Source organism: Pristiophorus japonicus, chromosome 14 (assembly GCF_044704955.1).
Source record: "Pristiophorus japonicus isolate sPriJap1 chromosome 14, sPriJap1.hap1, whole genome shotgun sequence".
Taxonomy (NCBI): Eukaryota; Metazoa; Chordata; class Chondrichthyes; family Pristiophoridae; genus Pristiophorus; species Pristiophorus japonicus.
This window is the reverse complement of record NC_091990.1, coordinates 140333006-140477184: the sequence shown is the minus strand read 5'-3', so window position 1 is coordinate 140477184 and position 144179 is coordinate 140333006. Positions and strand designations below refer to the sequence as shown.

The following is a 144179-nucleotide window of genomic DNA, read 5'->3' as shown; positions in this document are numbered from 1 at the left end:
GCAATGGCCTTACTGAGGGTCGGTGTCTCTACAGTCAAAGGTTTTCATAGGATGGTCTCATGGCCAATGCCCAGTACAAAAAAGTCTCTGAGCATTAATTTGCTCCAGGTAGCCATCAAACTCACATTGTCCTGCAAGTCGTCTTAGCTCAGTGACGTAGCTCGCCATTTCCTGACCTCCAGGTCGCTGGCACGTGTAGAACCGATACCTCACCATCAGCACGCTCTCCCTCAGGTTAAGATGCTCCCAAACCAGTGTACACAGCTCCTCATACAACTTATCTGTGGGTTTCACTGGAGCCAGAAGATTCTTCATAAGGCTGTAGGTTGGTGCCCCGCAGACTGTGAGGAGGACCACTCTCCTTTTTACAGCGCTTCCTTCTCCGTCCAGCTCATTGGCTACAAAGTACTGGTCTTGCCGTTTGACATAGGCTTCCCAGTCCTCACCCTCCGAGAACTTCTCCAGGATGCCCACAGTTTGCTGCATCTTTGCGTTGGATTCGTATTCTCATCGCCAGTTATTGTGTTCCTAACAAAGATGAGATGCACGCAGGGAGGTTAAAGTAGCAGTGACCTCAGTCTTTAATACGACACTCCAGAGTGAGGAACAGGCCTTAGGGGCCGGCTTATATAGTGCACCATCATGATGCTGGGATCCCTTGGGACTTCAGGGGATGAGCGCCCTGGTGGCGGAACATGGGAACGCATGCTTTACAGATACAGTTCCGACACTGATTTATCTTCAAATTGCTGTTTCCAGTCCACTATGGCCAAATCAGTTGGTGAGAGGGGAGCGACCTATAAAAGGCCCAGCGGGAGATCGAGAGCCAGCGGCAGTTGGTGAGAGGGGAACGACCTATAAAAGGCCCAGCGGGAGATCGAGAGCCAGCGGCAGTTGGTGAGAGGCGGGAGTGACCTATAAAAGGCCCAGCGGGAGATCGACAGCCAGCGGCAGTTGGTGAGAGACGGGAGCGACCTATAAAAGGCCCAGCGGGAGATCGAGAGCCAGCGGCAGTTGGTGAGAGGGGAGCGACCTATAAAAGGCCCAGCGGGAGATCGAGAGCCAGCGGCAGTTGGTGAGACGTGGGAGCGACCTATAAAAGGCCCAGCGGGAGATCGAGAGCCAGCGGCAGTTGGTGAGACGTGGGAGCGGCCTATAAAAGGCCCAGCGGGAGATCGAGAGCCAGCGGCAGTTGGTGAGACGCGGGAGCGGCCTATAAAAGGCCCAGCGGGAGGTCGAGAGCCAGCGGCAGTTGGTGAGACGCGGGAGCAGCCTATAAAAAGGCAGCTACAGCGGGAGAGAAAGCAAAATAGAAGTAGAAAGTAATCAAAAAGTGACATCACAGCCAATGAGGTAAGTGATTGGCTGGTGATTGGTGAGTAGCTTTTCTTTTATTTTTTATATCAGTAAGTGAACTGTAACATTGTTATTACCAATTTAAGTGTATCTAAGGTTAAGGCATGGCAGGTGAGCTCGGCCATGTGATATGCTCCTCCTGTACCATGTGGGAACTCGGGGACACTTCCGGTGTCCCTGGGCGCTACGTGTGTGGGAAGTGTATCCGCCTCGAGCTCTTGACGGTCCGCGTTGCGGAATTGGAGCTGAGGGTGGATTCACTCTGGAGCATCCACGATGCTGAGAATGACGTGAGTATCACGTGTAGTGAGTTCGTCTTACCGCAGGAGAAGGGTCCACAGCCAGATAGGGAATGGAAGACCAGCAGGAAGAGCAGTGCAAGAAAGATAGTGCAGGGGTCCCCTGTGGTCATCCCCCTGCAAAACAGATACACTGCTTTGAGTACTGTTGGGGAGGATGACTCATCAGGGGAGGGCAGCAGCAGCCAAGTTCATGGCACCGTAGGTGGCTCTGCTCCAAAGGAGGGCAGGAAAAAGATTGGGAGCGCGATAGTGATAGGGGATTCGATGGTGAGGGGAATAGATAGGCGTTTCTGCGGACGCAACCGAGACTCCAGGATGGTATGTTGCCTCCCTGGTGCAAGGGTCAAGGATGTCTCGGAGCGGGTGCAGGACATTCTGAAATGGGAGGGAGAACAGCCAGTTGTCGTGGTGCACATTGGTACCAACGACATAGGTAAAAAAAGGGATGAGGTCCTACGAAAAGAATTTAAGGAGCTAGGAGCTAAATTAAAAAGTAGGACCTCAAAAGTAGTAATCTCGGGATTGCTACCAGTGCCACGTGCTAGTCAGAGTAGGAATCGCAGGATAGCGCAGATGAATACATGGCTTGAGCAGTGGTGCAGCAGGGAGGGATTCAAATTCTTGGGGCATTGGAACCGGTTCTGGGGGAGGTGGGACCAGTACAAACCGGACGGTCTGCACCTGGGCAGGACCAGAACCAATGTCCTAGGGGGAGTGTTTGCTAGTGCTGTTGGGGAGCAGTTAAACTGATATGGCAGGGGGATGGGAACCTATGCAGGGAGACAGAGGGAGACAAAAATGAGGCAAAAGCAAAAGACAGAAAGGAGATGAGGAAAAGTGGAGGGCAGAGAAACCCAAGGCAAAGAACAAAAAGGGCCACTGTACAGCAAAATTCTAAAAGGACAAAGGATGTTAAAAAAGCAAGCCTGAAGGCTTTGTGTCTTAATGCAAGGAGTATCCGCAATAAGGTGGATGAATTAACTGTGCAAATAGATGTTAACAAATATGATGTGATTGGGATTACGGAGACGTGGCTCCAGGATGATCAGGGCTGGGAACTCAACATCCAGGGGTATTCAACATTCAGGAAGGATAGAATAAAAGGAAAAGGAGGTGGGGTAGCATTGCTGGTTAAAGAGGAGATTAATGCAATAGTTAGGAAAGACATTAGCTTGGATGATGTGGAATCTATATGGGTAGAGCTGCAGAACACTAAAGGGCAAAAATCGTTAGTGGGAGTTGTGTACAGACCTCCAAACAGTAGTAGTGATGTTGGGGAGGGCATCAAACAGGAAATTAGGAGTGCATGCAATAAAGGTGAAGCAGTTATAATGGGTGACTTTAATATGCACATAGATTGGGCCAGCCAAACTGGAAGCAATACGATGGAGGAGGATTTCCTGGAGTGCATAAGGGATGGTTTTCTAGACCAATATGTCGAGGAACCAACGAGGGGAGAGGCCATCTTAGACTGGGTGTTGTGTAATGAGAGAGGATTAATTAGCAATCTCATTGTGCGAGGCCCCTTGGGGAAGAGTGACCATAATATGGTGGAATTCTGCATTAGGATGGAGAATGAAACAGTTAATTCAGAGACCATGGTCCAGAACTTAAAGAAGGGTAACTTTGAAGGTATGAGGCATGAATTGGCTAAGATAGATTGGCTAATGATACTTAAGGGATTGACTGTGGATGGGCAATGGCAGACATTTAGAGACCGCATGGATGAATTACAACAATTGTACATTCCTGTCTGGTGTAACAATAAAAAAGGGAAGGTGGCTCAACCGTGGCTGTCTAGGGAAATCAGGGATAGTATTAAAGCCAAGGAAATGGCATACAAATTGGCCAGAAATAGCAGCGAACCTGGGGACTGGGAGAAATTTAGAACTCAGCAGAGGAGGACAAAGGGTTTGATTAGGGCAGGGAAAATGGAGTACGAGAAGAAGTTTGCAGGGAACATTAAAGCGGATTGCAAAAGTTTCTATAGGTATGTAAAGAGAAAAAGGTTAGTAAAGACAAACGTAGGTCCCCTGCAGTCAGAATCAGGGGAAGTCATAACGGGGAACAAAGAAATGGCAGACCAATTGAACAAGTACTTTGGTTCAGTATTCACTAAGGAGGACACAAACAACCTTCCGGATATAAAAGTGGTCAGAGGGTCTAGTAAGGAGGAGGAACTGAGGGAAATCTTTATTAGTCGGGAAATTGTGTTGGGGAAATTGATGGGATTGAAGGCCGATAAATCCCCAGGGCCTGATGGACTGCATCCCAGAGTACTTAAGGAGGTGGCCTTGGAAATAGCGGATGCATTGACAGTCATTTTCCAACATTCCATTGACTCTGGATCAGTTCCTATCGAGTGGAGGGTAGCCAATGTAACCCCACTTTTTAAAAAAGGAGGGAGAGAGAAAGCAGGGAATTATAGACCGGTCAGCCTGACCTCAGTAGTGGGTAAAATGATGGAATCAATTATTAAGGATGTCATAGCAGCGCATTTGGAAAATGGTGACATGATAGGTCCAAGTCAGCATGGATTTGTGAAAGGGAGATCATGCTTGACAAATCTTCTGGAATTTTTTGAGGATGTTTCCAATAAAGTGGACAAAGGAGTACCAGTTGATGTGGTATATTTGGACTTTCAGAAGGCTTTCGACAAGGTCCCACACAGGAGATTAATGTGCAAAGTTAAAGCACATGGGATTGGGGGTAGTGTGCTGACGTGGATTGAGAACTGGTTGTCAGACAGGAAGCAAAGAGTAGGAGTAAATGGGTACTTTTCAGAATGGCAGGCAGTGACTAGTGGGGTACCGCAGGGTTCTGTGCTGGGGCCCCAGTTGTTTACATTGTACATTAATGATTTAGACGAGGGGATTAAATGTAGTATCTCCAAATTTGCGGATGACACTAAGTTGGGTGGCAGTGTGAGCTGCGAGGAGGATGCTATGAGGCTGCAGAGTGACTTGGATAGGTTAGGTGAGTGGGCAAATGCGTGGCAGATGAAGTATAATGTGGATAAATGTGAGGTTATCCACTTTGGTGGTAAAAACAGAGAGACAGACTATTATCTGAATGGTGACAGATTAGGAAAAGGGGAGGTGCAAAGAGACCTGGGTGTCATGGTACATCAGTCATTGAAGGTTGGCATGCAGGTACAGCAGGCGGTTAAGAAAGCAAATGACATGTTGGCCTTCATAGCGAGGGGATTTGAGTACAGGGGCAGGGAGGTGTTGCTACAGTTGTACAGGGCCTTGGTGAGGCCACACCTGGAGTATTGTGTACAGTTTTGGTCTCCTAACTTGAGGAAGAACATTCTTGCTATTGAGGGAGTGCAGCGAAGATTCACCAGACTGATTCCCGGGATGGTGGGACTGACCTATCAAGAAAGACTGGATCAACTGGGCTTGTATTCACTGGAGTTCAGAAGAGTGAGAGGGGACCTCATAGAAACGTTTAAAATTCTGACGGGTTTGGACAGGTTGAATGCAGGAAGAATGTTCCCAATGTTGGGGAAGTCCAGAACCAGAGGTCACAGTCCAAGGATAAGGGGTAAGCCATTTAGGACCGAGATAAGGAGAAACTTCTTCACCCAGAGAGTGGTGAACCTGTGGAATTCTCTACCACAGAAAGTAGTTGAGGCCAATTCACTAAATATATTCAAAAGGGAGTTAGATGAAGTCCTTACAACTCGGGGGATCAAGGGGTATGGCGTGAAAGCAGGAAGGGGGTACTGAAGTTGCATGTTCAGCCATGAACTCATTGAATGGCGGTGCAGGCTAGAAGGGCTGAATGGCCTGCTCCTGCACCTATTTTCTATGTTTCTATGTTTCTAAATCACTCCTTAACTTAGCAAAGTTAGCTTTTCCCCAATTTAGGACTTTTATTCCTGGTCTATCCTTGTTCTTATCCATAACTACCTTGAATCTGACTGAATTATGGTTACTGGCACACAAGTGCTCTCCCACTGATATCCGTTCCACCTGCCCAGCTTCATTCCCCAAAACAAAATCCAAAACCGCCCCTTCCTGTGTTGGACTCGATACATACTGACCAAAAAAGTTATCTTGAGAGCTGCTTTGCCGGGGGAGGAAATAAGAGGTGCATGCTTACACCACCTGTAGCTTGTAAATCAGAAGAGATTGTGGGATGAGGGGAAAGTGGAATGTAAGAAAGAGGATTAGCTAGGGTGATACCATTCTCTTCTTTCATTTCAGCCCAGCTGCTGACCACAGCCTCAGCGATGGCTCTCCAATGATTTCCAGCACCTTCTCGTCCATGGAGGGGTAAGGACATGCAGTCGCACCTGTGCTCCACTGGTTAATTCTTGTTGTCTCCGGTTACGCGCCAACTTATTCTGCACGAATGAGGGAAGTGTATCAGTGAGTGTGGTGCACTGTGTTTGGATGATGTGGCTGACATGTTTGAATAGCTGGCAGTGTGCGCAAGCTGTGAGATGTGGACATGAGGCTTGCAGCAGTATAAAAGCTGTGTGGCAATGTCTGGATCGCCACATACTTCACATTGTTTGCTGAGTTCTGCACACTCCTCCTCTAGGCACGGAATGTGGAATTGACTTTATGGCAGCATTTTAAATCGGTCTTGTGAACCACATGTAAACTTGTTCAATAGATATGTTGTACGGGATACAAGTGATAGAGCATTTCCTGAATTGTATAAAATTGGTCAAATTTGCTTTTACAATTGTTCCAGCAAAGCTATTTATTGATGCTCACATTAGGCTTGTCCAATCACTCACCATTGCCAGGTATTCATGATAGACAGTTATCTGTCTGGTAGATGTCACTCAACTTCGTTAGAGGTTAAACCAGGTGCAACGCTTCACCCACCGCCTGTCCTTCTATCTTACTTGCTCCAGACGATGGAATGCAAAGGCCTCCCTTATCAGTGTCCAAAATGTCTCAAAGTCTTCCTTCACACAGAAATATCTTGTCTTTCCCAACAATTTCTAATGGCAGCAGCCTTTAATCAAGAATTGTTTAAGTGTACTCATTTTGTTCTTATCAGTTGTTTTGGGGTTTTTTGGCAATGATTTCTGCATAGGCTGTCTTTTTGTTTAAAATTCATAATGTCCCAGCGATTTAAATGTACAGTGTCCTACGGATCAATGTTAACTCTTTTAATCCTTCAGAGACTAACTAACATGGTCATACCCTTTACGTTAAGAAGCTGGCAGAAAATATGGCCTCCCAGAAGAAATTGTGTCTGATAATGGGCCGCAATTTTGTTCAGAAGGATGTGCAAAGTTCATGAGCAGAAATGGGGTAAAATATACCAAAGTTCCACCATACCACCCTGCTTCAAATGATGCAGCAGAGTGCATAGTACAAATTGTAAAATGTGCCCTCATCAAACAAATGTTGGATCCAAATCCAAAGGAACGGCAGTTGTCGTTGGATCAGAAATTCGCACATTTTGTAATTACTTATCACACTACTCCTCATACAACTATTGGTAGAATACCAGCAGAGTTGTTTCTCAAATGACAGCCATGAACCAGCTTCTCGTTGTTAAAGCCAAACTTGGCACAGTCTGTAGAATATAAACAGTCTGAAGTTGTAGAGATTTCAAGTGTAGATCAAGGGTTCTGCTTGGAGAAAAACTCTCCTCAGGCTCAGCCTAGAATGAGTCTAAGTTCAACAAGTTTGGAAAGTTCTGTTTGAGACCAAAGGTATCCTCTTCGAAACATAAAACCAGTAGTTAAGTTTGATTTGTAAATATGGCAAAATAAGTCTATATCTTTTGTTGTGTTTAACCATGCAAGTTATGTATGATGATTATTTTGTTATGATTACCTTTTTATTCAGGAGGGAGAAGTGCTCCACCTAGTGGACTACTGTGGTAATTCAACTCCTGATATATAATAATAAAAGGGTAATGTGACCAGATCACATGATGTCAAGTTCCTGTAGAGCCATCTTGTAGACTGTGTGTTTGCGATGTCATAAAGAATATATCACAGTCAATGTGTATCTCCCAAAGGCAGATTACATCTGTGTTATGTTTGATGGCTGGGGACTGGAGCACAGAGCATTAAACACCTACAATGTCCAAGATTTCTTGCTTATGGTTAAAATCGCTGAGAGCATTTGAGAGTCCATGCCAGCCAGAATTTGAAAGATTTGGCCTGCCAGTTGTAACTTTGCTTTCCCCTGACAAAGTGGTACTTACAGGGTCTATGATGGGAAGGTAGCTGCAATGTACCCCACTTTTCTGCTAAGAACAATGAAGATGTGAAGGATTGTGGGGAAATTCCCTCTTTTGAAGGTGATGCCTTGGATTTCCTACAGTAGCAGGTATTTCAAAGGAGGGTGCACTGAGTTGTCAAAGCAATGGCTAAAGCTGCAAAAATGAAGGTTGTGAAAACCTGGGAACGAATGAAGAGGATGGATTGTGGTACCGGAAGGAATATGTCAAAGCAAGTATATTGACCTCAGTTCTGATGAAGGTTCATCAACCTAAAGCGTTAACTCTCTTTCTCTCTTTTCAGATGCTGCCTGACCAGCTGAGAATTTCCAGCATTTTCTGTTTTTATTTAAGATTCCAGCATCCGCAGTATTTTGCTTTTGTATATCGACCTAATGTACAAACGTTATTTTACTACTGGGACATAGTTCATGCGGCACAAACCCAAATTCAGAGCTGCAACACTCTTGAGGACAATTGTTTCTCCTTTTCCAAGCAGTCCTTTGTTGCAGAAAAGCTGAAGGACACACATTTCTGTAGGGCACATAAAACATTTGCATTTGAACACATAAATGTTGAAAGATATGCTCTGAACTGGTACCACAAGCAGAACTTATATACATACTGGCTGGAATGTACTCACATAAGGGAGGATGTAAGGGATTGGCCTCAGGGGTGGCTGTCCGGATGATCTGCCAATTTCCAATATCTTGTGTGTGATTCCCGGATAAGGGAGCTGACAACTACCATAAGTGCCTGATGAATTATCTAAATTTAAAGGAGCTTTCCAAATTAGAGGGGATGTCCTTAGCACTTGTGGCCCATATTATAAGGAAAGAGCTGAATATGAAGTCAGGCTGTCACTGACCAGCCTATATGTGCAATCTTTCTATTTCACAATCAGTTGCGTTAAAGAGAAAGCTAAGGTGAAGAGAATTAAGATACTGGACAGTTCACATTAGGTGACTCACTGATGTGGGGCCATGTGGTGAGCTCTTTATATTGGATTATTGCACAAACATAAGTTCCATTCTTCGCAGTAAATGAATCCAATCATAAAAGCTATTCTGTTAGATTTGGCCTTGTCTTACCAAGCATTGCTCAGGTTATCATTGGAGAGATTTGAGAACTGCATGTTCGAAAATACCAATATCCAATCCAGATTACAAGAGGAAATCATGGTTAGACGCAGGGTATATTGTCGTGCAAGTAAATATAGGGCAGTACATGTCAACTCCCATAAAAGTAAGACACTCACTCATGAGGGCTAGAATTTCAATTATCGGCGAAAACTGTCGTTTTATGCTAAAATGACCGTTTTCGCTACGCTACCATTTTCAGCCTTTAATTCTGCAGTAAAAATCAGCGTTGCACAAGGATTCGCGGTGCAAATCACGATTTTCAGCAACTTTAGTCTGGGGCCGATAGCGCTGCGAGAGAGGCCTCAGGAGGGGGGAAAAACAAACAAAAAAATTAAAAAAGAAAACAAACATTCAGAAAACATTCACAAAACCCTTACCTACTAAATCGATGAAAAATAATTAAGAAATAAAAACTTTAACTTACCTTTTTTGCAGGTCTTCATTTTGCAGGGCTGCACCGCAGATTTTTCCCTGTCGATATTCTTGCCGCAGAATACGGGTCCTGAGAGAGCCAAAAATCGATCACAAATGCAATTTGTGATGTTGCATGTTAGTGCACCTCTCCCGACAGTACGTGGAAGCACCGCCGCAAAAAGTACCGCGAAGATCCCGCCAATCGAGTTTTCGCCGCAGAGGCTCAAATCGCAGCGAAAACCAGGTCGCAAAGTCGTCGAAAATCTAGCCCTCTAGACTGCTTATGGGATTGAGTGATGCCGCTATCCATGGAATACCTGCATTAGTAACAGTAATAATATGATAAATGTCTCCACTCATAACATTTAGTTTAATCTATTTATGACGTTGTCACTTGTAAATGATCTCGTTAGCCTTATTTGTAGAAATACTTGTGGTATCTTTTTTCATTATAGGGCTGATTCTGTGATTTGTTGCTCCCCAAGAGAAGAGATACTCGCAGAGACCACAGGCGAGAAAATTGTAGGGCCAATTTATCGATTTTAGATCTAAAATGAACAAGAAAAGGGAATGTGAACACAAGATTTTCCGACCTGCACTCTCTGGGAATGCTGTTTCATGCCGGATGTGTCAGATTATGGAATCAGCCTTCATATTTTTTCTCTGTCTCTCTCTCTCTCTTCCACTTCTGTTTGTTCTGTACAGAATTTTGTTAAATACATCCATAAATAATCCATCAAATCCTTGCATGGGATTTAAAACAGGATTGATTATGTTAGATTTGGAGCAATTTGAACAGAGCAATTTAATCTTAGTTGAAAACAACACTTTAATTATGCAAGTACAATGCCAATATTTTAGATTACATTTTAAGGGAATAAAGTAAATCCTGTCATTCATTGATAACAAATTTAGAATAGACAAAAAAATGCAATATTACAGTCATAAGAGACATGTCTCACACAATAGATTTTAGGAGAATTAGTATTCATTGTGAACGTCCCTATTTACTGCTTCTAATTGTCATACTTTGTGTGCCTCCTGAGTTTTCTAATGCTCTAGATAAAGCTTAATGTGGAAACTAGACTGCTCCCTACTTCTAGTATTCAAAGGGCAATATAACTCCTTCAAACTCTTCGCAATGTATCTGCCAGTTTCTGCCAGACTTAGGTATGCTGCAATATAAATAACTGCTTGCTGGTTTTGACAGACTAGTTGGCAATGAAAATTCAAGGGATTTCATTAAAAAATTCAGAACCTCTTTCAAACAGAGTAGGAGAATTTTACAGTAAGACTGGACAATGCAACTTTTTTTCATCAAGTCCATTAATTTGTATAATAAGATTGATGCAACTGCTGCAAATTGTACAAACACATCGCTAAAAACAGCCCATCGACATTTTGTGGATTTGTCAATGGAGATTTCCACTAATCTGGCATCTGTTTCAGTGCAGAGCCCTCTATAGGGGATCTGTGGCATCTGTGAACAGGCTGGAAACAACGAGGCTCTTCAACCAATCAGTTTGAAGAATCCTCAATGAGACATGCAGAGTCCAAACCAGGAAGTATAAAGCATAAAATAAAAGCATTAAATCATGTACAGAAAGGAAATACAAATTGGGAAGTACAGATGGGATTAAGAGAGAGAAATAAAACAGACAGACATAAAAATGTCAAAAAAATTATTTTAATTTTAATTTTAATAAAATCTCCAACATTAATTTTTCTCTGAGGGAATGAGACTCCACACTTGTAAAATTAATCTTTCAGGGCCAGAGAGGATGTTCAGCAGTAATTATCATTTATTACATCATTAAAACTTCATTTACTCCTAAGTCTAACAGCCAAACTACTTCAGTCATTTTTACTGCGGAACTACTGGAGAAGTACATCAAATTCATGCCGTTGCAGTCATTTCAATACCGAGCCTATTGGCGAGGACTGCAACATCACAGGCTATGGAGCATCAGGTTATCTCTGACAACAACCCCTGGATTTCTACGTTTAACTGCGCATGTGCGGATGTCGGTTGTTGCTGTCAGATTTACCCTCTAATAACACGAGCACTGATAGCCTGGCCATTATTATGACCTAAATCTGTAACTATATGTTGACTGGACTGTTATCAATGTCCTTGATCTTTCAGGTGTGAACATACATTTGAGAACATGTCTTCACTTAATGGGGCAGAAATTTACCTCGCCGGAAATGGGTCGCATCTTCCATTTCTGAAGTGTTTTTTCTGCCGCCTCAGATGAGGTTGCCTCTTTCAGTAAATTCAGCTCTTTATAATTTTTTTTTGAAGCGGACCAGAAGTCACTCATAATGGGGATGGAAGTGGAACGGTAATTACTCTAGAGGAGCAGAAATGGACGCGGGACGGAGTCTCCGCCGCTGTCAGTCAGCAGCGGAGCGCAGATGACGTCATGACGCTTGTGTGTCACCACACTTGCCCCTTCACTTAAAGGGGAGCGCCTTTGGCATTTCAAAACTTTGGTCCACTGGGGGCCTGGCCAAACCCGGGGGCATAATTGTTGGCCCGACCTGGCAGTTGGCCAAAAAAAAACATGGCAGCCACGGCAGTGCGCCCTCCCCTTGAAGGGCCGCTGTGCTGCCATGGCTCACAGGCTGAAAGCAAGGTACATCGACAAAAAAAGCTGTCGGGGACACCGCGTGGCAGGTTAAAGATTCTTGGACCTAAATTTCACCAGAGGTACAATGCAGGTGCGGGAGATCAGCAGTGCGTCCTTTGATGGTGCGCTTAGGATGGTCGGCAGCAGTGGGGCAGAAGTGGAGACCGCCAGAAAAATCTCCGAGCTAAACTTAGCTGGTGGCGGCCATTGGACCAGAAGTCGGCGGCCGCTCGACTCGCTTTCTGGCGTAAGTGACCTTTTTGGTAGTTGAATTACAGCCCCAATGTATTGTGGATTCAAAGAACATATACCACAAATGAGGAAAAATGCTGGCTTGCGGAATGTTCGGTCTACACTGGCCAGACATTTTGCCGTCTGTATTCATCCCTGTGCCGGTGGGTCTGTTCAGAGGGTCTAAAAAATGAACCTTCAGCTTCTATAAAGCTTGTTTTTTATTCCATAGGAACAGGTTATTTATTTGTGTATAGATAAAGAAATCCAAATTAATGAAGAAAAGTAGTTGTGTGGTGCAACTTGTTTCATCCTGACATAAATCGGCACACTTAGCCTGACAAATAAAATGCAGACTACACCTCTTCACATATAATATAGGGATTTTGTCCAATAAATTGCAAAAAAACTTATAAGAATTGGGCATTGGCTCCACTAAATAATTAGGAATAAGTAAAAACTCATACTTGCCCATTTCTTTTAATGCAGTTGAGGTTTTGATTGAATTTTAAATACAATAACTCCAAAATTTATTATAGATTATTTGCAAATAATTAATATTCATAGCTTGGTTTTACTCCCAACCTTAATACAAACTGATTGTACCAGACAGCTGCATCACAAGCCTAGAATAAAATGTTATTTATAGCTAAAACTTGGCCATGAAAATTGTATGTCCCACGCTCCTGCATCCAGTATCGCAAGCTTGGTAAAGATGTTTAAGTACCTACCAGATTTCTCTGAGGCATCATTACAAATTAAACAGTTGCCACTGAAAGAATGGGACTAAATAATGGCCCAGACTTTGCAGCAAGATCAGTGACTTAGACTTTAAATTTAGTCATCTAGTGTGCCGATCGTGCTGATGATAAGTTCCTCCGTATTTTCCTGCATTTGTAATTTGAAGGAGTCAGCAGCAGCAGCGGAGGAGGCAGCAGAAAATAAAGAGCGCAGCACCAGAGGACAGCGGACCTGTGAGGAGTCTGCAGCAGCTGAGGAGGCAGATGCAAATCCGGTAACACAGCAAAAGCAAGATGTGACGTTACAGGACTGCAGGTGGGTGAATATTAGCGTTTTATTCTCTCGCACTTAATTAGATAAACTAATTAATGGGCTCAATTTTGCCCAAAGCCGTTTTTTGCCATATTGCTAGAGTTACACCCGTTTTTCTAGGCCAGAAATACTCCAAAAATATTTGTGCTAAGTTACCCCACTGTATTTTTCAAATTTGGCGCCGCGCAGCCTGTCCAGTTGCCTCGCGGGGGTGGAGCCTGCTGTTTGCGCCGAAAAAACGATGCCGCACCTTCTGCGCATGCGCAAAAAACAAAAGGACATTTTTGACCTTCTTCCTATGAGCGCGCATGTGCAGTACAGCTCCTGATCGGCAATCGGCCATTTTTAAAGAGCTAGTTGTGTGTGTGAGAACATTGAGTGCTGTGTGAGAACATTGGAAAAATCGGAGCTGCAATACAAGATGCAACACGGTGCAAGGACCAAGAATTTCTTACAGGATGAAGTGGAGGCACTAGTTACTGTGATTGAGGCCAGATGGCAGGAGTTGGACAGAGGTCACATAAAAGTTCCACCCAAAGAAATGAAGAAACGCTGGAACCAACTTTTAGAAGATTACTGCACAATGGTGACCTCCCCGAGATCTGGAGACCAGTGCAAAAAGAAGTGGCAGGGCCTTGGTCAAATAGTTAGTGTAAGTAATATGTTCATTTATTCAATGCAATTGCAATTGTAATGTAAATGTGACCAACTGTATGTGTCCCACCCAGTCCAAAGACACCCTCTCTAAAAAGTTGTATTTTCATCTTTGCAGAGGAAAGTGGCACATAACAAAAGGGAAAGAACTTGAACAGGTGGAGGCACGGCAAATCTGCACCCACTGCCACCCTTGGAAGAGTGGGTCGCTGCTTTGATGGGTCCTGCCTGGAGAAAAGCAACCACCACTGCACAAGCTGGGCTCACACTCAAGGAAGAGGGTAAGTCCTGCAAATTCCACAGTCTGGCTTTGCTAAATGTTAAGAACTGCGCGGGCTAGCTATGCTTCGGTTCATGCAATGTGCTATCATTCATCGTGGTCCTTCAAATCAGCCTGCTACCTGTGCTGTGTGAGCCTGCTCATGCCACCCTGCCCCCTCCTCTGCAAACCATTTGTCTGTTGTGTTATATTTTGCAGAACTTGAGACCAACCCTGACGATGCAGAAGAAGATTCAGACGAGGACGAGCCTGAAGAGAACACCTTCTAATCCCACCTTCCAGACCAAGAACATGGGGGTGAGGGTGAGGGGGAGGGGATGGATGAAGTTCCCACTATTGTACTCACTTTTGAGGAGGGGCAGGTGCTGCTCATTGAGGTGCCAGTCCCTTTCCTGACTAGTGGTTTCAGTGTTGGTGGAACATTCCATGGTTTCCCACCGTCAGTGGGGTGCGGCGAGTCACAGCCAGGGTGAGGAGGGGAAGGAGAGCCCAACCGCGCTAACGTGAGGTGCAGGATCTAACAGACATGGTTCACATGATGTCAATGAGTGCGGAGAGCATTGACCTTACGCGATCACTCCTGGACACCATCAGTGTGGTGGGTGATGCGGTCTCGGGACTGTAGGAAGAAGTAACAACACTGTCACAAGAAATGGGAGCAATGTCCGGGACCATGAGGGAGAGAATAGCTCAGTCAGCTGAAACCATGTCAGAATATGAACGAGGGAATGTCACAAATAGTTCAAACATTCTCAGTGAACATGAGGAAGGGAATGTTGCAGGTAGTTGAGACACTTTTGCTCAACATTAGGGAGGGAATGTTGGAGTTTGTTGAGACACTGTCAGGGCATATGAGGGACGGCATGTTGGAGTTAGCTGCTGCAATAAGGGAACATGCCCAGACCCCGCGCCTATTGACAAAATCAATTGCCACTCCAATCCCCAGACTAGCCTATGAAGAGCCCCAAGCCGGGCCCTCCACATTGCTGCCTGCAGCCCCTTCCCCCCCGCCCCGTCCCTTCAACAGGTGTGCATTACCTGAGATGTTACAAAAAGTAAGCTTGGTACCAACCCCAGAAACTCTGCGCCACTGCCTGCGGGCAGGGGTGGTGGAGTCACCAAGGCCTAGCATGGCGGGCGGTTTTAGAATAAGGTGGAGGAGAAATGGGCGCAGCCTTTCTTTGCTGTAGTTGTTGTTATTATTATTGTTACTGTTGTAACTGTTCTCAAATTAAAAGCTTTTGTAAGTTATGTAATTTTACAAGTTTAAAGTCAGTAAGTGATCTTAAAGTTAGTAAGTGATCTTAAAGTTTGTAAATGATCTTAAAATATGTAAGTGATCTTAACTGAAAATTTTAAAGTTTGATACAAGAATATTTTATTAAAGGTAAGTACAAATGTTTGTTAAACTTTTGAATAAAATATATTTTACATTATAACTGAATCATTTCCATTATTTATTCCATTATTAACACAACTTTTGAAGTAAACAAGAATCATTTCCATCATTTGTTCCATTAACACAACACAACATTACAGAACAGGTCCAAACAGTAGACATGTTCCATATGGAATAGTTGCCGCTGAACCTTCAGGCAGCAAAGCGTTCATGGATGAGCTGCTGGCACAAGACTTGAGCAATCGTGAAAGGAGCACGACAGCCGCCCTCTTCCGCCGTCGTGTTCTGGGTTCTGATAGTTGCATGGTTTCCTCGTCCTCCTGCTCGTCATCTGCATCTTCCTCATCATTATCATCAGCCACTCTCACCGCAGGTGGGTCTTCTACTACCAGCTGCTGCTGCCTCATGATGGCTAAGTTATGCAGCATGCAGCACACAACAGTGCACTGACCGACAATCTCAGGGGAGTATAGCAAGTAGCCTCCTGAGTGGTCCAGGCATCGGAAACATTGTTTCAAGATGCCAATGGTCCTCTCTATTATGCTGCGCATCGCAATGTGTGACATGATGTATTCCCGGTCAGCTTCCGTCCGAGTTACGTGTAGGGGTGTCATGAGCCAGGTGGCGAGGCCGTACCCTTTGTCTCCCAGTAGCCAGCTCTGCCCTTCTGGCTGCTGCTGAAACATGGCTCTCGCGTCGGATGAACACATCACGGATGCTCCCAGGATGTCTTGCATCGACTGACATGACGTGATGCAGGTCATCACACACGAGCAGTACATCAATGGAGTGGAAGTCTTTTCTGTTCCTGTACATCTCAGAATCCGCCAAAGGTGCTCGCAAGGCGATGTGGGTACAATCAATGCAGCCTTGTACCTTTGGGAAGCCGGCAATCCTGGAGAAGCCCACAGCCCTGTTATGCATTGCCTGGGCAGTCATGGGGAACTTTATGTAGTCATTCCTCCGGGCATATAGTGCAGCGGTCACCTGCCGAATGCAGAATGTGTTGTTTGTTGAGAAATGGCACATACATCCCCGGTTGTAGCTGGAAACGATCTGGAGGCATAGAATGAAAGTGTTATGTCTTGAATAAAGAATCTGACCAGATACTGTAAGCTCAAAGTAATGTGTGACCATAGTCCTTTGTTACAGGTCTCAAGAGGAGTATTGCAAGTAGCCTCCTGAGTGGTCCAGACATATGAGGAGAGACTGGATCAACTAGGCCTTTATACACTGGAGTTTAGAAGGATGAGTGGGCATCTCATAGAAACGAAAAAGATTCTCATGGGACGGGACAGGTTAGATACGGGAAGAATGTTCCCGATGTTGGGGAAGTCCAGAACCAGGGGCCACAGTCTTAGGATAAGGGGTAGGTCATTTAGGACTGAGATGAGGAGAAACTTCTTCACTCAGAGAGTTGTTAACCTGTGGAATTCCCCGCCGCAGAGAGTCGTTGATGCCAGTTCATTGGATATATTCAAGAGAGAGTTAGATGTGGCCCTTACAGCTAAAGGGATCAAGCGGTATAGAGAGAAAGCGGGAAAGGGGTACTGAGGTGAATGATCAGCCATGATCATATTGAATGGTGGTGCAGGCTCGAAGGGCCGAATGGCCTTCTCCTGCACCTATTTTCTTTGTTTCTATGTAAGAGTGTCCCTCCAGCCTGTGAGGCTTCCTTATGTACAGGTGCTCCCAAGAATTGTGGGATCCATTGGGAATCCAGGGGATGAGCCCTCTGATGGTTAAACAAGGTACTTACAGGTTTACATATATAACAACACTCCCCCCCACCCCCTATCCCGAGTCTGCAGTGAGCCTTCAGTTACCCTCTTCAAGCTCTGCTTGATTGTTTGCACTGCTCACACTGCCTGACCATTGGACACTGTTTTAAATGGGGCAGATGTGACATGTTTCATCCCATTGCGGGTCATGAACTCTTTGAACTCGGCACTGGTGAAGCACGGCCCATTGTCACTCACAAGGATATCAGGCAGGCCGTGCGTGGCAAACATGGCCCGCAGGCTTTCAATGGTGGCAGCAGACGTGCTTACCGACATTATCTCACATTGAATCCATTTGGAGTACGCATCTACGACCACAAGGAACATTTTTACCAAGAATGGGCCTGCATAGTTGACATGGACCATGGACCACGGTTTGGAGAGCCAGGACCATAAATTTAGTGGCGCCTCCCTGGGTGCATTGCTTAACTGTGAACATGTGTTACATTTGTGCACGCAGGACTCTAAGTCTGCATCGATACCGGGCCACCACACGTGGAATCTGGCTATCGCTTTCACCATTACAATGCCAGGGTGGGTACTGTGGATGTCACTAATGAAAGTGTCCCTGCCCTTTTTTGGCACCACTACCCGATTACCCCATAGGAGGCAGTCTGCCTGTATAGACATTTCATCTCTGTGCCGCTGGTACAGCTTTATTTCTTCCTGCATCTCTAACGGGACACTACACCAACTCCCATGGAGCACACAGTTTTTTTACTAAAGACAGTGAGGGGTCCTGGCTCGTCCAGGTTCTAATCTGTCGGGTGGTAGCAGGTGATTGCTCACTCTCGAATGCTTCCATTACCATAACTAAATCTGCAGGCTGTGCCATCTCCACCCCGGTGATGGGCAATGGCAGCCTACTGAGAGCATCAGCACAGTTTTCTGTGCCTGGCCTGTGGTGGATGGCGTAGTTGTATGCAGGCAACGTGAGGAGGTGGGTGGGGTGGGGTGGCTTGACCCATCCACCTCCATGGAGGTGTGTGGGGTTGCTGACCCATCCACCTGCATGGCACGAACCTGGTATTGCAGTACTTCCAGGAACGGTGCTTGGGGTCTAGGCCTTTTGGCTAAGAGCATTAGCGCAGGGTGATCCTTGATGTGTGCAAGGTGACCTCTGGCGTTTGTGATCTGACAAAGAATTGGAAAGATTGGCTACGAAAAATAAAAAAATAAAAACGTGAGCACACATCTCTGGATGCGGGCCGTATCGATCCCCTTTCAGAAAAGAGGGATATAAGTGGCTTTGGTCGGTTTCCAATTCAAATTTGAGTCCAAACAGATATTGATGCATTTTCTTTACCCCATAAGCACACGCTAACGCTTCTTTTTCGATCATGCTGTAGGCCCTCTCAGCCTTAGACAGACTTCTGGATGCATAAGCAACCGGTTGCAATTTCCCAGATTCATTAGCTTGTTGCAATACACACCCGACACCGTATGACGACTCATCGCATGCTAGTACCAAATGCTTACATGGATCATACAAAACAAGCAATTTGTTTGAGCATAACAGTTTCCTAGCTTTCTCAAAGGCATTTTCTTGGCTTTTACCCCATACCCATTCATCTCCTTTATGCAGTAAATACAGTAAAGAGTGCAGTGGTTCTAACAGTGTGCTAAGACCCGGTAAGAAGTTACCAAAGTAGTCCAGGAGTCCTAGAAACGACCGCAGCTCCATCATGTTCTGTGGTCTCGGTGCGTTCTTGATTGCCTCTGTCTTCAAATCAGCGGGCCTGATGCCGTCCGCCGCGATTCTTCTCCCCAGGAACTCCACTTCAGTGGCCAGAAAATGCACTTTGAGTGTTTTAACGTGAGCGCCATACGATTAAGCCGACTAAGAACCTCTTGCAGGTTCTGCAGATGCTTGATGGTGTCCCGACCTCTATAACCAAGATGTCGTCCTGGAAGACCTCGGTGTGCGAGATCGACTTCAGCAAGCTTTCCATGTTCCTCTGGAATATCGCCGCGGCTGATCGAATCCCAAATGGGCATCTGTAGTAAATGAAGAGATCTTTGTGCGTGTTGATGCAGGTAAGGCCCTTCGATGATTCCTCCAGCTCCTGTGTCATGTAGGCCGAGGTCAAGTCCAGCTTCGTGAACGTTTTTCCTCCCACCAGCGTTGCAAATAGGTCGTCTGCCTTTGGCAGCGGGTATTGATCCTGCAGGGAGAAACGATTGATAGTTACTTTATAATCACCACAGATTCTGACGGTGCCACCTTCCTTGAGGACTGGAACAATCGGACTGGCCCACTCGTTGAATTTGATCATCGAAATGATGCCCTCTCGTTGCAACCGATCCAGCTCCATCTCCACCCTCTCTCTCATCATGTATGGTACCGCTCTCACCTTGTGATGGATGGGTCGCGCCCCCCGAATCAAGTGGATCTGCACTTTTGCTCCTTGGAACTTCCCGATGCCTATTTCGAACAGCGAAGGGAACTTGTTTAGGTCCTGGGTACATGAAGTGTCACCAATGGACAAGAGTGCTCGGACATCGTCCAAGTTCCAGTGTATCTTTCCCAGCCAGCTCCTGCCAAACAACATGGTGCCATCGCCTGGTACTACCCAGAGTGGTAAATTGTGCAGCGCTCCATCGTAAGAGACCTTTACGGTAGCAATGCCGATTACGGGAATCAGTTCCTTTGTGTACGTTCTCAGTTTAGTATGAATGCGAGTCAGGACTCGCCTTGGGGCCTTGCTGCACCACAATTTATCGAAAGACTTTTTGTTCATTACGGACTCGCTCGCACCCGTGTTCAGCTCCATTGACTCCGGGAGTCCATTTAATTCAACATTCAGCATTATCGGAGGACACTTTGTGGTAAATGTGTGCACCCCATATACCTCTGCTTCCTCAGTCTGAGGCTCTGGTTCATCGTGATCCACCGTGGATCTGTCCTCCTCTGCAACATGGTGGTTTGCAGGATTAGCAGGATTGCAGCTCGCCTGTACATACGTTGGAGGTGTCCTATTGTTCCACAGCCCTTGCAAACGCATCCTTTAAGCGGCATGAATGGAAGCGACTATCATCTCTGCAGCGCCAACAAGGTGTTAATGGCTTGCATTCACCACCCTTGATGGTGGACTCAGATATCTGAGGACGTGCAGCTGCAGGCATATGAGTCCTGCCCTGTACATTACGATTCGAAAACAACATTACTTTGTTCACAGTACTTGCAGCAGCACTCGTATGCTGAGAGATTTGTTTGGTATTGTCACTGGTGGCGATGAGTGCCTGGGCTATCGCTATGGCTTTACTCAAGGTTGGGGTCTCTACAGTCAAAAGTTTGCTAAGTATTACTTCATGGCCAATGCCAAGTACAAAGAAGTCCCTGAGCATGTGCTCCAAGTGTCCTTCAAATTCGCAATGTCCTGCAAGGCACCTTAGCTCGGCGACGTAGCTCGCCACTTCCTGGCCTTTAGACCTTTTGTATGTATAGAACCGGTACCTCGCCATCAGAACGCTTTCCGTCAGGTTTAGATGCTTCCGGACCAATGTGCACAAATCATCGTATGACTTCTCGATGGGTTTCGCTGGAGCGAGCAGATTTCTCATGAGGCCATACGTTGGTGCCCCGCAAACGTTGAGGAGAATCGCCCTTCGTTTGGCAGCGTTCGCTTCTCCTTCCAGCTGGTTGGCCACGCAGTATTGGTCGATTCGCTCCACGAAGGTTTCCCAATTATCTCCCTCTGAAAATTTCTCCAGGATGCCCACGGTTCTCTGCATTGTTGTGGTGGGGTTCGTCAACTGTATCTTGTGGCCAGTTGTTATGTCTTGAATAAAGAATCTGACCAGATACTGTAAGCTCAAAGTAATGTGTGACTGTAGTCCTTTATTACAGGTCTCCAGAGTGCCTCTCCAGCCTGTGAGGCCTCCTTATGTACAGGTGCTCCCAAGGGATTGTGGGATCCCTTGGGACTTCAGGGGATGAGCCCTCTGGTGGTTAAACATTGTATTTACAGGTTTACATATATAACAGAATTTGCAGCTGTAACCTTCACTTCAACTGACAAAGCAATCCTCCTGACGCTTCTAGGTTGCAGGTCTGCTTTTACCAACTCACAGATCTCAGTTACAAGTTCCTTGCGGAAACGCAGTCTTCTGACGCAGTCTGCATCACTCACGTACGAACGCCTGGCTCGATATACCTGAGGTGGGTAAGGCCTCCTGCCCAGCACCCTATGGGCTCTGAGATTCCTCATGCGATGCAAGCACAGTTATCAGAAAACCCATCCCCCCGCCCCCACCGCCAACCCCCTGGCTCATTGCAGTCTTATGATTTCTTCTGATCGTGTTCAATAGCACCTTCCACCTCCCCACCCCCCAAACAACCTAGTGCAGTCTTCCGATTTCCACCCCCCCCCACCCCCGCCCGGGCTTGTTGAGCCCCAAGTCCCTGTCTGGACGTGAGGCCGATTCTGCAGGCTGATGCTCTGACCCTCCAGCCCTGTTTGACGACGTTTCGGCGGTGTGAGTTTAAAATAAAATGAAAAGTTCAGAATCCCATCAAACTTCCATCTAGTCCATTGTCATGTAAAAACATATAATTTTTATTATGCATATTTAAAGTGTTCTTATCTCCCTCCAAAACGTCGATGAAATCAATGGCCTCTTTCTGCTCCTATTTTTCAATGTGCGCTGCTTTCTCTTAACTCACCAGTTTTTCGGGAATGGCCAGATACGCCGACCTTGTATCATTTTTTTTTAGGCATACTTTGAAAAACGATAATAACTGGCGCAGACATGAGGTAACGCCCCCTATGCTGTCATAAAAAATGAACCTAAAAAAATCATCACTAACTCTGTTACGCTGGCACAGATTCCTTTGGGAAACTTTAATTTAAAAACACACCAAAAAAAGTGACGCGCACCAAAAAAACGGCGCAAATGACTGGGGAAAATTGAGCCCAATATAACTATAAATATTCGTGTGAATAAAGACTTCAGCTCAGAGAACGTGAGAAGCGACTGGAGATAAAGGTAGGCCCAATTTTAAGTCTCTTACGGGAGAAATCCGGCTTCTTTGTGCCTCCCGTTAACACCTGTGTGGGGCGGTAATGGGCGCCTAAGCGGTTACTAAATGGGCACAGTGAATTCACTGACACCCGTGAACTTCCCTGGCAGTTTTGCGCTGCCGCTTACACTTATCGCCTCGCTCCTTTGCGTCCCGTAGATCGTGACATCATCCAATGCGCAGCGCCCCATTACCGCCCCGGATGTGATGTTTGCTCACGGCCCCTGCGGCACTAGCTTGGCTCTCTCACATCGTGGGCCACCGAGGAAACCACTTTGGTGATCTCCGCCCACATTCTTTTGTATATGCAAGGGGGTGGGGGGTAGTATCCCACACCCACCCCGGGTTAATTGGCCTCACTGAGTCTCCAACTCGTGGACCAGGGCTGCGTTCACCTCATCAGAGAAGGATTTCGCCCTCCTTCTCCCTCCAACCTCCGTCAAATCACTCTCCTCACCCACATCTGCCATCTCACCAACATCACTCACTCCGGATTCTTCGTAATCCATCGCCATATTTTAGAAATAAGTATGCGATTTATTTGCCTCGAGTGACACAACCTTCCAGCTCAGGCTCCAAAGACAAAATGCTCTCTCTCCCTCCCTCCCTTTGTCTTCTGAGCATTCGCAGATGACCCCTGACCTCCCAAATCACGGAAAAAGTTAATTGCCTGAAAAAAAACGTACATGCGCAGAACGGCCGTTGCTATGGATGTCAGCCTTGTACGACTGAATACATCGCTATCACCCATTTCACATCTCTACCACCATCGCCCAAATTAAAAAGGCGAAACTAACGGTTTTTAAAATGGGCAATATTCTGGCATTTCTGAAAAGTGAGAACAACCACCAATATCACAAATGTCAGCCATATATGTGTTGGGCGTCGGGTGGGAAGCTAAAGTGTTAAAAATCTGAATCCTCAACCCCTACCCACCTCCAAGCCGTTCACTTCCAGTTTTAATGGAGGCGGTACAGTGGTGTGGGCAACCAACCTGCTCCCAGGAGGTAGGTTGGCACTTTAAATATGATAATGAGGCTGGCATCCTCGGAGTTAACCTGCTTTTCAGGTTTAACTGTAGCCGTTTGGGGTTCCCGGGCCTTGTGAATCCTGACAGCTGCAGCAAGGTGAGGACAGTCTTGGGATGAGCTCCTTGTGGGCCGGGAGAAGCAGGAGTTCTTCCTCCGGCCCCCAAAGCTCCCCAACCATCAACACCCCATAGAAACATCCCTCAGATTGAACCCCCTTCCCCCCGGGATCAGGGTTCAGACTGCACCCCATCCCCACCCCCCACCCCCCCGGCTCGGGATCGGGGAACGGACCCCCCCGGGGATCGGTCACCACCCAGGATTGGAAACTACCCCCCAGGATCAGAACCCACCACCCCAGGATCGCAACCCATCCCACTCCCCAGGATTGGAACCCATCCCCCAGAATCGGAACCTACCCCTCCAGAATCGGAACCCATCCCCCAGGATCGGAACCCACCCCCCCAGGATTGGAACCCAGCCTCGAGAATCGGAACCCACCCCCCCAGAATCGGAACCCACCCCCCAGAATTGGAACCCACCCCCCAGGATTGGAACCCAACCCCCAGAATCGGAACCTACCCAGAATCGGAACCTACCCCCCAGAATCGGAACCCACCCCTCAGGATCGGAAACCCACCCCTCAGGATCGGAACCTCACCCCCCAGGATTGGAACCCATCCCCAGGATTGGAACCCACCCCCGCAGGATCAGAACCCACCCCCCAGAATCGTAACCCACTCCTCCCAGGATCGGAAACCCACCCCCCCAGGATCGGAAACCCACCCCCCCAGGATTGGAATCCACCTCCCAGAATCGGAACCCACCTCCCAGAATTGGAACCCATCCCCAGGTTCGGAACCCACTGCTACCTGGGGCTGTGGCCACTTTCCCAGTATTATCCATTCAACTGAAAGCCAGCCTATCAATCAAGCTGACTTCTGGGCGATGAACCTGTCAGTGACATCACACAACTGTTGTGGAGTTAGAAACTGCACAGCGTGCGGGAAATTCCAGGTTTCCCGCGCGCGACTGAGTCACCCCCCCACTCCCAACGTGTCAGAACATTAAAGATTCCCCTACACTTCAAAAGTGCTTCGTTGACTGTAAAGCACTTTGGGACGTCCAGAGTCCGTGAATGGCACTGTATAAATCCAAGTCTTTCTTTCTCTCTTTAAATATTGCAAGCACACAAAGATTTAATTAGTCCCATCACCAGATAAGATGGGACTGCTTCGTAAGTTGTACTAACCATAATTTGTCAAACTGGAGAACACAATGCTACTAAATTTAATTCAGGCCCCTGGAGCCCTGTAGAACACAAAGAGGTAATTTTTTTTTAATGTAAATGAGAAAATTATACTTTTAACCTTCTACTATAAAATATTATGTAATATAAAACTAGCAGACCACAGAAAAGAATGCTTCTGTTGCATATTCACTAATCTAACCCTTGTTGAAAGATCACTACAAGTATCTGTTGAATCTGTTGAGTTCCGACATTACAACAGTGACTATACTTCAAAAAGTGCTTCATTGGCTGTAAAGCGCTTTGGGATGTCCTGAGATCACGAAAGGTGCGATATATTGCAAATCTTTCCTTTAGGAGCTGAATATGGAAAGATTTAAGCAAGAATTTTTGAGTTAAGAAACATAGAAACATAGAAACATAGAAAATAGATGCAGGAGTAGGCCATTCGGCCCTTCGAGCCTGCACCGCCATTCAATAAGATCATGGCTGATCATTCCCTCAGTACCCCTTTCCTGCTTTCTCTCCATACCCCTTGGTAGAAACATAGAAAGGGGTATGGAGAGGGAAACCTCCAGACGTTTGCAGCTACGTTACTTGTTTCTACCTTTTCTGCTGGGTCTCACCTCAGCAACCATTCCGAAAGGTTGGTCTCAGCACTTCTCCCTTCAGCCCAAAAGGTACAAAATTTTCTTTTAGTGATGGCTGGATGAAATTCTCTTTTTAAGTGCTTCTCTGTGAGAATCTAGCTCTTGTCCCAGAACAACACTTGAATATTTTCATTTCAAAAGCAGCAACTAATAAAATATTTTGACTTCATACGAAGATCTTATTTGTAAGCAACTCCAACTTGCTCACAGAAAACCTTGCGCCCACGCGGGAGTGATTGTCCAAGTAAAGGCTTACTCTTATCTTGCTTCTTCTAGCATTTCCTTCTTCAATTTATTCTTCAACTTGCTGCTGCACATGATTGAAGTTCTTCTGCCTGCCTTAGGTAAGGGAGAGTCAGGGTTTCATATGGGAGTTGAGTTTACTGGTAACCATAACTGTTACATTAGCTGTTCTGTCTTCATTCCACCTGTAAAAACAATGCAAAAACATTTCTATATAATTTTTTTACCTGCATCCCTTTGTACAGGTGAAATGACTTACAGTAACAAACAGTTTCACACTGGAAGGTAATTGTACCCCATGCTTCTTTGGTTGCAGAATCAATTCAACAATGAAGAGGATAGGTACTAATGTCTCCTGTTGCATAATACTGAGTCTTCTCTTGTGTTTCTTTCCCTGACGACATAAAGAACATAAAAATATGCAATATAAATAGACCATTCAGCCCACTGCGCTAACAATAATTATTGTACATTTTTAACTATATAATGGTCCCTTCTTAATTAGTGTTCTTGATAAAGGAACTGAAAAGCCACTGGTGAAACTCCAGGAAAAAAAAAAGAATTTTCTCCTTGATTGACGAAAGCAATTAAGGCCAAAAAAACCCGCTCCAGGATATCAATCCAACACTCTTCAACACTGACTGGTTACAATTCGAATTTTGTAACCACAATTTAACACAACTCATTGTAAGCTTCATTAACAGTTTCTCATCTTCTTCTTGGGCACCCTGCCGCCCTCTGATCTGATCATTGGGAGCGAAATTTGGCTGCTTTGCACCTCCCATTAGCGCCTGTGGAGGGTGGTAACAGGACGCTAATGGGTTACCGACCTGGAGCAGCGAATTCAGCGGCTCCCACGAACTTCCCCGCTGGTTTTGTGCTGGTGCTAACACTTACCACCTCGGTCTCTAGTGTCCCATAGATTGTGATGTCATCAATTGCGCAGCACCTCGTTACCGCCCCAGAAGTGAAATTCGCTTCCGCCCCCTGCTGCATCGCCGGGCATCAACAACTGCAGCAACAGGAGGTGTTGTGACCTCGGCTGGCCACTTGGAGAGCGTTAATTAAAGGCAATGGTAGTCAGGTAGGCCAAACTTTATTCTTCGTGCCTGTCTGGTGCCTGCTGATTGTTTTTGATGGCGCATTGCTTGGGGCTATAATGGAAGTTGCGCAGATCCTGTGGCCTGACAGAAATATGAGGCAGAATCTTGCAACCCAGCAATGGCCCTTCCCTTTTAGTGAGGGAAGGTGCGTCTGATACCGGCAGCACTGCACTGAACATTCTTCAGCGCTCTGCCGCTACCATCCTGCTCACACACTTTAATGTTCTAAGAGAAGTGTTAGCGCTTGATTTATTTGAAGTTCATGGGATGAAAAAAGGATTATCGATATATTTTTCAGTTTCCAAAAGTTATCGCCCCAAATTGGGTGCAACGGAATTTCTAGCCCTTAGTCTTAAGTTTATTTCTGTAAATGAGTAAATAGTTGAATAAATAGAGGCATGGCAGGGCACGTCAGTCCCGTTGAATGCACATCCTGTGCCAGGTGGGAAATCCAGGACATTTCCGTGTCTTGGACAGCCACATGTGCAGGAAGTGTCGTTGGCTGGAGGAGCTCAAGCTTGAGGAGCAGCTGGCATCACTGCGCTGTATCCGTGAGCTGAGAGCTGTGTGGATAGCATGTTTCAAGAGGTTGTCACCCCGCAGCATAAGAGTGTGCATGCAGTGAGGGAATGGGTGACCATCAGACAGACAAGGAGGACCAGGCAGGTACTGCAGGAGTCCCCTGAGTGCATCTTACTCTCCAATCAGGATACTGGTGAAGTCAATGGTTCCTCTGGGGAGTACAGCCAGAGCCAATTCCAAGGCACCATGCGTAGCTCAGCTGTACAGGGAGGAGGAGGAAGATCAGGAAGGCAATAGTGGTCGGAGATTCAATAGTTAGAGGAACAGACAGTCATTTCTGTGGCAGCAGAGGTGATTCCAGGATGGTATGTTGCCTTCCTGGTACCAGGGTTATAGATGTAACTGCGTGGCTGTGGAATATTCTGACGGGGAAGGGTGAACAGCCAGAGGTTGTGGTCCATTTCTGTATCAACGAAATAGGTAGAAAAATGGATGAAATCCTGCAGGCAGATTTTAGGGAGCTATGAAAGAGTGTTTGCTAGTGCTGTTGGGGAGGAGTTAAACTAATATGGCAGGGGGATGGGAACCAATACAGGGAGACAGAGGGAAACAAAATGGAAATAAAAACAAAAAACAGAAAAGAGATGAGTAAAAGTGGAGGGCAGAGAAACCAAAGGCAAGAAACAAAAAGGGCCACTGAATATAAAAGGGCTGCAGGAGGGGTCAAAACTAAAAATCATGGTTTAAAAACTAGGATGAAAACACTCTACCTAAATGCACGCAGCATTCGAAATAAAGTAAATGAGTTGACGGCACAAATCATTACAAATGGGTATGATTTGGGGCCATTACAGAAACATGGTTGCAAGGTGGCCAAGACTGGGAATTAAACATACAGGGGTATCTGACGATTCAGAAAGATAGGCAAGAAGGGGTAGCTCTGTTAATAAAAAATGATATCAGGGCAGTTGTGAGGGATGATATTGGCTCCAATGAACAAAATGTTGAATCATTGTGGGTGGAGATTAGAGATAGTAAGGGGAAAAAGTCACTGGTCGGCGTAGTTTATAGGTCCCCAAATAATAACTGCACGGTGGGGCGGGCAATAATCAAGGGAATAATGGAGGCATGTGAAAAAGGAACGGCAGTAGTCATGGGGGATTTTAACCTACATATCGATTGGTCAAATCAAATCGCACAGGGTAGCCTGGAGGAGGAATTCATAGAATGCACACGGGATTGTTTCTTAGAACAGTATGTAACAGAACCTACAAGGGAGCAAGCCATCTTAGATCTGGTCCTGTGTAATGAGACAGGAAAAAAAAATGATCTCCTAGTAAAAGATCCTCTCGGAATGAGTGATCACAATATGGTTGAATTTGTAATACAGATTGAGGATGAGGAAGTTGTGTCAGAAACGAGCGTACTATGCTTAAACAAAGGGGACTACAGTGGGATGAGGGCAGAGTTGGCTAAAGTAGACTGGAAACAAGGACCAAATGGTGGCACAATTGAGGAACAGTGGAGGTCTTTTAAGGAGCTCTTTCATAGTGCGCAACAAAAATATATTCCAGTGAAAAAGAAGGGCGGCAAGAGAAGGGATAACCAGCCGTGGATAACCAAGGAAATAAAGGAAAGTATCAAATCAAAGACCAATGCGTATAAGGTGACCAAGGTTAGTGCGAAACTAGAGGATTGGGAAAATTTTAAGCAACAGCAAAGAATGACTAAAACAGCAATAAAGAAAGGGAAGATAGATTACGAAGGTAAACTTGCGCAAAACATAAAACAGATAGTAAAAGCTTTTACAGATATATAAAACGGAAAAGAGTGACTAAAGTAAATGTTGGTCCCTTAGAAGATGAAAAGGGGGATTTAATAATGGGAAATGTGGAAATGGCTGAGATCTTAAACAATTATTTTGCTTCCGTCTTCACAGTGGAAGACACAAAAACCATGCCAAAATTTGCAGGCCACAAGAATGTGGGAAGGGAGGACCTTGAGACAATCACTATCACTCGGGGGTAGTGCTGGACAGGCTAATGGGACTGAAGGTAGACAAGTCCCCTGGTCCTGATGAAATGCATCCCAGGGTATTAAAAGAGATGGCGGAAGTTATAGCAGATGCATTCGTTATAATCTACCAAAATTCTCTGGACTCTGGGGAGGTACCAGTGGATTGGAAAGCAGCTAATGTAACGCCTCTGTTTAAAAAAGGGGGCAGACAAAAGGCAGGTAACTATAGGCCGGTTAGTTTAACATCTGTAGTGGGGAAAATGCTTGAAACTATCATTAAGGAAGAAATAGCGGGACATCTAGATAGGAATAGTGCAATCAAGCAGACGCAGCATGGATTCATGAAAGAGAAATCATGTTTAACTAACTTACTGGAATTCTTTGAGGATATCACGAGCATGGTGGATAGAGGTGTACCGATGGATGTGGTGTATTTAGATTTCCAAAAGGCATTCGATAAGGTGCCACACAAAAGGTTACTGCAGAAGATAAAGGTACGCGGAGTCAGAGGAAATGTATTAGCATGGATAGAGAATTGGCTGGCGAACAGAAAGCAGAGTGTCGGGATAAATGGGTCCTTTTCCGGTTGGAAATCAGTGGTTAGTGGTGTGCCACAGGGATCAGTGCTGGGACCACAACTGTTTACAATATACATAGATGACCGAGAAGAGGGGACAGAGTGTAGTGCAAGAAAATTTGCAGATGACACTAAGATTAGTGGGAAAGCGGGTTGTGTAGAGGACTCAGAGAGGCTGCAAGGAGATTTGGATAGGTTAAGCGAATGGGCTAAGGTTTGGCAGATGGAATACAATGTTGGAAAGTGTGAGGTCATCCACCTTGGGGAAAAAAAACAGTAAAAGGGAATATTATTTGAATGGGGAGAAATTACAACATGCTGTGGTGCAGAGGGACCTGGGGGTCCTTGTGCATGAAACTCTTTTTGGTCCTTGTGCATGAATCCCAAAAAAGGTTAGTTTGCAGGTGCAGCAGGTAATCAGGAAGGCGAATGGTATGTTGGCCTTCATTGCGAGAGGGATGGAGTACAAAAGCAGGGAGGTCTTGCTGCAACTGTATAAGGTATTGGTAAGGCCGCACCTGGAGTACTGCGTGCAGTTTTGGTCACCTTACTTAAGGAAGGATATACTGGCTTTGCAGGGGGTACAGAGACGATTCACGAGGCTGATTCCGGAGATGAGGGGGTTACCTTATGATGATAGATTGAGTAGACTGGGTCTTTACTCGTTGGAATTCAGAAGGATGAAGGGTGATCTTGTAGAAACATTTAAAATAATGAAAGGGATAGACAAGATAGAGGCAGAGAGGTTGTTTCCACTGGTAGGGGAGACTAGAACTAGGGGGCACAGCCTCAAAATACGGAGGAGCCAATTTAAAACCGAGTTGAGAAAGAATTTCTTCTCCCAGAGGGTTGTGAATCTGTGGAATTCTCTGCCCAAGGAAACAGCTGAGGCTAGCTCATTGAATGTTTTCAAGTCAAAGATAGATAGATTTTTAACCAATAAGGGAATTAAGGGTTATGGGGAGAGGGCGGGTAAGTGGATCTGAGTCCACGACCAGATCAGCCATGATCTTATTGAATGGCGGAGCAGGCTCGAGGGGCTAGATGGCCTACACCTGTTCCTAATTCTTATGTTCTTATGTTCTTATTAAAAAGTAGGACCTCAAACATCTCTGTATTACTTCCAGTGCCACGAGCTAGTGAGTATAGAAATAGGAGGATAGAGCAGAAGAATGTGTGGCTGGAGAGTTGGTGCAGGAGGGAGGGCATCAGATTCATGGGGCATTTGAACTGGTTCTGGGGGAGCTGTGTCCTATAGGCCAGATGGGTTGCACCTCAACAGGGCCTCAACCAATGTCCTCACGTGGGGGTTTGCTAGTTCTGTTGGGGAGGGTTTAAACTAATTTGGCAGGGGAATGGGCACCAAGTTGTAGCATTAGAAAGGAGAAACATAGTGCACAAAGGATGGAGAGAGACAGATAGCACTAGAGTAAGAAATAGTAAGGCATTAGGTGGGGTCAAATTGAGAGAGAACACAAGAAGGTCGAAGACAGGTTTACAATGCATGTAAGTAAATGCACAAAGCTTGTTAAATAGGGTTAGTGAGCTGCAGGCGCAAATAGCCACATGGGAATATGGTATTGTGGCGATAACGGAGGAAGACCTGGCTCAAAAAAGGGCAGGATTGGGTTTTAAATACTCCTGGATATAATGTTTTCAGGAAAGACAGGGAAGGAAAGAAATGATGTGGTGTGGCAGTATTGGATAAGGAGAATGTTACAGTGCTGGAGAGAGAGGATGTCCTGGAGTGGTCAAGGACAGAATCTATTTGGTTAGAGATAAGAAATAATTGAGGTGCCATTCTATAGGCCACCAAATTGCGGGAATTATAAAGAGAAGCAAATTTTCAGGGAAATTACAGAGAGGTGCAAGAACTATAGAGTAGTAATAATGGGACGACTTTAATTATCCTAATATAGACTAGGGTAGTAATAGTGTAAAGGGCAGAGATGAGGAAGAATTTCTGAAATATGTTCAGCAGAATTTTCTTGATCATTATGTTTCTGGCCCAACGAGGAAGGAAGCTTTGCTCGATCTGGTTCTGGGGAATAAAACGGGTCAAGTAGAGCAAGTTTCGATAGAGAAACATTTAGGGAACAGTGATCATAGTATTATAAGGTTTAGATTAGCTATGTTAAAGGACGAGGAGCTATCTAGAGGAAAAATACTTAATTGGAGGAAGGCAAATTTCAGTGGGTTGAAAACGGATCTGGCCTGGGTAAACTGGAATCAAAGATTGGCAGGCAAAACTGTAATCGAACAATGGGCTGCCTTTAAAGAGGAGATGGTTTGGGTACGGTCAAGGTATATTCGCATGAGAGGGAATGGTAGGGAAACTAAAGCCAGAGCTCCCTGGATGACGAAAGAGATGGAGATTAAGATGAAGCAGAGAAAAAGGGCATATGACAAATTTCAGGTTGAAAATACAAGTGAGAATCAGGCTGAATATAGAAAGTTCAGAGGGGAAGTGAAAAGGAAATAAGAGGGGCAAAGAGAGAGTATGAGAATAAATTGGAAGCTAACATATAAAAGGGAATTAAAAAGTCTTCTATAGGCATATAAATAATAAACGGGTAGTAAGAGGAGGGATGGGGCCGATTAGAGACCAAAAAGGAGACCTATGCATGGAGGCAGAGAGCATGGCTGAGGTACTAAATGAGTACTTTGCATTTGACTTCATCAAGGAAGAAGATGCTGCCAAAGTCATTGTCATGTATTCAACCAGCATTGTAACCCATGTTTCAACTGACCTAAATTGTACACCGTGAGAACACTGACCACTAGGTGGGAGACACTCCTAACCTGGACCTTCAGGTATAAAAGGGGAAGCTCCACCCACCTTCATCACTTGAGTGCTAAGGAATAAAGGACAGGTCACAGACTGACCTTCTCTCAAGCATGGGCCTCGTGTGCATTTATACTGTGTAGTAAGGACGTATCAGTCATAATGAAAGAGGAGGTAGTGGAGATACTGGATGAGAAAAAAATTGCTAAAGAGGAGGTACTAAAAAGGCTGCCTGTACTTAAAGTTGATTTATTCATTAGGACCAGAGGGGATGCATCCTAGGATGCTGAGGGAGGTTAAGGAGGAAATTGCTGAGGTGCTTGCCATAATCTTCCAATTCTCCCGAGACACGGGGATGGTGCCAGAGGACTGGAGAATTGTAAATGTTGCAAACTTGTTCAAAAAAGGGTGTAAGGATAAACCCAGCAACTACAGGCCAGTTTAACCTCGATAGTGGGGAAGGTTTTGGAAACGATAATCAGGGACAACTCTTTTGTAGCAAAACAAAATTGAACAGTTAGATCAAGTGCCCCTTGATCTGGGGGACACTCCAAACACTTATTAAGGCCCTTTTTTTTGATTTTTGGGTTTTTTGGGGGGTTTAAAATGTTGAAAGCATTTGATAGGGTAGATACATAGAAACTATTTATTCTGGGGAGTCAAGAACAAGGGAACATAATCTTATAATTTGAGCTAGGAAATCAGGAAACACTTTTTCACACAGAGGGCAGTAGAAATCTGGAATTCTCTCTCCCAAAAGGTTGTGGATGCTGGGATAATGGGAGCTTTCAAGACTGAGATTGATATTTTTCTGTTAGGTAAGGGTATCAAGCAATATGGAGCTAAGGCAGATAAATGGAATTGAGGTGAAGATCAGCCATGATTTAACTGAATGGTGGATCAGGCCCAAGAGGCTGAATGGTCTTCTCCAGTTCCTTTGTTCCTGAATTATGTTTTTCTAATCTTAAAGCTTGCGGGCCTACCATGTCATGTCACATGCTATCAGCGATGACATATTTAAAGCATATTCAAGAAATTGTGAAAGACTTTTGAGGTCGTCAGTAGCTCCCTGATCACAATCCTTGTGTTGTTTGGTTGCTAAGGTGGTTTGAGAGGAGACTGTCAGTTCTTTCAGTGAATCTGGGTTTTGTCAGTTGGAGTAATGAATTAAATGCCTTTCATTTGAGAAGAAAATTCTTACAATGACATGTATATAAAGCTAAGCGCAGATTTATCCAGGGTGTCTCATTTAATGAGGGAATTTGATCAGTCTGTGGAATCATTGACATATTGTAGATAGCAAAATTGCATATAAAATAAAGCAAATGAGCCATCATCTCACAAATCCAGAAGCACTCACAAACCTTTAGCTCCCTTGTGTACTGATCATTTTGAGGTTTGTTGTTTCATCAGAATAGTCAAATATCACTTATAACAGAGTCAGCGAAGACTGCGGTCTATATGGTGTTCAAGGTAAATGGAAGTTAATATTTAATTGTGAGTTTGGAAAATGGCATCCTTAAAAAAAACTTCTCAGCCTAGAAATTCATCCCACGCAGTGGCGCTAAATGGGCAGTATCGGATCGGACACCCGTTATACACAGTGCCTGATACTCAATTGATTGCTGTCAATGGAACTGAATGGCAAATGCTGCGTCTAATTTATTAGTCAGCAAATTGTCTTCGGGAAATTGATGGGATTGAAGGCCGATAAATCCCCAGGGCCTGATAGTCTGCATCCCAGAGTACTTAAGGTAGTGGCCCTCGAAATAGTGGAATCATTGGTGGTCATTTTCCAACATTCTATAGATTCTGGATCAGTTCCTATGGACTGGAGGGTAGCTAATGTAACCCCATTTTTTAAAACAGGAGAGAGAGAGAAAACAGGGAATTATAGATTGGTCAGCCTGACATCGCTGGTGGGTAAAATGTAGGAATCAATTGTTGAAGATGTAATAGCAGCGCATTTGGAAAGCAGTGACAGGATCGGTCCAAGTCAGCATGGATTTATGAAAGGGAAATCATGCTTGACACATCTTCTAGAATTTTTTGAGGATGTAACTAGTAGAATGGACAAGGGGGAGCCAGTGGATGTGGTGTATTTAAACTTTCAAAAGCCTTTTGACAAGGTCTCACATAAGAGATTAGTGTGCAAAGTTAAAGCACATGGTATTGGGGGTAATGTATTGACGTGGATAGAGAACTGGTTGGCAGACAGGAAGCAGAGAGTCGGAATAAACGGGTTCTTTTCAGAATGGCAGGCAGTGACTAGTGGGGTACTGCAAGGTTCACTGCTGGGACCCCAGCTATTTACAATATGCATTAATGATTTAGATGAAGGAATTAAATGTAATATCTATAAGTTTGAAGATGACACTAAGCTGGGTGGCAGTATGAGCTGTGAGGAGAATGCTAAGAGGCTGCAGGATGACTTGGACAGGTTAGGTGAGTGGGCAAATACATGGCAGATGCGGTATAAATGTGAGATTATCCACTTTGGTGGTAAAAACAGGAGGGCTGATTAATATCTGACTGGTGACAGATTGGTAAAGGGGGAGTTGCAACGAGACCTGGGTGTCATGGTATATCAGCTATTGAAGGTTGGCATACAGATAGCAGGCGATGAAGAAGGCAAATGGCATGTTGGCCTTCATAGCAAGAGGATTCAAGTATAGGAGCAGCGAGGTCTTACTACAGTTGTACAGGGCCTTGGTAAGGCCACACCTTGAATATTGTGTACAGTTTTGGTCTCCTAATCTGAGGAAAGACATTCTTGCTATTGAGGGTGTGCAGCGAAGGTTCACCAGACTGATTCCCGGGATGACAGGACTGACATATGAAGAAAGACTGGATCGACTAGGCTTGTATTCAATGGAATTTAGAAGAATGAGAGGGGATCTCATAGAAACATCTAAAATTCTGATGGGATTGAACAGGGTTAGATGCAGGAAGAATGCTCCTGATGTTGGGGAAGTCCAGAACCAGAGGTCACAATCTAAGGATAAGGGGCAAACCATTTAGGACCAAGATGAGAAACTTCTTCACTCAGAGAGTTGTGAGCATGTGGAATTCTCCACCACAAAAAGTTTTTGGGACCAGTTTGTTAGATATATTCAAAAGGGAGTTAGATGTGGCCCTCACGGCTAAAGGGATCAATGGATATGGAGAGAAAGCAGGAATGGGGTACTGAAATGCATGATTAGCCATGATCATATTGAATAGTGGTGCAGGCTCGAAGGCCCGAAAGGCCTATTCCTGCACCTATTTTCTATGTTTCTATAACAGGCAGATTATCTGATACTACCTGTTTTGGTGGAGAATCGGACATTGGGCAGCCATTTCTTCCTGGCAATTTAATGTTGACATCAACTGGGTGGCAATTTTAAATTTTAAATTTGCCTTTTAATGCGAATTTGAAGTATGGCACTCATCCAAACTGCTCCTCCAGGACAATCTCTTCTTGATGAATCAGTTGGCCTGCTTCAGTTTAGAACACATCATGGATTTGAGCAAGGAATTTCCATGTGTGTGCTGAGCCTGCTCTCTACCCTTACACAGACCCATGTTTAATTGCTTTGAGAGATTTATGTTTACAAAAATGATCTCTTAGCTATGAAACATACTGCTGCCAGGCCACCAGCACCATATATTTAAGTGGCAATGGTGTGAATCTATCAAAATTGCAATCATCATTTTTTTTAAGTGGGGGGGGGCGCAGGTGGGCGGAGCTCTGAAAATTAGCTGCCAATTGCTATCGATGCAGAGTAACAGCCAAGCTGCGGAAATGTTGCAGAAAAATATGAATTGTCATGTGAAGGCGTAGGTAATTCCATGATTTCATCATTCTTTTGTGCCATTTCTCGGGTCCTGACAACATAGATGCAACTACAACAACAACTTTCATTTATATAGTGCTTTTAATGTAGTAAAACATTCCAGGGCACTTCACAGGTGGGTTATCAGGCAGAATTTGATACTGAGGCTCACAATGAGATGATAGGATGGGTGACCATTTGGAAAACACCATTAAAATGGTGCCAGTTTCCAGGAAAAGCTGGACAAATAGCTTTCAAAATTGTTTTAACAGTCTAAACTGAGATATTGATGAACTACTCGCTTAATTCTAAACTGACACCCACTTTGAACAAAAATCATTTTTCCATGGAATATTAGTGGAAAAAAATCTAACTTTTGCAGAGGTAATTGTTTACGTTCCTGACACAAGACTCCCAAAGCAAGCGCTCTACTCGGAACTCCTACACGGCAAGCGAGCCTCAGGTGGGCAGAGAAAACGTTTCAAGGACACCCTCAAAGCCTCCTTGATAAAATGCAACATCCCCACTGACACCTAGGAGTCCCTGGCCAAAGACCGCCCTAAGTGCAGGAAAAGCATCCGGGAGGACGCTGAGCTCCTGGAGCCTCGTTGCCGAGAGTATGCAGAAAACAAGCGCAGGCAGCGGAAAGAGCGTGCGGCAAACCAGCCCCACCAAGAGACTATAATTCCCGTATTGGACTGTTCAGTCGCCTAAGAACTCACTTTTAGAGTGGAACCAAGTCTTCCTCGATTTCGAGGGACTGCCTATGATGATGATGATGATTAATCAAAAGAAAAGTCTTCTTTTGTAACCTGCAGAGAACATAATAACATAAAAAGTAGCATAATAATTACTTTTGAGAGATACAATGATAATTTGGTATCCAAAGAAGGTTAGCTATTTTGAGTACTAAATGTCCTTTGCTGTTTTTAAGTTAGATTATGCAGTATTGCATCCAAAAGTGGTTATACTTAAACATGAAAAAATGCAAAATGTATGGAAACATAGGGCCCAACTTTGCCCAACCCCTTTTCTCGGTGTACTTACCTTAAGTGCGCCGGAAAAAAGAGGCTCCATCCTGGCCGCTCTTCGGAGTCTCAGGAATCCTGGCGTGGCGTGCAGTCTGAAGTGGGAGGCGAAGCAACAGGCCAGCGCCGAAAACAGTGCTGGCACCTGCGCGCATGCTCAGTGAAGGCTGTGCGCATGCTCCTGCCCTCCCAGTGTGACCTGCGGGCTGTGAGCAGGACCTGATGCTCACAGCCCCTATCCCTGGCTGAGTGACCTCCTGCACCGGCCGGCTGCTGAGTTCCCGGGCGAGGTAGAACTTCGGTTTTATTTTTTATTTAGTGGCAGTGCTTGAGACTTTTGGTTGGGGGTGGGGGGGGGGGGGGGGGGGAGGAGGAGAGATTTGGGGGGGGAGCAGGAGAGTTTTGGGGGGGTGGAGGAGAGTTTTTGTGGGGGGAGACAAAGAGTGTTTGGGAGGGGGAGAAGGAGTGTTTTGGGGAGGCGGGGGGAGAGAAAGAGTGTTTTGTATACCAGCATCTCTCTTTCTCTCCCTGGCTACACCCCTTACTCCCCCGCCCCCCCCCCTCCCACCCCCCACCCCCCCCCCGTGACATCGCGGCCAGCAGCTCACATTTTTCCGGTAGGATTTACTTCATTTTTATTAGTATTTTAATTGTTTGAGCTTTTCCTTGCAATGTTTGGTGTTTGGTTGTTGAGGTCTCTCCAGTTCCCTTCCCTCCCCTATCCCTGCCCTAATATCTGCCGAATGTGCGCTGCTTTTTCTTCACTGCCCGCAAGGCTTTTCAGAGCTGGCCACATATACTGACCTCAGTCGATTTGGAGTAAGTTTTAGCTGGTCAAAGTGGCATAAATGGCCAAAACTGGTGTAAGTGTCTGGGAACGTCCCCTTTTGAAAAAAGAACTGACCTAAAAAAAATCGGACCTAACTGACTTACTCTGGAGCGAATTTTGGGGAGGGAAATGGCATTTTTTAACTTACACCAGAAAAAACAACTTACTCCAAAAAAATTGATGCAAGTCATGGCCAAAGTTGGGCCCATAGAACCACTTATAGAACACAATAATCCCTTTGAAGGCACTGTTTTTTAAAAAAAAATTAACCTACTGAAATAATGCACTGCATTGTCTTTTTAAAGAGGCATATCTACAATTTGCAATTAAAATTAAGCAGATCAGTAACGCTACGTAACTTTTTAAAAATAGTAAATATTAACAATTTGCAAGCATATCAATAGTATCAACATTTAGACAAAAAAATTAAATGTAAATATAGAATGGTGTTTGTTGTCAAGTTTGTTGTCGCTAACAAAGAAAATGACCTTATGAGTTCTACAAAGTGTGAGTACAAGAGTACAGGAATACAAAACACATGGGTACGGACAAGTAACAAAAGGAGCTGTAATGCATTATCACATGGTTTGGTATGAACATGCTCAGTTTGTTCTGGCCTAATAAAGCAAGCACATGGACTAGCAACTCATTGTGTCCCTGCCCTTCATTTGTTCTACCCAAGTATATTACAGGAGCCAATATAGGTTAATGAGGAGGAGAGTGTTGGGCGAGTGGGGTTTGAAGTGGGACAAATGACTGAAAGCTGAATTTTGAATACATTGGAGTTCATGGAGGAAGACAAAGTTGATACTGGAGAAATCGTATCTGGAGGTGACTTCTGGCCCATCAGTGTGGCAGCTCCATTATGAGCTCCTCTAAACATCAGGGTGCAGTCTGGCCAAAGTACTCAAATACTAGCAGAAATAAAGAAAAAGAAGCACAGAATAGGAGCTACCCAAATCAGTAACAAAATAATCAGTAACGGGGGAAAGACCACCACTGGGAGAGTTCAATTCTCAGAAGCTGCTGAATAGCATTAAGTTTCAGCAAATTAAGTGCAGTAACAGAGCAGTAGGAAAGATAGATGCATCAGTAACTCCGGGTATCTTCCTAACGGTAGAAATATATTTAAAAGGAGTATACCTAGGAGGTTAGGGGTTCAGTGGAAAGGAACTAAGGTGAAAGGTCACCTGTGTGAAGTAAATGACAAAGGGGGCCACACAAAAATAAGCCAAATTAATTAATAACCAAATAAAAAGTAAAACAAAATACCTCAGGGAAGATGAAATTAAAAGGGGGAATCAAGTAGAATCAAAAGGAAATGCGAGCACTTTGGATTAAAAATATCAAAGCAAAAAGGTGGCAACAGGGGGAATATACTAACATTTTAGGATACTGTAAAGGAGTAATTTGAGACATGATGTGGTAAGTGTAGCATGCTTAAGATGGACAAGGTGACTTTAGACATATGGTTTCCCAACCTCTCCACCACTGGAGTGTTTTCTCATGTCATTTCTGGATCTGTTGAGTCAAGATTGATTACTCTGATTAGTCAACAACTCCATTATCATTGTATCATGTGACCACCCCGATGGTAGAAGGCGAACTAGAAGGACCTTGGTCTTTTTACAACTAGCAATTGCTATGAAACAGCTGAGAGAAGAAAAACTAAGATGGAGACCTTGAGATATGCTCGCTGTGCGATTTTTACAAATAATAAAGGCAGATACAGTAGAGGGGTGAAGAGGTGCAAAAAAATGCCTATTAATCAGTAAGCTTAAAGAGAAAGCTATGGCCTTAGAGATCAGGGCGCAGGAACTTACAAGAGCAGATAGAAACAAGGGGTTTTTGAACGCCAATGGATAGTATTAGATTCAGTGAGTCATCACAGATATGCAACATGGCCATTAGCACCAGGGATTGGAGCTGGAGACCAGTAGAATCATAGAATCATAGAATGGTTACAGCACAGAAAGAGGTCATTTGGCCCGTCGAGCCTGTGCAAGCTCTCTGCAAGAGCACTTCAGCTGGGTACAATCAGAAACAGCATTGTCATGATAAAGGTACAGTTGCCAAAAGAAGCCATGGTAATGGAAACACCTGATGGATTAAAGCTAATAGAAGAAGCAAGAAACATAGGGAACCCTGTCAAGCTACCCCAGAGATTACACGAGCAAACAGATACCCGGTGATGTCGAGCATACAGAGGATAGAAGGAGCCAGAAGTCAAGGCAGCTGGAAAGCTGGAGATTACAGCCTGGAGAATGACACAGTTTGCAGATCTGAGAATGTAGTCAGAGGTAATTGCATAGCCATGCATGTTGTAAAGTCAATTCGTTCAAGATAGTGAGCTTTCTATCAGGAGCTACCCAAAGAGAGAGATACAATACTCAGGCACAGGAAATTTCTGTTTTAATTCAGATTTCCAGCATTTGCAGTTTTTCCTTCTGGATTTCTGACCATTAATAGTCACATTAGTCAATTTTCTAAATTTTATGGCCTAAATCTTCGGTAGCCTATAAAAGATGGCAGAGGGATCATGATGCGTTTGGAACCCATGCCCGTTGGGAGGACCGCAGGCAGCAGGTTAAATTTGTGCAGCTTGTTACATTGCATGATTGTAATGTTCAGCAGGGTGCTGGTTGCGTCGCTGAGAGGATGAACACTCTGTAGAGGGCCCAAGTTCGTGCGAGGCTAGCTCCAATTAAAATTAGCCTGCACAACTTCAAAGGCAGTTTGCACCTCTTCAACGGGAGGTGCTTCCTGCCTGCAACATGTATTGGAAGTGATTGTGAAGGTTGCATTCAGAACAAGACTAAGTAATGGCTCAACAGGCCAGAGAAAGGGCTCCAAGATTCTCCGATGCAGCATTGGAGGTTTTGATCCAGGAGGTCAACTCCAGGAGCGAGGTTTTCTTCCCACAGATCCATCAACTCACTTGTGGACCCAACCATCATGCTGTGTCTGATGGCCGAAGTCTGAGCTTCCATTGCAGCACAAGCACAAGCCACCCAATGTCTGAGTAGCTGCACTGGAAGCTCAGACTGAAGTAATCATGGCTGGATTTACTGTTGTGTACTTAAATAAACAGACTAACTGAAACAGGAGTAAGGTAATTAACTGTGTCCTTTATAGCAACTCCCAAAATGGTGTCCCAAAAACTAGCATGAACCAACATGTTTACAGCAGTATGTGAATAGCTCCCGCAGGGTCCTAATGCCTGTCCAGTTAGATCATGCAACAAACAAACAGAGTATGAACACAACATATTTCCCCCCTTCTGAAAACACACTGTATGAACAGACAAAGTCCTTGAGATCGCCAGGCCATGTTCTGATATGCTGAGACCGGCGTGGAGCTTGCGGTGTTTGATTGAGGTTTTCGGTTGGTTCCATCCTGCTGGTCTGTTGGCCTGTGGGTTGGGATCAGTCTACGAGCGTTCCATCGAGTTCCATCGTTGAGCTCGGTAGGTGTAAGGGTTGAACTTCTGCCCAATCTGTCTTGGAGGCGAAAGTGAAGATGCGAGCTTATGACTCCGGTTTGGGCGCTTAACTCTGACCCAATCTCCGTTCTTCAGTTGGGGCTTTTGAGCGCGTCATTTGTGTAAGTGTATGACTTCGCTTTTCATTGGCGTTCTGAAATCTGGAATGCGAGTGTGGTTATCTTCCCGCTAGGTTTGGCTAGGGGTTTGAGAATGTCCAGTAGCTGAAGATTCCGCCCAATCAAGAGCTTAGTGAGTGGCATTCCCGTTAGCGAGTGCTTTGTCGAACAGTATGTACGGAGAATGGTTTGAGCCACTTCGTCGAATGTTTGGCCTGCTGCAAGGTTGGCTTTCAAACCCTCTTTGATGACGTGGTTGAAATACTCAACACTTTCGTTGCTTTGAGGATTGTACCGAGCAGTAAGGCGATGCTCGATAGCATGAAGAGTGAGGAAATCCACGAACAGGTCGGACACAAACTGTGGTCCATTGTCAGTGATTATGATCTCTGGGAGGTCCCACTTCATGACAATACGCTGCAGACTAGTGATGATCATTGATGAGGTCACTGAATTTGTTGAGGCGATTTCTGGCCATTTGGAATGCAGGTCATGTACTAAAACAAGGAAACGCTGGTGCTGTGGAGCTGTTTCAACTGGACCAAAGAAATCCAACTGATGTTGATGCCATGTTCTTTGTGGTCATGGAATGGGCTTCATTGGCGCTAGTTGGATGTTTGTGGCCTTTTCGCTCAGACTGCATACTTCGCAGTGTGAGACAAATTCCTCGATGCGAGTGTCAATCCCAGGCCACCATACTGAATCGCAACATCTCTACTTCATGCGGACAATTCCAGGGTGTCCATTATGTGCCAATGAGAGAAAGCGCTGTTGAAGCAACTTGGGAATTACTGCTCTATCACCACGAGCTAGGTAGCCTTCGTTCCAAATGGAAAATTCATCGCGAAGTCTGTGGAAGGTTTTCAGCTCTTCCGGAATTTGCTTAGGCCACCCAGTCTGGAGGAAGTGGCACATATGCTGGAGCGTAGCATCACTCTGTGATTCAGTTTTGAGTTTGTCGCAGGAGACAAGGTTTCTGATGAACTGAGTGATGATCGATGTGGCATATGTGTCGTCATCTGTGAACAAATCAGCACCAGAGTCCAAAGCAGGTGTCGAGCGTCTGAGCATGTCAGCTACGTGGTTGTGACTGCCAGCGATGTACTGTACATCAAAGTTATACTGATGAAGGCGATCTGACCATCGGCTGATTCGTTGTGGTCAGTGCCCAGATCCAGTTGTAGCAAGTAGCATAGTTAGCGCTTGGTGATCTTGGTGTACGGAGGGTAAATTTTCTGCCATAGTGGCAGATGTGCCAATGTTCACATGCGTAGAGAGATACAAGTGAGTGTCGCGTTCCTCTGTAGAGTATTTACGTTCTGCAGATGAGAGCATGTGAGAGGTGAAGGCTACTGGGCGTTCTAGGCCATCGATCCATTGCGAAAGCAGAGCACCCATGACAGTGCCTGATCATCATCATAGGCAGTCCCTCGGAATCGACTCTTAAAATGAGTCCTTAGGTGTCTGAACGGTACAATATGAGAGCCACAGTCCCTGTCACAGGCGGGACAGATGGTCATTGAGGGTAAGGGAGGGTGGGACAGATTTGCTGCACGCTCTTTCCGCTGCCTGCGCTTGTTTTCTGCATGCTCTTGGCGATGAGACTCAAGGTGCTCAGCGCCCTCCCGGATGCACTCCCTCCACTTAGAGGGCGATCTTTGGTCAGGGACTCTCAGGTGTCGGTGGGGATGTTACACTTTATCAGTGAGGCTTTGAGGTGTCCTTGTAACGTTTCCTCTGCCCACCTTTGGCTCGTTTGCCATGAAGGAGTTCCGAGTAGAGTGCTTGCTTTGTGAGTCTCGTGTCTGGCATGCAGACGATGTGGCCTGCCCAGCGGAGCTGATCAAGTGTGGTCAGTGCTTCAATTCTGGGGATGTTGGCCTGGTCGAGGACGCAAATGTTGGTGCATCTGTCCTCCCAGAGGATTTGTAGAATCTTGCAGAGACATCATTGGTGGTATTTCTCCAGCCACTTGAGGTGTCTACTGTACATGGTCCATGTCTCTGAGCCATACCGGAGGGTGGGTATTACTACAGCCCTGTAGACCATGAGCTTAGTGGTAGATTTGATGGCCCGGCCTCTTCCCAATGGCGTCCAGGCCCCCAGCAGCGTCCAAACCCCCAGTGGCATTCAGGCCTCTCCCCAGAGGCGACCAGATCCCCTCCAGCGGCGACAGTGCCTGATGTATCCGTGGTGACGTACGTATTGGCATTTGGATCAAAGTACGCGAGAATAGGAGGGGATGTGATTTTCTCCTCCGGTGTGGTGAATGCCTGATCCTGGGAATCTGTCCATTCCCAAGGGACGTCCTTGCGCAGCAACTTGTGAAGTGGTTCGGCAATGTGCGCGTAGTGCGGGACGAACTTCAGATAGAAGTTGCAAGTGACGAGGAATGATGAAAGTTCTTTGACATTGGTAGCCTCCTGCATTCGCTGGATCACGTCAATGTTGTTAAGCGTTATTGTGCTGTTGCAGTAGCCCAGAAAGTTTATTTCTCCAGCAGCGAATGTACACTTATCGGCACTAAGTGTAATGTTATGTGTAGCAGGTCTAGCCATAACTACGTGAAGTCGCTGTCATGTTCTTCGATTGTCCGTCCATAGTAGTGACAATCTTCTGAATTGCACTTGGTGCAGAAGATAGTTCGTAAGTCCTGATACAGACCATCAAGCGTTGTGAATGCCGTGAGCGGTTTGCTGTCCTCCACTAAGGGTATTTGCAGATAACTGCGGCGCATGTCGAGTTTCGTAAAAACTATTGTGCCGTGGAATTCTGAAGACAGTTCGTCGATGGTAGGAAGAGGTTACTTGTTGGGGATGATGGCCTTGTTGATTTCTTTCAGGTCGATGCATGCTGAGGTGGTGCAGTCCGAAGCAAGCTGACTAGGCCTAGCGTTCATAAGAACATAAGAAATAGGAGCAGGAGTAGGCCATGCGGCCCCACGAGCCTGCTCCACCATTTAATAAGATCATGGCTGATCTGATCACAGACTCAGCTCCACTTCCCCGCCCGCTCCCCGTTATCCCCTTATCATTTAAGAAACTATCTATTTTTGTCTTAAATTTATTCACTGTTCCAGTTTCCACAGTTCTCTGAGGCAGCGAATTCCACACATTAACAACCCTCTGAGAGAAGAAATTTATCCTCATCTGAGTTTTAAATGGGTGGCCCCTTACTCTAAGATCATGCCCTCTAGTTCTAGTCTCCCCCATTAGTGGATACATCCTCTCTGCATCCACATTGTCAAGCCCCCTCATAATCTTATACATTTCGATAAGATCACCTCTCATTCTTCTGAATTCCAATGAATAGAGGCCCAACCTACTCAACCTTTCCTCATAATTCAACCCCCTCATCCCCGGAATCAACCTAGTGAACCTTCTCTGAACTGCCTTCAAAGCAAGTATATCCTTTCGTAAATATGGAAACCAAAACTGCACACAGTATTCCAGGTGTGGCCTCACCATTACCTTATATAGCTGTACCAAGACTTCCCTGCTTTTATACTCCATCCCCTTTGCAATAAAGGCCAAGATACCTTTGGCCTTCCTGATCACTTGCTGTACCTGCACACTATACTTTTTGTGTTTCATGCACAAGTACTCCCAGGTCCCGCTGTACTGCGGCACTTTGCAATCTTTCTCCATTTAAATAATAACTTGCTCTTTGATTTTTTTCTGCCAAAGTGCATGACCTCACACTTTCCAACATTATACTCCATCTGACAAATTTTTGCCCCCTCACTTAGCCTGTCTATGTCCTTTTGCAAATTTTTTGTGTCCTCCTTACACATTGCTTTTCCTTCCATCTTTGTGTCATCAACAAACTTGGTTACGTTACACTCATTCCCTTCTTCCAAGTCGTTTATATAGATTGTAAATAGTTGGGGTCCCAGCACTGATCCCTGCGGCACCCCACTAGTTATTGGTTGCCAACCAGAGAATTAAACATTTATCCCGTCTCTCTTTTCTCTGTTAGTTAGCCAATCCTCTGTACATGCTAAAATATTACCCTCAACCCTGTGAACTTTTATCTTGTACAGTAACCTTTTATGTGGCACCTTGTCAAAGGGACGGGTTCCTTGAGCAGTTCCCTGAGGTCATCCTGAAAGGTCATCTGCAATCTCCCGCACTGAAAGTCAGCAGCCTTCCAGCTGCCATGCTGAAGCCACTGGGGTAGCACTGCATAGCAGCACTAGGATAGGCATAGGCACAGGCTAGACAGTCACTAAATGAATGCACAAGAGTGATTAGTTAAATTTTTGCTGTAATATTGAATGGATATATGGATAAAGTTTGAGTGAAAGTTTGCTTTGTGGTGGCTTTTATTTCAGCATTGTGTCCAAGAGGACGCTGTGATGGTCAGTAACAGAGTGAAGTTAAGGTGTGGACTAATGTTAAATGGGAAAAGGGATTGTGTTTGTTATGTATTTAACCCTTTGTTACTAGCATTACACCTGATCACCAGAGGACCCACCTGTCAGAGTCCCAAGGGATCCCGCATCCCTTGGGAGCACAGTATATAAGCAGGTCAACCACGAGGTACCTGCACTCTGGAATCTTAATAAAGGAGCTAAGGTTACACTTGCTCATTACACACAGTACTCAGTCTCGCCATTTATTGTGAGTGTAACAATTGGCGACGAGGTAATTAACAACGGCACAAAATTGCAAAGAACAGTCGGCATCCTGGAGAATTTCTCAGAAGGGGATGATTGGGAGGCCTTCATGGAGAGACTCGACCAATACTTCATGGCCAACGAGCTAGAAGTGGATGAGAATGCCACCAAACGAAGGGTGATCCTCCTAACCGTCTGTGGGGCAACAACCTATGGCCTCATAAAGAATCTCCTAGCCCTGACAGAACCAACAGAGAAATCCTACGAAGAATTTACACTGGTCCGGGAACACCTAAATCCTAATGAAAGCGTTTTGATGGCGAGATATCGGTTCTACAAGTGTCAACGATCGGAGGGCCAGGAAGTGGCAAATTATGTCGCCGAACTAAGGCACCTCACAGGACATTGTGAGTTTGAGGGATTCCTAGAACAAATGCTCGGAGACTTTTTTTACTGGGCATCGGACATGAGACAGTCCTGCGCAAACTGTTGACTGTAGAAACTCCGAATCTGAGTAAAGCCATAACGATAGCCCAGGCATTTACATCCACCAGCGACAACACCAAGCAGATTTCGCAGAACAAAGAAGTTTCGGCCAGTACTGTGCATAGAGTAACGTGGGTTTTGAGCAGAAATGTACAGGGCAGAACGTACACGCCGGCTGCTGTGGCCCGACCTCAATTGACCCAGAATTTGTCATCATCTGTTAATGCGAGGGAGTTAACACCCTATTGGCGCTGCGGAGGTGATCATCGGCCACATCAATGCCGCTTTAAGCACTATGCGTGCAATGATTGCAGAACAATGGGACACCTCCAACGAATGTGCAGGTGAGCAACAAACCCGGCAAACCCTGCAAACCACCACGTTGCAGAGGAAGATCGATTCATAGTGGAACAGACTGAATTGTAAACTCGTACTGAGGAGGCAGAAGTGTACGGAGTACACATGTTCACGCCAAAATGCCCACCAATAATGTTGAAAGTTGAATTAAACGGCATTCCAGTATCTATGGAGCTGGACGCGGGGGAAAGTCAGTCCATCATGAGTAAAACGGCTTTCGACAGGCTGTGGAGAAAGAAGGCACACAGGCCCAAGCTCAGCCCCATTCACACCAAACTAAGGACTTACACCAAGGAACTAATCCCTGTAATTGGCAGTGCAGAAGTCAAAGTCTTGTGGATTGTGCGAGGGGATGGCCCCACGTTGTTTGGCAGAAGCTGGCTGGGGAAAATCCGCTGGAACTGAAATGACATCCGAGCGCTTTCGTCCGTCGACGACCACTCATATACCCAGCTTCTAAGCAAGTTCCCATCATTATTCGAGCCAGGCATTGGAAGCTTCTAACGGGGAAAGTGCAGATCCATTTGGTTCCTGGTACGCAACCCATCCACCACAAGACTCAGGCGGTACCGTTCATGATGCGTGAAAAAATGGAAATCGAGCTGGACAGGCTGCAATGTGAAGGCATCATCATGCCGGTGGAATTCAACGACTGGGCCAATCCGATTGTCCTGGTACTCAATGAGGACGGTACGGTTAGAATTTGTGGGGACTATAAAGTAATGATTAACCGTTTTTCACTGCAGGACCCGTACCCGCTACCCAAGGCAGATGACCTATTTGTGAACCTGGCTGAAGAGAAGACGTTCACCAAGCTGGACCTGATCTCGGCCTACATGAACCAGGAGCTTGAGGAGTCTTCGAAAGGCCTCACCTGCATCAACACGCACAAGGGTCTGTTTATCTACAACCGGTGCCCGTTCGGGATTCGGTCGGCTGCAGCAACCTGCTAAAGTCGGTTCCTTGCACAGTGGTCTTCCAGGACGACATATTGGTTACAGGTCGGGACACCATGGAGCACTTGAAGAATCTGGAGGAGTTTCTTAGTCGGTTGGATCGCGTGGGGCTCAGGTTGAAATGCTCGAAGTGCGTTTTCCTGGCATAGGACGTTGAATTCTTAGGAAGAAGAATCGCAGCAGACGGCATCAAACCCACCGACACTAAGCCAGAGGCCATCAAGAACGCGCCACGACCACAGAATGTCACGGAGCTGCGGTCGTTCCTGGGACTCCTTAACTATTTCGGTAATTTCCTACCTGGGTTAAGCACCCTGCTAGAAACCCTACATGAGCTACTGTGCAAGGGCGACGATTGGGTATTGGGGAATTCACAAGAGACTGCCTTTAAGAAAGCCATAAATCTGTTGTGTTCTAACAAACTGCTTGTCTTATCTGATGCCTTCTGCTGCGATTCTCCTTCCTAAGAATTCGATGTCCTATGCCAGGAAAACGCACTTCGAGCATTTCAACCTGAGCCTCACGCGATCCAACCGACTAAGAAACTCCTCCAGATTCTTCAAGTGCTACACGGTGTCCCGACCTGTAACCAATATGTCGTCCTGGAAGACCACTGTGCAAGGAACCGACTTTAGCAGGCTCTCCATGGCAGGCAGTGACTAGTGGAGTGCCACAGGGCTCAGTGCTGGGACCCCAGCTCTTTACAATATACATTAATGATTTGGATGAAGGAATAGAGTGTAATATCTCCAAGTTTGCAGATGACACTAAACTGGGTGGCGGTGTGAGCTGTGGGGAGGACACTAAGAGGCTATAGGGTGACTTGGACAGGTTAGGTGAGTGGGCAAATGCATGGCAGATGCAGTATAATGTGGATAAATGTGAGGTTATCCATTTTGGGGGCAAAAACACGAAGGCAGAATATTATCTGAATGGCGGCAGACTAGAAAAAGGGGAGGTACAACGAGACCTGGGTGTCATCAGTCACTGAAAGTGGGCACGCAGGTACAGCAGGCGGTAAAGAAGGCAAATGGTATGTTGGCCTTCATAGCTAGGGGATTTGAATATAGAAGCAGGGAGGTCTTACTGCAGTTGTACAGAGCCTTAGTGAGGCCTCACCTGGAATATTGTGTTCAGTTTTGGTCTCCTAGTCTGAGGAAGGACATTCTTGCTATTGAGGGAGTGCAGCAAAGGTTCACCAGACTGATTCCAGGGATGGCTGGGCTGTCATATGAGGAGAGACTGGATCAACTGGGCCTTTATTCACTGGAGTTTAGAAAGATGAGAGGGGATCTCATAGAAACATATAAGATTCTGACGGGACTGGACAGGTTAGATGCGGGAAGAATTTTCCCGATGTTGGGGAAGTCCAGAACCAGGGGACATAGTCTTCGGATAAGGGGTAGGCCATTTAGGATTGAGATGAGGAGAAACTTCTTCACTCAGAGAGTTGTTAACCTGTGGAATTCCCTGCCGCAGAGAGTTGTTAATGCCAGTTCACTGGATATATTCAAGAGGGAGTTAGATATGGCTCTTACGGTTAAGTGGATCAAGGGGTATGGAGAGAAAGCAGGAAAGGGGTACTGAAGGAATGATCAGCCATGATCTTATTGATTGGCGGTGCAGGCTCGAAGGGCCGCATGGCCTACTCCTGCACCTATTTTTCTATGTTTCTATGTTCTATGTTTCTATAACCCATGTAAACGATTAGTGTTAGCTTGCGATGCGTCATCATACGGGGTCGGGTGCGAGTTACAACAGGTTAATGAATCGGGGATTTTGCAACCAGTTGTGTATGCATCCAGGAGTTTGTCCAAGGCCGAAAGGGCCTACAGCATGGTTGAAAAAAAGGCTCTGGCATGCGTTTACGGGGTTAAAAAAAATGCAACAGTTCTTATTTGGCCTCAAGTTCGAGCTTGAAACTGACCACAAGCCACTCATATCGCTGTTCTCGGAGAGCAAGGCGATTAATACCAATGCCTCTGCCCGCATCTAAAGATGGGCGCTCACGCTGTCGGCATACAACTATGTAATCGGCCACAGACTGGGCACAGAGAACTGCGCAGATGCTCTCAGTCGGCTACCATTGCCCACCACCGGAGTGGAAATGGCACAGCCAGCGGATTTGCTCATGGTCATGCAGTCATTTGCGACTGAGAAGTCCCCCGTTACGGCCCACCAGATCAGGACCTGGACCAGCCAGGATCCTTTACTGTCCTTGGTAAAAAAAACTGTGTCCTCCATGGGAGCTGGTCCAGTGTCCCAGTGGAGATGCAGGAAGCGATTAAGTCGTTCCACAGATGCAAAGACGAGTTGTCCCTGCAGGCGGACTGTCTTTTGTGGGGCAGTCGCGTGGTCTTGCCCAAGAAAGGCAGAGACACATTTATTTGCAAACTGCACAACACCCACCCAAGCATCGTAATGATGAAAGCCATAGCCAGATCTCACATGTGTTGGCCTGGCAACGACTCAGATTTAGAGTCATGCGTGCGCCAGTGCAACACTTGTTCTCAGTTGAGCAATGCACCCAGAGAGGCACCGCTAAGTTTGTGGTCGTGGCCCTCCAAACCGTGGTTGAGGATCCACATAGACTATGTGGGCTCATTCCTTGGCAAAATATTTTTGGTTGTCGTGGACGCTTACTCAAAGTGGATTGAATGTGCAATAATGTCTGTAAGCACATCCACGGCCACCATTGAAAGTCTACGAGCCATGTTTGCCACGCACGGCTTGCCTTATGTCCTAGTCAGCGACAATGGATCGTGCTTCACCAGTGCTGAATTCAAGGAATTCATGACCCGCAGCGGGATCAAACATGTTACATCTGCCCCATTCAAGCCCGCATCCAACGGCCAGGCAGAACGGGCAGTTCAGACCATCAAGCAAAGCTTGACACGTGTGTCGGAAGGCTCCCTGCAGATCCGGTTGTCCCGAGTGCTGCTCAGCTACCGCACCAGACCCCACTCACATAGAAACATAGAAAATAGGTGCAGCAGTAGGCCATTCGGCCCTTTGAGCCTACACCACTATTCAATAAGATCATGGTTGATCATTCATCTCAGTACCCCTTTCCTCCTTTCTCTCCATACCCCTTGATCCCTTTAGCCGTAAAGGCCATATCTAACTCCCTCTTGAATATACACACGTTCCAGTGAGTACTGTAGGCCTCTTTCAGAATGGCCCTGGCAGCGATAGTCTTCAACATGGGGAAGTCCGCTATCCTGGCAAAATTACATGCATGCTCCATATGCTTCTCTCCGGTCAGAGTGAAGACAATGAAGTCCTCTCTCCTGGCAGCAGTGGAGAGCAAACTGCGAGATATTACAGATGTCGCCTGCACCAGCCTGGAAGGATCCCGACACAAAGAAGTTCAGGGCCACAGTCACCTTCACAGCCACTGACAGCGCTGACCTTGCTCTGGAGTGAGGCTGCTGGTCTGGTTGCAAGAGTTGGCAGAGTTTTATGAGTAACTCCTTCGTAAATTGCAGACATTGCTTCTGGTTCAGGTTCAGGGAAGAGAATTGCTCTAGGTGGGTAAGGCCTCCTGCTGAGAGCCCTTCTCACTCTCCTCTTCCTCCTTCCGTGAGCAGCTTGCCCTCTTCTTTGCTGCCTCTGCTCCATCTCCCGGTCCTGCTGCAGGAGCAAGTGGTCTGATCAGAACCCTTTAATTCCAAAGCTAAACCTTCTCCACTTGTCGCACCACTCTCTGTCACCTCACCAACTTTATATAACTCCAGAAAGCTCCAAGCACTTCCACAAACTTAACAGAGCCAGTAGAAATCAAAAAGCAAGTTACCTGAAAGTTGTTGATGATCTCTTTAAATATTACTGTTGGGTGGGAGGTCCTTCCTGCTGCTGAGCGCATGTTCAGATATGCAAAGTTAGGAGAGGACGTTCACTCTAGTGATGATGATGAAAATGGCAACGCTGGCATCACATCAGCATTGCATGCTGATTGACATCACGATCTGCCTACTTATCATACTTCCAGCGCACACTCCTAACGGCTGCCCTACTGCCTGCCCTCAGCAAGATGCCGTCCAGTGCAGCCCGCACCAGAAGTGTGCGCGCACTGCTTGGAAGCCATTTTGGCCCCAATTCAGCACCCGTAGCACCCAAACAGTGGGCCTATAAAAGAATATTGAATTTATTTTATTTTATTTTTTGTAGCTTGACTAAGACATGCACTACAAAGACATGCTGAACTCCAAATAAAAAGAAGAATGAATTCCTTGCCAGTGCAGTTTTGTTAACAAGAGTCAGCTAATAGTGACTCAACATTCTATTGTAAAAGCAGTAGCCATGTAATGTGCATCTGATGCCTGTCAAAGGACATTTTCTCAGGCAATTGTGATTTGCTCTCATTAATATCCTTCATAGCACAAGAATAGCATGAGTCTGAGGTGATTCACTTTATGCTAATTACAGATGTACTTACATCATCATGAAGTACCAGTCATCAACAGGACAAATCTCACCATGATGTGCAAGTACTCTTCACATTTTTAATATATGACAAACTATTTTAAAATTATACCATTTTCTATTTGCTTTCACTGAGCTGATAGTAGTGATGAGTGTAATGCAGCATGCCCTGATAGAGTGTACAGCCAATCACCCACAATTTGTGTACATATGCTAGGAATGTGCATTTTGAAATATAGGACTATATTGTAGAAATAATACACTGTATTTGGAAACAATAATGCACTATATTTGGTATTTTCTATATGTGCAGTAATCAATGTGATGGTTTGGACCACTTAAAGAGATTAAAGTATGTTGGGATTGAATTTCCGCAGCGATTGTCCTTATTCTGTAACATTATCCAGGGTGATTTTTCATGTAGAGTGTTGAAGCTGTGTCATGGAATAGTATCGAGCTGTTCATCATGGCCACACAATTGCACACAGTAAGTCATGTCCGATTTCTGCCAATGGGTCTGGAATTGCGGCTGTCATGTGAAACGGAGCTGTGACTGCCAAAATTTAATGGCCGAGAAATTGGATTGGGCCCAAATTGGGGCGCAATCCTGTTACATGAAAATGCATGTGCCCACTAAGGCTGGTGGCAGGACCACGGCAAATTGATCCGCCAGCCTCATTTGCTTATGTGGTGCTTGTAAGTCCCAGGAGCTGGCCAAGATCCTAGCGACAATCCGGGTGGGTGGTGTAGGGAAGAGGGGAGGCAATCGGGAAGGGTTGCCGGTGGTGGCCGCCAACGGCCTGTGGAATGAATGCATTCCTACTCCTCCCAACTCCATAAGATATGTAAAAAAAAACTTTAAGGACCACTGCTTTGGCAGCTGTAATCAATTTGGCAGGGGGCATCAAACAGGCATTAGGCCCCATATTTACATATGCTGATTGTCTAACGCCTGTTTCAGGAAACACCCGAAGGAGCCTTCATCAAAATGGTGGGTGACATATTTCTGGCGTGCAATGAGTGCGCGCATGCTATGCACCATATTGGACCCTTTGGCATCTGTTTTACGCATGTAAATTGGGTGCAGCGCCATCCAATGTCTTGGCCCAGGTGTCAGCTCATTAGCACATCCATTGGTGGATCTCCAACAATAACCCCAAGTTAAATAAGAGTAAAGTGCTCGAGCTAACTTGGAAATTAGCATGCAGCCTTTAAAGAAGCTAGGTCTGGCTGTAGATTGCAGCAACAGTGTCAGGAAAGAATAGGTTAGTTTCTGTTCATTTTGGAGCTGAACTCAAAAAGAATATGCATTTCTGACATGCTCTGTTATGGAGATAATAGTCATAAAGGGAAGGGTACACTTCTTCAGTTGTGGCTCAGTGGGTAGCATACTTGCCTTGGAGTCTGAAGGTTGTGGGTTCAAGTCCCACTCTAGAGACTTGAGCACATGAATCTAGGCTGACACTCCAGTGCAGTACCGAGGGTGTGCAGCACTGGCGGAGGGGTTGTCTTTTGGATGAGACGTTAAACCGAGGCCCCATCTGCTCTCTCAGGTAACATAAAAAATTCCATGGCACTATTTCGAAGAAGAGCAGGGGAGTTATCCCTGGTGCCCTGGCCAATATTTATCCCTCAATCAACATAACAAAAACAGATTATCTGGTCATTTTCACATTGCTGTGTGTGGGAGCTTGCTGTGCACAAATTGGCGGCCGCATTTCCCATGTTACAGCAGTGACTACACTCCAAAATACTTCATTGGCTGTAAAGGGCTTTGATACATCCGGTGTTCGTGAAAGGCGCTATATAAATGCAAGTCTTTCTTTCTTTCTTCATGCTAACCATTCAATCAGGTGATTATTCTTGGCCGTGCAGGTAGAATACTTTACAAAATACGAAGAACTGTTTTGCCTCCATTTTTGCCCGAGTCCTTCCCCACTTGCTGGTTTCTCTTCAGCTCTTTCTGCATTTGGCTCCCTTACTGTACTTATCGCCTGTAGTTGTGGAAGATCAAATAGTTTATGGTAGACAACATTTTTGATTTCCCCATTACTGCAAAAATATTTGAAGGGTTCATGTTTTTTAACATTTTTATTTGTTTAATACCAAACAAATTCTGCTTACTTCCACAATTCATAAAATGGACTCCCTGCATGTTTTCAAGAAACATAGAAATTTACAGTGCAGAAGGGGTATTCAACATTCAGGAAGGATAGAATAAAAGGAAAAGGAGGTGGGGTAGCATTGCTGGTTAAGGAGGAGATTAATGTAATAGTTAGGAAGGACATTAGCTTGGATGATGTGGAATCTATATGGGTAGAGCTGCAGAACACCAAAGGGCAAAAAACGTTAGTGGGAGTTGTGTACAGACCTCCAAACAGTAGTAGTGATGTTGGGGAGGGCATCAAACAGGAAATTAGGGGTGCATGCAATAAGGGTGCAGCAGTTATAATGGGTGACTTTAATATGCACATAGATTGGGCTAAGCAAACTGGAAGCAATACGGTGGAGGAGGATTTCCTGGAGTGCATAAGGGATGGTTTTCTAGACCAATATGTCGAGGAACCAACTAAGGGGGAGGCCATCTGAGACTGGGTGTTGTGTAATGAGAGAGGATTAATTAGCAATCTCGTTGTGCGAGGCCTTTTGGGGAAGAGTGACCATAATATGGTGGAATTCTGCATTAGGATGGAGAATGAAACAGTTAATTCAGAGACCATGGTCCAGAACTTAAAGAAGGGTAACTTTGAAGGTATGAGGCGTGAATTGGCTAGGATAGATTGGCGAATGATACTTAAGGGGTTGACTGTGGATGGGCAATGGCAGACATTTAGAGACCGCATGGATGAACTACAACAATTGTACATTCCTGTCTGGCGTAAAAATAAAAAAGGGAAGGTGGCTCAACCGTGGTTATCAAGGGAAATTAGGGATAGTATTAAAGCCAAGGAGGTGGCATACAAATTGGCCAGAAATAGCAGCGAACCAGGGGACTGGGAGAAATTTAGAACTCAGCAGAAGAGGACAAAGGGTTTGATTAGGGCAGGGAAAATGGAGTACGAGAAGAAGCTTGCAGGGAATATTAAGACGGATTGCAAAAGTTTCTATCGATATGTAAAGAGAAAAAGGTTAGTAAAGACAAACGTAGGTCCCCTGCAGTCAGAATCAGGGGAAGTCATAACGGGGAACAAAGAAATGGTGGCCAATTGAACAAGTACTTTGGTTCGGTATTCACTAAGGAGGACACAAACAACCTTCCGGATATAAAAGGGGTCAGAGTATCTGGTAAGGAGGAGGAACTGAGGGAAATCCTTATTAGTCGGGAAATTGTGCTGGGGAAATTGATGGGATTGAAGGCCGATAAATCCCCAGGGCCTGATGGACTGCATCCCAGAGTACTTAAGGAGGTGGCCTTGGAAATAGCGGATGCATTGACAGTCATTTTCCAACATTCCATTGACTCTGGATCAGTTCCTATGGAGTGGAGGGTAGCCAATGTAACCCCACTTTTTAAAAAAGGAGGGAGAGAGAATTCAGGGAATTATAGACCGGTCAGCCTGACATCGGTAGTGGGTAAAATGATGGAATCAATTATTAAGGATGTCATAGCAGCGCATTTGGAAAGAGGTGACATGATAGGTCCAAGTCAGCATGGATTTGTGAAAGGGAAATCATGCTTGACAAATCTTCTGGAATTTTTTGAGGATGTTTCCAGTAAAGTGGACAAGGGAGAACCAGTTGATGTGGTATATTTGGACTTTCAGAAGGCTTTCGACAAGGTCCCACACAAGAGATTAATGTGCAAAGTTAAAGCACATGGGATTGGGGGTAGTGTGCTGACATGGATTGAGAACTGGTTATCAGACAGGAAGCAAAGAGTAGGAGTAAATGGGTACTTTTCAGAATGGCAGGCAGTGACTAGTGGGGTACCACAAGGTTCTGTGCTGGGGCCCCAGCTATTTACACTGTACATTAATGATTTAGACGAGGGGATTAAATGTAGTATCTCCAAATTTGCGGATGACACTAAGTTGGGTGGCAGTGTGAGCTGCGAGGAGGATGCTATGAGGCTGCAGAGCGACTTGGATAGGTTAGGTGAGTGGGCAAATGCATGGCAGATGAAGTATAATGTGGATAAATGTGAGGTTATCCACTTTGGTGGTAAAAACAAAGAGACAGACTATTATCTGAATGGTGACAGATTAGGAAAAGGGGAGGTGCAACGAGACCTGGGTGTCAATGTACATCAGTCATTGAAGGTTGGCATGCAGGTACAGCAGGTGGTTAAGAAAGCAAATGGCGTGTTGCCCTTCATAGCGAGGGGATTTGAGTACAGGGGCAGGGTGGTGTTGCTACAGTTGTACAAGGCCTTGGTGAGGCCACACCTGGAGTATTGTGTACAGTTTTGGTCTCCTAACCTGAGGAAGGACATTCTTGCTATTGAGGGCGTGCAGCGAAAGTTCACCAGACTGATTCCTGAGATGACGGGACTGACCTATCAAGAAAGACTGGATCAACTGGGCTTGTATTCACTGGAGTTCAGAAGAATGAGAGGGGACCTCATAGAAACGTTTAAAATTCTGATGGGTTTAGACAGGTTAGATGCAGGAAGAATGTTCCCAATGTTGGGGAAGTCCAGAACCAGGGGTCACAGTCTAAGGATAAGGGGTAAGCCATTTAGGACCGAGATAAGGAGAAACCTCTTCACCCAGAGAGTGGTGAACCTGTGGAATTCTCTACCACAGAAAGTTGTTGAGGCCAATTCACTAAATATATTCAAAAAGGGAGTTAGATGAAGTCCTTACTACTAGGGGGATCAAGGGGTATGGCGAGAAAGCAGGAATGGGGTACTGAGGTTGCATGTTCAGCCATGAACTCATTGAATGGCGGTGCAGGCTAGAAGGGCCGAATGGCCTTCTCCTGCACCTATTTTCTATATTTCTATGTTTCTATGCTATTTCTTCCCATCGTGTCCGTGCCGGCCGACAAAGAGTCACACGGCCATCGTTCAGCAGCCCTGAAGTTTACATATAAACCTATAAACAGTGAACAATGCCAGACAGATGAAGAGCATCTGGCCCAACCAGTCTGCCCCCCATGTATCGCAACATTCTGCACTCCACTCCACCCGGAGCCATGCGACCTCCTAGGAGAGGCAAAAAAACACATAAAAACTCAGGCCAACTGGGGAAAAAAATCTAGGAAAATTCCTCTCCAACCCATCCAGGCAATCCAGGAGACCCATCTAGCCATATTAGATTCCATGAGGTACTTACCATCGTGTCTGCTCCATCCAACAAGAGGTTATTCAGTCTAATCCCACTTACTAGCTCTAGGTCCATAACCCTGCAGGTTACAGCATTCAAGTGCCCATCCAAGCACCTTTTAAATGTGGTGAGGGTTTCTGCCTCTACCACCCTTCCAGGCAGCGCGTTCCAGATCCCCACAACCCTCTGTGTGAAGAAGCTTCCCCTCAAATCCCCTCTAAACCTTCCACCAACCACCTTAAACCTATGATCCATCGTAATTGACCCATCTACCAAGGGAAATAGGCCCTTGTTATCCACTATATCCAGGCCCCTCAACATTTTATACACCTCAATGAGGTCTCCCTCAGCCTCCTCTGTTCCAGGGAGAACAAACCCATTCTTTCCGATCTGTCCTCATAGCTACGATTCTCCATTACAGGCAATATCCTCGTAAATCTCCTCTGCACCCTCTCCAGTGCAATCACGTCCTTTCTTTAACACAGTGACCAGAAGTGCATGCAGAATCTTAGCTGTGGCCTAATCAGTGTATTATACAAGTTAAGCATAACCTCCCTGCTCTTGTATTCTATGCCTCGGCCAATAAAGGCAAGCAGTCCGTATGCCTTCTTAACCACCTTATCCATCTGGCCTGCTACTTTCAGGGATCTGTAGTCAAGCACTCCAAGGTCCCTTTGTTCATCTACACTTCTAAGTGGCTGTTTTGGATCGATAATAATAGACCCAGGTTCGGGATCTGGATGAATGTTAAATAAGAGACAAGACAAATAAAGTAAAGATAAAACACCGTTTACTGAGAGAAAAGAAACATAATACAGTTTACGAAGAAAAGAGAAGTATGATAAGATGCAACAAAGCTCACAGCCTTCGGCCCGTCGGGAACTCTGCAACGACGGCTGGTCAGGAGCCTTGGGGGTCCCGGCACCACTCGCGAATCACGATCCAAGGTGAAGTTGAAAGAGCTACTGGACAGTTCCGTTCCTTTATACTATTGAACAAACATGGGTGCATGTGGCTTATGGCCAACTCCTAATCTGTAAGGCCCCAGCTGTTCTTCCACAAAGCATGAGACCTCGAGGCACCAATCGTCCCATAAACAAGATGGTGTGCGCATCAAGGTCTCTCTCTCTCTCTCTGCATCAACATCATTCCACGAGGCATGAAGCTGAAAACTCACTGTAAATGTCGGAATATCATAATTAACCCTATGTGATTAACCCTATACAATACAATCCACCCTTGATATTTAGACATTCTAAGTAATATAATCGAGTTGAAGGTGTAATGCATCAGTTACACGTTGAGTATACGCAAGCAACGCCTGCAACCGACACCAAAGAATACATACGAGCAGTAATATCAATAATAATGCGACGAGTAAAACAACGATAGGATGTATTAACAGCTTCAAAGCGGCGGATGTTTTTGGGGACCATCCGTAAAAGATGTCCCACCAATGGTGTACCGTAAGGTCAGTGACTGTTGTCGCAACTCTGACCAAGGCGCCTTCACTGTCACGCATAGCAACTTGCAGAGTATGAAGAATACGCCCTCGTTTGCTCAATTCGTCAGTGTCCTTTTGGTTATCTTTTAGAAATTAAGCTAAACGAGTTAGGTCTACAGTGGGAGGAAGGTTAGTAATGCCTAGAATGGTGCGATGGCGCACAACATTTTTCCATCGTCTCAATCGATATGACCTATTAGAATGAAGGTCATATATGGTATACACATCTTTAAAGCAAGCATTTAGAGGAGGATCTTTACGGGTGCCGCCAAGATAAATGGGATCGACACTAGTAATACAAACATGATTCTGTCTGATTTCATGTAAAACTGTATCATTGTATGGTACAAGCGTCCAAATACATGTTCCCGCTGTATGCTGTAGGGAGCATGGTTCAAACACAGGTGTGTGCAAAGGACACACCTTACCGAAAGGCCATATTTGACAATCTTGAGCTTGGTGAGTTCTATTGCTAGCATCAATCCATCCACCCTTGAACTCGGGTACCCACAGATTTGGCCATACAGGTGGGGAAACACTATAAACTGGCACCAAATGTTGGTTTTTGTGATATTGACTATTCTCATAGTAAAGTTACACACCTGGTCATCACAATGTGTATGTTGCATATCAGGTTTTACCCCTAGATTTCTATTGCCGAAGTGGAATATTTTGCTCCAACTATTTTCATGCCCTGACATGGCAATACATTCTAACTCGGCCCTTAATAGTTGCCAGGTTACTTCTTCAAACATGCATTGTGTTTGATGACCTAATTCTTGTTGTCGCCCGGTGACATTCCCTATCTCTTGAGTAGTTTTACCTATGTGTTCCCACCGCATTACGTCCGACAGCCAACTAGAAAACATCTGTCCTGTGAGACCTCTGTCCCATGCTTTTCACAATCGAATTGCATCTCCAGTGATTCTCTCTACCTTTTGTATTTTGTTTTGTAAGGTCTCGATATCCATAGAGTTTAATGCTCCTATTCCTGTTCCTACGCCTCCTAATATTGTGGCTAATATATAGTGTCATTGTTTGACGTAATGTTGCGGGCCCAACTCCTTAACCATGTGACGTTGTGCAATAACGACACATTGGAGTGCACATTGCATATCATTGTCATATCTTTTTGCCACTTGATTGATAACGTGATGTTGGCCCCCGTGCTTACTGTTAATAGCACCTGTCCTGGGCCTCCCCGGTACCCGCATGCGTCACAAGTGACGCTCCAGTGTCCTATAGTGCAGGCTTGCCCGGAAGGACAGGTAAAATTGTCTTGCGTACGATCAGTGTTAGCTAACCGCCACCCTATACGACCATCCCATGCTGTGTTTGAGGATGGAAGTAGCACAATCACAGATAACGAGACACAGAGACCTGCCAGCACGAGTTGGTAAGTCACCATATTGGGCAGAATTCCTGTGGGAGGAAGCATAAGTATATTAATTCAGCCCTGTTTAGTCAATTTACCCTTGTCAACACAAGGAATATCTTGACCAGTCAAGAGCACCCAATAAGTGTTTTCTTCTCCTTTTGCTAAGATTTCCCCTGCTTGTAAGGGTTTCTGGGGGTACTGCACCCACACTTTTCCTCCTTCACAAACTGTGTCCCGAGTCTGATTTTCTTTTTCAATAGTAGGAACACTAACTTTGCCTAACATGTGGCTTATGGGAGTTCCGCCCCCGCAATGGTCGGTGATTCAGATTGCGCACTGCTTGTGGTAAGACCTTTAACCACCCTTGCAATGTGTTAGTGGGAGTTAATATTTCAATCTGTTGCTTAAGTAGTCCATTCATGCGTTCTATTAACCCTGCAGCTTGCGGATAGTAAGGTTTGTGAAACATCCAATCGATCCCGTTGTCTACCGCCCACTGTTGCACTGTTTGACCTATGAAGTGTGACCCGTTATCTTCTGCTGGCTCACCGTAGTATGTGATTAAATTCTCCAGTCCTTTAATCGTACTTTGTTGATTGGCTTTAGTCACTGGATAAGCTATCAAAAGTCCAGAATAGGTATCAACAGCAGTGAGCAAATATTGGAACCGTTGTTGCAATGGTAAAGGTCCTACATAATCAACTTGCCATATTTGTGCTGGTTGAGTCCCTCTCTTAATATGGGCACCGGGTTGTCGTTGTAGGGGAAAATGCTTCACCTTTTGACAAATTTCACAGGTGTTTATGATCTGTTTAACACTGTCTGTAGTCAAACGTAACCCCCTATTTCGTGCCCATTGTATCGTACCCTGAATGCCCAAATGTCCAGATTTGTGGTGGGCCCACTTGCCTATGCCATATTCTTCCTCTTCCGCCTCTTTGACAGCCTGTACCCGGGCTATATTATCAATGGTGTTATTATGTTCAAAGGTCTTTGAAGTGTTTTTCATGTGAGCGTCCACATGATATACAGTTATTTTCATCTTCTGGGCTTTGGACCATATTGGTTCCCATAGGTGCTTTCCCCACAAGTCTTTCCCAGTTATTTGCCAGTTATGTTCATGCCAGTTTTGCATCCAGCTCGCCATGCCATTGGCTACTGCCCATGAGTCAGTATATACGTGTACTTGTTGCTGTTCCTCTTCTAACGCAAGGACTACAGCTGCTAGTTCTGATAACTGGCTGGAGCCTCCCATGCCCTCATCATGCACAATTGTCTGGGTTTTTGGATTGAAGGCAGCGGCTTGTCATCGCCGAAGGCTGTTTTGCCAGACCGCTGAGCCATCTGTGAACCAGGCATGGCTACGTTCTTCAGGTGTTAACTGTTCAAAAGACACGCCTCAGGAGATCGGTGACTCTTTGGTTAAACTGACAGACGACTGCGTAACTTCATTCTCAGCGGTTTGTGGATATTCAGTCACATGCTCATGTAGTCGGGTGATTCCTTCTTTTCCTTTACTTGCTCTGTCTGCGATATATCATTTCCAGCGCACTATGGAGCTTTGCTGTGCTCGCCCGACCTTGTGTGTCTCATTTTCTGAGAGAACCCAGGATAATATGGGTAGGTCTGGTCTTAAACTGATTTTGTCGTCCCCTGTCTGTCCTTCTGTTTCTGTTAGGGCCCAATAACATGCTAATAATTGTTTCTCAAAGGGAGTGTAATGAGTAGCAGCATCTGTCAATTTTCTAGACCAGAACCCTAACGGTATACGAGTGCCATGTTGAACCTGCCACAAACTCCATACTGCAGTATCATTGGTAACGGATACCTGTGGCTCAAAAGGCTGCCCAGGCACTCACGGAGCTAGGGGTAAAGTTTGAGCTACGGCTTCTTTGGCTGCATCAAAAGTCACCTGCTGTTCCTTTCCCCACTTGAAGTGGGCCTTTTTTCATTTTTAATAACATCGTGAGGTGAGGTATGTGTCTCCTCCAGTAACCCGGTAGTCCCACAAACCGTTGTGTCTCGTTTTATTCATGGGGGTGGCCATTTCTTGATTTTATTCTTCACAGGCTCGGGTATGATGCGCTCACCCCAAGACCATTGGATCCCCAGAAACTGGAGAGTCTGACTAGGGCCCTGCAACTTCTTCGGATTTATCTCCCAGCCCCTGTCTCGCATGTGTTGGACTAAAGTAGCTAGGGCTTCTGACACCACTGCCTCGGTGGGACCCCTTATTAGTACGTCATCGATGTAATGTGGCAGTGAGACATTAGGAGCCAATGTGCACATGTCCAGGTCCTGGGCCACCAATCCGTGGCATAGGGTAGGGCTATATAGGTAACCTTGAGGTAGGCGTTTAAACGTGTATTGCCTCCCTTCCCAAGTGAATGCAAACTGGTACTGGGATTCTTCCGCTATTGGAATGGAGAAAAAGGCATTGGCCAGGTCGATGACCACATACCACTCCGCACCTTCTTCAGACAGCCGCTCTGTTATAGTTACTACATCTGGGACAGCGGTTGCCAGGGGAGGGACAAATTTGTTCAGTTGTCGGTAGTCCACAGTCATCCTCCAACTTTTGTTGGGTTTCTGCACAGGCCAAACAGGGCTATTTTAGGGGGCCACCACATGTCTAATGATACCCGCCTCCAAGAGTCCTTGTATGGTTTCCCCTATTTCTTTGTGTCCTCCAGGTATTCGGTACTGTTTCATAATCACTATTCGCGATGGCCGTGGTATTACCACTGGTTCCCACTTTGCTTCCCCTGCAATCACAGTGATCACCCGTATCCCGAATGAGAATCGCCCGAACAAGGTGTTGTGTGTGGTTCCCTTTAAAAGATCCATCCCAATAATATGTTCCTTTACTGCCGATATTAAGACCGTTACCCGCCGCTGAAGCCCATTTCCCAACGCCATTCCGATAATTGTTCGGACAGCGGGCGTTTCTGCCCCTCCAAACCCATTAATCATCATACGGGTCCCTGTGTGTTTCCTAGGATTTCCATGGACAATAGTAACTTATGCCTCTGTGTCTAGTAAAGCAACATCTCTTTGTATGTTCCCTCCCCCGCCAATGTATCGTAATTGGAATGTGTGGCCTCAGGTCCCCGGGAGCTTGGGTTGATGTGGTTCTAACGGGGAGTACTCCCAGATCCCGGCTACACCCCTAGTCGAGGGGATTACTAGCCTTCCAAAGCTCTTCTACGTTGGGGTATAGGCTAGCGGGAGGTGGTTTCTCCGCATCTGCAGACTTATCGCTATCCGACTTAATCTCCCTTACCTCCCTCCTTTCACCTTTCCCTGTTCCCGGGACACAGTGTTGCTTCTACATAGAATACATTGCTCTTGTTGGGATTCTATCAATTTTTTCCTTGGGGCCCCCTGCCTTCAGTAAAGCTGCGAACATGTCCCCCCGCGTAATTCTTTTTTTTGTCTTTCCTGACCCTGTACCTTTCCCAGAGGTCGAACCTTGTCGCTGGTCCCGATCCACCTCTACATTAGTCGTTCTCGACTCTCACACACTATCTTCTACAGCCTCTAACTGTCCTAACAATAGCCCTTGGGCTGGCCCCAATAATGCGAGTAGCGCACCCCTCATCATAGGAGGGCCACTCTTCAATAGCTTGCTCCGCATTCCTGCCATAAAGAGCTTCTGATTTGGCCCCCCATATGGTTGGTGATATAATCCTCCCTGTGTGGCCATGTTGCGCAACTGTAACGCACCCTCCGCCATAGTATTCCAAGGTTTTACCTCCCCTTCCCAATCAACGGCAGAGGGATATTTTTGCCGGACCCCTATAGTAACCATGTCCCATAGCGAACCTGTGCCCTGGACATTTCGTAGCACTGCTGTGATATGGTGCTCCGTAGTCATAGTCTCCATTTGTGTTAACTCTTCGGGGTTAAGTATTACACCTGATGCTCCCTGGTCCCAAATCCGGGTTAGCCATTCTGACAATGATTCACCGGGATTTTGGCGAAATCGAGACCCGTCTTGCTGTTTCGTCTTATTTGTCATAAGGGGTCTAGCTTCCGTGCTCGGAGCGTATGGGGGAGGGTCTTTAGTTTCCTCCTGTTCCCCCCCTCTCCATCTGTCCACTCATATTCTGAGTCAGAGGAGTACCAGATGTCTCCGTCCCAATGAGCCGGATCCCAAGTGAGTTCAGCTACTAATGCACATACCTTTGACCGATCTATCTGTAATTTCCGTCTTCAGGCTTTCTTTTTAATTTGTACTGTCGCCAGGCGGCATATTAAAGTTTTTGATTGTTCATTGACTTTATCCGCCCGTTCTTGTGCAGTGCGGACCGCTTCAGTCAGAGTTGAGTTTTAACTTTCCAAAACCTTAACAGCTGTTTTTAACTGTATGTTTTCTGCCTCACTTTCCTTAAGTTGTTTACACATCACCTTTAATGCTGTCAACAAAATCCATCCCATTTGTGGGGGACTACTTTTCTCCTGTGGGAAGCCAGCTTCCTCCAGGAGAGACAGTACTGCGTGGGGTACGGGTCTATCTTTGCTCTGTTCCAATAACTGTGTATCCCAATGTTGCGGGGGTCCAAACCAGGCTAGCACATTGGCAAGAGAGTCAAAACCCTCATCCCTCGTGCTCCACCCTGGTATTCTATACTTCTCTCCCGCAGGTGGAGACTACTTCTTGTCTTTTCTCTTAAACATTTTACCAGATCTTGCCAACTACGGCAAAATGTTTTGGATCGATAATAATAGACCCAGGTTCGGGATCTGGATGAATGTTAAATAAGAGACAAGACAAATGAAGTGAAGATAAAACACCGTTTACTGAGAGAAAAGAAACATAATACAGTTTACGAAGAAAAGAGAAGTATGATAAGATGCAACAAAGCTCACAGCCTTCAGCCCATCGGGAACTCCGCCACGACGGCTGGTCAGGAGCTTTGGGGGTCCCGGCACTGATCGTGAATCACGGTCCAAGGTGAAGTTCAAAGAGCTACTGGACAGTTCCGTTCCTTTATACTATTGAACAAACATGGGTGTATGTGGCTTATGGCCAACTCCTAATCTGTAAGGCCACAGCTGTTCTTCCACAAAGCATGAAACCGCGAGGCGCCGATCGTCCCATAAACAAGATGGTGTGCACATCAAGGTCTCTCTCTCTCTCTCTCTCTCTCTGCATCAACAACATTCCACGAGGCATGAAGCAGAAAACACACTGTAAATGTTGGAATAGCATAATTAACCCGATGTGATTAACCCTATACAATACAGTGGCCTACCATTTAATGTGCATATCCTTTCCTTATTAGACCTCCCCAAACTTCTCCAAATTAAATTGCCACTGTTCTGTAGATTGATATTCTTCTGCAGTCCATTACTTTCCTCTTCATTATTAACCACACAGCCAATTTTAGTGTCATGTGCAATCTTTTTACCCCAGCTATTTACAATATACATTTATGATTTAGACAAAGGAATTGAATGTAATATCTCCAAATTTGCAGATGACACTAAGCTGGGTGGCAGTGCGAGCTGCGAGGAGGCTGCAGGGAGACTTGGACAGGTTAGGTGAATGGGCAAATTCATGGCAGATTCAGTATAATGTGGATAAGTGTGAGGTTATCCACTTTGGTGGTAAAAACAGAGAGACAGACTATTATCTGAATGTTGACAGATTAGGAAAAGGGGTGGTGCAATGAGACCTGGGTGTCATGGTACATCAGTCATTGAAGGTAGGCATGCAGGTACAGCAGGCAGTAAAGAAAGCAAATGGTATGCTGGCCTTCATAGCGAGGGGATTTGAGTATAGAAGCAGGGAGGTCTTAGTGCAGTTGTACAGGGCCTTGGTGAGACCACATCTTGAGTATTGTGTACAGTTTTGGTCTCCTAATCTGAGGAAGGACATTCTTGCTATTGAGGGAGTGCAGCAAAGGTTCACCAGACTGATTCCTGGGATGGCAGGACTGACATATGAAGAAAGACTGGATCGACTAGGCTTATATTCACTGGAATTTAGAAGAACGAGAGGGGATCTCATGGAAACATATACAATTATGATGGGGCTGGACAGGTTAAATGCAGGAAGAACATTTCCGATGCTGGGGAAGTCCAGATCCAGGGGTCACAGTCGAAGGTGTAGGGTTGCAAAATTCATGGGAACCCCCCCCCCCCTAGTTTGAGTTTGGACTCATTGAAAAGGAAATTTAAATTGGAACTATCAACCAGAAAGTTTGAGATCTTAAAGTGCACATGGAAGAAACTATGAGTTTTAATCGAATTTGGGATTTTACAAGGCAGATTGGGTCCGTGTGGAAAGGGCTGAGAACTAACGGGCCTATCCTTCAAAGAAACCAGTTTTGAGAATTGAAGCTGTCTAGTGTATTGAAGCTAAACTAATTGTCTGGGGATTTGTGTAAACTCGAAAACCCTTCTCCCTGGGAGACATTAACATAGCAACAATCAACCCAGAGTTTGCCAGCCATCATCCTGAGCAGGAAACCCATCCAGCCTATACATAATGACAATGGCACATCCAGCCCACATGGAAAACCCAAGCCCAGGCAGACATTGCAAATAACAAAGCTAATTTTTCCTGATCATGAAACAAAATTTAAAGGATTAACACATCCGAGACAATGGGCCTGCCAAAATATGACAATGGGCCTGCCAAAATATGACAAAGAGATATCAAGCCCGCCAAAAATTAAACAAAGAATCAGGGCTGATTTGGCGCGAAGATTAGAACAGCTCCAAAAGTATAACTGGGGTCCTGTTTTAACCAAGTTTGTGCATGGCATTGGAGGCGCAGCATTAGGTGCATAGCATCATAGAGCATCAAGAAGGAGAGAGAGACCACCGCAGCAGTTTTCACAAGCCTCTCCAGCCTCGATGACACTCCTGGGGCCACACTGCCCTGCTATCGAAGAAGAAGGAAGAACATCACCACGGCAGAGAAAGCAGCCCCAGTAACTCCGGAATTCGCCATCACGGCAGCAACCGACCACAGCCAATGTGGTACCATCAAAAACACCGTGATCAACCAACGCCGAAACAAAACTCCTCAAAGAAGAAACCGAAGATTCAAAAGTTTCCAGTCTACAATCTAGTCCTGACTACCAACAGGTGAAGCATTATCTAAAGAGACTTTTGAAACCTATTGCTAACGAGAGACAGTGGGTACTCATCCCATAAGTCTAATACGCGCCATACCGCATCAGCGGACACCACTCAACTGAAGACTACTCAGTGAGAAGTCCTCTACGACATTCAGGGTACGGCAAGCAGAACCTACAGAGTCCAGCGAACCCCGAAATCGCGAACCACCGCCAACTGACAATAAAGGATTGGTGAGCATAGTCCCAGTTTGCCCTGGAGTTTAACCTAGTCAGAGTTAGGCATTGGGAGGTGGGAGGTGTATTGTTAATGCGTGATATAGTGTTCTTTATTTGAATGATTTACAAGTTTGACATTGTATTTTCTTGTCTTTAATAATATCGAAGTTCTTTGCACCAAACCAGTTGTCTCTTGCACTTTGTCACATCCCCTAAATAAATCCAAAGTCTAGAACCCAGGGAGTGGGAGCGATTCAAAATGCTCAGAAGGTCGGAGGTGAACCTGACCCCAGAGACCACCCGTTACAAAGGATAAGGGGTAAGCCATATAGGACTGAGATGAGGAGAAACCTTTTCACCCAGAGAGTGGTGAACCTGTGGATTCTCTACCACAGAAAGTTGTTGAGTCCAGTTCTTTGGATATATTCAAGAGGGAGTTAGATGTGGCCCATATGGCTGAAGGGATCAGGGGGTATGGAGAGAAGGCGGGAGTGGGGTACTGAAGTTGCATGATCAGCCATGATCATATTGAATAGTGGTGTGGGCTCGAAGGGCCGAAGGGCTTACTCCTGCACCTATTTTCTATGTTTCTATGTTTCTAAATCCCTTCATTAAAGATTAATGGCTCTCGCACCATCAAGGCCAAGGTTGTTCACATAGAAATAGTTCTCTGAGAGAAAACGTTGTTGCAGGCATTACAGACATAGCAACTTGTTGTAACTTTTTAATATCTTTATTATGCTACTGACCTTATTTTCAGTAGTTAGTTATTGGAGCGCCCAAGATTATTGCCGAAAGGAAGTCAAAAACTATTTGATTGGTTTGTATTTTTTTATTGGTAGCTGTTGCTGATTGCTTATTTTTGATTCATAATTCTTATGAAGTTCATGATTTACTTGATGATTAGAATGTTCTCTACCTATTCAGTCATGATTTGTTGATCGTTTATGACTATGAAGTTTGAATCAATCGTGTGTAAATATTGTGCAGAAATTTGCAAGTGTGACTGTGATGGATAAAAATGCAAGCTATCTTGGGTGTGCATTTGTATGTGTCCACATGTGTGTATGCACAGCTTATGTTTAAATATAGTTTTTAATTTAAAGAAAATGATTTTCTCCCTGTACCTTTATTTGTAAGTGTTAAACATCTAAATTTAGCCCATAAATCCCGCTGTTACAATACTTAAGTAATGTAGACAGTTGGAGGATGATTTACATGACTGATAATTTTCATTCAGGCCATTTACAACATGGGCTACTGCAACTTCAGATTTTACAGCTTGAGTGACAAACATATTCATAGCATTGTTAATCGAACTGTGTTGGCTTTAACATGCAAAGTCAATTAGAGCTGGCAAGTGAAACTGTTCCAGAAAAAATGTTCTTAATTGAAATTAGTCATTATCAGGAATACATATTTCCACTGCTGCTAATTAATCTAAAATTGGAGAACAGTGGTAAATTGCTACTTATGCCATGTAACATTGCCAACTAATATAATGTATATGAAATTTGATTTTAAAATTTGGTGATGTCATATCCTCAGCGTGGTAAAAATCATAATCACAGGTCAATTGTTCCATGTCAGACTTTAGTCTGTTTTGAATATATTGCAGCATTAAAGTTTTCTGCTGTGATGATGCCACCTTTCACACTCGTGCCTCTGACATATCTTCATTTTTCCTCAACCGAGGATTCCCTTCCACTGTGGTTAACATGACCCTCGACTGTGCTTGTTCTATTTCCCACATCTCTGCTCTCATCCCTTCCCCTCCCTTTCAGAACCACGACAGGGTTCCCCTTGTCCTCACCTTTCACCCCACCAGCTCCACATTAAACAGATCATCCTTCGCCATTTCCGCCACCTTCAGCATAATCCCACCACCAATCACATCTTCCCCTCCCTTTCCCTCTCAGCATTCCGAAGAGACCGCTCCCTCCGCGACACCCTGGTCAATTCCGCAGTCACCCCAGCACCCCTTCCCACAGCACCTTCCTGTGCAAGTGCAGGAGATGCAACACCTGCCCTTTTACCTCCTCCCTTCCCATTATCCACAGCTCCAAATACTCCTTCCAGGTGAAATAGCGATTTACTTTTACTTCTTTCAATTTGATATACTGCATTCGCTGCTCACGATGTGGTCTCCTCTACATTGGGGAGACCAAACATAGATTGCGGAGCACCTCCGTTCAGTCTATAAGCGTGACCCTGAGCTTCCGGTCGCCTGTCACTTTAATGCCCCGCTCCACTCCCACTCTGACATCTCCGTCCTCAGCCTCCTACACTGTTCCAATGAAGTTCAACGCAAGCTCGAGGAACAGCACCTTATCTTTTGTTTAGGCACTTCACAGCCTTCTGGACTCAACATCGAGTTCAAAAATTTCAGATAACCTCTGCCCATCGATGGCTCCCTTCCCCTCCCCCCCCCGATTTTATGTTTTTTTTCTCTTTGTCTCCAATGGTAGCTGGTCATTATTCCGCCATTCACACTCTATCTCGACTAACCTTTTTCTAACTTCTGCCATTAACATTTCAATTCGGCCCATCATCCCTTTTGTCTCTCTAATCTCTCCAGCCTTCCATCCTATCACAGAGCTTCCCTTTTGTTCTTTCTTCCTCTCTACCTTTCAGTGCTTCTGAAGAATCTGTTCTTTTCAAACATTCACCAGCTCTAATGAAGGGTCATTGACCTGAAATATTAACTCTGTTTTTCTCTCCACAGATGCTGCCTGACCCGCTGAGATTTCCAGCATTTTCTGTTTTTATTTCAGGTTCCAGCATCTGCAGTATTTTGCTTTTGTATTAAAGTTTTCTCGCTATGATATACACAAAAATGTATTGGACTCTTTCCGTGATAATACACAGATAGTTTCCTAGGCCTAAATTTCCCCAGCCGCCTAGAGCGATGTAGTTAGGGGTGGCACGCCGATTTTTGGGGCAAAAAAAGCGGCCAAAAATGTACCTGGTAATTTGGCCGCTCCCTCGTTGTCCGGTTCCATTGGCGTGGTGCTGCAGAGCCTGCGGGGCGCGGAGCTTCAGCCGCGCTTGCTCAGCGCAGCCGGCAGGGGGGCGGGGCTTGGGCCCAGTGTCTCGTGGAGTGCTAACAGAGGGACGCATGTCAGTTTGAGCATGCACGCATGCGCAATGCGCATTTCAGCATGCACGCATGTGCAGTGCAACAGGAAGCTTGCCAATTGGCCAGTTAAAGGGAGAGCGTCCTCAGTACCGTTGGCAATGGGCCATATATAAAGGTCAGGTTTAAATAGTGATTTTTGTGTGGCTGAGGGAGTGCAAAGGAGTGCTGGATAGGTGGAAGAAAGGTGACAACTGTGATTTTTGAACATTACCTGAATGTAAGTCCAATACACGAATGATGCAAGAGCATGCAACAAGAACAAAGAATTTCCTCCATGAGGAAGTGGAGAAACTAGTGATTGCAATTGAGGAGAAGTGGCTGGAGCTGAATATTAGTAAGAGTGGTCCCATGAAAGTTTCACCCAAGGAAGTGAGAAGAAGATGGAACCTAGTTGCAGAAGAATACTCCGCAGGGGTGAATACTGCAAGATCTGGAAGCCAGTGCAAAAAGAAATGACAGGACGTTGGTCAAGTAGTGTCAGTAATATCTTCATCTTCAAATTGAATTGCAATTGAAAATGTGACCATCTGTATGTGAACCACCTATCCGAAGCGCACCATGTGTGAAAATTAATATTTTCAACTTTGCAGAAGTAATTGGCCCACAAAAAAAGGGAAAGACTTAGAACAGGAGGAGGTCCGCCAAATCTGCACCAACTGTCACCCCTGGAACAGAAGGTTGCTGCCTTGCTGAGTAGCACCGGCAGAAAAAGAATCAGCTCTGCACATGCTGGACCCACACGCGAGGGTGAGGGTGAGACGTTAAAATGCATAGACACCCTTCAAATCAACCTGCTGACTGGCCTGCTAGGCATCAGACTACTTATGCCACTAATCCTACCCCCTCCTGTGCTGCTAACCATTTGACTGTTCTGTTGTATTTTGCAGAAGAAAAAGACACTCCTCAACATCCTGAAGATCCACCAGAAGATCCAGATGCGTACGCTCCAGACCAAGGCGGGTGGGGGGGAGGAGGGGTCCATGGAAATGTGTTCACGGGAGAATGCTGACCGCGATATGGATCAATCCATAGTACAGGGCATCACTCTGCCAGAAATCTCCATGAGCTTCTCGGCGACATTCCATGGTTTCACACCTTCTGAGGTAGCGGGTCCCAGTGACGGTGGTAAAATGCATGTTGGGACACCAAGCGCCCCACCGTCCCAGCCTGCGCCTCACACTGGAGGGGTGCCACTAGGAAGACCCAAGGCGAGGGGAAGTAGAAGCCGACCAATCTCTCTTGAGATGCAGCCTTCATCAGATGGTAATCAGGTTATGTCATTGGGTGAGGAGACCAATGCCCTTACCTAATCACTCGTGGCGACCGTCAGTGAGGTGCGTGATGAGGTGGCAACACTGTCGGGTGAAACTTCAGCACTGAGACTGGAACTAAGGGCGGGCATTTCAGAGGGTGTGCAAATGATGGCAGATGCCATGAGGGAGCTAGCTTCTGTAATAAGGGCACAAAGGCCGGATACTCAAATGCCACTCCCACTTCAATCCACCAACCAGCCACCGGTGAGACCAAAGCCAGGCCTGCAACCCCCCCCACCACCATCACCGACCCTATGAGGAAGTGTACTTTCCCTGAGATGTGGGTAAGGGATGGGTGCAGATTTTCTTTGCTGTTGTTGCTGTTGTTGTCATTGAAGTGCACTGTAAAATATCCAAAACAAGATATTTTGCATTAAAACTGAATCATGCTCCATTCGGACCACACAACATTTAGGGACAACTGTAAAAAGTAAAATCCCTCACCTCTACAGTCATGCGTCCTGCTGCCCCTAGCCCTGGTGAGAGGGCTAGTCAGTGCATTCTGCAGTTGGCAAGATTGGACTGCTCTATTTTCAGTAGCTGATTTATCTTTCATTTATTTTTGATGATGTTGTGCAGCTGTTGTGCTGAAGATGTTGTGATATTGTGCTGATGTTGTGAAGGTCTTTAGTGCTTTAGAATCCTCTAACTCACTTCCCCCACCCCCCGCCCCCCACCCCCGCCTCCTATCTCTGGCTACCTGCGCTGATTTCTTAAATATAAGTAAGGTTTTCCTGTGCCTACAAAAGTGGCCACATACACTGGCCTAAGTTAGTTTGGAGTAACTTTCCGTTAGCCAAATTTGCTTCTATGGCCAGAAGATGCGTAAGTGGCTTGTCACGCCCCCTTTTGGAAACTACTAAACTAGAAAAAAACCTAACTAACTCACTTACACTGGAGCAGGTTAAATGGGAAAATTTGCGATTTTTAAGTTACTCCAAAAAAAGCTATTAACTCCAAAAAAAACAGGGCAACTCCTGGGGAAATTTGGGCTTCATTTGTGTAAATTTAATGTTGTAATGAAATTTCTCACTTGTTACACTATGACACCTGAGGATTTATTTAATGGACATATGATCCTGATGCCCCACTATCCAGGAATGCATATCAGGAAATCACAGTGCACTTTCCATGATTTTTCATCCAATTATTTTAATGGATGGAGATTTCCCCTGGGTAGGGCCCCAAAGTGGGAGTTAATATTCATAATATCGTTCCTCTAGTCTGTTTGTTGGACCATTCTCATTTCCAATGGATGGTTGATTTATTTATACGACTTCAATATGAGTCTTTTTTTGTTAAATTGAGCAATATTTCTGTGGTTGAACTTTCTCACAAATAGCAGTGAAATGCAACTTTTTGAGGTTCAGTGACTAGACATTGCTGGCTCTAACGAGTTGTATAATATTTCTGTGACTATTGAAGTGTACAGATTTAAGCTGCATTTACTGCTTGTTTTTTAGGTTGCTGTTGTATCAGATGCCTTAAGTGCTTTGACTACAGTTGAAGCTGCAAATTGCTGTGTTGTAATTTAGGCCCTGAAATTACACAGTGGGATCAGCATACGTCATCTGAAATTCCTCTCTCTGCTATTTTAGCAAAAGTATTAACCCATTTACTTTAAATAAGTTGTCACTTTAGCTAAATTAGTAGTGAGAGGAACATTAAACTTTAAGCATTCATATGCTGATATCCCATGGCATCATTTCATTGCCCCTCTATTCTCATTTTAATTAGATGTTATAAACCTCCTACTGTGTGTAGTCTTATGTATTGTTCAACACATTTGTTGTGGTCATATTTTAAAATGTTAGTTTTTTACCTGTTGTGACCTGGAATGTTCAATTTGACTCTAAATTTAGTCTGTGCAGAGTGTCATCATCATAGGCAGTCCCTCGAAATCGAGGAAGACTTGCTTCCACTCTAAAAATGAGTTCTTAGGCGACTGAACAGTCCAATACGGGAATTACAGACTCTGTCACAGGTGGAAAAGGATGGGTGGGGAGTCTGGTTTGCCGCACGCTCCTTCCGCTGCCTGCGCTTGTTTTCTGCATGCTCTCGGTGACTTGAGGTGTTCAGTGCCCCCCCGGATGCTCTTCCTCCACTTACGTAATCTTTGGCCAGGGACTACCAGGTGTCAGTGGGGATGTTGCATTTTATCAAGGAAGCTTTGAGGGTGTCCTTGAAATGTTTCCTCTGCCCACCTGGGGCTCACTTGTCGTGTAGGAGTTCCGAGTAGAGCGCTTGCTTTGGGAGCAAGCTACGAAAGCATGGGCCTTACACTAAACATCCGTAAGACAAAGGTCCTCCACCAACCTGACCCCACCACACAGCACTGCCCCACAATCATCAAAATCCACGGTGCAGCCCTGGACAACGTGGACCACTTTCCATACCTCGGGAGCCTATTATCAGCAAGGACAGATATCGACGACAAGGTTTAACACTGCCTCCAGCACGCCAGTGCAGCCTTCGGCCACCTGAGGAAAACAGTGTTCGAAGATCAGGGCCTCAGACCCTAACCCTAACCTTAACCCTAAATCTGGCACCAAGCTTATGGTCTACAGGGCTGTAGGGATACCCGCCCTCCTGCATGGCTCAGAGACGTGGACCATATGCAGTAGACAACTCAAATCGCTGGAGAAATACCACCAGTGTGGTCTCTGCAAGATCCTGCAAATCCCCTGGGAGGACAGACGTACCAACGTTAGTGTCCTCGATCAGGCCAACATCCCCAGCATCAAAGCACTGACCACACTCGAACAGCTCCGTTGGGCAGGTCACATTGTTCGCATGCCTGACACAAGACTCTCAAAGTAAGCGTAGAGTGTAGACATCAGACTTTTGGCATGAAAATTGCAGTTATGAGGCAGCTCAAGTTGATAGCAAAGTAATCCAAATGGAAAAATAACCCATCAAGAATAATCCATTCGTTCATTGTGCACACATGTAGTATGATAAAAAATACTTTATGGAACAGATGTTTCTGTTTGTTGTTAAGCAGCGATGTGTAAGAGACACATGGATGAAGTCTGCCCCTAACTTATTACTCGCTTCTTCCCTCTCTCCTTTCATTACATCAAAACACTTGGTTGCAGTAAACGTCTGTAGGGGGACTAGATAGCAGTGCCACAGAAAATATCACTTAGGTTGGATACCAAAGAACCTTTAAGACTGTAGGTACATCTCAGCATGAATTTCTGAATTTTTTCTTTACTGTTTATTCCTCTTGATCAGTGATTGAAATATGTCAAACCTGTTGGCTTGGCCTTGATTTTTAAAAATTCAGTAACTGAATAAAGTTGTTATTTCAATGACAAACGTGACTACCTCGTGTGCCATGTAAGAACAAAACATACTTGTGAACTAAAAAAAGTAAAGGTACTAAAACAGAAATACAGTGCAAAATATTTCTGTGGAGACTGCTAGTTGGTTGTGGAAAACAGAGTGCCTTCCACCTCATAACGCTACCTACTCATCGACTATGTAGGATCCTATTAAGATGACTGCCAGGGGAAAGAAAGCTGTGAGGCAAAAGCAGAGGTCTTAAAAAATGGTATGAGAAATCCCTTGGAGTAATCGTAAGATGTTGCAATGACATGAGGCTTACTACAGACTTGAATCCATAAGGATAATGTCATTTTGCTAAAATCATCGTAAATCATTTTACGATTGTCTAAAGTCTGAAAGTACTCATAATTAATTAAGTTCCTCTGGGCTAGTGCAAATAACTGACAAGTCAAGAGCTCTCTAATTCTGTGAGCACATCCTTGGGGTGTGTACTGAGTTGCCTTCTGACCCAAGGGTAAGGACCCATCTGCTTGGAAGCTGAAAAGGCCAATGGGATTTACTGTACAGATAGTTATGCCCACCAAGGCCTGCAGAGGGTGTTGCACATGGGTTTGCTGAGTCTGCTCATCTGTAGTCACATTGGTGCAGTCATTGATGTAAACCCATGTAAAATGGATGCAAGCAGCTGAACTACATGGAAATTCCTGTGCTGTGCCAAAAAACACAGTTCAGTCTACACTCTTCAACAGCAGATTGGAGGATGAACAGGTAAGAAAGCAACAGTCCTTAACCCTTTCACTTCACTCTCAAATAACTTCACTGCATGTCTGAGCAATGTTTTGTTTATTATACTTGTACAGAATTACAGAAAGACATCAATATCAAGAAGGTAGCAGGGCAGGGTCCAATCCAAGAAAGAGCACATCACTTCAACAATATAGATCTCCAAGATGCTATCAGGGATGTTAAAGGCAGAAGGCACAGACTCCTAGGCATGGGTGTCACCAAGCCTACCAGGAATGTAACTCATGCTACTTGGAGGGAGGAGGCATTGGCATTATTTGCTAACTCACTCACCCTCAGAATGCAGAACAGTGCTGCAAAAAGTTCAGTAACTTCACTTGAGGTGCCAAGGTAAAACATTGGGCACTCTCCTATTTTTCCTTGCCCACTCTGGGCACCATCACACTCTTCAATCTCTTAAAGTAACATCTCCACACCGAACCGCATACAGTGCACTCTGGTTAAGGGGTCTCTGAGTCAGTATCCTGCACTATAACGACACAGCTTCCCTACCAACAATTACTTGCAAGCACAACCTGAAAATGACTTCCACCAATTGAACAGCCTCATAATCGCACATCTCTTACTTCATCTCTCTCATGCAACTTTGCACACATTCCTCATTTACTCTAGCTTCTTGCAGCAAAGACTGGCACACAATGCCCGCCAATGGCAGGCTGGCAGAGGGGACAGCCCCACCTTTAAAACCCCTTTGTGGACATTTCTTTGGCACTCACTGGGCTGTTGCCATGGGAGATGGCAAGGTTTGCGGCACCTATTCAGCACAGGTTAGTAATTATACACCTATGCTCTCTCCCTGACATCCCTCTGCCACCACCACACAGATGAAACTTTCCACCCCATTTCTCTGTCACCTTAATCCCAAAGTGGTGATGTTCTACAATTCTTAAATTCTTTCCTCGTTTCCTGCAGATCCACTGATGGTACTTATGAGGAGGAGGATCAGAAGAGTTTTTCTCCCTCGTCATTAATGGTGGTGAGGAAGAGGATGGGAATTATCCCACCCAACAATTCCAGCTGCTTCATTCTACCCATCTTCCTCTTCCCCAACCCCCTCTGACTCATCTCCTGCATCACTTGCTTCCTCACTCCCAGACATGAACACAAATTCTTTCTCCGAGCGGGATTAGATAGTTGTAGTGAGGATGTGACACTGGGTGATTCACAGAGCATGAGGAACCTGCAAGAGTGGGGAGTGGGTGAGGAAGTGTCACCTTCTTAGTGGAGGTAGTAGAATGCTACCCATGGCTTCAGAGCTGTAAGGCTCAAAACTCAGCGGTACTCTCCTGAAATGAAGGATACCTTTATGCAGGCTCTGAGGTCAATCTCTGAGTATGTGTGGCAAGTGAAGGTGCCACTCTCAAATCTGCAGCTGATCTTTGCAGCAACATCATGGAAGCTTTCTCTTCTTTGCAGATGGCAATTAGATAATGACAGCTTCATTGCAAGCTGCAGCAGAACACCAGCTAAGAAGTGGCCAGAGACCATATGGTGCCTCCACCTCCAAAGAAGCACAGTCTGGAGCTCTGGAAGCAATAGGAAACAGATTGGAGTACAACATGAATCGTGTTTTTGAGACCGTGGCCACTGCAGTGTCTCAGGGTTTTTTGGAACTGAAATCTGGCATTGGACCAGCCACGCCACCGATCAGCGGGGACACAGATCCAGGGCCCAGCCGACTGGTGATGGCTGGATTTCTCATCCGGTCCTCATTACCATTTTAAAAATGTTCCAGAACACAACGACATTGCTGCTAATTTAAAATTGTACAACCATCACCACACATCATGGAACATTAATGTTCACTATAATAGCGCAATAAACCTACTTGCTTTTCTAATTGAATAGTTCCTAAGAAGATACTTTCTTGTTCCTTTCATTGCTTTCTGTCTGATAGATACATTGAACCAGATTTTTCTAGTCCTGTGCCTGGGGCAATTGGATCACCTGTAGGTTAATGATTGAGGCGCAGTTGGGTAAACCTCTTCAGTTTAAACATTGCTTTTATAATAAGAAGTCATATTTCATTGTTCCTTTCATTTCAACATGAGCAGGTGGAATGAAAAAATAGAAAATTGCTTGAATTGTTATTTAGGTTAATATACGGTATATTGGAGAGGTTCTAGAAAAGAGACTGGGAGTAGAAACAGTATCTTCTTTATGTCATTAGATAAGAACATGGAGATGCAAGGCCATGGGGAGAGAGAAGGGCAGTGAGTTCAGTTATGGATTGCTTAGCAAAGAGCCGGTAGAGACACAATGGACTGAATAGCCTCCTCTTGAATAGTTTCCGCCGTGACTCCTCTGAGTCAGAAGGTTGTAAGATCAAGCTCCACTCCAGAGAATTGACTGCATAATCCAGGCTGATACTTCACTGCAGCACCAAGGGAGTGCTGATCTGGTGGAGGTACCATCTTTTGGATGAGATGTTAAACCAAGTCTGCCCCATCTACCCTCTCAGGTGGACTTAAAAGATACTAGAGCACAATTCGAAGAAGAATAGGGGAGTTATCCTTGTTACCTTAGCTAATTTAATCCCTCAACTGACATCGACAACAGATTATCTGGTAATTTTAAATTTGTGAGCCCTTGCTGTGTGCAAATTGGCTGCCGTGCTTCCTACATTACAACAGTGATGACACTTCAAAAATATTTCATTAGCTGTAAAGTGCTTTGAGATGCCCTCAGGCAAGATGCTCTTTAAATTGCATCTTTTTCTTTAGTTCTATTTTTCTGTCCTGCAACCTTTTATGGATCTAACGACTAAAACACTGTTAAATAAAAATAATATTTTATGATGTCTTCAAATGCACTACATTATATAGAAATCTCTAGGAGGGCAGTTCAGCTTTCTGCCATCTCAAAATCAAAGCGACTTTTTAAATAATTAACTGCCAAGGACTCTCATTGGATGATTATTAAATTACATAATTTGATAGCTAACTGTAATTTCTCTCTGGTCTTGACCCCCATTTCCTTCTAGGCTGGAACATTGGATATTAAATTTCATATAAAAGATGATAGATATGACATACATAAAGGCATCAAATTAACTTCACATAATATCAGGTTGAAATCAGTCCAAATGAAAAGATTAAACCAATTTTATTTCATGGGAAATAAAGGTTGGAGGACAGCGATTAGTGAATCCACTAAGTACTGGAGCTTTAATAAGTGGATTGAGACCCTTGTTCGCTTACGCTAGAAGTGTCCAAGAGTACATCTCTTTTAGTCAGCAGTACTCAACCAATTCAGAAACTCTGTAAAGTGATTATCTAATAACATAGCCCTGCTGATTCATGGAGATTCAGCTGTGATTTGTCATTGTGCACGTGTGTTAAGGGCACCTTTACTTTGGGGAGGACAGCTGGGACCTTTGTCCTGCTTGCAATGCATTAAGAGGCTCACGAAAACTTGATTTATATCCTGGATAAAATTAATCTAACAAAACACTGTCGCTCATCAGACACAAACCCCTGTAACCTCTCTCCTTCCTGTCCTTTTAGAGGATGAGAGCTAACTTTACCCGGGGATGCACTTACTGTCCATTTTAACAGTCACTGTTACACATGCATTAAACAGACAACTCCTACACTAAAATCATTAATATGACAACTACCTTCGAATACTTAATATTTTTAATTTAAGTTTCAAATCATCATCTTATGTTTACTTCATTCTCAAATGAATTTTATCATTACCCAATCTGATGTGACACATGTATTAGATGAATTCACCCTTTAGGCGTCAGTCACTTAAACAGCTGTGTTAGTAACTGTGATAGCCTCAGGTTAAAGAAACAACAGAATCTATAACTGTCAAATGGCAATTTCACTCTTTTAACTTCTCAGCCTTTTAAACAGAAACTCACATTCAGATAAAAAGTGACATGTTTGTAGTGTCTTCATGCTGCGTTGTGATCTTGAGAGGAATGCATTGTTTCATACAAGCATCCATGATATTTTTTTCAGCATTGGGGTAGGCTTTTCAGTTTTGCTCATTTTGGGATGGTAATGGTGGTGGGGCTGTCCTGATAGCGCCCGGGAAAGTTGCTCCTCAATCAGCAAACTTGGGTAGCTGGGCCCTGAGTTTGGGGCAGAGAGCTAAGGGAGATGTTGCACACCTATCTTAGGGCGTTAGGCCGGTTGAGCATGCAAAAATCCCAAGCTAAACAGCCAGCCTTGGAGCGCTCTAAGAGAAGTCTGGAAAGGGAAAAAACCTGAAAAAAAACACATTCCCAATAAATAACTCGCGCCACCACAACATAAATCGCAACAAAAAACAATCACACTTATCTGAGGCTGACATTATTACCTCACTGCAGCTGCTACAGGTCGGACTGCCTGCTTTCACAGGTGGTCCCAGCACGGCACTCTATGGAATGCTGCAGGTTGGGCGGGAGCCAGAAACTGAGCCGGTGTCATAACCAGGGGCATTACACACCGGCTCGCCTCATCCAGGTGGTAATGTTCTGCGTCCCGTCGAAACTGGCCCCTAAAACCCCAGCAGGGCACTGGAAACTGGCCATCAGTGTGGAAGAGCATGCCACTATCTTTGCTGCCCCTCTGGAGCGAAAACAGAAGCAACAATGAGCCGAAAATCCAGTCCTATTTCCCAGATACCAGATTGATTGCTGAAACTCTGTTTGGAGGAGAACAGTTTTAAGTAAATGTTTTGGACATATTCCTTACACCATAAATACTCGCGTTCAGTGGTGTCAGTCACTCCAGTAAGTGCATCCCACATACTTTATGTGCCAGAATTTACTTACACTGCTTAATATCTATGAATTCAAACGCATAACCCAGGTGATGTAACTCTGGTTGCAATTTTGGCAATGGGGGCAAGTCAGGTGCGGGCAGCATTAGTGATGTGTTCGGAATACGCACCCGGCTCCAGCCTTCCCTCTCACAGCAGTCTGCTGTGGCTGGGGCTTGTTAAGCCCGCCCTGCGCATTTCCCAGCTAATTAACAGGAAGCCGGTCTGATGATGTCACCTGATGACGCGTCACCATCTGGTTTCCTTAAAGGGACCATGGCCAACCTTATTGTAACAGTTCTTCTGTCAGTGTTCTGCAGTATTGAGCTGCTGCAAACACTGATAAACACAGCACAGAGGTGCACGGCTGCACAGAAGCTCTCCCATGATTCCCTCCAGAGAGGTTCGCTTCCCTTCCAATGGACGGAAAAGACCTCCCTAGGTCACCAACATAGCCTGGTTACACATTGCACAGGAGGGCACGAGCAGGGATGTCATCAGGAGGAGCTGGCTGCAGTGGCGCAAACCTTTCAATGATCTCAGTAAATCAGGAAACGTTATTGCAAAGCCACACTCGACCTCATCCTGCTGTGCCACTCATCACATCCCCATCACTCTGCCTTCCCTACCCTACTCCTGCACAATCTTACTCACACCAACTTACCTTGCACCTCCACCCATCCCCGTCTCTCTCTATCTACATGATAACATCTCCATTTCACTAGCCACCCCTCACATTCACCCTCATCCTTGTCCAACCATATCAACTAATAACACACAAGGATAGGCACTTGCGTCTTTTAGCCAATGTTCATGTAGATTTTCTGATATGTGTTGTCAAACATTGAAATCTTTATTTTGAACACTTTGTGTTCTTGGACAGATTTGTGTGCACCTTTGGAAGTGGCTTAGTGAGTTGTAGTGAATGGTCAAACATAAGTGTACCCCGCAGAATGGTGATGAGTGTGAAAGGAATGGCTTGGGCATTGCAGGTATGCTTTATGGTGCTGGTGTGGGGTGGTGCCAATCTGGTGCATCAAATGGCAGCCAGGGTGTAGAACGTCAAGTGAAGTAAATGTAGCCATGGTGAGGCCATCCCTGGCCTCTCAGGCAGCAATGTGGTCAGGTGCTGATGCTCTTGGTCCTGTGCAGCATCAGTTGATTGCGGAGAAGGTTGGTATTGCTGTTGGTGCTGCTGGTTTGCTAGGTGATGCTGATGTAGGGGCTGATCGTGGTGGGACTCTGAGGACCAAGGTGAGATTTTGTCAAGGGCACTGATGCTGCTGGAATAGATGGCAGCTGAGGTTGAAATGACAGAAGCGATCTGTCAGTGGTGAGAGAGGTTGCTCCAAGGAGGTGACAGTGAATAGAGAGTTCACTGCAAACACTTCAAACCTGCATGCAGCTCACAGGTTTTTTCCAAATTATGAAGGCTTCGGCTTTTGACATTGGAAAGTGAACAGCTGTGAAATTGTGGCTTTTTTAACACTTCTTCAGTGGTCAACTTGCCAAAGCAATGGAGAGTCACTGAGAAACCGACTCCACTTACCTGCCGTGTTCCCCAAGGAACAGCAAACCTATCAAAAGGTTGGTTAAATTATAAGTGCCTGCTTTGAATCCTCTTAAATAGTATTAAACTACCTGTTAAGTACCTTAATGAACTGGCCCACCGCTTGTTGTTAGGTCTGCGATCCACAGGCAGACCTGACAGCGTTCAGAGCGGGATCCCATCCCACTGTCAATCAGGGCTATTTTGACAGGGGACCCACCTCCACACCTGCACTCGCAGGGCTGGGAAGATTCCGGCCAATGTGTCACCCTTGACATATGAATCAGATATTGTATATATATGTTGCACATGCTCACGTGTGCTCCTCCAGTGTCAGCTGTGGCTCAGTTGGGCACACTCTCGGCCTCTGACTTGAATGTGTGGGTTCAAATTACACTCCAGAGACTTGAACACAAAAATCTAGACTGGCACTCCAGTGCGGTGCTGAGGGAGTGCTGCATTATTGGAGGTACTGTCTTTCAGATGAGACGTTAAATCGAAGTCCCGTCTGCCATCTCAAGAGGATGTAAAAGTTCCCATGGCACTATTTCAAAGAAGAACAGGGGAATTATCCCTGGTGTCTTGGCCAATATTTATCCCTCAATTAACATCACAAAACCAGATTATCTGGTCATTATCACATTGCTGGTTGTGGGAGATTGCTGTGTGCAAATTGGCTGCCGCGTTTCCTACATTACCACAGTAACTACACTTCCACAGTACTTCATTGGCTGTAAAGCACTTTGGGATGTCCTAAGGTAATGAAAGTTGCTATATTAATGCAAATCTTTATTTTTCTTTTCAATAGGCTCACTGTTTACACATTTGTGAGATGAGGTCAGAATAACCCATTAAGCAGTTTCATTTCACAGTAAGTGAATACAGAGAACAACAGTTATGATCAGATGCACTAATTCATTCAGAGCAACTTTCTTTTGTGTAATAAATACAACATAGTGGGCTCAAGTTTCGGACCCCCGCTGGAACGGTGCACATCGGAGAGCCCCGCCTAATTTGTAGAACAAAAATTGCGCTGAATACATACCTCGCGATTCTCTGATATCTGTAGGCCCGTTTACAGCGCGGCGCGGTGCAGCGGGAGCTGCTGGGAGCGGAGCTACAGCCCTGCGGCAAATACAGTGCCGGCAGCTGTGTGCGTGCGCAGTAGCTCCTGGCCCTCCCAGCGCGTCCTGTCTCCGGGCGATGACCCTATCCCTGGCCAAAGGGACATTGCCCCTATCTCTCTGATGGCGGGCCCCGCCTGAAGTCCTCCGCGGCGGCTCGGCTTCGGCGGCAGTGGCGGGGCCCGCCTGCCCGGCATCTCGCTGGGTGCGGGCCCTGCCCAAAGTCCTGGGCTGTGGCCGGGCTCGCCTGACTGGCATCTCCTGGGGGGGGGCCCCCGTCCCAGCATGCTGTTGGAGGGCTCCCAGTGCTGCAGTCGGTGAGTAGAAACTTAATTTTTTATTTATTGAATGATTTTTTATTATCTTTTTTAATTTTTTTTGTTTGATTTATTGGTTGATTTATTGATTTATTTATTGTTTATTATTGATGATGGCTCTTTATTTGTAAAAGTGAAGTGTTTAATGTAAACTTCCTTCCTCCCCACCCCCATCTTTCGTTTTCTACGCCTGATTCCTAAGCCGAGGCAAGGTTTTTCTGAGCATACAAAAATCTACACTTACTCCATTCTAAGTTAGTTTGGAGTAAGTTTTCACTGCCTAAACTTGCAAAACAGGCGTAAGTGGCTGGACACGCCCCCTTTTGAAAATCAAAATCTATTCTAAAATGAAACTATTCTAACTCACTAGAACAGGAGCAAACTAAATGCCGAGAATTGCAATTTATAAGATGCTCCATTCTAAACTAGTTGCTCTTAAAAAATAGGAGCAGTCCGGGGAGCGTCGAGAGAGGCGGGAGTCGAGAGAGGCAGCGGCCTATAAAAGGCTCAGCAGTCCAGGGAGCGTCGAGAGAGGCGGGAGTCGAGAGAGGCAGCGGCCTATAAAAGGCTCAGCAGTCCGGGGAGCGTCGAGAGAGGCGGGAGTCGAGAGAGGCAGCGGCCTATAAAAGGCTCAGCAGTCCGGGGAGCGTCGAGAGAGGCGGGAGTCGAGAAAGGCAGCGGCCTATAAAAGGCTCAGCAGTCCGGGGAGCGTCGAGAGAGGCGGGAGTCGAGAGAGGCAGCGGCCTATAAAAGGCTCAGCAGTCCGGGGAGCGTCGAGAGAGGCGGGAGTCGAGAGAGGCAGCGGCCTATAAAAGGCTCAGCAGTCCGGGGAGCGTCGAGAGAGGCGGGAGTCGAGAGAGGCAGCGGCCTATAAAAGGCTCAGCAGGCCGGGGAGCGTCGAGAGAGGCGTACTTGTGCAGCTCCAGCTGAGAGAAGTCAAAAAAGAAGTAGAAAGAAATCAAAAGGTGACGTCACAGCCAACGTGGTAAGTGATTGGCTGCTAATTGGTGAGTAGTTTTTCTTTTTCTTTATTAGTCAGTAACTTTTAACATTGTTGTCGGCAATTTAAGTGTATCTAAGGGTTAAGTCATGGCAGGACAGCTCGGTCATGTGATATGCTCCTCCTGTACCATGTGGGAACTCGGGGACAATACCAGTGTCCCTGACGACTACATGTGCGGGAAGTGTGTCCACCTCGGGCTCCTGATGGTCCGCGTTGCGGAGTTGGAGCTGAGGGTGGATTCACTCTGGAGCATCCACGATGCTGAGAATGACGTGAGTATCACGTGTAGCGAGTTGGTCTTACCGCAGGAGAAGGGTCCACAGCCAGTGAGGGAATGGAAGACCAGCAGGAAGAGTAGTGCAAGGAAGGTAGTGCAGGGGTCCCCTGTGGTCATCCCACTGCAAAACAGATACGCTGCTTTGAGTGCTGTTGAGGGGGATAAATCATCAGGCGAGGGCAGCAGCAGCCAAGTTCATGTCACCGTGGCTGGCTCTGTTGCACAGGAGGGCAGGAAAAAGAGTGGGTAAGCGATAGTGATAGGGGATTCAATTGTAAGGGGAATAGATAGGCGTTTCTGCGGCCACAACCGAGACTCCAGGATGGTATGTTGCCTCCCTGGTGCAAGGGTCAAGGATGTCTCGGAGCGGGTGCAGGACATTCTAAAAAGGGAGGGAGAACAGCCAGTTGTCGTGGTGCACGTTGGTACCAATGACATAGGTAAAAAAAGGGATGAGGTCCTACGAAATGAATTTAAGGAGCTAGGAGCTAAATTAAAAAGTAGGACCTCAAAAGTAGTAATCTCGGGATTGCTACCAGTGCCACGTGCTAGTCAGAGTAGGAATCGCAGGATAGCTCAGATGAATACGTGGCTTGAGCAATGGTGCAGCAGGGAGGGATTCAAATTCCTGGGGCATTGGAACCGGTTCTGGGGGAGGTGGGACCAGTACAATCCGGACGGTCTGCACCTGGGCAGAATTGGAACCAATGTCCTCAGGGGAGTGTTTGCTAGTGCTGTTGGGGAGGAGTTAAACTAATATGGCAGGGGGATGGGAACCAATGCAGGGAGATAGAGGGAAACAAAAAGGAGGCAAAAGCAAAAGACAGAAAGGAGATGAGGAAAAGTGGAGGGCAGAGAAACCCAAGGCAAAGAACAAAAAGGGCCATTGTACAGCAAAATTCTAAAAGGACAGAGGGTGTTAAAAAAACAAGCCTAAAGGTTTTGTGTCTTAATGCAAGGAGTATCCGCAATAAGGTGGATGAATTAACTGTGCAAATAGATGTTAACAAATATGATGTGATTGGGATTACGGAGACGTGGCTCCAGGATGATCAGGGCTGGGAACTCAATATCCAGGGGTATTCAACATTCAGGAAGGATAGAATAAAAGGAAAAGGAGGTGGGGTAGCATTGCTGGTTAAGGAGGAGATTAAGGCAATAGTTAGGAAGGACATTAGCTTGGATGATGTGGAATCTATATGGGTAGAGCTGCAGAACACCAAAGAGCAAAAAACGTTAGTGGGAGTTGTGTACAGACCTCCAAACAGTAGTAGTGATGTTGGGGAGGGCATCAAACATGAAATTAGGGGTGCGTGCAATAAAGGTGCAGCAGTTATAATGGGTGACTTTAATATGCACATAGATTGGGCTAACCAAACTGGAAGCAATATGGTGGAGGAGGATTTCCTGGAGTGCATAAGGGATGGTTTTTTAGACCAATATGTCGAGGAACCAACTAGGGGGGAGGCCATCTTAGACTGGGTGTTATGTAATGAGAGAGGATTAATTAGACATCTCGTTGTGCGAGGCCCCTTGGGGAAGAGTGACCATAATATGGTGGAATTCTGCATTGGGATGGAGAATGAAACAGTTAATTCAGAGACCATGGTCCAGAACTTAAAGAAGGCTAACTTTGAAGGTATGAGGCGTGAATTGGCTGGGATGGATTGGCGAATGATACTTAAGGGGTTGACTGTGGATGGGCAATGGCAGACATTTAGAGACCGCATGGATGAACTACAACAATTGTACATTCCTGTCTGGCATAAAAATAAAAAAGGGAAGGTGGCTCAACCGTGGCTATCAAGGGAAATCAGGGATAGTATTAAAGCCAAGGAAGTGGCATACAAATTGGCCAGAAATAGCAGCGAACCTGGGGACTGGGAGAAATTTAGAATTCAGCAGAGGAGGACAAAGGGTTTGATTAGGGCAGGGAAAATGGAGTACGAGAAGAAGCTTGCAGGGAACATTAAGACGGATTGCAAAAGTTTCTATAGATATGTAAAGAGAAAAAGGTTAGTAAAGACAAACGTAGGTCCCCTGCAGTCAGAATCAGGGGAAGTCATAACGGGGAACAAAGAAATGGCGGACCAATTGAACAAGTACTTTGGTTCGGTATTCACGAAGGAGGACACGAACAACCTTCCGGTTATAAAAGGCGTCGGGGGGTCTAGTAAGGAGGAGGAACTGAGGGAAATCCTTATTAGCCGGGAAATTGTGCTGGGGAAATTGATGGGATTGAAGGCCGATAAATCCCCAGGGCCTGATGGACTGCATCCCAGAGTACTTAAGGAGGTGGCCTTGGAAATAGTGGATGCGTTGACAGTCATTTTCCAACATTCCATTGACTCTGGATCAGTTCCTATGGAGTGGAGGGTAGCCAATGTAACCCCACTTTTTAAAAAAGGAGGGAGAGAGAAAACAGGGAATTATAGACCGGTCAGCCTGACATCGGTAGTGGGTAAAATGATGGAATCAATTATTAAGGATGTCATAGCAGTGCATTTGGAAAGAGGTGACATGATAGGTCCAAGTCAGCATGGATTTGTGAAAGGGAAATCATGCTTGACAAATCTTCTGGAATTTTTTGAGGATGTTTCCAGTAGAGTGGATAAGGGAGAACCAGTTGATGTGGTATATTTGGACTTTCAGAAGGCGTTCGACAAGGTCCCACACAAGAGATTGATGTGCAAAGTTAGAGCACATGGGATTGGGGGTAGTGTACTGACATGGATTGAGAACTGGTTGTCAGACAGGAAGCAAAGAGTAGGAGTAAATGGGTACTTTTCAGAATGGCAGGCAGTGACTAGTGGGGTACCGCAAGGTTCTGTGCTGGGGCCCCAGCTGTTTACACTGTACATTAATGATTTAGATGAGGGGATTAAATGTAGTATCTCCAAATTTGCGGATGACACTAAGTTGGGTGGCAGTGTGAGCTGCGAGGAGGATGCTGTGAGGCTGCAGAGCGACTTGGATAGGTTAGGTGAGTGGGCAAATGCATGGCAGATGAAGTATAATGTGGATAAATGTGAGGTTATCCACTTTGGTGGTAAAAACAGAGAGACAGACTATTATCTGAATGGTGACAGATTAGGAAAAGGGGAGGTGCAAAGAGACCTGGGTGTCATGGTACATCAGTCATTGAAGGTTGGCATGCAGGTGCAGCAGGCGGCTAAGAATGCAAATGGCATGTTGGCCTTCATAGCAAGGGGATTTGAGTACAGGGGCAGGGAGGTGTTGCTACAGTTGTACAGGGCATTGGTGAGGCCACACCTGGAGTATTGTGTACAGTTTTGGTCTCCTAACCTGAGGAAGGACATTCTTGCTATTGAGGGAGTGCAGCGAAGGTTCACCAGACTGATTCCCGGGATGGCGGGACTGACCTATCAAGAAAGACTGGATCAACTGGGCTTGTATTCACTGGAGTTCAGAAGAATGAGAGGGGACCTCATAGAAACATTTAAAATTCTGACGGGGTTAGACAGGTTAGATGCAGGAAGAATGTTCCCAATGTTGGGGAAGTCCAGAACCAGAGGTCATAGTCTAAGGATAAGGAGTAATCCATTTAGGACCGAGATGCGGAGGAACTTCTTCACCCAGAGAGTGGTGAACCTGTGGAATTCTCTACCACAGAAAGTTGTTGAGGCCAATTCACTAAATATATTCAAAAAGGAGTTAGATGAGGTCCTTACTACTAGGGGAATCAACGGCTATGGCGAGAAAGCAGGAATGGGGTACTGAAGTTGAATGTTCAGCCATGAACTCATTGAATGGCGGTGCAGGCTAGAAGGGCCGAATGGCCTACTCCTGCACCTATTTTCTATGTTTCTATGTTTCTAACTCAGGCTGAATCTTGAGCCCAGTGAACTTCACTGGGTCATAGACTTGACTGAAACAGAATAACCTCTAAATCCCCTCCTACAACTAATCTACTGAATTTGAGCAAAGGTTTGCCCTATGAAATCTGACTGTCAGTGTATGTTTATGACCCTGCTTTATTTCCCATGTGCACACAGACAGAAGGAAGGATCTGTCAGATAAGCTCTGCTGAGTATCCACAGCCAAAGATTTCACAACACAACGGGTGTCAAGAGTTTATCAATTACTGAGACAGGCTGACAAATTGCTTATTGGAAACAACTTCAATGCCGAGCTCCGAATCAATTTAACCACCTTTCTTCTCGGTATACTTTTAAAAAAACAACATTTAAATGTATTTCTTTTCTACATCTTTTTTGTGGAAAAGTGGTTGAAAAAAAATACCAATACCAATAAGATTATGTCAAAATATGCTATTCTCATCCTTTTGATCTCATAAAGACCAAAATATTAATGGATAAGCAAAATGTAAGTGTTATTTTGTGAAGCACTGAGAACAGAATGATCTAAAATTTGAAAATGGATGCTGATTAAAATTGATTTAATATTTCTCAAAAGATCATCCACGCAGGTAAAATGCTGCTCTTGTTATTAGTGCTTATTAGCCACAGTGAAAATTGTGCTATAATATGTAATATGATTTGCTAACTCAAGATAGTAACATCACATAAAAACAGACAATGCTGGAAATAATCAACAGGTCAGGCCGCATCTGTGTAGAGAGAAATAGAATTAACGTTTCAGGTCGATGACCCTTTTTCACAGCATTCTGACATGAAATATTTGCATGATCAATGAAAGATTTTCTACATGCTTAATAACTGTGATACCATTTCTGCATACACAACTGAATGGAAGTACATACATACATTATTTCCATGGCTGTGGCATATTTCCTAAGCACTGATATCAGAAACTGAAGTGTGCCTTTTGTATTGGATGCGCTTATTTGTACTGCGATAATGGCCAAAATGCTCCACCCTTTGTTTCTGATTGGTCCCTTTGGAGGATAAGCCACACCCTGAAGTTTCACATGAATGTGTCATCTGGAATTTGGGCCTCACTGACTTTGCAAATTGTAACTTGATCCACTTTGACTTCCTAAAGCGACAGAGGACATAGCTCCCCAGAAGACAGCAAGGGCCAGCCAAAGTCCTGTACCCCAGTCCAAGTACATCCCTCCCCCAGCCAATGTGCCTTACCCCAGTTAAAGTGCATGCCTCGCCCAGCCAAAGTGCCTTACCCTAGTCCAAGTGCATGCCTCCCCCAGCCGAAATGCCTAACTCCAGTCCAAGTGCATGCCTCCCCCAGCCAAAGTGCCTTACCCCAGTCCAAGTGCATGTCTCCCCCAGCCAACGTGCCTTACCCCAGCGCAAGTGCATCCTTCCACTCCCCCCAGCATTGATGGGGCATTGTGTATGGATTGTTAACAGGTTTGTTGGATATGAAGTGAATAGTGACAGTGTTGTGACTTCTGGATATCATCCACTCCAACAATGTCCCTTGTAGGGGTTGGAAGAACATGATCCGTCTTCCCTGAGTTCCTTCTCTCCCCTCCGATCCTCTCCCGTCCTATGTCTCTCTCTCCCTCAGTCTCTCTCTACCCCCCAGTTTCTCTCTCCCCCACAGCCTCTCTTTCCCCCCAGCCTCTCTCTCTCTCCCCCAGTCTCTCTCTCTCTCTCTATCCCCCCCAACCTCTCACTGTGCCCCCCCGCAACTTTACTCATCCCCCCCAGCCTCTCTCTCTCTCTCTGCCCCCACCCACCCCCGCCACCCTTGGCTCTCTCTCTGTCCCCCCCACCCAGGCTCTCTTCTCTCTCTCTCCCTCCTCCCAAGCTCTCTCTCTCTCGCTCTCTCTCTCTCTCTCGCCCTCCTCCCCCAAGCCCTCTCTCTCCAACCCCCCACCGGCTATCTCTCTGTTCCCCATCGAGGCTTTCTCTCTTCCCACCGCCGCCGCCCCCCCCCCCCCCCCCCATGGGCTGCCTGCCGCTGCCGGCGCCACCCCTCTCCCCCCGCCGCCACCGCCGCTCGGGACTTGCGGCTCATGGGAGGTTTGGGGCCCAGTCAGAGGCTCGGGGCTCACGGGAGGCTCGGGGCCCAGCGGGAGGCTTGGGGCCCGGTCAGAGGCTTGGGGCCCAGCGGGAGGCACAGGGCTTGGTGGGAGGCTCGGGGCCAGCGGCAGGCTCGGGGCCCAGCGGGAGGCTCGGGGCCCAGCGGGAGGCTCGGGGCTCAGCGGGAGGCTTGGGGCTCGCAGCTCAGCGGGATGCCCTGTCGGCAGTCGGTCGGAGGAGCAGGCTCACGGAGGAGCAACAGCTTGGTCGAAGAACCCGTGGAGCAACAACATGGTCGGACTGATTGCAGGGCCCCACTTCCGGTTCGTAGTCCCACTTCCAGTTCCGGTTTCGGGCGGGAGTCATTGGGAGCAGAGTTTCAAGAGGACGTAGGCGCAGAAGGACAGAAAAAGTGCAGTGCAAATAGTCAGTCCCTTTGTTCTACCTCCCCTGAGAGAACTACCTTAAAAGACTTAGAATATATATAGTTGCTCAGCTGTCCATATTATGGCAGCTTTAATTACGTGTGAATGAGTCACATGCGCATCCCTCATTCACATGACACAAAGTGTGATTAATCGCTAATGTGTGTGCTAACAATCAATCAGCCGGTTAGCTGCACAATAGTTGAAATCTACCCCCATGGATAAGGAAAGTGAAGCTTGGCTGCCATATCCAAAGGAATGACATATTCCAAGAAACTATAAAGGGCAGGACTGTAATTTCAGTGGTGTGGTGGCAATGCAGCATGCTGAGGATGCCATGCATTCTCCAGTGAGTTACTTACCATGATTTAAGGTGTACCGTGAGCCTATTCTAATCCACAAGTGGCAGAGAATAGGATGTAGATTTCTGTTAATAGGAGACATGGCCCATAAACTTCCTTGGAACTGCTCCTGCTCTGCCGGCAGAAACCCTATTTCTGGAAAACATAAAAATCAGCCAGGGGACCTGATCCCAATCACAATCCATTGGTCTCTGGTTGAAAGTACCTATGTGTTGATATTGGGTGTGAACACATTTGGATGCAGCTGTGGTACCCTCCATGCCATAAAGATGGGCACTTGGGCACAATTTTCCCTGTAAGCTGGGCTTTGTTCTGCACGGCCTGCTTCTTTTAATGAATGGTCCCTTTAAATTTATGTGCCTGTGCAGTGTTTACAATGTAAAAGGCGGTGAGCAGCCTGCACAGGTCCTTTCAGATTACTGCGTGGCTGCACCTTGGACAAGACACTGGTGCTCTACTAGCACATATAAGCTGCACCCCACCAAGAGTTGGAGCCTGAGCAGGGAGAAGGAGAGGCCGAGGCCCAACTAGTTCAGTTAGCACAGCATGAGACTCTTAGGCCAGAATTTTAACCTTAAAAAAGGGTGGGTTTGAAGCGTGGGAGTAGTTAAACTGTTAAAAATGGGATTCCCAACCTGATCCTGCCTCCAACCCTCCCACTTCTGGTTTCACTGGAGGTGGGACGGGACAGGGGTGTGAGCAACCAACCAGCTGCCAGGAGGCAGTACAATTTAAATATTATAATATGGCTGGAAGCCTATTTTTTTAATCTCCATTTTGTTTTTAACTGCATGGGGATGGATTTCACACAATTCGTGAAACCCGGCAGGTAAAGCAAGGCAGGGACTGCTGAATCTAGGATATAAGTGGCTTTATACCTAGCTCCTGGATTCAGGGACCCGACCGAGGCCATCCCCGATGATCAGAAACCCCCTCTCAAGGCCTCCGATCACCTTCCTAGGCCTCCCCCCATCCACCCACCAGGCCTTCCCCCCCAATGACGAAGCTGAGGCTAGCCATGATCCTCTGGTGGCTGGCCCCGATCTGCTATCTCTGCTCCCTCCTTCTCTCTCCCACCACCCCACATCTCTGCCTGACCTTTCACCTAATGCTTCCCCCGGCCCAAACCCCGGTCCTCTCCCCCATCCGATGCTTCACCTGGCCCTTATTCCTGGTCCTCTTTCCCCCCCACCTCTCGATGCTTCCACTGACTCCGATCCCCGATTGTCGCCACCCTACCCCCCGATCCATTTCCCCAGCCTGGCCCTCACACAAACCCTCTTAGAACAATATGTAACAGAGCCTACAAGGGAGCAAGCCATTTTGGATCTGGTCCTGTGTAACGAGACAGGAAAAATAAACGATCTCCTCGTAAAAGATCCTCTCGGAATGAGTGATCACAATATGGTTGAATTTGTAATACAGATTGAGGATGAGGAAGTTGTGTCAGAAACGAGCGTACTATGCTTAAACAAAGGGGACTACAGTGGGATGAGGGTAGAGTTGGCTAAAGTAGACTGGAAACAAGGACTAAATGGTGGCACAATTGAGGAACAGTGGAGGACTTTTAAGGAGCTCTTTCAAAATGCGCAACAAAAATATATTCCAGTGAAAAAGAAGGGCGGCAAGAGAAGAGATTACCAGCCGTGGATAACCAAGGAAATAAAGGAAAGTATCAAATCAAAGACCAATGCGTATAAGGTGGCCAAGGTTAGTGGGAAACTAGAGGATTGGGAAAATTTTAAGCAACAGCAAAGAATGACTAAAAAAGCAATAAAGAAAGGGAAGATAGATTAAGAAGGTAAACTTGCGCAAAACATAAAAACAGATAGTAAAAGCTTTTACAGATATATAAAACGGAAAAGAGTGACTAAAGTAAATGTTGGTCCCTTAGAAGATGAAAAAGGGGATTTAATAATGGGAAATGTGGAAGTGGCTGAGACCTTAAACAATTATTTTGCTTCTGTCTTCACAGTGGAAGACACAAAAACCATGCCAAAAATTGCTGGTCATAGGATTGTGGGAAGGGAGGTCCTTGAGATGATCACTATCACTAGGGAGGTAGTGCTGGACAGACTAATGGGATTGAAGGTAGACAAGTCCCCTGGTCCTGATGAAATGCATCCCAGGGTATTAAAAGAGAAGGCGGAAGTTATAGCAGATGCATTTGTTATAATCTACCAAAATTCTCTGGACTCTGGGGAGGTACCAGCGGATTGGAGAGCAGCTAATGTAACGCCTCTGTTTAAAAAAGGGGGCAGGCAAAAGGCAGGTAACTATAGGCCGGTTAGTTTAACATCTGTAGTGGGGAAAATGCTTGAAACTATCATTAAGGAAGAAATAGCGGGACATCTGGATAGGAATAGTGCAATCAAGCAGACGCAGCATGGATTCATGAAGGGGAAATCATGTTTAACTAACTTACTGGAATTCTTTGAGGATATAACGAGCATGGTGGATAGAGGTGTACCGATGGATGTAGTGTATTTAGATTTCCAAAAGGCATTCGATAAGGTGCTACACAAAAGGTTACTGCAGAAGATAAAGGGACGCGGAGTCAGAGGAAATGTATTAACATGGATAGAGAATTGGCTGGCGAACAGAAAGCAGAGAGTCGGGATAAATGGGTCCTTTTCCGGTTGGAAATCAGTGGTTAGTGGTGTGCCACAGGGATCAGTGCTGGGACCACAACTGTTTACAATATACATAGATGACCTAGAGGAGGGGACAGAGTGTAGTGCAACAACATTTGCAGATGACACTAAGATTAGTGGGAAAGCGGGTTGTGTAGAAGACTCAGAGAGGCTACAAGGAGATTTGGATAGGTTAAGCGAATGGGCTAAGGTTTGGCAGATGGAATACAATGTCGGAAAATGTGAGGTCATCCACCTTGGGAAAAAAAACAGTAAAAGGGAATATTATTTGAATGGGGAGAAATTACAACTTGCTGAGGTGCAGAGGGACCTGGGGGTCCTTGTGCATGAATCCCAAAAAGTTAGTTTGCAGGTGCAGCAGGTAATCAGGAAGGCAAATGGAATGTTAGCCTTCATTGCGAAAGGGATGGAGTACAAAAGCAGGGAGGTCCTGCTGCAACTGTATAAGGTATTGGTAAGGCCGCACCTGGAGTACTGCGTGCAGTTTTGGTCACCTTACTTAAGGAAGGATATACTAGCTTTGGAGGGGGTACAGAGACGATTCACTAGGCTGATTCCGGAGATGAGGGGGTTACCTTATGATGATAGATTGAGTAGACTGGGTCTTTACTCCTTGGAGTTCAGAAGGATGAGGGGTGATCTTATAGAAACATTTAAAATAATGAAATGGATAGACAAGATAGAGGCGGAGAGGTTGTTTCCACTGGTTGGGGAGACTAGAACGAGGGGACACAGCCTCAAAATACGGAGGAGCCAATTTAAAACCGAGTTGAGAAAGAATTTCTTCTCCCAGAGGGTTGTGAATCTGTGGAATTCTCTGCCCAAGGAAACAGTTGAGGCTGGCTCATTGAATGTTTTCAAGTCAAAGATAGATAGATTTTTAAGCAATAAGGGTTACGGGGAGAGGGCGGGTAAGTGGAGCTGAGTCCACGACCAGATCAGCCATGATCTTGTTGAATGGCGGAGCAGGCTCGAGGGGCTAGATGGCCTACTCCTGTTCCTAATTCTTATGTTCTTATTATCTTATGTTCTCCCTTCTTGCACCATGCGCCTCTCAATCTAACTGGCTGTGGGCGGGAAACCGAGGCCTTGGATGCAAATCAGGCCCTGCCATTAAAGTAGGCAGGTCCTGGGGAAACCCAGCCTCCCAGGTTTCCCGACTGCATTGGAGCCTGCCGGCCCCCAACCTGGCTTTCACAAGGAAATTCCGGCCTTAATCTCAGGTTGGATGGTTTGTGTATCTGGCACAGGTATGATGGGCCGAATAGCCTCCCTTTTCTGCTGTCGCGATTCCATAGCCTTCAATCATATTCCTAATCAGATGTATATTTGAGGTAGAAGATCATCCATGATCTTATTGAATGGCGGAGCAGGCTCAAAGGGCTGATTGGCCTACTCCTGCTCCTACTTGTAATTTTCATATGTTCTTACAAGAGAACACTGGAGTATTCTTTCATACTGAGGGTCATGCTTACATAAAATAGCATGGGGTCGAAATTCGGTCCTGCGGTTTTTGAGGAGGTGTCACCGTCTGAAGGAGGTTGCCACCACCAACCGCGAAATTCACTTTTTCCGCCTGAAGAGGGGATTTCAGCATTATATATGGCGTTACACGCTACTCTGGAGGTGGTAAATGGCGGTTAGTGGGGCAGCAAGTGAGGCAGCAATCATCAGTTGTAACTGGGGCGCAGACACACTGCCGTCACCTGGATTCAATTGAGGCAGTGATTGGGTGCAGCACTGCCTCGTGCGTATCTTCCCTTCCTACGCGCTCACTCACAAGGTGAAGATGGCAGATGCAGCAGCAACTCGCCAGCGCACTCACCGCTTTTTGGACGCAGCCATTGATGCTCTGCTTGATGCCGTGGAGAGGCGTCGAGAATTACTGAGGACGGAGGCTGGAGGTAGGCTACACCCCCAGCAGGCTCTGGTGGGAAGTTGCTGAAATCGTGTCAGCGAATGACACGATGCCCAGGACAGCGTCCCAATGTCGCAGGAAGTGGAATGACATGACTCTATTGATCAGGGTGAGTATCTTTAACATTAACCTGAGCAAGCCATGCTCTGAGCTCAATGTGCAGTCTCTCTGTCATGTATCTTACATTATTATATATAACTTTATCCGAACATGCTATGCATGACTGTAATAAGATAAGACCTGTAACCACCAGCATACCTTACCATCAGGGGTGCACTTGCAAGAGACAGGTATATAAGGACAGGTCTCAGGCAAGTGCAGCATTCCAGAGCTGTGAAATAAAGGTGCAGGTCCAGAGTGATCTTGACTTCACTACATGCCTCGTGTGAATCTGTACTGAGGGGACAGGACTTTACAATGGCGACGAGTTACGGGATTACAGAATCCACAGAATGGCAAACAACGGAGCAGATGAAAAGTACAATGCGGGAGACAATTGGGAGGACTTTATAGAAAGGCTTCAGCAAAGTTTTGTAACCAAAGACTGGTTAGGGGACGACAAAGCAGACAAGAGAAGAGCCCACCTCTTGACCAGCTGTGGTCAAAAACATGCGCTTTAATGAAGGATCTGCTGGCATCTGAGAAACCAGCAAGCAAGTCGTTTGAAGAATTGAGCACACTGGTAAGAGACCACCTGAAGCCAGCGAGCAGCCTATACATGGCCAGACACAGGTTCTGCAACTACAGACGCTGTGTGGGTCAGAGCATACCCGACTTCGTGGCAGAACTTTGGAGGTTGGCTAATTTATGTGAGTTTTCCGATGAACTGAGGAGAGAAATGCGGAGAGACTTTTTCATTGAAGGAATAGGCCACGCAGGCATATTCTGAAAGCTCATAGAGACCAAGAACCTGACCTTAGAGGCAGCAGCACTCGTTGCACAGACATTCTTGGCAGGGGAAGAAGAAACGAGGTTGATTTACAATGCAGGTACGACAACTAATGAAATATTGGAACAAGGAGTTCACAGCATGAAACAAGCTGCTACCCCCACACACAAACAAAAGCGGGAGAGCAGGCCCTTGACAGCAGGCAGTGGCGCCAGAAGCCATCAAGGGCCACAGGAACAGCCGTTCACACCTCATCAACCCACATTGCGAGCAATCAACTACAAACTGAGAGAAGCTCAAGAGAGATCAGCTAGACGCAGCTCTTTCTTTGGAAATAATGGAAGCGGTCTGTGCTGGAGGTGTGGGGGTGGGCACTCGTCAAGGGGATGTCAATTTCAGCAGGCTGTTTGCAGGAACTGTGAAAATATAGGGCATTTGGCCCGCATGTGCAAAAAAACGGCAGCTCGGCTGGTATATGAATCGGATGGGTCGGAAAGCGGACCAGAAGAAGGTGGGGACAGTACCCGGGACACTGATGTACAGCAGGTCAACACGATCAATGGCCGCTGCTCCTACAACAGGACACCTCCTATAATGATGAGGGTCCTACTCAACGGGATACCTGTCAACATGGAGCTGGATACGGGAGCGAGTCAATCTCTCATGGGCGCTCAACTATTTGAACAACTGTGGCCGCATAAAAGAGACAGACCAAAACTCACAAGGGTCGACATCAAACTAAGGACCGATATCAAAGAAATCGTACCAGTCCTCGGCAGTGCCATGCTCTCTGTCACACACAAAGGGACAGTGAACAGACTTCCCCTGTGGACTGTTCCCGGAGACCCCCCAGCACTGCTGGGGAGAAGCTGGCTGGCAAAACTAAACTGGAAATGGGATGATGTCCATGCCATGTCGTTAGATGAACGGACCTCCTGCTCAACAGTTATAAAGCGATTTGAACATCTCTTTCAGCCAGGTGTGGGCACTTTCAAAGGGGCCAAAGTCAAAATCTACATCACACAGGATGCTAGACCGGTCCATCACAAGGCCAGAGCTGTACCTTTTGTGCTGAGGGAAAAGATTGAACACGAACTAGACAGGCTTCTGCGGGAAGGCATTATAGCATCTGTGGAATTTAGGGACTGGGCAAGTCCCATCGTCCCAGTCATGAAGCCTGATGGATCCGTACGAATCTGTGGGGACTACAAATCTACCATAAACAGAGTCTCCCTACAGGACCAGTACCCGCTGCCCAGAGCGGAGGACTTATTTGCCACGTTGGCTGGAGGTAAACTTTTCTCAAAACTAGACCTCACATCTGCGTATATGACGCAAGAATTGACCGAGGAATCCAAGCTACTCACCACCATCAACACACATCGAGGTCTTTTCATGTACAATCGATGCCCATTCGGCATCAGGTCGGCAGCTGCCATATTCCAGTGCAACATGGAGAGTCTGCTCAAGTCCATCCCGGGGACAGTTGTATTTCAAGACGACATACTTATCACTGGCAGGGACACCAACTCCCATCTCCGTAATTTGGAGGAAGTACTAAAGCGGTTGGATCGGGTAGGCCTACGAGTTAAGAAATCCAAGTGCCTGTTTCTAGCACCCGAGGTTGAATTTTTGGGCAGAAGAATTGCCGCTGATGGAATCCGCCCAACAGAGTCCAAAACTAAAGCAATTCGCCTGCCACCCAGACCCGGGAATGTCTCAGAACTGCGCGCCTTTCTCGGGCTACTCAATTACCTTGGGAACTTTATGCAGAACTTAAGCACGCTGCTGGAGTCTCTCCACGTGCTACTCAGGAAGGGGGGGCGGTTGGTTTTGGGGGGACGCCAAATAAGGCACGCAACCTTCTGTGTTTCAACAGTGTTTTGACTTTCTTTGATCCAGGTAAAAAGCTAGTTCTCACATGTGATGCGTCGGCGTATGGGGTCGGGTGCGTTTTACAACACGTCAATAGTGCGGGAAAATTACAACCCATAGCTTATGCCTCCAGGTCACTTTCGCGGGCGGAGCGCGGGTACGGAATGGTAGAGAAGGAGGCGCTCGCGTGTGTGTATGGTGTCAAAAAGATGTACCAATACCTTTTTGGGGCCAAGTTCGCGTTAGAAACCGACCACAAGCCCCTCACATCCCTCCTATCCGAGAGCAAGGCAATAAACGCCAACGCCTCAGCGCGAATTCAACGGTGAGCACTCATGCTGGCGTCCTACGACTATACCATAAGGCACAGACCAGGCACAGACAACTGTGCCGACGCGCTCAGCAGGCTACCCCTGGCGACCATGGAAGGGTCTGATGAACAGGACTGTGAGATAGTCATGGCAATCAATGCCTTTGAGTCCACAGGTTCGCCCATGACGGCTCGCTAAATCAGAGCCTGGATGGCCAGCGACCCCACGCTATCCTTAGTAAAAAGATGTGACTGGGCAGAGGCTCGCGATGCCTGCCCCGAGGAATTCAAACCTTTTCACAGGCGCATGCATGAGCTATCACTACAGGTGGACTGCCTGTTGTGGGGCAGCCGAGTAGTCATGCCTCTGCGAGGCAAAGAGGCATTTGTCCGGGAGCTCCACCGCGAGCACCCGGGGATCGTTCTCATGAAGGCCATAGCCAGATCCCACATCTGGTGGCCTGCTATTGACGCGGACTTGGAGCTCTGCGTCTGACAGTGCACCATTTGTGCCCAACTCAGCAATTCCCCCAGGGAGGCTCCCCTGAGTCCCTGGCCCTGGCCTACCAAACCGTGGTCGCGGGTGCACGTAGACTACGCGGGCCCATTCATGGGCAAAATTTTCCTCGTAGTTGTAGATGCATTATCAAAGTGGATCGAATGCACCATTTTAAACTCGAGCACAACCTCCACCACTGTGGAGAGCCTCGCAACCATGTTTGCAACGCACGGAATCCCTGATATATTGGTCAGTGACAATGGTCCGTGCTTCACCAGCGCAGAATTCCAAGATTTTATAATTGACCACGGCATAAATCATGTCAAGACGGCACCGTTCAAGCCGGCCTCCAACAACCAGGCGGAGAGAGCAGTGCAAATCATTAAACAAGGCATGCTTAAAATCCAAGGTCCCATGCTGCAGGGTCGCCTGTCGCGACTGCTGCTGGCATACAGATCTCGTCCGCACTCATTGACTGGGATTCTCCCCGCGCAACTGTTGATGAAAAGGACTTTAAAAACAAGGCTCTCATTAATCCTCCCAGACATGCACAAAATCATTGAGGCAAAGCACCATAAGCTGACTGAGTACCATGACAGAAATTTGAGGGGGAGATGGAATGAGATAGGGGACAAAATGTTTGTCCTAAACTATGGCAGGCATCCCAAATGGCTTGCAGGGACAGTGACGGGCAAGGAAGGAAACAGGCTACTGGTTGTACAAATGGACAATGGCCAAACCTGCCGGAGGCATGTAGACCAAGTCAAAAGCAGATTTACCAACAACTCTGTGGAACTAGAGGCAGACTGCAATGTGGAACTCGCACCACACCTGTTGGACAGACAGAGGGAACAAACTGATGAAAGGGCAATCCCAACAGACAGCACAGGCGAGTCAACAACAATCACACCAATTGAAACAGACAGCCCAGGCGAGATACCAGCAACCACACCCAAAGAAAAACAGACACCAAGGCAAACAACTGAACCACAACTCAGACGCTCCACGCGAGAGCATAGACCACCTGAGAGACTGAACCTATAAAGACAATAAGACCTTGGGGGAGGGTGATGTCATGTATCTTACATTATTATATATAACTGTATCCTAACATGCTATACATGACTGTAATAAGATATGACCTGTAACCACCAGCATACCTTACCACCAGGGGTGCACTTGCAAGAGACAGGTATATAAGGACAGGTCTCAGGCAAGTGCAGCATTCCAGAGCTGTGAAATAAAGGTGCAGGTCCAGAGTGATCTTGACTTCACTACATGCCTCGTGTGAATCTGTACTGAGGGGACAGGACTTTACACTCTCCTTAATGTGAATGTGTCTGACCCCATGCTCTATGTGGGTGAGGCCAGGTGCAAGGTTCCCATTTGCAGCCTCACCCACTCCAACGTCCTGCATGCGCTGTTAACCTTCCTACTTGGTTGTGGAGACCCACCCCTCATCTTGTTAACTTGTCAGTCTTCATATGCGTCTGGACACTAACCTTACCGTTACTATTCGGTCTTCGCCCTCTCATTCAAGCATTTCCACGAGTACTCGCATCGAATCGAACTGACAGCGACCGTTAAAGACTCTCATACACTAACATGTTCGGAACTATGTAACGCACTTCGGACAGATGGATAGAAGGGCACTAACTCTGACGTTCTCTTTAATCTTGCAGGCCAAGCACGCACACAATAGAAGAGAGCAGACGTGGACTGGAGGAGGGAATTCTGAGCTGCAACCCTTAACTCCTATTGAGGAACACGTCTTGGCCCTGGTGGGTGTACAAGTGGGTGCATTGGCAGTGGGTCAGGCCAAGCCTCCTCGGGACAGTGACAGTATGTTGAGTTCCTTAGCAGGCCACTTAGCTCTGACACCACAATCCTTCACCACTTTCCATAAGACTGGCATTTCCGAACGCCTTTCCCAGTCCTGGCCCCCTCCCCTTCACGTAACCACTCTTCTCTGGCTTTGTGCTTTCAGATGATGACTCAGACAACCAGGGGCCTGCACCTCAAACTTCCTTTGCGGTGGAAAGGAGGAGAAGGTGGACGTGACAGAGGATCCAGCGTCCTAAGCGTGTGGGGCCGGCAGCTTTTTGGTGGAAGGTGTGATTGGGGAGATGGAGGTGGGTGATGCTCCGGGACCCAGTGGCCTGCAGCAATGCCATGGGGGAGGGGAAAACAGGGAGTCAGCTCCCCAGAGGGTGAGTGCGCACCTAAGTGATGCTCAGCAGCACTCTGATGAGGAGCCCAAATTAGAGGATGTCACAAGATAGTCATTGCGGATGCACAGTGATCTGCTGGGTGCACTGGCAAGGGTGCCCAAGTGTCTCGATGCACTACCTGTGAGGATGGAGGAGTCTTTCTCAACTACCGCACATGCCTCTCAGCAGCCTGTGCAGCCCATCCTTGGTAGATACCAATGGATGTTAGACTCGACAAGTTACCATGGGGTCCCAGACATGGTAGCATGGGCTATGGCTGACGTGGCAATAGCCATTGAGCACCAGGCCGACGCTATGGTAGGCCTGCAGACTGTCATGGCATCAGTGCGTGGTGGCATCAATCAGCTCTGTGGTATGCTGCAGACGTAGTCTGCCCTGATGCAGAGCCAACTTGATGCCATGCAGGCACTGACCGCTGCCATCGTGTCTGGGGCCCCATCAGTTGCACAGGGAACTAACATTGCCGAGGCAGGGCAGCCATCTTTGCTCAGCCAGATAGCTCCAGATGCTGAGGCTCTGCCCGATGGGAGTAGTAGCATGTCGGGCCTGTTGGAGCGTGATGTCCTCTGTCGGGAAGACATCATTCCGCCCTTGCCCCTGCCACCACAGAGTGATGCCGCTCTTGCTGAGGTGATGCAGTCCACAGCCGGCCTTCCAGGACCCGAGCTGGTGGGGAATATCCTGCTAGGCCATCAGATATGGCAGCAGAGCCAACAGAGCGACCTTCTACCAGCCTTGCTGCAGGCACTGAGACCCCATTGAGGATGAGCAGTAGGCGTGGGAGGGGGTAAAAGGGAAGGGGCGGAAAAACACTCAGGAAGACCCGCTAAAGATGTGTGTGATAGTAGCTGGAGATGTTGACCTTGCCGGAATATGAACTCATGTAAATAGTTGCATGTTGATGTGTGTGAGAATGTTTCAAGGTCTGGTTTCAATTATTCTTTGCTGTGGATGATGGTGTCCTTTTATGCTATTATGGTTTTTGTTGTCAATAAAAATTATTTTAATTTGTCACATTCTTGTCTTGCCATTTATATACATGGAAGCTTGGAGAGTGGGGCACGATGTCTTCAGCAGATCGCTGGGTGAATAGGCTGACCATTCAGCACATCTTGCGTCATTCACTGGAATCGATGCGCAATGAGTCTGTTACGAGCAGTCCTTGCAGCCGCAACAGTGTCAGGCTGCCTCCTCCTTGACTGAAGCTCCTCATCTTCCTTCTCATTGTCATCTTCCTCCTGAGGTGGATCATCCATCCCTGCTAGTAATGGCTGCCCCCTCATGATGGCCAGGTTGTGCAGCATGCAGCACACAACGGTGAAGATGGACACTCGATCAAGTGAGTACTGAAATAACCCTCCAGTGTGGTCAAGGCAGCGGAAAAGCTGCTTCAGAATCCTGATAGCTTGCTCTATAATGGTCCTAGTTGTGATATGACTGCTGTTATAGCGCTGCATGGCAGGTGTGGTGGGATTGCGGAGGGGTGTCCCCAGCCAGGTGGCGAAACCATATGCTTTGTCGCCGATGAGCCAGCCACGTGCTTCATGCAGTGGCTGAAACAGTCGTGGCACACTGCTCTCCCGCAGGATGAAGGCACCGTGGCAGCTGCCAGGATAGCGTGCATTGACAGTGAGGATCATCTGCCTGTGATCGCAGGCCAGCTGAATGTTGAGGGAATGGTAGCCCTTTCCATTGCGAAACACCTCTCCATTGTGAGGCGGGGCCTGCAATGCCACATGCGTACAATCAATGGCCCCCCGAATCATGGGGAAGACCGCTATCCTGGTGAAGCCATTGCAGCACTCATCCTGGCTCTCCCTGGACATGCTGAAATTCATGTAGTCCATTTGTCAGCTGTAGAGAGCATCGGTCACCTTGCAAATGCAGCAATATACTGCAATCTATGAGATGTTGCATATACAGCCTACAGGAGACTGGAAGGAGCTAGTTGCATAGAAGTTAAGGGCAACTGTCACTTTCACTGCCACTGACAGTGAGGTCATGGTGCCGATGTCAGCTTCGAGGTCTTGTGGAACAACAGCCTTCTTATGCGCTGCTCCTCGGACATATCAAGGTAAGAGTAATGTGCACAGTAAACCCTGCGTCTGTATGGCCTCCTGCCCCGAGGTCTGGGGCCTCTCCTCTGGCGTAGGCCCACGTTGGCCTGAAGCTGTATCTGCAACCGGTGTCTTTGAAATCTTTGCCGCAGGATGACGTGGTGTGCCATCATTGCCCCCATTAAATTGCAGAAGGTAGCCGCGATACGCTAGTCGCCAATGGATCCAACCTGAAACCCACCAATGTTTGCGAGATGCTAGTTGTGAAGCTGAGTAGTTGCAGCACGCCAACACCTACACACTCTGTGAGGAGAGAACGCAGCACTGACTGCGGCCTCTGTGGCCCGGCTGCAACTCCCTTTAAATACCGCCCCAGAATCTTTACCTCGACTTGCGAACGGCAACTTATTGTGGCGTGTTTCCCGCCAGCCGGTAAGTGAGGCGCCAAAAATGAATTTTGCGAGACCGGCGCCAAGGAGGCGTTACACGCGTACTGACGTCAGGATTTCCATGGTGGTAGTTAGCGAAGCAACAATTCTTTGCTCCCTTGAAAAAACAGAACCGAATGTCCCATCAGGCGGCACCACCGCCTAACGCTGCCGCCCAGCCGTTTACGCTCCATTGCCACCTCTCCCAGGTGGTATAAGCTGACAGTAACAACCGGATTTCGACCCCCATATATTTTGGAATCTACCATCTGACATAATATATAAATTACTTGTCCAGCTTACAGATTTGCTCATGCATATTTTGCTAACGTGTTTCTTCCAAAAAATAGTAATGTAATTATACTAAAATTTATGCAATGAAAACTTAACTCTCAGCAATATATATGAGATATTGATTAAGCACCATAATTATTATTACTGAAGAAAAGAGTAAAATACATCATGTTATAAATCCAAAATTAAATTTCAATGAAAAAATATTCCTTCTTTATGTAATCTGTGTTTCATCATTTGATTTTATTGAATCACAGATCGGCATCCAGTGGAAACCTGTAGTTGGAACAGACAATCTGAGAGAAGTCTTTATTTGATTGGATATACCTTCTAATAACAAGTTTTGTGGTAGATGAACATAGCATGGAAAAGTAGCTAAAATGATTTCTGTGTATGTCATTTCTCTGTGAAGCAGAAATTGGTTGGAGAATTTCCTGACACTTAGAAAATAATCCTTTTTGTGTTCAGTGAAATTTTGGGCACTGTTGGGAAGACTAAAACATTGAGTTCAGGATTGAATTTGAAAGGTTTCAGCTCTTCCATTGGGACTAGACTGAACTTCCAAGTCAAAGTTACTTCATTCAACCCGAGCAAAAAGAAAAATTGACTCCCTACCCATCCTGTACTAATAATCAAAATATTTTTGTATCAATTCATCTGGGCCTGTTTCTGGCATGTGCATTTGACTGCCAGGTAGATGGTCTGGAGGACTCAGGTGAATTTGTGCCACATTTAATGTATTCGAGTGACAGATCTGGCAGAGGCACTCAAGAAGACAGCAGGGCATTGTAAGAAGATAAGAGAAGAGCATACAATGTTGAAGAGGCCAATTTAAAAACCTTCCTGAGTGAGATTCAGCAAAGAAAAGAGAGACTACTGGGAGGAAGCCATAAAAAACGGTTTTGCTTGCCATGTGGAGTTTTGGTGGCAAATTCTCTCACCCGCAGAACTACAGATCAGTGTCAGATGAGATTCAATGATTCGATGAAGGCATGAAAGTTATCACACCGCCCACTCTGCTTTTCCTTCTTTGCACATCAACCTATTGTTCACCCTCGTATACTAATAGAGGTAGAAGAAACCTTTCACACTGCACTGTGGTTAAGGGGGTACTAACGTGGAATCTTACAGTATGTGTCGCTTTTTCCCGTAACAGCACTTATTTGCATGAAGACCTCGACAACCCCAACCTCCATTTCAATAGGGAGATACCAGCAGGTCTCTTATACCAGCTGTCTGATACCACCTGAGAGACATCCCACAGTTGCCAGCCTTCACCTATTTCACTCAACCTTGTTATAAGAGAAATTTGGGCACAAAATCAGAGCAGCATTGCGAATGCAAGCGAACTGACTCAGTACGAGGAGCAAGTTGTAGAGCTGCTACCCCAAGTTATGCCCAAAAAGTGCCTACATTCAGGGCTGCAATTCCCTGCCCCCAAATGGGCAAGCCCCCAATGAAACGCATTCCCAGAGTCGAGAGCTCACCCACATCATCCAAATAAGGCTGAATCTGTAAACTATGATAGGGTTAGACCTCCTGGCATTGGGTGGGCTGCAGCCCTGCCCCGCTAATCATAGAATCATAGAATTATAGAATCATAGAATCATAGAAATTTACAGCACGGAAGGAGGCCATTTTGGCCCATCATGTCTGCACCGGGCGACAAAGAGCTATCCAGCCTAATTCTACTTTCCAGCTCTAGGTCCATAGCCATGTAGGTTATGGCACTTCAAGTGCACATCCAAGCACTTTTAAAATGTGGTGAGGGTTTCTGCTTCTACCACCCTTTCTGGCAGTGAGTTCCAGACCCCTACCACCCGCTGGTTCGGAAATTTCCCCTCGAATCTCCTCTAAACCTCCTATCAATTACTTTAAATCTATGCCCCCTAGTTGTTGACTCCTCTGCTAAGGGAAATAGGTCCTTCCTATCCACTCTATCTCGGCCCCTCATAATTTTATACACCTCAATCAGGTCTCACCTCAGCCTCCTCTGTTCCAAAGAAAACAAACCCAGCCTTTCCAATCTTTCCTCTTAGCTAAAATTCTCCAGTCCAGGCAGAATCCTTGTAAATCTTCTCTGTACCCTCTCTAATGCAATCAGATCTTTCCTGTAATGTGGTGACAATGATTCTGCTGACTGAGAAAAATCCAGGCGAGAGTGTCTTGCAGTCATTCACCACAATACTTTTTATTAAATGAATGATATGTTTATCAGTTTTGCCCCATTTTTAAGTTATTTTCATCCCTCTTTACACTCCATGCCCTATGCTGCACAATATTTCCTAGGCCCAATATCTACTTTTGACTTTCTGCAAAAGAGAGAAGGTACAGAGATTATTTACAAGGATGCTGCCTGGACTTTTAAGCTGGTTGAGTTGACACTGGCCACCCTGGCCATCTACTACTATTGGCCCCGAGCTTCTTTGCTTGGAGACTGCTGTCCATTAGTCCCAAACAGTTCATCCCTCCTGCTTCCAACCGCTTGCAAGAGCCTATCCACAGTAGTCCCTGTAGGTTGGAGTGTTGAAGGGGCTCTGTGCCCTGCAGGAGACCTTTCAGATATCTTTATGGGCAGATATTTCATTAGTACAGCCAAAAGAATTGTGAGGATGGCAGGCCCTTTAATCCTACAAAAAAAAAGACTAAAAAGCAAACCTTTGTGACAGAAAGTTGCTAGATTATATAGGCCGACAAGGGGTTACAAGACTATGTCTGATTTAGCACCACTGTAAAACTTACTCAGAACTTCACTTCCCCTTTCCCAGGGTTATCTTATAAATCTGTTCATTACTCACTGTTTACGGCACAGCAATTAAGCACTTTGGTGCAACAGTGAATCAAGTGTCTGCTGCACATCTGTTCCGAAGTCTGGAGCACACCCTTGCTCTCGTTTCTGGGGTCAGCCTCATTTGGATAATATTAACCAGTCCCTAAACGTTGGGAATGGTTTTTGGTTAGAGCTTGCCTATTTGGGGATGGGATTAGTCTTGAGGGGCCGATTAACAAGCTGAGTTTCCTTCTGATTATTCTTCCCACTGACAATATCTTCTTACACTTCACTAAGGTAAGGTGACTGAAATTGGGAACTCTCCACTTGGGAAATCACGGGACTGAAAACCAATCCATTTCTTCCCACTCTGTTGTGGAACATATGTAGACTAAACACTTGATTCAGTGCTGCAGCAAATGGTTTAATTACTGTGCTGTAAATAGTAACAAATAATTACATTGGGGAAAGAGAAATGGAGCCCTTGTAAGTGTTACAGTTGTTCTCAAATCGAACTTAATCTGCAATACTTTGTAGGCCTAGATAATCTAGCCGTTTTCTTTCACAGCAGTTTTGTCTTATAGAATCAAAGAATGATTACAGCATGGAAGGAGGTCATTCACCCCTTCAAGCCCCTGCCGGCTCTCTGCAAGAGCACTTCAGCTAGTCCCACTCCCCCACTCTTTCCCCGTAGGCTTGTACATTTTTTTCTTTCAGTTACTTACCCAACTCCCTTTTGAAAGCTGTGATTGAATCATCTTCCATCACCCTGATACGTTCATAATAAAGGATGAAACTGAGTACTGTGTACAATGAGCAAGTGTGACCTTAGCTCCTTTAATAAGACTCCAGAGTGTAGGTACGTCGTGGGAGGTCTGCTTATATACCGTGCTCCCAAGGGCCTTCTAGTGGTAGTATAAAAAAGGTTATCAGGGGTTAAATACATAACATCACTCCCCCGTGAAATCAATAGTGCACTTATTTACAAGGTAAGATGATCTGGGGCTTTTCGCTCCCTTGTCGATCGGCTCGGTATAAATGTGGGTGTGGGTGAGTTGGTTAGTTCTTCACTGGATTGCTGGGCAGCCGGCCTTGCCGGCTTGCTAGGGATGGTGAGTTCAGCTTCGTGATCAACCATGATGTCAGTTGCCAATTATGTGTGTGTTGGAGGGTCAAAGTTGGTGATGTCCTCTTCGGGTTATCGTAACTGTTGGTGAACCGCAATTTGATTTGGTCCAAATGTTTTTTATATATTAGTCCATTGGCTAATTTGACCTGAAAAACACTCTACTCCCCTCTTTGGTTATGACCATACCAGCAAGCCATTTCGGACCCTGTCCATAATTGAGTACAAACACAGGATCATTGATCTCAATATCGCATGACAAATTTGCACGGTCATGGTACACACTTTGTTGGTGCCGCCTGCCCTCCACGTGATCATGGAGATCAGGTGGACAAGAGAGAGCCTTGTTTTGAGCGCCCTTTTCATTAGCAGCTCGGCTGGGGGAACTCCGGTGAGTGAGTGGGGTCTGGTGCGGTAGCTGAGCAGCACTTGGGATAGTCGGGTCTGCAGGGAGCCTTCCGACACACGTTTCAGGCTTTGCTCGATGGTCTGAACTGCCCGTTCTGCCTGGCCGTTGGATGCGGGCTTGAAGATGGCAGATGTGACATGCTTGATCCCATTGCGGGTCATGAATTACTTGAATTCAGCACTGGCGAAACACGGCTCATTGTTGCTCTCTAGGACATCAGGCAGGCCTTGCATGCTTACAGACATTATCGCACATTCAATCCATTTTGAGTAAGCGTCCATGACAACCAAAAACATTTTGCCTAGAAATGGGCCCACATAGTCCACGTGGATCCTCGTCCATGGTTTGGAGGGCCACGACCACAAACTTAGCGGTGCCTTCCTGGGAGCATTGCTCAGCTGAGAGCAAGTGCTGCACTGGTGCATGCATGACCCTAAATCTGAGTCAATGCCGGGCCACCACACATGGGATCTGGCTATGGCTTTCATCAATACAATGCCTAGCTGGGTGCTGTGCAGTTTACAAATGAACGTATCTCTTCCTTTCTTGGGCAGGACCACGCGATTTCCCCACAACAGACAGTCTGCCTGCAGGGACATTTCACCTTTGTGTCTGTGAAACGGCTTAATCGCCTCTTACATATCCGCTGGGACACTGGTCCAGCTCCCATGGATGGCACAGTTTTTTACCAAGGATAGTAAAGGATCTTGGCTGGTCCAGGTCCTGATCTGGCCGTAACGGGGGATGTTTTGTTTTCGAATGCATCTATTACCATGAGCAAGTCCGCAGGCTGTGCCATTTCCACCCTGGTGGTGGGCAATGCCAGCCAACTAAGAGCATCTGTGCAGCTCTCTGTGCCTGGTCTGTGACGGATTACATAGTTGTATGCCGACAGCGTGAGCGCCCATCTTTGGATGTGGGCAGAGGTATTGGTGTTAATCCCTTTGCTCTCAGATATGAGCGATATGAGCGGCTTGTGGTCATTCTTAAGCTCAAACTTGAAGCCAAACAAGTACTGGTGCATTTTCTTTACACCGTAAATGCATGCTGTAGGCCTTTTCGGCTTTGGGCAAACTCCTGGATGCATAAGCGACCAGTTGCAAAATCCCCGATTCGTTAGCCTGTTGCAACACACACCCGACCCCGTATGACAACGCATAGCAAGCTAGCACTAATCTTTTACAAGGGTCAAGCAGTTTGTTTGAACACAACAGATTTCTGGCTTTCTTAAAGGTAGCCTCTTGTGAATTCCCCCATACCCAGTCGTCTCCCTTGCACAGTAGTGCATGTAGGAGTTCTAGCAAAGTGCTTAACCCAGGTAGGAAATTACTGAAATAGTTGAGGAGTCCCAGGAACGGCCACAGCTCCGTCACGTTCTGTGGTCTCAGCGCGTTCTTGATGGCTTCCATCTTGGCGTCAGTGGGTCTGCTTCGATTCTTCTTCCCAAGAACTCGACCTCCTGCACAAGGAAAACACACTTCGAGTGTTTCAACCTGAGCCCCACATGATCCAACCGACTTAGAACCTCTTCCAGATTCTTCAAGTGCTCAATGGTGTCCTGACCTGTAACCAGTATGTCGTCCTGGAAAACCATGGTGCGAGGAACCGACTTTAGCAGGCTCTCCATGTTTCGTTGGAAGATTGCCGTGGCCAACCGAATCCCGAACGGGCCTCTGTTATAGATAAACAGACCTTTGTGCAGGTGAGGCCTTTCGAAGATTCCTCCAGCTCCTGTATCTTGTAGGCCAAGGTCAGGTCCAGCTTGGTGAACGTCTTCCCTCCAGCCAGGGTCGCAAATAGGTCATCTGCCTTGGGTAGTGGGTACTGGTCCTGTAGCGAAAAATAGTTAATCGTTACTTTATAGTCCACAAATTCTGACCGTGCCGTCCTCTTTAAATACCGGGACAATCGGACTAGCCCACTCGTTGAATTCCCTCGGTGCGATGATACCTTCTTGCTGCAGCCTGTCCAGCTCAATTTCCACTTTTTCAATCATCATATATGGTACCGCCCGTGCCTTGTGGTGGATGGGTCGCGCACCGGGAACCAAATGGATCTGCACTTTTGCCCCCTGAGAAGCTTCCAATTCGAACAACGATGGAAATCTGCTCAGGACCTGGGCACATGAGGCGTCGTCGACGGACGAAAGTGCTCGGATGTCGTCCCAGTTCCAACGGATTTTTCCCAGCCAGCTTCTGCCAAACAATGTGGGGCCATCTCCTGGCACAATCCACAGCGGGAGTTCATGTACTGCTCCATCATAGAAGACTTTGACTTCTGCACTGCCAATTAGTTCCTTGGTGTAAGTCCTTAGTTTGGTGTGAATGGGGCTGAGCTTGGGCCTATGTGCCTTTTTGCCCCACAGCCTGTCGAAGGCCTTTTTACTCGTTATGGACTGACTCGCACCCGTGTCCAGTTCCAACGATACTGGAATTCCGTTCAGTTCAACTTTCAACATTATTGGTGGACATTTCGTGCTGAATGTGTGTACCCTGTACACTTTTGCCTCCTCGGTACGAGTCTCCAATTTCCCCGTACGGGTTTCCAATTCAGCCTGATCCACAGTGGATCGATCTTCCTCTGCACCGTGGTGGTTTGCAGGGTTTGCAGCTCGCTTGCAGATTTGCTGGAGGTGTCCCATTGTTCTGTAACTGTTGCACGCATAGTGCTTGAAGCGGCATTGATGGGGCCGATGATCACCTCCACAGCGCCAACAAGGTGTAACTGCCTCGCATTAACGATTGGTGGTGGACTCGGCATCATCTGAGGTCGGGCAGCAGCAGCCGGCGTGTACGTTCTGCCATTTATATTCCTGCTCGAAAATGATGTTACTTTGTGCACAGTACTGGCCGAAACTTCTTTACTCTGCAAAATTTGTTTTGGGTTGTCGCTGGTGGACATAAATGCCTTGGCTATTGTTATGGCTTTACTTAGATTCGGAGTTTCAACAGTCAACAGTTTGCGAAGGATTGCCTCATGGCCAGTGCCCAGTACAAAAAAGTCTCTAAGCATTTGTTGTAGGAATCCCTCAAATTCACAATGTCCTGTGAGGCGCCTTAGTTTGGCGACATAGCTCGCCACTTCCTGGCCCTCAGACCATTGACACGTGTAGAACCGATATCTCGCCATCAAAATGCTTTCTTTAGGATTTAGGTGCTCCCGGACTAGCATATACAATTCTTCATAGGAATTAGCTGTTGGTTTTGCCAGAGCTAGGAGATTCTTCATGAGGCCATAGGTTGTTGCCCACAGACAGTTAGGAGGATTGCCCTTCGTTTGGCAGCATTCTCGTCCCGTTCCAGCTCGTTAGCCACATAGTATTGGTCGAATCTCTCCATGAAGGCCTCCCAATCATCCCCTTCTCAGAACTTCTCCAGGATACCAACTGTTCTTTGCATTTTCACGCAGTTGTTCGTTACCTCGTCGCCAATTGATACGTTCATAATAAAGAATGAAACTGAGTACTGTGTACAATGTGCAAGTGTGACCTTAGCTCCTTTAATAAGACTCTAGAGTGCAGGTACCTCGTGGGTGGCCTGCTTATATACTGTGCTCCCAATGGATGCTGGGATCCCTTGGGACTCCAACAGGTAGGCCCTCTGGTGGTAGTGTAATATAGGTTACAAGGGGTTAAATACATAATACACCCTTTCAGACAGTGCATTCTCGATCCGAACCATTCGCTGTGTAAAAAAGACTTTCTTATGTCGTCTTTGGTTCTTTTGCCAGTTACCGTAAATCTGTATCCTATGGTTCACGACTCTTCTGCCAATCTTCAGTCATTTTTTGTTCCCAATCTTCTCTATTCTGATTCATCGCCATCTATGATTGGCTGTTTTTAATCCAATGTTGAGAGGTGATTTCCCTTTGGCTGAACTAGAGTTTAATACGAGCTTGCTCCTCAATCACTTCCAATGGTGAAAGAAGGAATGGGCAGAAGAGAATAATAATGGACCAGAAATTGTGGTCGGAGGATTCCCGTGGGTGAATGCCTCCGAACCGTTAGTAAAATCTATACTTACCTGATGGCCCGGACCTACGAAGACTTGCACTCCTGGGCCTGAAGGCGTAGGCCTGCATGAAGTCCCAAATATGCCAGGGGTGCATGCGGTTCACCAGCTTCCCTGGGATCATGTGTGCCAGCCCAATCTAAAAGGGGGATATCAATTATGCTTATGGGGATTCCATTTACGTTCGGAATCCTCAAGCATAACAGGAATCACATTAAAAATACATTTTCACACAACCTAAATAAAAGCAAATAATCACATGTTTAAAATTAATTAAATAAAATTTAATTAAACATTTAAAACAGAAATTTAGCTTTTTGAAAAATAAATGTAAACATTTTTAAATGGACCAAAAATAACTTAATCTAATTTTAAACGTTTTTGAATGTTTAAGTGATTTTTTAACATTTATGTTAACAGTTATTTATACATTTATACTGGTACAAGAAGGCCTTACTCCTGCTTTCACCAGGCGTATAATAGCATGGATAGAGGATTGGCTAACGAACAGAGAACAGAGAGTCGGGATAAATGGTTCATTCTCTGGTTGGTGACCAGTAACTAGTGGGGTGCCGCAGGGATCAGTGCTGGGACCCGAACTATTTACAATCTATATTAACAACTTGGAAGAAGGGACTGAGTGTAACATTGCCAAGCTTGCTGACGATACAAAGATGTGAGGAAAAGCAATGTGTGAGGAGGACAAAAAAATCTGCAAAAGGACATAGACAAGCTAAGTGAGTGGGCAAAAATTTGGCAGATGGAGTATAATGTTGGAAAGTGTGAAGTCATGCACTTCGGCAGAAAAAAAATCAAAGAGCAAGTTATTATTTAAATGGAGAAAGATTGCAAAGTGCTGCAGTACAGTAGGACCTGGGGGTACTTGTGCATGAAACACAAAAGGATAGTACGCAAGTACAGTAAGTGATCAGGAAGGCCAATGCTTTCTTGGCCTTTATTGCAAAGGGGATGGAATATAAAAGCAGGGAAGTCTTGCTACAGCTATATAAGGTATTGATGAGGCCACACCTGGAATACTGCTTGCAGTTTTGATTTCCATATTTATAAAAGGATATACTTGCTTTGGAGACAGTTCAGAGAAGGATCACTAGGTTGATTCTGGTGATGAGGGGGTTGACTTATAAGGAAACGTTGAGTAGGTTGGGCCTCTACTCATTGGAGTTCAGAAGAATGAGAGGTGATCTTATCAAAATGTATAAGATATTGGGCCCAAGTTTCGGGCCGTGCCTAGAACAGCACAGCCCCGACCTGGACGCCCGTTTTTCGCGCCACAAAGTGCGCCTAAAAAATACTTATCTATTCTCTGGCTCCCTGCAGGTCCTCTGGAGCTGGGCGCGGTGCAGCACGAGCTGTGGGGAGCGGAGCCAGGTCCCGGCGCTGAAAACAGTGCCGGGACCTCTGCACAAGCGCGCTACAGTGGGCGCGCATGTGCAATAGCTCCAGGCGCCCAAAACTGTGTGGGAGGGGCTTGAAGCACGCAGCCCCTAGCCCTGGCCGAATGTCCTCACTGGGGCTGCGTGGATAAGGCTGCACCTCCCACGCCCAGCTGCTGCTTCCTCCCGACCGGACCCGACCCGACTCGACTCCCGCTTCCCCCCGCTGGGGGCGGGCCCCGCCCGAAGTCTTGGGCCCGGCCGGGCCCGGCCCGTTCAGCCTCCCTCTCCTTTCTCCCTTCTCCCCCTCTCTCCCTCTCCCCCTCCCTCCCTCCTCCCTCCCTTCTCTCCCTCCCTCCCTCCCTCACTTCTAACCCCCCTCCCTCCCTCCCTTCTCTCCCCTCCTTCCCCCTCTCTCCCTTCTCCCCCCACTCCTTCCCTCCCTTCTCCCCCCTCCCTCCCTCCCTTCTCCCCCCCACTCCCTCCTGCCCTTCTCCCCCCTCTCTCCCTTCTCCCCCCCTCCCTTCTCCACCCCCTCCCTCCCTTCTCTCCCTCCCTTCTCTCCCTCCCTCCCTTCTCTCCCGTCTCTCCCTCTCTCCCTCCCCTCCCTCTCCTCCCTCCCCTCTCCTCCCTCCCCTCCCCTCTCCCCCCTCCCCTCTCCTCCTCTCTCCTCCTCCCCCCCTCCCCCTCTCCTCCCCTCTCCCCTCCTCTCCCCCCTATCCCCTCCCTTTTTCCTCCCTCCATTCTCCCTCCCCCCCTCCCCCTGCTCCCCCTCCCCCTCTCTCCCTTAACCCCCTCCACCCCCTCCTCCTCCCCCATCCTCCCCCCTCTCCCCCCCTCCAACCCCCTCCTCCCCCCCACCCTCGCTGTCAGAAACACAGACACTGACAGACAGAGAGTGAGAGACACACACACAGACAGACAGAGAGATAGAGACACTGACAGAGACACACTGGGAGGGTTGGGGGGGCGGTGGTCCCATCCCAGCACACTGTTGGAGGGCTCCCGGTGCTGCAGTCGGTAAGTAGAAAATGTTTTATTTATTGATTTTTAATTTTTTTTGATTGATTTATTGGTTGATTAATGTATTTATCATTTGTTATCGATGATGGCTCTTAATTTGTAAAACTGAAGTGTTTAATGTTTGTAAACTTCCATTTAAACGCCCCCCCCCACCCCCCGCTCATTCCCTATGCCTGATTTGTAACCTACGCCTGATTTTCTAAGTGTAGACAAGGTGTTTCTGAGTGTACAAAAATCTACACTTACTCCATTCTAAGTTAGTTTGGAGTATGTTTTCACTGCCTAAACTTTCAAAACGGGCGTAAGTGGCCGGACACGGCCCCTTTTGAAAAAAAAATCTGTTCCAAACTGAAACTGTTCTAACTGACTAGAACTGGAGCAAACTAAATGCCGAGAATTGCAATTTCTAAGATACTCCATTCTAAACTAGTTGCTCCAAAAAAACAGGAGCAACTCAGGCTGAAACTTGGTCCCTATGAGGGGGCTTGTCAAGGTGGATGTAGAGAGGTTGTTTCCACTGATGAGGGAGATTAGAACTAGAGGGCACGATCTTAGAACAAGGGGCCACCCAGTTAAAACAGAGATGAGGTGAAATTCTTCTTTCAGAGGGTTGTAAATCTGTGGAATTCGCTGCCTCAGAGAGCTATGGAATCTGGGACATTGAATAAATTTAAGACAGAAATAGACAGTTTCTTAAACGATAAGGGGATAAGAGGTTATGGGGAGCGGACGGGGAAGTGGAGCTGAGTCCATGGTCAGATCAGCCATTATCTTATTGAATGGCTCGAGGGGCCGTATGGCCTACTCCTGTTCCTATTTCTACTGTTCTTATGTTATGTAAGAGTTTCATGGGCATTTTCTGGGCAGAAATTGGGTAATTCTGTGCCAGAAAATGTCCATTTCCTTCGGATTTATGTGAACTGTCAAGTAGAATCTTGACAGATTGCAAGTTCCAGGTTTTCACACATGTGCATCGCATGCGGTAACCTGGAACTTGCGGGCCACTTACGACCACAAACACTGTGCGTACATGGTCATAGGCACCGGAAAATTCTGGCCAATATCTATTGTCATATTAACAATTTTCACAGATTCCTTGCTATTTATCTGTTAAGAGCTTGATTACATGTTGATGTTTATGTTGGCCATTGAACTGATCTATTCATTAAATATTTGCTTGTAACGACAGTTAGGACAGTTAACTGTCTGGGCTGTGTTTGTTAATTAGATTTTAAAAGCAAAAGAATTCTTGCACTTTCTACCTACCATCATTATCTCATTATCTAACAAGAGGCTCTGTGCAGAAAATATCTGTTTGCAACTTCTACCTGCAGCAGAATGAAATAGCATGAGCTCAAAGCCCTGAACTGAATGTACTTCATCTGGTACATTCTGTCCACCTTCCACCCTATCCTGCTGATACAAGTGCTGGCGGAGCTAGCGCAAAGTAAGCACTCTACTGTCCACATTCTATCATGTCCCCACGTCTCGCAGTTCTGGATAAAGACAAAGAATGCTACTATGACCATGATGAGCCTTGCCATACCCCAGACCCTTTCATGTGTTTACTGAGCCTGCTCCTGTCAGGAGAAAGTTCCACTGCAACCTGTAAACCTATCTAATTCTCACTTATAGTGGCAAGAGGATAAATCCTGCTGATATGATACAACAGTCGGCATCTATGAAAATAACTGACAGTCTGTGTGTCAGAATGTTCTGAAGGGTTCTTGCACACGAGTGAAGCTCAAAAACAAGCCCTTCAGTGTCTGAGAATATGAAGGCAAAACAGTAAATTTACCAGTCCTGTCTGGTCAGAAATTCTCTGACCAACACGTTCTTTGACTACAGCTCAAAGGCAGGGGAACAATTAATTCATTCTTTTGTTTTCCTGAATTCTATCATTTATGTTTAAGTCTTTGTAGTTATCTTCCTTTATTTCAAACTTGTATCTTGTGTTCCCCTCCTGCATCCCTCAAACTATTGATGGGGAATTATGAGTTCAAAACAAAATTCTAAGTCATGATGCCATCTTTCTCCAAATTGGACTATTCTACCCATGCACTATTGAGGATGCTCAGTAAAATTATCTATCATGTTGCCAATCGGTTAATCTGCTCCAAAACTGTTAACTATTCGACACAAAATTAGATTGTAAATCATGATGTCATTCTCCCAATAAGATTGCTTTGTTGTGGATTGTAAGGTGCTAGCAATGATTAAAAATGAATCATCGATCACTGTACAGGGAAGTACAGATGCCAATAACTTGTTTTCAAAAATAATGGAACCATAACTCTGACTACTTTATTTAAAAATAATTCTTCCTCAAGTTAAATTGGCTGATTTATCCGAAGATAATTAATAATATGCTCATTAAGTTTTCATTAAGTTACTGTTTACAGTGCTGTGTTCAACTGTAATAGAAATATAGATCAGGTGCAGCCTTGCAGTAATGACAATGCATTCTTTCACACACAGCACTCTAAATGGAGCAGAACATTTTTAATCAGATTGTAAATGGACATGAATAATTTTAGCTTTCCTCAATTCAAATTCTAACAGATAAATGTCGACCGTACAAAGTATTCCCACATTTGATATAGATTTGTAATTGGAAACCAATGTATCGTGGGACAAATAATAAGGAACCAGTTTTCTTAAAATGATCAACCCATTACATGTTGACCTGTTTGTACCAATACAGAAGATGGGCAGTGTCAGTCTGGAGGATCAGCTAGAGGATTTGGAAGGATAGGGGCCAAAATTCAGGGTTCTGGTAAGGCCCATTACCACCGGAATGCAGCGGCCAGGCGGCGGAATCCAAAGGCTGCCGATTTCTGGTCGAAAAGCCGCCTCCAGCCAAATTCAGCAGGGTTTTTTTTTCTGGTGGTCCGCACTTCTGCCCGCCGCTGCCGAGCGGCCATAGATGCGTCATCAGTGCGCGCATCGCCAGGACCCCCCCACCTCCGTCGAAATTCAGGCCGAAAAATCTAATGCCCACCGAGCGGTGCCCCAACAGCTTTCTCTGTCGGAACACCTTGTATTCTCTCTGTGAGCCCTGGCAGTGCGGCGGCCACTAAAGGCAAGGGCCCACTGCCGCGGCCGTCATTTTATTTTTTTGCCGACTGACTTCCATGTCAGCCGGACTATTGTGTCCCCGGGTTCGGCCGGGTCACCAACAGGCAGCTTGGCACTCCCTCTTGGGTGCCAGGCTGGTGGCCCGGCCGAAACCCTCCCTGGTGGCTCGGTGGCCGAACCTCAATAATTGCCGATTCTCTTCCCTTTAAAGGAGAGAAGATAAGTGGTGATGCAGGCACGCAATGACGTCACCACCGCTCTGCTGCTGAGTGACAGTGGTGGAGAATCCGTCCCGCCTCCACTTCCGCCCCTCACCAGCACTTACCGTCGCACATCTGCCCCCATTATGACCGACTGCCTGGTCGCTTAAAAAAAATGAAAAGAGCTGAAAATCGATCAAGAGTCACCCTCATCCTTCCTGGCGGTGAAAACACTTAAAAAAACAGTAAGTGCGCCAGGCTTCTGGCAGGCCTGAATTTTGGCCCCATAGTGTTTAAGAAGGGGGCCCTGGAATTTATAGAATTTTACATACATTTTTTGATTGACTTGAAGGCAAAGAATTATTGATTATTGGATCTTACTGCTTTTTTGTGAGTCACAATGTTAGCAATGCTGACAATTGTTTGTTAAGCAATGTGACCTGTGTGTGACAAAGGCCAGTTGCCATTTAGAAAATGTGGCTCTCATAAGTAAAACTGCTTATCAGTTTTTGGATTGTGTGTGATTTAGGGGGTGAACCTGGTCAATGCCAGTAATGCAAAACAGGTTGCCAGTGAATCGGCTGCCCGTTTTACACCATTTTCTGTTTTCCATTGAAGTCAATCAGCTTGTTTTGCGCGACTGACATTGACCGATTTCCCCTGTGTAGTCTCGTATTAGAAAATGATTTGAAGTTTGGAGACACCACAACTATTGTAGAGCTATGGAAGAAATCAGTCTTTCGCTATTCCGAAAGATGATAGGACCTCTTTATCTAGCATTGCAAGGCTACTAGAAACTTGCCAATGAATGCAAAATCATATTCACAGGTTTTGGAAGCGGGCATTTTTCCAAAGATCTGGATTACAAGGAATTAATCCTCTGAGGGCTGAGGATTTCCCGATTCATAAACCCTGGACGTCATAGTAATGACGGATAATTTGTGTTAAGTGTCAAATTCTACTGTATGATTGGGAGATTCTGTTGCTGGCATCATTGAATGCTTTTGTTCCAGTATAGTGGGGAAGGGAACATTGTAAAATTATTAAATTTCTTGGGGGTAATTTTGACTTTCAGCAATCATGTAAAACAGGCGATAATGAGTTGACAGCCCATTTTACATCTCTCCCCATTCATATTTCCATTGCAGTTAGTGGAAATAAAAATCGAGAGAGATATAATACGGGCTGTCGATTAGCTATCACCTGTTTTACACTATCACACACAGCCAAAATTTACCCCCTTAAGTCAACAAGATATCTCTTTTTTTCACTTTCACTGTACCACACCCAACTGCCTGTGATTAAAAAGTGCTAAAGCTGTCATCATTACATATCGATCATTACAACGACATTACATATCATTTGCATAGGGTTGAATAGTGCAGCACTGTCATTAGTAGTAAACATTTAGGACTGAAAATTGCCCTCCGACCCGTTTGGGGCAGATAGTTCGAATTATTCGAGTTATGACCCCATGGCAGGAGTCGGTGGGAAGAGGTGGGAAATTAGGAACTTTAACTTTGTCACCATTAGCGCCCCCCCCCGGAATCATTTTGAATTGCATAGGGTGTATCATGCAGCCACTAGGCAACTCCTATCCTTCCCATCAGGCAGGTTGTAGCATCACCTCAGGGCTACAGACTTCTTAAAAGCCTACTGAGCACAGGGCTCTCTTCTTCCACTAGCCCACAAACAGACAGATTGTTTCCTACTGTTCGGGGGTGAAATATTGGGGGTGAAACTGGACTTTGCTTTGCTTGTTTTTCGGGTGTGAAATGGGTCCCCAACAGGACATTTTTTGTCCTTAAGGATACCTCTTAGTTCTCCCTGGTGTCTGTGTGAAATTAATATCAGGTCCATTGCCTCAGCAAATGGATGGCCTAATACCAGTTTCAGGCCATTTTGCTCAATTAGATGAGATAGAATTACATAGAATTTTACAGAATAGAAACTGGCCATTTGGCCCAATGGGTCCATGCCAATGTGTGCAGACTGCTGTCAGTTTTCTCAAGCCTTAAAGCAGCCAAACGAGCAGTCCTTAAAGGGGCTGCTGGAGGCTGCTCTCAAAAAGGTAAAGATTTTTTTTTCACTTACCTGAAGGTGGTACCAGGAGGAGAACTCCAGTGGTCACCGATCGCTTCCATGCTCCGAAACTCCACCCCCCGCCCGCACCCGCCCCCCAACCCCTGCCCCCGGACTTAATCTTGAAGCCGATGCTGGTGTCTCTGATGGCCAGCCTTCAACTTCAGCAGGACCAGCGCACTTGGGGCAGGACTAACATCGTCAGCATACCAATTGCATCCTGAAAACATATTTTGTGTGGTTCTCTTTCCCGGCAGTTCTTGCGTTGGCTGGGTTTGCGCCCATGTTCAAACACGAACCAATTTAGTGGGAAAGCGGGTTGTGTAGAGGACACAGAGAGGCTGCAAAGAGATTTAGATAGGTTCAGCGAATGGGCTAAGGCTTGGCAGATGGAATACAATGTCGGAAAATGTGAGGTCATCCACCTTGAAAAACAAACAGTAAAAGGGAATATTATTTGAATGGGGAGAAATTACAACATGCTGCGGTGCAGAGGGACCTGGGGGTCCTTGTGCATGAAACTCTTTTTGGAGTTCATCTGCAAAACAAAAAAACATTAAACGGTGCCACCCGACCTGGGTGACACTCCAGACATTTACAAGGCCCTTTTTTTTTCCCCCTTTTTTTTGTTTTTCTTTTTGTGTTTTTCTTTTTTTTTGGTTTTTTTTTGGGCACTAAAATCACAATTTTCCCCAGTGCCCCCTATAAAAGGGAAGGGGGACACTAAAAGCACCGTCAATTAAAACAAATTAAACTTTAAAACGTAAAATCAAATTAAAATTTGGTTGCCGGGCGTGATGATGCACTCCAGTCCCTCCGGTGCCCACCTCTCGCGGAAGGCCGCGAGCGTACCGGTGGACACCGCGTGCTCCATCTCCAAGGACACCCTGGACCGGATGTAAGAGCGGAAGAGAGACAGGCAGTCAGGTTGAACGACCCCCTCGACCGCCCGCTGCCTGGACCGGCTGATGGCACCCTTGGCCGTGCCCAGGAGCAGTCCTACGAGGAGGCCTTCGGACCTACCCGCTCCCCTCCACACAGGGTGCCCAAAGATCAGGAGAGTGGGACTGAAGTGCAGCCAGAATTTCAGGAGCAGCCCCTTCAAATAATAAAACAGGGGCTGCAACCTTGTGCATTCCATAAAAACATGGAACACGGACTCTTCCAGACCGCAGAAATTGCAGGCGGCCTGGGAGTCCGTGAACCGGCTTAAAAATTTGTTGCACGGCACTGCTCCGTGCACCACCCTCCAGGCCAAGTCCCCGATGAATAGTGGGAGGACCCCTGCGTAGAGTGCCCTCCATCGGGGACCCCCGCCTCCTCCGGACGGCAAGATGGTACGCCATGGCGTGTCCGGACGGCCGGCGAGGATGGCAAAGTTGAGGGTGTGCAGGAGCAGCCCGTACAGGAAACCCCTCCGCGCGGAACTGAAAGGCACGGAGGGGATTTCCCCGAGGCGGCTCAAGTTGTGAGGCGCCGGCCCCCGAGGGAGGTTCCGGGGTTTGGCGCCGATGAGGAATTCCGTCCGGACGGGGGTCAGTTCGGACGGGATCTCCCCACGTGCTTGAGCCTCCTCGATGCACCTAACGGAGTCAGGGCCCAGAGCTGTTTTTAGCGACTCGATGGCATCGGCCGCGTGGCGGACGTTGGCAGAGTCCTTGTGCATGAAACTCTTTTGAGTTAACCTGCAAAAACATAAAACATTAAAACCATGCCACCCGACCTGGGTGACACAGCAGACATTTTCAAGGCCCCTTTTTTTTTTTGGTTTTTGGTTTTTTTTTGGGGCGCTAAAATCAAATTTTTCCAGTGCCCCCTATAAAAGGGAAGGGGGACACTAAAAGCACCGGCAATTAAAACAAATTAAACTTTAAAACGTAAAATCAAATTAAAATTTGGTTGCCGGGCGTGATGATGCACTCCAGTCCCTCCGCTGCCCACCTCTCGCGGAAGGCCGCGAGCGTACCGGTGGACACCGCTTGCTCCATCTCCAAGGACACCCTGGACCGGATGTAAGAGCGGAAGAGAGGCAGGCAGTCAGGTTGAACGACCCCCTCGACCGCCCGCTGCCTGGACCGGCTGATGGCACCCTTGGCCGTGCCCAGGAGCAGTCCTACGAGGAGGCCTTCGGACCTACCCGCTCCCCTCCACACAGGGTGCCCAAAGATCAGGACTGAAGTGCAGCCAGAATTTCAGGAGCAGCCCCTTCAAATAATAAAACAGGGGCTGCAACCTTGTGCATTCCATAAAAACATGGAACACGGACTCTTCCAGACCGCAGAAATTGCAGGCGGCCTGGGAGTCCGTGAACCGGCTTAAAAATTTGTTGCACGGCACTGCTCCGTGCACCACCCTCCAGGCCAAGTCCCCGATGAATAGTGGGAGGACCCCTGCGTAGAGGGCCCTCCATCGGGGACCCCCGCCTCCTCCGGACGGCAAGATGGTACGCCATGGCGTGTCCGGACGGCCGGCGAGGATGGCAAAGTTGAGGGTGTGCAGAAGCAGCCCGTACAGGAAACCCCTCCGCGCGGAACTGAAAGGCACGGAGGGGATTTCCTCGAGGCAGCTCAAGTTGTGAGGCGCCGGCCCCCGAGGGAGGTTCCGGGGTTTGGCGCCGATGAGGAATTCCGTCCGGACGGGGGTCAGTTCGGACGGGATCTCCCCACGTGCTTGAGCCTCCTCGATGCACCTAACGGAGTCAGGGCCCAGAGCTGTTTTTAGCGACTCGATGGCATCGGCCGCGTGGCGGACGTTGGCAGAGTCCTTGTGCATGAATCCCAAAAAGTTAGTTTGCAGGTGCAACAGGTAATCAGGAAGGCGAATGGAATGTTGGCCTTCATTGCGAGAGGGATGGAGTACAAAAGCAGGGAGGTCCTGCTGTAACTGTATAGGATATTGGTGAGGCCGCACCTGGAGTACTGCGTGCAGGTTTGGTCACCTTACTTAAGGAAGGATATACTAGCTTTGGAGGGGGTACAGAGATGATTCACTAGGCTGATTCAGGAGATGAGGGGGTTACCTTATGATGATAGATTGAGTAGAGTGGGTCTTTACTCATTGGAGTTCAGAAGGATGAGGGAAGATCTTATGGAAACATTTAAAATAATAAAAGGGATAGATAAGATAGAGGCAGAGAGGTTGTTTCCACTGGTCGGGGAGACTAGAACTAGGGGGCACAGTCTCAAAATACGGGGGAGCCAATTTAAAACCGAGTTGAGAAGGAATTTATTCTCCCAGAGGGTTGTGAATCTATGGAATTCTCTGCCCAAGGAAGCAGTTGAGGCTAACTCATTGAATGTATTCAAATCATAGATAGATAGATTTTTAACCAATAAGGGAATTAAGGGTTACGGGGAGCGGGCGGGTAAGTGGAGCTGAGTCCACGGCCAGATCAGCCATGATCTTGTTGAATGGCAGAGCAGGCTCGAGGGGCTAGATGGCCTACTCGTTCCTAATTCTTATGTTCTTATGTTCTTATGTAATTTCTGTTGTGGTGTCTCTATTCGCAGGTGGCCTGTTCATCATTACAAGAGGGAAACTGGAGGAAGACGTGTACAAGGAGATATAGTTCAAACTGCACGAGTCAAGCATTTATACCTGAAATGGCCCAATTTAAGTTGCCTCAGGCTCTCGGTTTGATTTGGGTTATATTTTTATTGCCACTAGTGTGCTAGAAGTAACTATTGAAGATTCACTGTGGGACTTTTAAAATGTATTGGCCATAGTTTCTAGTGCTCTTACATTGCAACATAAGCAATGTTGACTATTTGCAGGGAGAGAGTATGTGTGTATCTGTCAGTAGGGCTGCACGAATTGCACTGGGACTGAGCAGAGCTCCAGGCAACTGAAGAATTCATCCAAAACTGAGTTTATCAGAATATCTATCTTCCCTCTGCCCTCAAGAAGAATTAAAGTTCTTTAAATGATTTGAAAAATTGCCTACTAGTACTGTCCTTCTGCATTAGGATAGAACACAGTCTGTAACAGTACTGGTGCTATCTTCATGAATCACTACAGTAAAGCTCAACAAAGAGAAATTAAATCTAGTGCTGGATGTAAACCAGCATGGGGAGAAAATTGCATAATTTGCGCTTCCCGTTAACTCCCCCCAGGGGAGCGTAAACGAGGCGCAAATGATTTCTCGCCTAGGGCGGAAGGAGAGCTACCACCTCCCGCAAAATTGCACCGGAGTTAGTGGAGGCACAGATCGGCAACACCTCGCTCCTGCCGATAGCGCTCCAGGTCACTGCACCGGTGATGAAGCGGAAATTGAATGGCACTCCATGCGGCCGCCATGGGCAATGTTCACACCAGCCTCAGGGGTCACAGACCGGGTCGCACTCTGCTCGTGGGGCGGAAAGTAAAGTGGAGGTGTGTGCCACCATTTTGTTTAAATTGCCGATTTATCGGTCGGGCCTTTCGCAGACGATTTTCCGGGGTCCGTGCCGCGATGGTGCAGCCCAACAACACTCCACCTCTGTGCCGGGCTGCGGCCACGGCACCCCGGTCCCCGATGGAGAAGTGGTGGCCCCTCGCCTCACTGAAAAGCTCCGAAAGTGCTTTAACAGAAGGGGAAGTCCTGTGCTCACGCCAGCGTTACGCAGCGCTCCAGCTAGCGCTGGAAACTTCCCACGCTTCCTGTCCAGGTCCCACCCCCGAGAGGAAGTGTAGTGCCTGACATTGCACTCCACTTCCTCTCGGGGGCAGTAACCCCAATTTCGTGGCCAGGCCATGATTTTCATCCCGGGCGCAGGAAGTCCTGCCTCGCCTCAGTTACCGCTCCCAATTCATTACCGAATCTCGGCCCCCATGATTTGTAATATATGTATGAGGTAACGAGGTAGTAGCTGAGATTTTACTGCAAAACTGAAGTTCTTTTTCTCACAAATATATGTCTCACTCTAAAATACAGAGCAAAAACATACGATGGGGTAAAGGTTCCACTTTGGACGCAATCAGCAAACTGGGTGTAAATTGTGCCTGAAATTGCTGTAGTTTTGAGAAGCTTTTCATCCCTCAAGTTTCCGCTCAAACTCATTTGCATATCGATGACTGTAAAATCTGCCAACCAGTGCAATCAGGCATTGTTTTTGAAAAAAAAATTAATTTTTGCTTAAAAAAAATATTCCTTGATATATTTGAGAGTGGCAACTTGGTGCAGTTTGATTAATACAGCTGAAAATGGGGTTGTCACAAGAAATAAGTATTTTAATCCGTGTCTAGTCCACCATCTGTGAGTAACCTGATTTTAAATAAATGAAAATGATCTTAAAAAAACTGTACAGAATCATTTATGGTACAGTAGTCAGTTTCTTCGTAAATTAAAAAAATATATATTCAAAAGCTTTCAAAGCATGCTAATTATTGTCCTTGGACGAGAATTTCCTAACAACCTGCCAGCGCCTGATTGCCACCCAAAAGACCACTAAGATTCCCAAGATTATCGCCGATGAAAACTTCCTCCCAAAAACAGAAAAAAATCCGCCTAGCGAAAAAAATGGGCGTTGCACCCTGAATCTCGGTGACAAAGGTAAATTTTGGGTCGATTGGGCGATTCTTAAAGAAAATGGGCGATAATTAATAAATTTACTAAAAATTTACCCCAAGGCTGTGGGTTGGGCCTCGGAGGAGAAAAACACTAAAAATAATTTTTAAAAAGCATAACATAAAATGTTGTGTATCTGTAAAGCATGTACTCCCATGTTCTGCCACCAGGGAGCGCATCCCCTGAAGTCCCAAGGGATCCCAGCATCCCTTGGGAGCACTGTATATAAGCCGGCCCCTAAGGCCAGTTCCTCACTCTGGAGTGTCTTAATAAAGACTGAGGTCACTGTTACTTTAACCTCCCTGTGTGCAGTCTCATCTGTGTTAGGAACACAATAACTGGCAACGAGTATCCGAATCCAACGCAAAGATGCAGCAAATTGTGGGCATCCTGGAGAAGTTCTTGGAGGGTGAGGACTGGGAAGCCTATGTCGAATGGCTAGACCAGTACTTTGTCGCCAATGAGCTGGACGGAGAAGGAAGCGCTGCAAAAAGGAGAACGGTCCTCCTCACGGTCTGCGGGGCACCGACCTACAGCCTCATGAAGAATCTTCTGGCTCCGGTGAAACCCACAGATAAGTCGTATGAGGAGCTGTGTACACTGGTTCGGGAGCATCTTAACCCGAGGGAGAGCATGCTGATGGCGAGGCATCGGTTCTACATGTGCCAGCGATCTGACGATCAGGAAGTGGCGAGCTATATCGCCGAGCTAAGGCGACTTGCAGACAATGTGAGTTTGATGGCTACCTGGAGCAAATGCTCAGAGACTTTTTTGTGCTGGTCATTGGCTACGAGACCATCCTATGAAAACTTTTGAGTGTAGAGACACCGACCCTCAGTAAGGCCATTGCGATAGCACAGGCGTTTATGTCCACCAGTGATAAGACCAAACAAATCTCTCAGCACACAAGTGCTAGCAATGTTAATAAATTAACTGGAACTGTGTTTGCGAGCAGAAATGTACAGGGCAGAACCCACAAGTCTGCAAATGCCAGCAGCCCTCAGGTGACCCAGATGACTCATAGTCCGCAACAAAGGATGAATGCAAGGCAATTCACACCTTGTTGGCGTTGTGGAGGCTTCCATTCAGCCGATTCATGCCGCTTCAAAGGGTATGTTTGCAAGAGCTGTGGAACAATGGGCACCTCCAACGAGCTTGCAGACGAGCTGCAAGCTCTGCAAAACCTGCTAACCATCAGGTGGCAGAGGAAGATCAGTCCATGGTGGATCAAAGCAATTTCGAGCCTCAGAGAGAGGAGGCAAATGCTGAAGCACACGGGGTGCACACATTTTCGATGAAATGTCCACCTATAATGCTAAATGTAAAATTGAATAGATTACCCGTAGCCATGGAACTGGACACTGTCGCTAGCCAATCAATCATGAGTAAAAAGATGTTTGCGAGACTGTGGTGCAACAAGGCCCCATCCACACGAAACTGAGAACATGCACCAAAGAGCTCATCACTGTCCTGGGCAACACCATGGTCAAGGTCACCTACGAGGGTACAGTGCATGAACTGCCACTCTGGATTGTCCTGGGCAATGGCCCCACACTGCTTGGAAGTTGCTGTCTGGGCAAAATCCATGGGAACTGGGATGACATCCGAGCGCTATCACATGTCGATGAGGCCTCATGGGCCCAGGTTCTTAACAAATTTCCTTCCCTTTTTGCGGCAGGTATTGGAAATTTTTCCGGGATGAAGGTGCGGCTCCACTTGGTCCCAGAGGCACCACCCATTCACCGCAAGGCGCAAGTGGTACCTCACATGATGAGGGAGAGAGTGGAAATCGAGCTGGATAAGCTGCAACGCGAGGGCATCATCTCTCCAGTGGAATTCAGCGAGTGACCTGATTGTTCCAGTACTCAAAAGTGATAGGACGGTCAGGATTTGCGGCGATTATAATATAAAGTAACTATTAATCGTTTCTCGCTCCAAGACCAATACCCACTACCTAAGGCAGACGACCTATTTGCGACGCTGGCAGGATACAAGACGTTCACCAAGCTCGACCTGACTTCGGCCTACATGACGCAGGAGCTGGAGGAGTCTTGGAAGGGCCTCACCTGCATCAACACGCACAAGGGACTGTTCATCTACAACAGATGCCCGTTTGGAATTCGGTCGGCTGCAGCGATCGTCCAGAGAAACATGGAGAGCCTACTCAAGTCGGTACCACATGCGATGGTTTTTCAGGATGACATATTGGTCATGGGTCAGGACACCATCGAGCACCTACAAAACCTGGAGGAGGTTCTCCAGCGACTGATCGCGTAGGGCTGCGGCTGAAGAGGTCGAAATGCATCTTCATGGCAACAGAAGTGGAGTTTTTGGGGCGAAAGATCGCGGCGGATGGCATTCGGCCCACAGACGCCAAGACAGAGGCTATCAGGAATGCTCCCAGCCCACAGAACGTCACGGAGCTGCGGTTGTTCCTGGGACTCCTCAACTATTTTGGTAACTTCCTACCGGGGTTAAGCACCCTCTTAGAGCCCCTACATGTGTTATTGCGTAAAGGTGAGAACTGGGTATGGGGAAAAAAAACTAGTAATTGCTTATGAGAAAGCCAGAAGCATTTTATGCTCCAACAAGCTGCTTGTATTGTATAACCCGTGTAAAAGACTTGTGCTAGCATGTGATGCGTCGTCGTACAGAGCCGGGTGTGTATTACAACAAGCAAACGTTGCACGGAAGTCGCAACCTGTCGCCTATGCCTCCAGGAGCTTGTGTAAGGCCAAGAGGGCCTACAGCATGATTGGGATAACCGCGTAGTGCTACCCAAAAGGGCAGGGAGACATTCATTTTGGATCTCCACAGCACACACCCGGGTATAGTAATGATGAAAGCGATAGCCAGATCCCACGTGTGGTGGCCTGGTATTGACTCTGACTTAGAGTCCTGTGTACGGCAATGCAGCGTGTGTGCTCAGTTGAGCAACGCGCCCAAAGAGGCACCACTAAGTTTGTGGTCCTGGCACTCCAGACCATGGTCGAGGATCCATGTCGACTATGCGGGCCCGTTTCTCGGTAGAATGTTCCTGGTGGTGGTGGATGCTTTTTCAAAATGGATTTAATGTGAAATAATGTCGGGAAGCACCGCCACCGCCACCATTGAAAGCCTGAGGGCCATGTTTGCCACCCTCGGCCTGCCTGACATATTGGTCAGTGACGACGGGCCATGTTTCACCAGTGCCGAATTTAAAGAATTCATGACCTGCAATGGGATCAAACATGTCACTTCGGCCCTGTTTAAACCAGCCTCCAATGGGCAGACAGAGCGGGCAGTACAAACAATCAAACAGAGCCTTAAACGAGTCACAGAAGGCTCACTTCAAACCCGCCTGTCCCGAGTACTGCTCAGCTATCGCACGAGACCCCACTCGCTCACAGGGGTGATCCCAACTAAGCGACTCATGAAAAGGACACTTAAAACCAGACTCTCGCTGGTTCACCCTAACCTGCATGATCAGGTAAAGAGCAGGCGGCAGTCACAAAATGTAAACGATGGTCGCGCCACTGTGTCACGGGAAATTGATCTGAATGACCCTGTGTATGTGCTAAACTATGGATATGGTCCCAAGTGGATCGTGGGCACGGTGATAGCTAAAGAAGGGAGTAGGGTGTTTGAAGTCAAACTAGACAATGGACAAATTTGCAGAAAGCACCTGGACCAAACGAGGCTGCGGTTCACAGACTGCCCTGAACAACCCACAGCAGACACCACCTTTTTTGAGCGCGCAACACACACCCAAAGGATCAACGACACCACACCAGACCAGGAAATCGAACCCATCACGCCCAACAGTCCAGCAAGGCCAGGCTCACCCAGCAGCCCTGCAGGGCCAACAACACACGAGCCCAGCGAGGGCACAGCCAACACACTAGAACAGACATTTGTACCGAGGCGGTCCACCAGGGAAAGAAAGGCTCCCGACCGCCTCAACTTGTAAATAGTTTTCACTTTGACTTTGTGGGGGGAGTGATGTTGTGTATCTGTAAAGCATGCACTCCCATGTTCCGCCACCAGGGAGCACATCCCCTGAAGTCACAAGGAATCCCAGCATCCCTTGGGAGCACTGTATTTAAGCCGGCCCCTAAGGCCTGTTCCTCACTCTGGAGTGTCTTAATAAAGACTGAGGTCACTGTTACTTTAACCTCCCTGTGTGTAGTCTCATCTGTGTTAGGAACACAATGTAAAAAATCATAAAAAGATTCTCAAGACGCTTTTAACTTAAATCACCGCAACAGCATTTTAAAATAACTAGTAAAAAAAACAATTACTTACCTTTTTCTTACAGAGCTACTCATCTACCGCCGAGCTCCGCTGATTCTCGTGGCCGTTTTTTTTTATACTTACCTATGGGTCAGTGCTGAGCCAAATATCGCGCCATGGCGATCTGTACACGGTGCATGCTGGTGGCCCGCTCCCCAGCGGCACCTCGAAACCGCTGGTGTAACTCAGCTGGGTAATTTCTCGCCGACCCGGTTATCACCCAAAACGGCCAATACCGCCCTGAAACCGGGCAGTGAGCCATTGCAAATTCTATCCCTATGTACCTAAAAAAACAAACACCTTCATTTTTAGAACCTCCTCGAAGAGCTGCAAATGAGCGCGATTAGTGGAAACTCATTAAGGTGTTTAATTCGATCAGGAGTCGTGGCCAGTTTTATGGGCGGGGCACCCTTCTAACGTGCTGTTTTTTAAACCAGCGCAAAAGATTGCGGAAACTCGATTTGTGCAGAAGGTAATTTACCGCTAAAATTCTGAGATCGTTTGTGCTGATTTGGCTGATTTCGGGCTAATTGCATTGAAAAAACAAGCGAAACCTGGCGGAAACTCCCGCCCGAAGGGTCATTACAATTATAACAGTAGCCAAGTGGTTATGTTACTGGACATGTAATTCAGTGCCTTCGACTAATAATCCCGAGACCACGGCCATGAAATACACACCTGTAGCACCAGTAGATTTGGTCATTTTTTGTAAAAAAAATGGCGCTGCCTTGCTTCCACCCAGTTCCATTGAAGCTTGTGCTGTTCGACATCTTGGTGGGGGTGATATGGCAGGTGGTATGTGCGTGCGCTGGCAATATGTAGAATAGGCAGATCGTGGCACCAGTGACGAACGAGTTGTTATTTTCGACATCGCCGCTACAATTCAACACCCTCTCCTAAATACAGACAGCTTCTTAAAGGGATACATCCAGCTTGCAGGTGAGTTGATTATTGCTTTTGTACTGGCTCTTGCAGAGTTGAAGGATTACTGGGTTGCTGTAAGATATTTCAAAAGTTGTTAAAGTGTGCAGGGAGTGCTGTTGGACATTGGGAAGGTGTTGGCTGCTACTGAAAGGCCTCTGAGTGCACCATTTGTTGCCAGTCATGGGGGCTCTATTTGCAGTCCCTCTCGCGCTGCACATGACAGGGAAATAGAGCAGAGGCAGCAACAAAGACAAGCTTCTTGCAGAGGGAGGGGGAGGTGGGCTCTCAGCAGGGGCCTTACCCACCTTGGTTCTTCAGGGAGCACTTCTCCTACCTGCACCTAAGCCAGGAGCAGTGTGTTCATTAGCTCTGCTTCACCAAGGAGATGCTCACAGAACTCTGCCACCTCTTGGAACCAGACCTGCAGCTTCAATGCAGACAGTGGTTCTCAAGGTGACCATGACCGTGACCCTGATATATTAACCCAGCAGATCCTTCCAGGCTGGAACAAGTGACATAGCTAACATCTCGCAGTTCATCATCTATCGCTGCATCTGGAAGGTCCCAGATGCTCTATACACTAGGAGAGGGGACTTCATTGTCTTCTCTCTAAACGGATAGAAGCAGGAGAAGTGTACACATGGCTTTGCCAAGATATCAGACTTCCCCATGGTAGAGGATGCCATCGACTGCACACACATGGCTGTGCGGGCACCACATCTCAATAACCACATCACAGTAACCACATCTCAATAACCACATCTCAATAACCATGTTATGTATGCAACCCCAGGCAACCTGCATAATACCACCACCAGAGGGCTTACCTGTTGGAGTCCCAAGGGATCTCAGCATCCCTTGGGAGCACTGTATATAAGCAGGCCTCCCACGCTGTACCAACACTCCGGAGTCTGAATAAAGGAGCTAAGGTCAAACTTACTCATTGTCTGCAGTACTCAGTAGCATTACTTCTTTATGAGCATAACAATTGGCGATGAGATAACAAACAATCATGCGAAAATGCAGAGAACTGTTGGTATCCTGGAGAAATTCTCAGAAGGGGACGATTGGAAGGCCTTCGTGGAGTGACTTGACCAATACTTCATAGCCAACGAGCTGGAAGGGGATGAGAATGCTGCCAAATGAAGGGTGATTCTCCTCACCATCTGCGGGGCAACAACCTATGACCTCACGAAGAATCTTCTCACTCCAGTGAAACCAACAACCAAATCCTATGAAGAAATATGTACGCTGGTCCGGGAGCACCATAATCTGAAGGAAAGCATTCTGATGGCAAGCTATCGATTCTACACGTGTCAGCGGGCTGAACGCCAGGAAGTGGCGAGCTACATCGCTGAACAAAGGCGCCTTGCAGGACATTGAGAATTCGATGGATTCCTTGAGCAAATGCTAAGAGACGTTTTTGTGCTTGGTGTTGGCCATGAGGTTATCATTCGCAAACTAGTGACTGTTGAAACACTGAACCTGAGCAAAGCCACAACGATAGCCCAGGAATTTATGTCCACCAGTGATAACACCAAACAAATTTCACAGCAAAAAGAGGTTTTGGCAAGTACTGTACACAAAGTAACGTTATTTTCAGGCAGGAATGCATATGGCAGAACATACATGACCTCAGATGACCCAGAGTCCACCATCAATCGTTAATGCGAGGCAGTTAACATCTTGTTGGCGCTGCAGAGGTGGTCATCGAGTCTATCAATGCCGCTTCAAACCCTATGTGTGCAAAGGCTGTGGAACAATGGGACACCTCCAGCGAATGTGCAGACGAGCTCCAAACCCTGCAAACCACCACATTACAGAGGAGAACAGATCCAGGGCGGGTCAGGCTAAACTAGAGACTCGAACCAAGGAGGCAGAAGTGTATGGGGTACACACCTTCACCATGAAATATCCACCGATCATGCTAAAAGTCGAACTGGATGGAATTCCATTATCCGTAGAACTGGATACAGGTGCGAGTCAGTCTATCATGAGCAAAAAGGCCTTCGACAAGCTGGGGTCCAACAAGGCACACAGACCCAAGCTTAGCCCCATTCATACCAAGCTAAGAACTTACACTGAAGAGCTGATCCCTGTAATTGGCAGTGCAGTAGTAAAAGTCTCATATGATGGAGCAATGCACAAATTCCCACTCTGGATTGTACCAGGAGATGGCCCCACACTATTTGGCAGAAGCTGGCTGGTGAAAATCCGCTGGAACTGGGACGACATCCGAGCGCTCTCGTCCGTTGGCGGTGCCTCATGTGCCCAAGTTCTGAGTAAGTTCCCGTCATTGTTTGAGCCAGGCATCGGAAGTTTCTTGGGGGCAAAGGTACAGATCCACTTGGTTCCCGGTACACGACCCATCCACCACAAGACACAGGCGGTACCATATATGATGCGAGAGAAAGTGGAAATTAAGCTGGACAGGCTGCAGTGAGAAGGCATCATTGCGCCAGTGGAGTTCAACGACTGGGCCAGTCCTACTGTTCCGCTTTTCAAAGACGATGGCACAGTCAGAATTTATGGGGACTATAAAGTAACGATTAACCATTTTTCGCTACAGGACCAGTAACTACTATCCAAGGCAGACGACCTATTTGCGACCCTGGCTGGAGGAAAGACATTCACAAAGTTGGACCTGACCTCGGCCTATATGATGCAGGAGCTGGTGGAATCTTCAAATGGCCTAACTTGCATCAACATGCACAAAGGTCTGTTCATCTCCAATCGATGCCCATTTGGGATTAATTCGGCCGTGGCAATTTTCCAAAGGAACATGGAGAGTCTGCTAAAGTCGGTTCTGCGCACCGTGGTTTTCCAGGATGACATACTGGTCACAGGTCAGGACACCATCGAACACTTGAAGAACCTGGAAGAGGTTCTAAGTCGGCTAGATCGTGTGGGACTCAGGTTGAAATGCTCGAAGTGTGTTTTCCTGGCACCAGAGATCGAATTCTTAGGGAAAAGAATCTCGGCAGATGGCATCAGACCCACTGACGCCAAGACGGAGGCCATCAAGAACGCGCTGAGACCACAGAACGTGACGGAGCTGCGGTTGTTCCTGGACTCCTCAACTATTTTGTTAATTTCCAACCCGGGTTAAGCACCTTGCTCGAACATGTGCTACGCAAGGGAGATGACTGGGTATGGGGGAAATCACAAGAGGCTGCTTTTGAGAAAGCCAGAAATCTGTTGTGTTCAAACAAACTGCTTGTCTTGTATAACCCATGTAAATGTTTAGTGCTAGCTTGCGTTGCGTCTTCATACGGGTTCGGGTGTGTGTTACAATCGGCTAACGAATCGGGAACATTGCAACCGGTCGCCTATGCATCCAGGAATTTGTCCAAGGCTGAAAGGGCCTACAGCATGATTGGAAAAGAAGCTCTGGCATGCGTTTACAGGGTGAAAAAAATGCACCAGTATCTGTTTGGTCTCAAGTTTGAGCTAGAAACTGACCATAAGCCTCTCATATCACTATTCTCAGAAAGCAAAGGGATTAATACCAATGCCTCTGCTTGCATCCAAAGATGGGCATTCACGCTGGCAGCATACAACTATGTAATCCGCCACAGACCAGGCACAGAGAACTACGCTGATGCTCTCAGTCAGCTACCATTGCCCACCGCCGAGGTGGAAATGGCACAGCCTGCAGACTTGCTCGGTGATGGATCCATTACGGCCTGCCAGATCAGGACCTGGACTAGCCAGGATCCTTTACTGTCCCTGGTAAAAAACTGTGTCCTCCATGAGAGCTGATCTAGCGTCCCAGCGGAGATGCATGAAGAGATCAAGTCGTTCCAGCGGCGCAAAAATGAAATGTCCATTCGGGTGGACTGTCTTTTGTGGGGTAATCGTGTGGCTTTGCCTAAGAAAGGCAGGGAAATGTTCATACGTGACCTACATAGTACCCACCCAGGCATAGTAATGTTGAAAGCTGTAGCCAGATCCCATGTGTGGTGGCCTGACATCGACTCAGACTTAGAGTCGTGCGTGCGCCAATGTAACACTTGCTCTCAACTGAGCAATGCACCCAGAGAGGCACTGCTAAGTTTGTGGCCATGGCCCTCCAAACTGTGGTCGAGGATCCATGTTGACTTTGCGGGCCCGTTCCTAGGCAAAATGTTTTTGGTTGCTGTGGATGCTTATTCAAAATGGATTGAATGTGTAATAATGTCTGCCACCATCGAAAGCCTACGAGCCATGTTTGCCACGCACGGCCTGCCCGATGTTCTTGTCTGTGACAATGGGCTGTGCTTCATCATGCTGAATTCAAGGAATTCATGACCTGCAATGGGGTCAGGCATGTCACATCTGCTCCGTTCAAGCCCGCATCCAACAGTCAGGCTGAACGGGCAGTCCAGACCATCAAGCAAAGCTTGAAATGTGTGTCGGAAGGCTCCCTGCAGACCTGCCTGTCCTGAGTACTACTCAGCTACTGCACCGACCCCACTCACTCACCGGGGTTCCCCCAGCCAAGCTGCTCATGAAAAGGGTGCACAAAACAAGGATCTCTCTTGTCCACCCTGATCTCCATGATCACATCGAGGGCAGGCGGCATCAACAAATCATGTACCATGATCGCGCAAACTTCTCACGCGATATTGAAGTCAATGACCCTGTATTTGTACTCAATTATGGACATGGTCTCAAATGGCTTGCTGGCATTTTCATAACCAAAGAAGGGAGTAGGGTGTTTCAGGTCAAACTTGCCAATGGACGAACTTGCAGAAAGCATTAGGACCAAACCAAACTGCGATTTACAAACAGCCACGAGCAACCCAATGAGGACACCAACAACTTCGACCCTCCAACATATACACAAGTGGAAACCGACATCTCAGTTGACCACGAAACTGAACTCACCATACCCAGCAGCCCGGCAATGCCAGCTGCCCAGCAGCCCAGCGAAGAACCAACCAACTCAACCACACCTGCATTTGTACTGAAATGAGCGAAAAGCCCCAGATCGTCTCACCCTGTAAATAAGAGTACTATTGACTTTGGGAGGGAGTGCTGTTATGTATGCAACCCAGGCAACCTGCATAATACCACCAACAGAGGGCTTACCTGTTGGCGTCCCAAGGGATCCCAGCATCCCTTGGGAGCACTGTATATAAGCAGGCCTCCCACGCTGTACCAACACTCTGGAGTCTGAATAAAGGAACTCATTGTCTGTCGTGCTCAGTTGCATTACTTTATTATGAGCATAATAAACCACATCGCAATAACCACATCTCAATAATCACATCTCAGTAACCACATCTCAATAACCACATCTCAATAACCATGTCTCAATAACCACGTCTCAATAACCACGTCTCAATAACCACATCGCAATAACTACATCTCAATAGTGAAATGTTCTATAACCGCAAAGGTACCACTCACTTAATGTGCAATTGATGTGTGACCACGCCCAGCATATCACGCTGGTGAATGTCCGGTATCCTGGCAGTAGTCATGATGACTTCATTCTGTGCCAGTCGAGCAATCTCCCAGCCACCATGTTGAACCCGAAGGTGGTTGCTTGGCAACAAGTCTAACCAGTCTATTCCTGGCTGATGACTCTTCTCCGCAATCCCACCTCTCGTGGCCAGCACTCATATAATGAGAGCCATGCTGTCATGAGGAACGTCATCGAGCAGGCCATCAGGGTAGTGAAGCATCTGTTTCGCTACCTTAAACGCTCAGGAGGAGCTCTCCAGTACTCGCCAGAGTGGGTGTCCCGATTCATAATGGTCTGTTGCATCCTCAACAACTTGGTCATGATGAGGGCACAGCACTTGCCACCACGGGTTCAGTGACCACCTGATGAAGAGGAGGAGGAAGAGGAGGTCAATGAGAGGAGGCAGCCTGCACATCCATGTTTTAGATGGGATGTCCATGAGCGCATCAACAGACTCTGGATTTATAAATCATTCAATCTGATACTACATAACAAAGTTAACTTATCACTCTTGTGCATTTTGTTAATGCTTGTCTTCCATGTGCCTTTGCTTGTCCTAGTGCTCCTGCGCAGTGCAACCCCAAAGGCTGAGCATGGCTGGTAGAAGGCTGCTGACCTTTAGTGTTCGAGACTGCAAATGGACTTGCAGGATGACCTCGAGCAGCTCTGGACCAAGAAGGCCCGGCTTCGGACTGCACCATCTCGGCATGGGGGACAGTAGTCCAGGCAGGCTGGCTGATCAACAACAGCAAGAGCACTGGCTGAGTGGCAGTGGTGGACATATGAATGGTGTCATTCTGAGAGAGGACAGCAGGTTTGTGCTCCACGGTACCTCTGCCACTCCCCCAGGGTGGTGCCTCAGAAATCCTAGTGATCTGTTGGAGGACAGATTGCTGGACTGCTGTGACACCCTGAAAGTCCTTTTTCACACTAATAAACATAGCCACGATGGCAGAGTTCTGAGCTTGCGTGAACGTGAGCTGAGCTTGCATAAGAAGTCTGAGCTTCCACAGCAATACTCAGACGTTGGTCACTGCCGCTGATCAGACCCTGCATCATGATTGGGTTCACAGACATTTATGTGTGCATGCCCATCACCCTTCTTCTGTAGGGCATGCCGTCGAAGTCCTCATCCGAATCCTCTGCAGTAGAACTCATTTGTGACCTCGCTACCCTTTTCTCCTGCCCTGGCTGCAGGACACTCGTGCCCAGAGACTCACCACGTGCAGGTCCCGTCTCTATACTACCCTCCTAAGTAGGTGCCGTGATATTTTCTATGCTGGTGCCTGCAGGTGCAAGATCAAGCGATGGTGCCCCTTCTTCACCATCACTCTCCTCTTGCTCTTCCTGCACTGGCTGGGCAGGTTGGGGCTCTTGGGTATCCGAGAGGAGAAAGGCACAAGGGTAGGATTGTGGTGAAGGGAGGTGGAGGTGGGAGGAACTCAAGATGTGCATGCTTACACCATCAGCAGCTTGTAAGTTAGAAGAGATTATGGGATGAGGGGATGTGGTACGAGATAAGGGGGATTAGGTATGAGCATACCGTCATCTTCAGTAGTTTCAACCTCGCCGATCATCATGGCCTCAGTGACAGCCCCTCAAATAATGTCAATCATGGTCTCACCCAGTTGTGTCAGGATATGTAAACTTGCCCATCCGTCCACCGGTTAGCTGCTGTTGTTGTCTATTATGCGCTATCTTGCCCTGAAAGAGAAAGGGAAGTGTGTCAGTGAGTGTGGTGCAATGTGAATGGTGATGTACCTGTCACGGTTGAATAGCTGGCAGTGTGTGCGAAGTGTGAGATGTGGGTGTGAGACTTACAGCAGTCGTAAGTGTGTGAGGGTAAAGTGAAGCTATAAATCTGAGATGTGAGTCATGATTGGCAGGTGAGTGATGGAAGGGGGGAGGTGGGGCCATGCATTGAGCAGTGTGTGAGACGAGTGGTGCAGTTGGTAGGAGACGGCTTTTTAAGATACATTCACTGATATTGACCACTTGTGTGAGGTCATTAAACTTCTTTCGGCATTGGATCCAGGTCCTGCAAAACTGCTGGCAGTGACTGCTTCAGCTATCTGTTCCCACTGCCTTCTGACTGTGCATCTGGAGGGCCTCCTGGCCCCTTGCAGGGAGAGGACCAGTCTTCTCCATGCTACCCCATCCACTCAGGGCTCTAGTGCTGCGTCACAGAACTTTGGTGCCCTTTCTCTGCCCTGTTGAGCCATAACTGAGAAACAGTTGCCTTGAAAACCTATTCTAGCAGCCGCCGAATGCAAAGTGCACCTCCCTTTTAAGAGGTGTAGACTGCCTTTAAAAGGGAGGTTAACTTTAAATGGAGCATAAACTTCGGCCCCCTGCTGAGTGCTCTCAGCGCTAGGCTACACTCATTAATAATGATAATTCGCGGGTCGCACAAATGTCACGAGCTGCCTGCAATCCTTAGAACGGGTGCGGGTCGATCGCGCATCGCCATCGCTGCTCCCGTTTTTAGGCCTAGTTGAATCTTTAACTGAATGAGTTCAAACCCCCACCGGAGGAATTGGGGAGGGATCAATCTTGTTAGTTGAGTATCCTGTGTTTCTTTATTCTTCATGACTTTTGAGGTCAGGGAGAAATTTTATGAAGTTTTCTCAATAAATTTCTACCTGGATATTAATTTTCCTCCAGAGGATGCCTAAATCAGGACTACAATAGTGCATATTGTAAATGTAGTTAAGTTCAGAATAACTCCATGAGACTGTGTTGTAAGCTCAAACCATTGTGACCTTGATCTCTTTAATATAACTCCAAAGTGAGGCAGCAGCGTGGTGGACTGCCTTTTATACCTGCTTGCACCAGGGTACACAGGTGACCCATAGGTCTCCCACAAGTGTGTATTCTAGTGGCAAGTCTTACACACAGGTGAGGTTCACATACTAACATCACTTCCTCCCAAAGTCTTGAGTACAAGTCATTTAAAGGTTGAGGCGATCTGACAGCCTGCGTTCTCTGGTCGATCGCCTGAGTTGACCTGGTATGGGTGAGTTGGTCAGATCATTGCTGCACGGCAGCTCGGCTGGTCTGATCGGACTGTTGGGCAAGGTGGGTTCATTCTTGTGGTTGACAGCGAGATCAATTACTGGTTGGGTGTGTGTTGGTGGATCATAGATGGTAGGGTTTTCTTCAAACTATTCTTGGTAGTCCGTGACTCGCAGTTTGGCCTGATCCAGATGCTTTCTGCATGTTTGCCCATTCAACAATTTCACAACAAACACTCTATTCCACTCCTGGGCAAAGACAGTGCCAGCAATCCACTTGGGACCGTGACCGTAATTTAGAACAAACACCGGGTCATTGATTTCAATGTCACGCGAGGCCGCCGCGCGATTATGGTACACGTTATGCCTGTGCCGTTAGGTTTTGACGTGATCATTGAGATCCGGGTGGACTAAGGAGAGCCTGGTTTTGAATGCTCTCTTCATTAACAATTCTGCAGGGGGAACCCTGGTGAACGAGTGGGGCCGCGTCCGATAGCTGAGCAGGACCCAAGATAACCGGGTCTGCAAGGAGCCATCCATTACGCGTCTCAAGCTTTGTTTGATTGTTTGGATGCCCGTTCTGCTTGGCCATTGGATGTGGGCTTAAATGGGGCAGACCTGAAATGTTTGATACCATTGCGGGTCATGAACTCATTGAATTCCGAGCTGGTGAAACATGGTTCATTGTCACGGACAAGGACGTCGGGCAAACCATGGGTGGCGAACATGGCCCTGAGGCTTTCAATGTTGGCAGTGGATGTACTGGATGACATTATTATACATTCAATTCATTTTGAGTAAGCGTCTACTGCTACTAGAAACATCTTCCCTAGAAAGGGACCAGCGAAATCTACGTGGACCCTGGACCATGGTTTGGAGGCCCATGACCACAGGCTCGGGGGGCCTCCCTGGGTACATTGCTCAGCTGTGAGCAAGTGTCGCATTGGTGTACGCATGACTCTAATTCGGAGTCAATGCCAGGCCACCAGTATCCCTGCCCTTTTTGGGCAAAATCACTGATTCCCCCATATGAAGCAATCCGACTGGACTGACAGTTCGTCCTTGCGTCGGTGAAAAGGCTTAATTTTATCTTGCATTTCCCCGGCCAGTTCCCATTGAGAATGCATCTTTTTACGAGTGATAACAGGGGGTCTTGGCTGGTCCAGTTCCTGATCTGGCGAGCCATGACGGGTGACCCCCTCGCTCTCAAAAGCATTCATTACCAGAAGCAAGTCTGTGGGTTGCACCATTTCCACCCCGGTGGTGAGCAATGGCAGCGGACTGAGGGCATTAGCACAGTTCTCTCTGCCTGGTCTGTGGCAGATTACATAGACATATGCAGACAATGTTAGTGCCCATCTTTGGATGCGGGATGAAGCATTGGTGTTAATACCGTTGCTTTCTGAGAGCAATGAAGTAAGCGGTTTGTGGTCGGTTTCGAGCTCGAACCGGAGACCAAATAGATTTTGATGCATTTTCTTAACCCCGTATACACAAGCCAATGCTTCTTTCTCAACCATACTGTAGGCTCTTTTAGCCTTAGATAAACTTCTGGATGCATATGCAACCGGTTGCAGTTTGCCTGACACATTTGCTTGCTGTAACACACAACCGACCCTGGATGACGACGCATAATACTAAGCGTTTACATGGGTCATACAATACAAGTAACTTGTTAGAGCATAGCAGGTTTCTGGCCTTATTAAAGACTGTTTCCTGAGATTTACTCCAAACCCAGTCATCACCCTTGTGTAGCAACAAATGCAAGGGTTTCAGCAAAGTGCTCAACCCCGGTAGAAAGTTACCAAAGTAGTTGAGGATTCCCAGGAACGAACGCAGCTCTCTCGCATTCTGTGGTCTGGGTGCATTCTTGATGGCCTCCGTCTTGGAGTCCGTGGGTCTGATGCCGTCCGCTGCAATCTTTCTCCCCAGAAATTCGACCTCTGGCACCAGGAAAACACACTTGGAGCATTTCAGCCTGAGTCCCACTCTGTCCAGTCGCTTTAGAACCACTTCCAGGTTGTGCAAGTGTTCGGTGGTGTTGCGACTAGTGATCAAGATGTCGTCTTGGAACACCACGGTGCATAGAACCGATTTCAGCAGACTCTCCATGTTCCTCTGGAAGATGGCCGCCACCAAGCGAATCCCAAAGGGGCATCTGTGGTACACGAACAGTCCTTTGTGCGTGTTGATGCACGTCAACTTCTTTGATGGTTCATCCAGCTCCTGTATCATGTAAGCGGAGATTAGGTCTAGCTTGGTGAATGACTTTCCCCTGCTGGCATTGCGAATAACTCTTCTGCTTTGGGTAGCGGGTACTGGTCCTGTAACGAGACGCAGTTGATCGTCACCTTGTAGTCCCCGCAGATTCTGACCGTCCCATTGCTCTTTAGCACCGGCACAATTGGACTGGCCCACTCGTTGAACTCGACTGGCGATATGATTCCATCTCGTTGAAGTCTGTCCAGCTCGATTTCAACTTTCTCTCATATCATATATGGGATTGCTCGGGCCTTGTGATGAATGGGCCGTGCCCCAGGAACAAGATGGATCTGCACTTTGGCACCTGTGACATTGCCGATGCTCAACTAACACCGGGAATTTGTTTAGCACCTGGGCTCTCGGGGCGTCATCCGCTGAGGACAGTGCTTTGATGTCGTCCTAGTTCCACCGGATCTTGCCTAGCCAGCTCCTGCCGAACAGTGTTGGGCCTTCGCCTGGTACAATCCCTAGTGGTAAATCATGCACCCTTCCGTCATATGCTACTTTCACTGTCACACTGCCGATAACAGGTATGAGTTCTTTGGTGTAAGTGCGCAGCGTAGTGTGAATCGGGCTCAGTTTTGGCCTCTGTGCTTTGTTACTCCGTAGTTTCACAAAAGCCTTCTGGCTCGTAATCGATTGACTCGCTCCCCGTGTCCAATTCCATGGAGACTGGAATGCCGTTAAGTTTGATTTTTAACATGATCAGAGAGCTTTGAAGGTGTGTACTCCATATACTTCCTCTTTATCCTCAGGTTGTGTTGCCTCTCCTGCTCGTTCAGCATGATCCGCGCTGGACCGGTTGCTCTCGGCTGACTTTGCCACGTGGTGAGTCCGAGGTCGCTTGCACATTCGCTGGAGGTGCCCCATTGTTCCACAGCCCTTGCACATGTAGTGCTTGAATCTACATTGATGGCCTCTGTGACTGCCCCCGCAGCGCCAGCATGGTGTTA

At 46.6% G+C, this 144179-nt stretch overlaps 1 protein-coding gene across 1 annotated transcript; it reads right to left on the bottom strand.

The window, feature by feature from the left end:
* Positions 1-104007: 104007 nt before the first annotated feature.
* On the bottom strand, positions 104008-104733 carry LOC139279645 (putative nuclease HARBI1). Its single transcript, XM_070898753.1, has one exon. The coding sequence runs from the start codon at positions 104731-104733 to the stop codon at positions 104008-104010; it is 726 nt and encodes a 241-aa protein (XP_070754854.1).
* Between the last annotated feature and the right edge of the window lie 39446 nt (positions 104734-144179).

Bases quoted from the DNA above. Each gene is read 5' to 3' on its own strand.
- LOC139279645 (XM_070898753.1), bottom strand. From the start codon at position 104,733: ATGGACTACATGAATTTCAGCATGTCCAGGGAGAGCCAGGATGAGTGC.